We start from the raw sequence: 144,176 nt of genomic DNA on the forward strand, positions 1-144,176 counted from the left end.
CACAGCACACACTTGTCAAGTTGGTCTGCAGCCGTCTGTTCAGTTCAGTTCAGTTAGTCGTGGTGTTTTGTATAAGGACTCCTAGTGTCACTACATCGACACAACGACAGAAGGGGAACGTCTCGGTTACTGTTGTAACCTCCATTCCCTGATGGAGGGAATGAGACGTTGTGTCCCTCCTGCCACAACACTGAACTACCCGCTGAAATGGCCGGGACCTTGTCTCGGCTCCTCAGCACAAAGCCTGAATGAGTGGTTGCAAGCCAGCTCCTTTTATACCCGCATGTCTGGGGGAGTGGCATGCAAATTCCACTCGCCAATTCCCATTGGCCTTTTCTCAAAGATCAGAGGTGTTTGGGTCTCCCAAGGGCGACCCCTAGTGTCACTACATCGACACAACGTCTCGTTCCCTCCATCAGGGAACGGAGGTTACGACAGTAACCGAGACGTTCTCACAATGTTAAGAGAAAATGTCCTTTGAGAAATACATTTAATCATGGGCTTTTTTAGGATTTTAAAACATCAGGGTATGGGCATCTAATGTTCCAAGTCCTCCTGTTACTGTTTGCGGTGTGAGAAACCCTTCCAAAAGATTCAGTCCATGTGGGAGGCGTCTGAATCATTCTGAGTGATTCATGAACTGATTCAGACCATTATGCTAACCCATTTGAACAGGGCTGATGTGGTGCGAGATGCGATGTGATTGTTTAATGTTAGATGATATATAACTTTTAGCTTATTATTAAAAACCTGTGGATTTATTGAGTCAATTGTTATAACTATTGCATTATGATATTACAAGACTTCTAATAATGTATAATGTGCGAGAAAGGGTAAGATGGTGCCCCCTAGGGAGTTGGTGCCCTACGCAGACTGCATAATATGTGTATAGGGAGCAGCGGTACTGCGTTTGAGCAATTCATTGAAAAGAACACACTCAAACGAATAATTTATGTACAAATGATCGGGCATCACTGGTTCTGATTCTAAGGTGATAGAAAATATTATAAAAAGATTTTAGCCAGTCAACAATCCATCTTTATGAATTAACGAATTACTGAGTAACAATAACCAATATTTACTCGATTTACTCCTGCTTCAGTTCCAATCAAAACATTTTGGGCTAGACTATGATCATTCAGGGATCATCATCCTTTAATCATTCTTAAAAGAAATGTTATAGCTAAAAGTAATGTTTTCACAATGTGAAAAACTTTTTCATTTATATTTCTCTTAATAATTGTTCCAAACATTCTAATAGTGTGGATGGTATAGCTTGTGAAGCATTTTATGCATATTCATATTGTATACACAAATTAATGAACTTTTCCACATCCACATTAATCCATTTTCATTTGAAAACTCTGTTGATGTCCTCATTTTCCAAAGTATGCAGCAGAGTTTCCGCAAAAAAATTTGGTGCCGGTCAACATGTCTTGGATTGATAAAGTTTGCCTGACAAATAGGAAAAAATCAGATAAGCTCATTTCGGTGTTTATTTTTCGCTGTACCGTGAGGACTATGCATAGTATGCATATAATTACAAACAACACAATCAATGAACGTTTATTCATTTAAGTTGCTTTTCCACACTATTAAAAATAAAAAACGGCTGTCATGGGATTTGCATATAATACAACAAACGTTTAAAACAAAAACAGGGCACAGCAGAACGTTAAACATCTTGGTTACTGATGTAAACTCTGTTCCCTGATGGAGGGAACGAGATGTTGTGTCGATGTAGTGACACTAGGGGTTTGCTCTTGAGAGCCCCAATCACCTTTGCTTTATTCAGAAAAGGCCAATGAATATTGGTGAGTGGAATTTGTATGCTACTCTCCGCCCCGGACATACGGGTATAAAAGGAGATGGTGTGCACCACTCATTCAGAGTTGTGCTGAGGAGCCGATAGAGAGTCCCGGCCATGTCAGCGGTTGGTTCAGTGCCGCAGCAGGAGGGACACAATGTCTCGTTCCCTCCATCAGGGAACAGAGGTTACATCAGTAACCAAGACATTCCCTGTCTGTCACTCACTTGATGTTGTGTCAATGTAGTGACACTAGGGGTTCCTATACAAAATGCCGCAGGCGCTGAACCATGTCGCGAGGTACGGAGGAGCGGACATGGGCAGGCTGCTGCGTGCCTCTCATTGATTGAGGTGAGTAACCATGCCACCACAAGGACCTACAAAGTAGTGGGAAGAAAAGAATACTATAAAAAAAAATACTATCATTTCTCACCTTGGTTAATTTATTTCTTTTTATTTTTATGACTATTTTCTCAGATTTTTCATGGCACAGAAGCATTCTGCTGTCAAAGTTAAATGAAATATTTCCAGCGTTGCAGCTGGTATCATGCATCAGCCTGGTGACTTCTTATGTTTTTGCTATTATAATGTACAGTACATACATACTAGGCACACACGTACGTACGTACCAAGGACATAATAGTGAACCAATCAGAGCACGTGTTGCGGTAGAAATGTGGAAAAAAAAAATGTGCTCAGCCATAGACCAATGTGTGCAGTTGCATCATTCGTACTCTATCTAATGTACTGTATGTCTGCTTCATGTTAATATTTTCACTGGACATTGTTTCCAACAATTGTTTAATTTATCGGACATTGGGGCATTTTAATGGTCAAAAAACTTTATTTATCGGCTAACGGAAACCCTGGTATGCGGATATGGAGAGAGTGTCTCTGTTTGAAATGCCATTCCAGTGTGGATGAGAGGCATAAATGTAGCAAAATCAAAGCATTTTCAAACGAAAATGTATTAGTGTGGACATGGTTTTATACTAAATACCATCCTACTCAAACAATGTTAGCCATTCTGGAACTTATGCCTGACTTAGCCACTGAATTAAGCCATGTCTACACTAATAAACTTTTGTTTGATAGCACAATGATTTTGCTTTATTCCAAACATCCACTCTGAAACAGCATTTTCGATAATGCTCTCCATAATTACATATTTTTGGGAAAGATGATGTTAGGAAACTGAAACATCCTGGTTACTTTCATAACCTCTGTTCCCTGATGGAGGGAACGAGACGTTGTGTTGATGTAGTGACACTAGGGGTCACTCTTGGGAGCCCCAAACACCTCTGCTTTTTTGAAAAAGGCCAATGAGAATAGGCGAGTGAATTTGCATGCCACTCTCCCGGACATACGGGTATAAAAGGAGCTGGTATGCAACCACTCATTCAGGTTTTGTGCTGAGGAGCCGAGACCAGGTCCCGGCCATTTCAGCGGGTAGTTCAGCGTTGTGGCAAGAGGGACACAACGTCTCGCTCCCTCCATCAGGAAACGGAGGTTACGAAAGTTACCAGGACGTTCCCTATCTGTCACACACTCACTCTTATGAGCGTCGAACGGTCCATCAGGAACAAGTCGACTGCCCAACTATAGGGACAGGCTAGCCCAGCCAAGGCCTCTTTCCCTCCCTTTTCTCCCCAAATGAGTGGAATTTGTTAACTGACTGGGAGCCATAAGTGTCTGCGTTGGGGGGTATCCCTCCCAAGGGGAAGACACTGCAGAGACCACACTCCTCCCAAAAGGGGGGGGTATTTTGAGTGGAATACATCACATGGTCTTACCGAGTCTTGTCGGAATATGTCATGTGGAGAAGTCCCATGGTAGGTCCTACCGGAAGGGGGAGGAGTTTCTACAGAGCATGGCGACCAGGGGCAGAGGGGCCTCTGCCCAAGGAAGACGCAGTTTGCCAACAAGGAGGCGATTTTGCAGAAGATTTCACATGGGGTCGCCTTCGGGGAACCAGCACATGTGGAGCACCTACCTCAGTACAGGGGCTCATTAGCACACGTACTGGGCTGGTCAGCGAGTTTCTCCGCAAACTCAACTGCCAGAGGGCTAAGGAGGAAAGTCATCCAGGGATCACAGTCTGTGAACACGACTGGGAGTCAAGAGTGCACGTCTGCACCTCAAGGGAGGGGAAAAGGTGCTATGCACAAGCGGTACACCCGGCCAGTTGTCCCGGAACCTACCTGCTCATGCCTGCCAATACACGGGACAAGACCGGCTCAACCCGGAGATTGCAGAACCTCGCAAAGGTGTTGGGTGTTGTCCAGCCTGCTGCTCTGCAGATGTCTGCCAAAGAGGTGCCACTGACCAGGGCCCAGGAGGCCGCCACACTCCTGGTTGAGTGGGCTCGTAACCCTGCAGGGGGTGGCTTATCCTGAGCCTGATATGCCATCGCGATGGCGTTAATGACCCAGTGGGCGATCCTCTGTTTGGAGACAGCGCTTCCTTTCCGCTGTCCACCAAAGCAGACAAAGAGCTGCTCGGAGCTTCTAAGGCTCTGCGTGTGATCCAAATAGATGCGTAAAGCGCGCACCGGACACAGCAACACCAAGGCTGGGTCTGCCTCCTCCTGAGGCAGCGCTTGCAGGTTCACCACCTGATCCCTAAAAGGGGTTGTGGGAACCTTGGGCACATAGCCTGGTCGGGGTCTCAGGATCACATGAGAGTAACCCAGACTGAAGTCCAGGCATGATTCGCTGACAGAGAATGCCTTCAGGTCACCTACCCTTTTGATGGAAGTGAGCACAGTCAGGAGGGCAGTCTTCAAAAAGAGTGCCTTAAGCTCAGCTGACTCCAAGGGCTCAAAGGGAGCTCCCTGTAGACCCCGAAGGACTACAGAGAGGTCCCACGAGGGGACAAGGAGGGATTCAACCTCCTAGTGCCTCTCAGGAACCTCCTAGCGCCTCTCAGGAACCTGGTGATCAAGTCGTGCTTCCCCAAGTACTTACCATCTACTGCATCGTGATGAGCCGAAATAGCGGCTACATACACCTTCAGGGTGGAGGGGGACAGCCACCCCTCCAGCCTCTCCTGCAGGAAGGAAAGCACTGATCCGACTGCACATCTCTGGGGGTATTCGCGTCAGGAAGAACACCACTTAGCGAACAGACGCCACTTCAAGGCATACAGGCACCTCGTAGAGGGAGCCCTAGCCTGAGTGATCGTGTCTACCACCGCCGGTGGTAGGCCACTTAGGTCTTCTGCGTCCCGTCCAGGGGCCAGATGTGGAGATTCCAGAGGTCTGGTCACGGGTGACAGATGGTGCCCCGTCCCTGAGAAAGAAGGTCCTTCCTCAGGGGAATTTGCTGGGGGGGGGGGGGGTCGTGAGGAGCGTGAGATCCGAGAACCACGTCTGGGTGGGCCAGTAGGGTGCTACTTGGATGATCTGCTCCTGGGTCTGTGCAAGTAGGATCACTGGGGGAAACATGTATTTGCATAGTCCAGGGGGCCAGCTGTGTGCCATCGCATCTATACCGAGGGGTGCCTCGGTCAGGGCGCACCAAAGTGGGCAGTGTGAGGATTCCCGGGAAGCAAACAGGTCTACCTGTGCTCGACCGAATTGACTCCAAATCAGCTGGACCACCTGAGGGTGGAGTCTCCACTAACCACTGAGGGTAACCTGATGTGACAACGCGTCCGCTGCAGCGTTGAGGTCACCTGGGATGTGAGTGGTTCGTAGCGACTTGAGGAGCTGCTGACTTCAGAGGAGGAGATGGCGGGCGAGTTGTGACATGCAACGGGAGCGTAGACCGCCTTGACGGTTGATGTACGCTACCGTCGCTGTGTTGTCCGTCCGGACCAACACGTGCTTGCCCTGGATCAGCGGCCCTGGTTGTGACCCAGCTAAGTAACATGTTTCCTGTTGTGTGTGGGAAGAGAATAGTATTAGATCAATAACACAGCATTGAGTGGGTTCACAGAACTCAGCACCCACCCAATCTGAAAATATGAGGCTAGACCCCTCAAACATATTCATCTGTCTCTGGCTCCACTACTCTGTTGTCTGTATCTCACTCTCTCTAAGGAATACCCTCATATGCCAGGTTCAAACAGCATTCTTTCAGCAACCTGCTATGAATTTCTAGGTTCATAAAACTCCTACACAGCAGAAACTGTAAAAAACACAGTACTTAACTACTGCCAGATTTGTTCATGGTGCTATTAAACTGAAAAATATAGGTTATTTTTGTGAGGGTGATAATTACCTTTCTCACTTTATTTGGTTGGAACAATACATCTATTGTGTTATTTTTCCATTTATACTGTGGGCTTAGGTAGGAATCGTCTCTTGAGGAACTGTATTTTTCATTTTTTTAAAGAATATGTGTCCATATTTTGCATGCCAAACTCTGTAAGGATTCCTAGATTGTGAACTGAAGTGCATTTATCATATGTATCATTATAAACTAGAGTCTGAACTCAAGTGCACCACAGTTTTACATTGTTTCCCTTACCAAGCAATTTTGTTGTAGCTGTAGACTGCATGTATTGTGCTAGTACAATCAATGCTGTACTTCTGGTTTAATTTCATGGAGCAGATTTGATCAGAACAAAGGTGAAAATTTAACTGAGCTGCCTCACAATAGATGAGCGTTTGGAAAGCGAGACTCATCCACCCTCTAGGATTATGGGGCTGCTGAAACAGAAGGTTGGAGAGGGAAGCTTTGTTCTGACTCGGGTATTAACGGACCTCAAGCAGCGTATCTCGGATAGAGCGGGCTTCGCTTTAGAGAGGTTGTTTGATCAAACCGTGCTCAGCAAGGCCTGACCGATAGATCGAATGTGTGGGAGTGAAACTGCTTACTCTATTTGGTGATAGAGGGAGAGGAAAGAGTGGAAGATACAGAATAAGACTTTGTTCACACTGCACATTAATCCTATTTGGTTTTCAAATCCAATCTTTGGGACTGACTGTTCACACGGTCATTTTGGAAGTGATGAAATCAGATCCGATTGTTCAGACAGTGTAGTCAACAGTGTATCTACTCTGTTTGCTAAATTAATGATTTAAGTGAAATTTTGCCTTTGCTCATGTTTATCATGACATCTCATTAAGCGACAAAGGCATTTTATACATTCACACATACTGTGTCCAAAACCAATGTGCCTAATATTTCTCTTTTTGAGGAGCGAGTGAAAACGAGTGCAGTCTGCTCTCGGCTTTATGTGGCTTTGCATATGCATCATGAACAAAAATGACAACAACAACCTACAATCAGATTTTTAAAGAAATCAGAAATCAGATTTCAAACCTCAAAATGGACGTGGTTTGTATTGGGTTTGTAAACATCAGATTTCATGTGTTTTTTGGTTGTTCTTTTTCGTGTCAGATTTGAGGCGAATGCACAAATTAGACAATTCGATTTTTGCTTCCTGTCTAAACAGAGCTCAAGAGGGCACAAGAAGATTCTTCTCCATTAAGCAAATCTAAGCTACAAATCTAGCATGCACAGTGTTCATCCTTACCATCTTGCTTCACACTTGAATAGCTTTGTGATTAATGATTAGCATCTTAAACACACTATAATAAGATATAAATTATGTTGTTACCAATCTGCGTAGTGATTACGATGGCCAGAACTGGAAAAATCCATTAGTTAGGTAAAACACTTGAGCAAATGTTGGACTGTAAATCTAGAGCAGGCATTTCTGAGGATAGTATTGATTGAGACTCTTTTTGTGCTCAGCAGGTTTTGCCTGCAGTGCTGATGGTTCAGAGGTCTCTTAATATACGACCATGTGGCGTTTAATGAAAGCCCTGCAAGATGCCTCCCATGCTGTGATTGCTCAGCAGGTTTGCTCTGCTCATGATGGAAAACCATCCTAAGAGTTAATGGATGGTCAGACATTTTCCAAGTTTGTGTTCTTTTGGTCCAGCTTTTACTGCTATTCTGAGATATAAATAATTACTACATGTCTGCCTCCGAAGAGGTTCTACTGTCTTTCGAAATCAGTACAAACACATTGTAAACAATTACTTTTTTGTGATGCATGTCATTTGTTTGACATTAAAGTACTTTCTCCTATAGCTTAATGTGCAGAGACAATTAAGTAAGCCATTTGTAAACTGACACATTTTGGGGAAGAGTCATTATTATTTTTGTAATTCTGTTTGTGCAAATTGCGCAAAAAAACGGGCAAAAAAAAAAAAAAAAAAAACTGTTAAAGGGATAGTTCACCCAAAAATGAAAATTACTTATTTATTTACTCACCCTCATGCAATCCCAGATGTGTATGACTTTCTTTCTTCTTAACTCAATCTGTTTCTCACCTACACCTATCAAATTGCTTCTGTAGATAAGGATTTAACCACTGGAGTCGGGGCATTGGGTTGTTTAGGACGGTAACAAACTGTTTCAAGTTCAATACTGATTAATGTTTTTGTGTAACTAACTGTACGTGACAACCCGTCTCACAAAACTGTTAAAGGTTAACTATGTTTAATCTCAGCTGTAATCCTAATTCCCACACAGAGTATTCCCTGTTCTGCTATGTTGGTTCCATTAACTTTAGGTGAAGATAATCGGTTCTGCTTTCTTTTTTTTTCTCTTTTCTCTTACCCAGCTCGCCAGCTCAGATAGAAGAACACAGTAGCCTAATTTGAACAGTCAGTATGCACCTATTGCATAGACAGTGTAAACCAGAGGAGGCGGTGTTCACCCATCCAGAATGAATCGTTACTGAGGATGATATGGAATTTTTAATTGGCTGGGGTTACAGTGCCATGTAAGGTCTCACACAGGTCCAGTGCTGTCACAAAGACACTGTCCTACAATACAGGACTGTGCCATTCTGCTGTCCCAGGCACAAATGTGTGTCTTTTCAAATTATATGGAGTGATGACATTATGGGACAAAGCTCTTCATGGAAAAGAATGCAGGCCTTTAAAAAATTAAATGCCCACATAATACTGAATTTGCAGTTTAGAGATACCAGCACAGCAATATCGAATTGGTCTTTGTTAAATGCAGGAGAAGAGATATTCTGAAGTATGTTTTGTTCTGTTTGAGTAGAAGTTTTTTCTGCATTGCATTAAATTCACCTCTGAATGTTTGATTAATGCAGGACTCCAGGGCTCTCCTGTCAGAACTGTTGTTCTTGGGAAATCAATATATAAAGGTGCAAGGTGGATTTCTCCCAGAGCTTGAATGTACGGATCGCTGCCTACTCATTCTGCATGTATATGTTCTAAATGTATTGCTTATTGACCAGTGGAAGAACAACCTTAAAAGAAATGTATACTAGAATTCATAATACATCACAGGATTTTAAGAAGCTGTACTTTTACTGGACACAATCTGCTGAAAATATCAAGCTGTTTGGAATGAATAACTTTAAAAAAAACAGGCATTGGCAAAACATCTACAATACAGTATTACAGTACCCCATTGTCCTTGTCAATATTCGAAGATATTTTCTCTGACACTTCTGTAAAGATAACATGGCTGCTTGTTTACAAACTTAATTAACAAAAACTAGAAATAACAGTAGATGAAATCGTTAATCTTTACTAATTGTATGATTCCCAAAGTTTCAAGAACTGTATGTCTTTCGATAAAAAGTTGTTGAAGGGAGTTGTTGAATTAAGATAACACATAATGTCAGTTTAAATGTACATATTCTGTTTTTTTTAGAGGTTTTTAGTATTTTTACATTTATAATAGCAAGTTAGATTATTATACCGTAGCTTAATTACTTATTTTAAATAAATTTAAGTCATCTTGAAGCCCCCTTGGAAGTGGGCCCCAGTCTCCTGAGAACCACTGCTATAATATTATGAATTACTTGTTATTTATATGTTGCTTGCAATACATTTTGTATTGTCAAAATGTCACAGGGGCTAACTGAACCATGCTAACCAGCTAAACCTTGACCCCTTGTTTAGAGCCATAACTAATTTGAGAATTTTTGCGGCGTTTCAAGGATGTGTAATATTCAGAGGTGGTCTGTTTAAGGCTTATGTGAAGGTTATTGCCAACATAAGCAGTGGGCAGATGGGATCTAGCCATTAATAAACCATTATACTGATTAAAGAGCCCTTGCCAGCTGAAATGATTGCTTTAACTATTGACAGCCTTTAAACTAAAAATTAATTAAGGCAGGGAGAGAGGGATTCCTGTCAACTGGTCCACAACACACTAAATGCTCTCCTGATGCATTTCTGATTATATCCATGTATAATAGATCTCTCTGATCAATGTTGCATCCATTGACCATGTGGATTTCTTTGCATCTCTGTACCAGTTTTCTTCTTCAAAACTCCAAATTTCTATCTTCCTTGCAGGCTTGACCAGATTCAATTGGAAGCCCATGATTGCAGAGAAAAGGGCTGGGAGAGGTGACCGCCATAACCCCTAAAATAGGTGAAAGGAAGTAAGGAAAGTGTAATCTGCTTGGGATGAGGAGATAGCATGTCTATATGGGATTGGTGTGGTGGGAGAAATTAAGGAGGTGTTGGTCAGTCAAGTGGGAAAAGGCCTCACTTTTTCATTTCATCAAGCAATAAAACCCAGAGCCCTCGTGGACTTTATCTGTGCTGTGATCTCAACGCATTATAAAGCTGAAACTCACTGTTGCGAAAGCTGCTGGGGGAAGTGATGATAACTACAGAAAGTCCAGGCAAAGTAATGAGAAAATAGTGCTAGATAACATCAAAGCCAATTAATTGCATTCAGGTTCAATTTAACCTTGAAAATGTCTGGCCTGCTTCATCCATCTATTCTCCCCAATTTGGCATGCCCAATTCCCAATGCGCTCTAGGTCCTCGTGGTGGCGTAATGACTTCGGAGGACGAATCTCAGTTGTCTCCGCGTCTGAGACCGTCAGTCATTTTGTTGCATATATATTTTTGTTACATTTTTATTGTTTACATGCATAATTTGTACTATTTACAAGTATTTACACTGATATATAGAATTGGTACTATCTCTTTAAGACTAGTGGTATCAGCCAGTAAGCACATATAACAAGAGAAGACGTGCATAATTTCTATAGCGCATCCATGTGATGTGTGATAAAAAAATATTTTTTATGCATTTTTTTTTTTTTATCAACAACTGACTAAAAAACAGAAAGGGTGTTAAAAGAGACATTATTCATTGACATATAGGTATGTGGATCTCGTCTTTGGACACAGAATGGATCAAACCAAACTTTTACTCTCAACACACAGTAAAAGGACCTCTGTGTTAATAAATTCTTCTACACTATTTTACTCAATCACTGGTGAGTGAAATCTGAACATTTAACAGCCAGTGGCTAATCATAGACATTTAAGTCTGCACATGTGAGTGATTTACTTGCATTATAGAGGCTGTCCACATAAAGTGAAAGATCGATCTTGGGATTTAAGAATTGATATCGTGATCGTTCAAACGAAGATCACAATGCTTCTGAAAATTTATGTTTTTACCCAGTCCTAGTCGTCAACTGTAATCTAATTACAATAATTTAAAATGCAATGTATTACAATACTTTTGACTAAAGAGTAACATAATTAGATTAACTTATTACTTTGTAACTGGATTACAAACATAAGCAGAACTGCCTATAACTTTTATTAGACTCATCTGGATTTCATGAATACATTTGAAAAAATTATTTCTCAGACAACATTTCTCCAAAATGTACTGATAAATGAGAGTCCAACTGCTGGATTGTGTCTAAGTATTGACCACGTCACCTGTGATGTACCCTCTTCTCTAATGTTGTACATACGTAAAAGAATGTTTGATTTTGTCAATTCGTTAATATTCTAAGTTTCAGTGTCTATCAAAATGTATGAAAATGTATTTTCATTTCATTCCGTTTATGCATTTGGAAGATGGTTTTATCCAAAGCGTATATCACCAAACACATACTGTACATGTTATCAGAACAAGTGTATTCCACAACCTTAGCACTGCTAGCACACTGTTCTACCTAACCAGAGACTTTTTCGCAGAGATGGGCCACTTCTATTAAAATGAATGGGGAAAATTTGAATGGCCAACAGTCAACACCTTACAGGTAAAAGAGCCACTCACCTTTGAGATACAGACATTGCCTGTCAATCAACTTGTGAACATGCATTCTGAGGTAAAGAAGCACAATTTATCATACCAGTGTTGTCAGATTTTACTGCTGATTTGAAATATGTTCTTTGATCATAATCTTGACCAACCGTTTTGTAGATTTCAGTCTTTCCCCCCCTCAAGTAGATTGAGATTTTGACCTAACTAACTAAAGGAAATGTATGCATAGCCTTTACATATATTGAAAATACTTATGAATATGAATGAGACCACCCTGATTAGTCTGCCTCAAAATCCACTGCATAGTCTCATTTAATTCTAAATGCTATCTTACAAACCCAGGACTTGCAATGTTACGGCGCTGACTAATGTGGATTTCTGTCAGTTACAGATGAGCTAGTGGATGACTCAAAGTGAGCATGTGATAAAGAGATGCTCTGACAAAACCGTGACACACATGGAGTGGATTCATACCAAGTTATGCTCTATTTTCAGTGAATGACACCTTTAATTGATGCAGTGGCTGGGGACTCATGCAACAATTCTCATACACTGCAAAGTCACATTGGTGTGAAATAAGAAAGGGAGAGACAGCCCTGCTTAAGAAAAACAGCTTAAACCAGCTTAAGGCTAGTTTTTCTGGTTTTAACTGGCCTGGTCCAGCTGGTCTGTTTTCTCGTTTTAGGGGTTTGAGCACTTGCTGAAAAAACAAACAAACAAATAAAAACAGCATAAATCAGCCTGTGTTGGTTTCACTGGTCTTAGATGGTTTAAACTGGTTTTAGCTGGTTTAAACTGGTTTTAGCTGTTCTGCCAGCCTGGCCAAGCTGGTCAAGCTAGTCTCCCAGCCTGAGCAGCTGAAAAGTTCCCAAACTCCTCTAAAACCAGCCAACAGACCAGCTAAGACCACCAAACCAACTTTGGCTGGTTTAAGCTGGGGGTTTTTTCAGCAGGGAAACAAAGAGAGAGACAGAACCATTGCTGCTGTATTGTTCTTCTTTCTCTAAGCATGAAAAATGAGACAGAGTCTGTCTCAACCATATTATCCCTCACCCAAAGTGCTTTGTGGACAACCATTCATCTTTCTTCTTTTTATCTGTCACTCCTCTCTCATCTCCTCACCTCTCATTCTATTTTACTCTTGAAAAGCCACATCTATTCCTCCACCCCTCTCCTCTATTCTCAGTCAGTATAATTTGCTGAAACTTTACCGAAGCAACTCAGGCCTGTAACTCATCTTCATTGGTTCACATCACTTGACACAGACCATAATTTCACATAGCTCTGTTGTCTAATCATCGACATTTCCCTCGGCTTTGTAATAGCTCTGGCAGACCTGTTACTGATGTAGCGTTTAATGACAAACAGTAATCAGGAGGGATTTGGTGAGGCATTTAGTCTCTGGTTTTACACCTTTGTCCATGGATGATTTTATCCCCCGAGGCAGATTCTACGAGCTCACTTACTCAGCTTGACAGAAAGCAATGTCGGAACAGCGTGATAAAAAAGTGGCAATGGATTTACTGCACCAAGGATGAGGGAAAAAAAAAATCACAATTGTGCCTTTTATCTTAACAACCACTGGGAAGAATTTCCTTTGACTGCAACTCATTATTGTTCCATGTTAGTTCAAAGAATGAATAAAAATGAACAATTGACCATCCACACAAATGTGTACCAAAATGAGTTATATTTTAAGGTTATTATAACTTAGGCTAGATATATAGCTTATTTCAGTGGATGATTAATTTGAGATTTTCCTTTGTATCTGATTGCATAGTGTAAGCTAAAGAGTGTAATTTCTACACCACAGGTTTCACCAAATGGAATCGCAAAAAAATTAATATGTTTTACAGACAGGTTTCTTGTGTACTCCCCTTATCTGCCATTGTTTGAATCAAAGTTGCTCTGTAGAGCTGGTTGCCATACAAATACTAATCATGCAAGTCATTTACACTTCTCGGGGGAATCTACCAATAAATGGCTTATATTTGTCTCTGCATATTCTGCCAGCAGCCATATCACCCTGCAGCTCTTGCCTGGTTGCCCACTATAGCTAAGCAAGTTTGAGTCTGGCCAGTAGCTGAATAGGAGACCTCCTGGGGAAAACTAAGGTTGCTGCCGGAAGAGGTATTAGGGAGGCCAGCAGGTACCCTGTGGTCTGTGTGGGTCCTAATGCCCCAGTATAGTGATGTGGACACTATACTGTAAAAAGGCACCATCTTTCGGATGAGATGTTAAACTGGGGTCCTGACTCTCTGTGGTCATTAAAAATCCCAAAATTCCCCCCATTGGCCCTTTTCAATCATGGCCTCCTAATAATCCCCATCCATTAATTGGATCTATACATTTACCCTCTCCTCTCCACCAATAGCTGGTGTGTGGTGAGCGTACTGGCGCACTATGGCTGCTGTTGCATCATCCAGGTGGATGCTGTACACTGGTGGTGGTTGAGGAGATTTCCCCTATACTATGTAAAGCGCTTTGAGTGCCTAGAAAAATGCTATATAAATGTAAGGAATTATTATTATTATTATTATTATTATTAAGCTGAGATAGGAAAAAATATTTTAAATATATTAAACTTGACTATTAAAAAATACTTTTGTACGAAAAAATACTTAAATACTTTTCTATTGAAAATACTTTTGTTTTGAATAAATAGTACATTTTAAATTAGAAAGAAATATTAAAATATACTGTCTTGTCCACTTTTCTACAACACTGAAAACTATGCAGCTTTGACATTTGTATTCTTTGTATTGAGCTAGGTGGTCACTTTGTGAGGTTTAGAATCTCTGTTGGTCACACATCTTTTTGTTCTGTGAATTTGCAGATCAGAGTTCAACAAACTTGAACTTAGGTACGCAGCGAAAGACAAAATTTCTTCACATATGCTTGCGTTGAATGGAGCACAAAGTCTAGTGTGACTGCACCTTAGTCTTAGTGAGTTCTAACAAGTAATGCTATGCTTTTGGTAAGCTAAAGCCAATCATGTGCTGGAAAAAATATCAACAATGAAAAGTATATAAAAATATATAATATATAATAATCTAAGGAGCTTTTTCTGATCATCTGTAAGTGTATGGATACTTCATTATAAACAGCTGCTTCACTGGATTGACTGTAACCCTGCCATTAAATCACAGCAGGGAAAAGATTCTTCTCTTATTTTGCTCTTCCATTCTCCCCTACTCTTGGCAGAATTTGTGGCAGGCAAGAGCTCTGCAAGTTTATCCTGTACAAATCTGTCAAGTGGTATTTAGACAACATCTCTCCAAAAAAGCAAGATTGTGAGCATGTGTGAGTACACTGGAAAAACATGTCTCATAATATTACATTCAGAGAGATAAATGTTTTCTCTTTGTTTTGTTTTTTTGTTTTGTTTTTTAACCACCATGATTACTTGTGTGTGTGACAGGTGTCTCAAATTGGATATTTCATGATAAGTGAGCCTGTGAGAGCAGCAGTCTTATTGGGAATGATGTTAATCCTATTGAATGGAAGACTGAGAGTTTGACCCCCTAAAGACCCCATGAAATTATTATTATTTTTTTTTTGGCTTTTAGCCCATATCTATTACACTGCAAAAAATCATATTTTTTAACAATATTCTTGTCTTGTTTTTCACTTAAAACATGTAAACATCCTTAACCTCGTGCGACCCTGCATCCACATGCGTGGACGTTGTATTTTGGCTTCGTTATAGTATATGAAACGCATAATTTAAATGAATTTAAACCGACTGAATACTGTTTACAAAACTCTAGACTGTCATTTAAGGGTTAAACTTCTGCTGCACCGCATCATGTGATACAACAACACGATGTCGATTTCTGTAAAGAGCCTTTACAGATGCAGAGCCAACAAAAGTGCCTCCGGTAAGAAACCTCTAAGTTTTTCATTGAAACCTGTTTGAGTGTATAAAGTAGTGTCTCTAGTTTCGTTTGTTATGCAGCTTTAAAAAAAAATTATAAAACAAACATGATGTCCACATATGTGGAAATTGGGACATTATTCCATCAAAAGTTGAAAAAACATGTTAAATGATAATGATAAAAAAAAAAATCTGACATTCTATTGCTTGGTATTACTTAAAAATGTATCAGCGTAATCCCGCTGTCCACATATGTGGACATCCATTTTTAGGAAAACTATTTGCTTTAGAATTTATTACGTTTTTTGCTTGTTTAATAGGTGTTACTATTTACAAATATATATAAGGGAAATGTAAAATTCACACAGCAGTCACGCTTGGGTCTCTGGAGTTTAAAGCAAGACATAATATTGTATGTCATTTTGCTTGTCTAGTAAAAAAGTCTTGTTTACAGAGAAATCTAACAAAATTGAATGAGGTTACTTAAAACAAGAAAAAAGTGGCCTGGGTAGCTCAGCAAGTAAAGACACTGACTACCACACCTGGAGTCACAAGTTCAAATCCAGGGCGTGCTGAGTGACTCCAGTCAGAGTTCTTAAGTAACCAATTGGCCCGGTTGCTAGGCTGGGTAGAGTCACATTGGGTTAGCCTCCAAGGACTTAGAGCACATTGGGAATTGGGCATTCCAAATTGGGGAGGGGGGGAAACAAGAAAAAAAAAACTATTTCAAATGGGTTAAGAAAAGTAAACATAATTTAAAGGAAAAACAAGTTTATTTTTTTTACCCCATTTGCATTGCATTGTAGCTTTGATGTTATCTGGTAGTGCACTCCTAAAAGCCTACAAAGCAAAATGTTAGCAGATATATGCATTTAAAATGTAAAGTTTTTCTCTTCTGAGAAAATGGACCGAAAATATTTATTTATATACATATACAATATTTTGTCCAATAAAATGCTCTATAGAATGAGAATGTTGAATGAATCATGGTTCATTGTTGTGACAAACTAAAATCTCTTGGCTATTTAAAGAAGTACAAGCCCTTCAATATGTCCATTCCCAACTTCCTTTTTCAATAGGAAATATGTCAACACAGGAAAGAAGATTCTGTTTAAGGGGACTTTATTACCATAGATCCTTCCACCATATTTTCAGAATTGAAGGTTTGTGGATTAGGTTTTCATATTTAGCTGCTGAAATCTAAAATGTGCTTTAGGTTTTTGCTCAAATCATCATAATCGTCATCATCTTGTTGAATGTAATTGAACATAATTAAATTTTTGTGATAGAAGTATATTTGTGAATGACAGTCTTTTTTCTCTGTGTATGGACCCACTTTGCCTGCTTTCCTGTTGCTCTGTGCTGAGTCTGTGGGGAAGGCTTAAAAGCCTCCCATCTTCCCCACTGGCAGCTCCTCCATTACTTACAAAGCGTTTCATCTCTCTCCGCTGAGACTGGGTGTACTGTGCTGCTTCTGATTAATGACTATGCCATTCCAGCTCAATTTATAACCATACATTTTTACTATGTAATAGAATCCCTCGCATTCACCCTGCATGGAGGTATTAACATTGTGCCATGGAACTTGACACTATAATATTGAAAATTATTTGTCTGCCATTTGAGACAAATCCATTAGGTTTGCTCGAATGATTGTTGAGATGGAACTAGGGAGCAACCTTCTCCTCCTCGTTTGCACATCTAAACCAATATTAATACTCATAAGAGTATTGTATAATAAATAATAAGGTATCATTTTTCAGTGACGGCAGACCTCCCTCCTATGAGAACTAGAAAAACTAGAACATTCCGGGTTCAATACAAGTTAAGCTCAATCGATGGCATTTGTGACATAATGTTGATTCCCACAAAAACACTCACAATGAGGCACTTACAATGGAAGTGAATGGGGCCAATTTTTGGAGGGTTTAAAAGCAGAAAAGTTAAGCTTATAATTTTATAAAAGTACTTAGATTAATTCTTCTGTTAAAATCATGTATTATTTGAGATGTAAAGTTGTTTAAATTGTAAATTTTACCATCATTTAGGGTTTTAGGGTTTGTTGACATTACATTGTTATGGGAACGAAGTTGTAAAATTGGCTTTAACTTTACATTGAAAAGGTTAGTAAGGGATTTTATCACACTAAAATCACATCAACACACATATTGTTTATGTCTTGTGGCTATACTTTTGAAACAATAAGTATTTTAATGTTTACAGATTGGCCCCATTCTCTTCCATCTGTAAGGGCCTCACTGGAACCCAGATTATTGCTTTTTTTAAAGAAAAAGAAGTGCAAGTCAAAATAATTTTTGTAGTAATCAACATTATGCCACAAATGCTGTTAATTGAGCTTAACTTGGATTGAACCCGAAATATTTCTTTAAGCACAGTGGAAGTTAAAGGTATAGTTCGCCCAAACATGACACCCAAACAAAAAACGAGACATTAGGTGAAATGTTAGCCTCACCATTCATGTTCATTGCATATTTTTTTCCATACAATGAAAGTGAATAGTGACTGAAGCTAACATTCTGCTTAAAATCTCTGTTTGTGTTCCATGGAAGAAAATCATCCAGTATAGGTTTGGGTGAACTAATCATTTAATCTCTTTGAACAATGAGCGTGTAACTGAAATACTTCAGTGGTGTGGAAATATAGAATTTCACTTTCACAGAGTAAGACAATAAGCAGAAATGTTCACTTTAAAGAAAGAAAAAGTTAAAAATAGAGAATGTTTGTCAGCGCTTTTGTGCCCTTCACTGGTTCAGCACTAATTGCTGGATCTCTGAGTATAGCTTAACAGGCAGATTGTGATGGTGTGAAAGTATATGTCCTTATTATGCTCTCCACACTCCACACTGTGTCTGAACAAACATGCTTAGACTCTTCACCCTCAGCTATTTATTCTGTTCAAGTCAGCTTATTTTGCGATCTTCACAGTTCGCCAGACAAGATTCATCTTGCACTTGTGGAATCTGACTAAGTCCTTTCTCCCACAGCCCTGCCTCCGCTTTCCCTTGCCAACAGCCAAAACTAAGCACTGCCTCATCACCTGTCTTTCTGTTTTTACTTTCTAACTGTGGTGGTATTTTTGCACACTCACCACCAAGAACAGCAACATTTTACACAATATTTCATTTATTTTTATTTTGCTGTGCACTATTTCAGCTGCAGATAATTGAAGGACTATCTGTCCTAAATTATACTCTCAGATGTTCCTTTCTTCTCGCTCCTGTTGGTTGCTTTTTGGCTGTCTGCTGTTATCGACCCATTAAACAAAGCAAAATGGAATTTCTAGCTATCTGCACCCTCTTAGTCTATTGTTTCCCTTTCTGTCACACTAAGGTCATTTGTTTTCAGGGGCCGTGTTTAACCCCCCCCCCCCCCCCCCCCCCACACACACACAAACACACACAACACACTTGTCCATGTAACATTATCATTACTTATTTCACGCATCCTGGGAACACCAGCTTTAAATAAATAAAAGGTACTCATTTTATTTACCTGTAAAATTTACTCAAATTAGCGAATAAATATGAGGTTTATTTACTTTGGGATTAATATATGACACATTGTATAGATAACAAACAATTATAAATTATATTTACTTATAAGCATTAATTTTTAAACGTTTGAATTGAGTACAAATATTGAATTTACTCAATCAATTCAAGTTCACCCTTAAACTTATTCAAAAGTAGAAAACACTTAAACATTTCTGCTATAGTTACTTAACCACAATATATATATATATATATATATATATATATATTTTTTTTTTTTTTTTTTTTTTTCATTGTAATAATAAATCATGTGTAGGTGTCTCTAAAATTGACTGGTATATTGTAGAAAAAAACAGTAAAACTGAGGCAAGACTGCAAAATTGATTTAACTCAAAGATTATTTTCGTGGTTGCTTTCTGACTTGTGATCTGCTCCAAAACGAGTTTCATAACTGCAATTTAATTCTGAAAGACCAAATAAAACAACAACAAACACTCTTACACCTTATCCAAGGCCTTGTCTCTGCTTTAAAACATCAAGAACAGGAGACAACAAAAAGCTTGTTTCTTCCTATCTGTGCTACTGCCTAGTATCTAGGGATGCTGAAAGCTGCAAAGGCAGAATCATAAATTCATATAACCAACATATCATAAATCCACTTTCACCAGATGCTGTTAAAGCACACATGATGACCCCTGCCTCGCCCATCCCCCTTCATCAGAATCATCATATTTCCTATGAGTACCTTGTGATCGTTTTCATGCCATCAGTATCAGGCATTTGTTTTAAGGTGGTTACAGTGATAAATGAATTTAAAAATAGAGAAACAAAGAATAATGTACATGGTTCTGTTGCATTTTAACAGCTCTCAGCTATCATCAGCAGCACTGAGCATATTTGTACACATGTGCCATGAACACTATTCATTATGTTTATGAATATGCTCAAATTTGAGAGTGGGTAGCATAACTAAGGGAGATTTTCAGGTTTCTGTGAAAATATTCCCTGAGCTGCATATTCAACCTTTGGCATATGGTATGAGAGCTAATTAGAACTATGCTAATGTACTCCCTCAGGCCGAGCGACTGAAGAGGAAACCAACTATGTGCTTTGATATATCTGTCATGCTTTAGCAGACACTAACAAGGATGACTTTGAGACACTACAGGCCCTGCATAATACAGTTATGTACAGGTGGTCTCATTTTATTTTTGACTGTTAGTGAATTTAGATGCAGTATAGCAGTAAATAAAGATTAGCTCTAACACCAATGGATTTGTAGGCATAAATTGGTCTATGTAGACTTTAAGTACAGAGATCTGAATATCATAGTTTGATGAACGTGTGGGAAATACTTGTTTCTGAATATGCTGTATCTTTAAATATAGCTGTTATGAATGTACATATGATGTTATAATTAATGATAGACTGATACATCAGTGACGCCAGTGAGGATATTTTGAGATTATCTATCAGTTGATGATCTTATCCGCTAGGTACTTTTTAGCACAATGGGACTAAAGGCTCCCAGGGGTAAAATACACTTCTGATTTTATTTTCTCCCAAAACACTACATAGTAACAAAAACTACTACAGCACTTTTCTAGTCACCTGTTTTCTCCCCATATATTGCAACATTTTTCATGAGGTACTCGCGTGCAATATCTAAAAGTTGATTTTTAGGGTAATTTGATCTGAAATTTAATAACTTTTAAAATGTTGTAAATTTATATGAGAATCCCTGAAATTATAATTTATTTTCAGTTTTGATAAAGGTGATTAAATCAAAAAAATTTTAATAACTGTCCAATAACTGAGAGGATAGTATTTGTATTAGGGGGAAAAAGCCCCCTTGTTGCAGGGTCTAAAGACCCCCCATATAATTGTTTTCTTAAGTGTGTGTGATTGAAAATGTGATTGAAATTAACAGAAGTGCACCCTTTTCTGAAATTGTTATTTTAAATAAGCATTATCTTGATTTGTTACTTTAAAAGCATCTTGTTGTATTTGCAGAAGTTGACAAATTGTGCCCTATAACTTAATAACAATAATAAAATCTCTTTCTTTGTCTGTCTCTTTCTTCTGGTCTTCTGTACTATTCTAGCAACTACTGGAACTTATTACAGTATATTGTTGACTTTTGTATGACTTTTTATGTGACAAATTGCTAATGTTCCTCATTTGTGAGTCGTTTTGGATAAAAGCATCTGCTTGTAAATATGAAAAAGAAAACAAATTGTCACAATATCTACACTATATCAATATATTTTATACTGCGACCATAAAATATTGTGTAAAATGAGCAGTTTGTTGTACTTCTCATTTGTGATAACTCAGTTATATTACAAATATATAATCCAGAGGGTTTTATTTATTTATTTATTTTTTTGTTTTGTTTTTGTTTTTTGCATAATGTCGACCATTGTCCACCCTGCACTCTAGAAATCAACACTGACAAAACTTGTATCGATCTGTCTAGTGCTATGACCCTAATGTCACTTCAAGCTTGCTTTATCATTTAGCTGACACTTTTGTCCAAAGTGACTTACAGTAGGCTACACTTATTACAGGACAGTCCTTACTTAAGCATTTGTCCATGATTGAAGAAACTTAACTCTTGAGAAAACTGTAATATTATTAGGCTACATAAAACCATAATAATTGTTATTATTTTCATTCAACAATCCATTTAAAAGTGTTTAGCAGAAGGCATTACACCACCTTTTATCTTTGGACTAACCCCTTATTGTGAACCCACTGCACAAATAACGGAGAGAAACTTAAGAGTCTGTTTTATAAAACGCATCAGGAAACGCAAGTCAGTGTAAGCACCATTCCGCGGTAGCCTACTGTAGGTGGTGCTAAACTCGTTCACATTTTGTCGATACCTCAGCGGGTATACAGGATGATTTTAATCGCGCTGGACAGCGGCCAGCTTCACTCGTAGTCTCAGCAAGTCAGAGCTCTGCGCACGAGAGCAACAACCTCATTCCTGGATATAAGGCGCGAGGGACAGTGCGCGAGCGCAGCGCGCGGAGTGAATTCGTCCTTCGTTCGCTGAGAGCAGAAGCGCGTGAGGCTGCCTGGGGAGAAGAGCGCGCGAGTGGTTTTCAAACTGTCGGGGGGGAAATGAACCGTTAACGGCCGTTGAAAATGAAGAGGCTTTCTCGAAAGCTGACTTTAGCTCTTGCGGCGGTGTTTTGGATTGCCGCGTTCCTCTATTTCATATTGCTGAATAGTCGGAAAATACTACCTGACCAAAGAAGCGAACAACCGCAAGTAAAAGAGGTTAGTGATAATAGGCTACAGCATTGTCCTTGATTTGTTAATAAAACAATAGACGTCAAGAATGAATGTGACGACGTTTTGTGATAACCTTTTCAAATTTTGTTTATTCACAAGTATAAACCTTTTCTGTTATCTTATTCATTTGTTAATATAACTTTATTATGCAAGTGCATATATGAGTGCAGTTATACTAGACTGTTTAACAGATTCTCAGTTATCATGAGGAGGGGAAAAAAGTTCATATTTATTTAAACAGTCTGTGTGCAATTCAGGCTATAAATACACAAAAACCGTTACCACTGGCAATTGTCTCTAGTTCAGCCACAAACTTTCAGACCCTGGATGTTTGAAATGGTCATGATTACACTGATCTTTATATTTATCTTCCTATAAAACTAATTCAAGATCATTTTTACAATTTAGATGAAATCTATGAAATATACTTTACAAGATAGCTCATTTTGTAATGTGTGAGATGAAGCAGTGAAGACATTGATAGTTCCCTACCCCAGTTCTGAAGACCCTGTGTATTTTTCCAGGAGGCTGTCAATAAATCGTTCCATGTTGGAAAAGTCACTATTGTTCAATGTCCATCCAACAAGTACAAAAACAGTATTATAAGAGATGGTGGTGACCATATCTGTTGTATTAACCCTTAAATGCATGGTAATTTCACCAAACACTCCAAACTTACATATTCGGGTCTTTAGAGACCCGGCACATATATCTTTCAAAAATGGATCTACATCCAGATAGTGTAAAATGTTCACAATATTTGTTAGAAAATTAGAAAACAATCAAATAAAATATATTTTATAAAAGATATTTTGATGTTTTATTTTTCATTTATCAAAGAAATAATGCAACAAATCAGGACAAATCTAGAACAGGATTCACTACTTTCACACTGAAATTTCATGAGATGTAACTGGCTATAAAACACACAATGAGCTATACATGACACATTATATACGCATAAGTATTTTCTCAGGCACTTGTTGAGTCTGAATAGATGCACAACTTACATAATTTCATAGTACACCTGAATGAAATGACAATAGCCATAACATACTGTTCATGTGTCGTACTTGCTATAGTTTACTTCCATATTGTTTCTTCATCAAATAGCAATGTCAAATGAAAATCAAGTCAATCACTGAAACATCAGCGCCACCTTGTGTAAGAAATAACATGTTTATTATGTATATGTACATGCATATGGGACAGAGATAATTCACCTTTGTTGCACAAAAAAAAAAAAATCAACGTATAGTATTTATTTGTATGAATATAGTACTCATTTATCTTGTAATAAACAAAGAAAAAGATATCCTGATAAGTCCTTTTTTACCATAAATTCTCCTCGCTGCCCAGTAGGTGGCAATATATACGAAGAATGTGAATGCCAAAAACAAAAGTAGAAGAATGTGAAAGTTGAAGTGGAAGGAAAGAGTAAAAAAGGACTTAAATATAGATCTGTTTTTCACCCACACCTTTCATATCGCTTCTGAAGATATGGATTTAACTACTGGAGTCTTATGGATTACTTTTATGCTGCTTTTATGTCCTTTTGAAGCTTCAAAATGTTGTTACCCATTCACTTGCATTTTAAGAACCAACAGAGCTGAGATATTCTTCTACAGATCTTTGCTTGTGTTCAGCAGAAGATAGAAAAATCTGGGATGGCATGAGGTTGGGTAATTGATGAGATAATTTTCATTTTTAGGTGAACTATGCCTTTAAGGATTAGTTGCTGTATTGCAACTGTAGGATGCGTAAATCTAGTGCACTGAAGTCTTGTAAGTCTAGTAGAGTGTTGTTAAGTCAATTGTTCATTCAAACAGCTGCTAGTATATGACAGTAAAGTATCACTGAGGGTAATGGGGTGTAAAACATGATATATGGTTTTATATATATCACAACACTGAGCAACACTCTTTAGGAACGGAAGTCTGAAAACAGTTCACACATGCCCTGTATGTCTGTACGGAGACAATGATGGAGTTTTGCTTTTGTAATGACTGGATTTATCTCTGAAGATATGCAGAAAGAATTGTTAGTCTGTGAATATCATGAATAATAATGATTGAATAACCTTATTTAGATTTTTCTTTTATTTTTCAATTTTGTATCCTCTCTTTACTGGCCTTTGCAGTGTATGTTAAACAGTAAATAAGTACTCTAAATAGTTAATGTAGCCTTAAAAACCTGAAGGGTGATAGATTTGCAGACACTACAAGCCCTTGGAGAGAAATGTCTACTTTAGTATTCTGCGTTGAATGTTTTCCATTTGCTCTGTGCTACAATATCTATTTTCTGTAAAAACCCTGACAGGGTTGGCCGGACCTGCAATAGCCATTATTGGCGAGGAGGAATGTGAAATACAGGGTTGGCACAGTGGCTCAGGGCTGCACGGATGCTGATGTGAATGCAGTGTGTGTCATGGTGGCCATTGTGTTCAAACCATTCATCAGATGGTGGTGACATCTCACTCAGATTCGATGGGAAGATACTCCCCCATCAGCAGAGTGATGAATTATCTTTATGATGGTGAGGAAGGACTGAGAAATCTCCCATGACATCTGCTATTACCATGATTCATGGCAGATATGTCCCACAATACAGATTATACAAACAGACCGTGTTGTTGGGTTATGTCCACGGTGGCTTCGTGTCACTGGTGTTGAGGTGTTAGACTGGACAGATGGCACTTGATTTACTCATCATTTGCTAGCACATGATTTCAGACAGCAGTTCAGAATGAAATATTTTTATGTAATACCAGGAACCAATTTTGCAGTTATACATGACTTCTATACCTACTGAGAGTGTGTTCAGTTCCCTTAAAAGAAGCAGGATTTCAAAAAGCCTAAGAAAGTTTGGCTGGTCCTGCATATGTGTGGTTTTGTGCATCGTAAGAGGGACAGAGGCTTTGGTGGAGCAGAACTCTATTAAAAGGCCACACACAACTACACATACAGTACATGCTCAAGAGTACAGAGGACAAGACAGGGAGGATCTAATTACCACTTCCTCAGTCTGTCCTCCTCTCGTTAGAAGACTGAGCTCTGTGGGAGCTGGGGGAACACCGAGCCCCAAACGTGGCACAGCTCAAATGCCACAATCAGTGACTGTGGAGCATCAAGGAGCTAATGATTTCAGCCGGGAATGAGGGGGTGGGTGTACAAACGCTGCTTTTTGAAGGAGAAATCGCATAAAATTGTGTTAAGTAGGTACTTGTACACATTGATTCAGAACTTGTCATCTTTTTTTCCCATGTGCTAATTAAATTCTGTTTGTGTTACTGAGTCTGCTTAATCATTAGAAGAGTTCATATAGTAGTGAATCATTGTGCCCCAATCTAAAATGTTTATAGATTAACAATGATGTTCCATTTTATTCACAATCTCACCTTTTGTTATTTTAACATTAGCTCAGCCTGAAGGCCTGGCATGTCACTTTAAAGTTGGTAGGCCAATTTCTGGCAAACCTGAAATGCATAAAAAAGTGTCTGCAGTGTAGTTGTTAGTGTTGTTACCACATACCAAAATTTCAGCAGTCGGTACCTATACCAGTAAACTTTCCTAATTATACCAATTATACCAATTTCGATACCACAGAAAATTATAGGTAATATGCTATTGAACACACTCCTTTAGCCTAATTCATTGTAAATAATAAATTAAAACAATAGCAGGTTTCCTTAGAGTGTTTCTCAATTAAAGGAATATTCCGGGTTCAATTCAAGTTAAGCTCAATAGACAGCATTTGTGGCATAATGTTCAATATCACAAAAATTAATTTCAACTAGTTGTTTAAATTGTCATTTTTACAGCCATTTTAGGGGTTTAGGGTTTGTTGACATCACATCGTCATGGCAACGAAGTTGTAAAATTGGCTACAAGTATAACTTTACACAGAAAAGGTTAGTAAGTGATTTTATCACACTAAAATCATGTTAAAATGCATATTGATTATGTATTATGGCAATACTTTTGAAAAGGTGAGTATTTTAACGTTCAAAAATTGGCCCCATTCACTTCCCTTGTAAGTGCCTCACTGTTATCCAGATGTTTGCTTTTTTTAAAAGAAAAGGATTGGTCAAAATTAATTTTTTTGGTATTCAATATTATGACACAAATGCTGTCGATTGAGAATATTCCTTTAAGTAAACATTGCTTCAAGTGTTTTTAAGTGGAAACATATGTAATCAGTTTTTATTTTCTTTTTCTAAGTTCTATATTTTTTTTTTCCAAAATTCCACGTTTTCCTATTTTCTTTTTCTGCTTTCCATGTTTTTAAGTTTCATTCATTCAAAGTGCTTTAGTAAAGATCCTCACAACAATCTAAAACTGGTTTTTAATGTCAAATAAAGTGATGCACAACATAAAATCACATTATAAATTGAAACATTGGTGAAAACTTATATTCTGTACAACAGCACTCTTACTTATAAGATAAGATTATATTAGGATAATAATAATAATAATAATAAAATAAATGTTACTATACTACATATACTTTTGTCACAATTTCTTGAATTTCACATCAAGCTTTTAATTTGAATTGACCTCTTACTTTGACGTGAAGGCATTTCTGGTTCTATTTTTTGTTTTTTGCTTTTTGCTGGTAGTTTCAAATTTCTGGATAAGACATTGGTAAAATGACAGGAGCTGCATCCGAAAACTTAGGCAGCTGACTTGCTGCTTTGCTGCCTAATCAGTTAATGACTTAACCGACAGCATTTTTTAATGAATGATACTCTTAAAGGTGTCATGAAGTGCTTTTTTTATTTAATTATTTTCCCTGAGGTCCAAAGATAATGTTATAAAAGTTTTTTTTTTTTTTTTTTGCACCAAAACAGTCACAATTTAGTAATATGTAATAATTTCCACCCTGTTTTTAGCCTTCTGTCTGAAACGCTCAGTTTTGGCCTAAGCGCCTCCTTAAAACTTCAACATAAACACCCACTGTTATGATTGGCTAACATCATGCAGCCCCTAAAATTCAGCAAACTCAATCAAAAGAGAATGAACCTTGACATTATAAAACAAAATTGCAGGGTTTACACATAACACACATCCAACACATTGCATCTTAATATATGAACTATTGTAACATATCATCATAGTCCACAGAACGGTGAAATTACACAGACACACACTGAAGGCGCAATGAGGCGCACATCGCGGGAAACACACCAAAACAGTCAAAGACATCTATCGTACATCGTCACAGATGTCCTATGTTTACATACACCAACAATTAAAAATAGTGCAGATTGGCGAAAGAACACGTCTATGACAGAGGCAGCAGCTGAATGAGAGAATTGCTTCTCCCTTTTAGAGTTGTAATTTAACACTGTGTATTTTAAAATTGGCAAGATGCATGGCAGTGGTCAAATAGTCTGTGTAGCTCATGTTTATATATGAAATAATTAAAAATAGTCCAGATGGGTCCCCTTTGGTGTTATGTTTGTAATAGTTAGCCATACAAGGACTGCTCAGATTTTTATTCAAATAAGCAACGGACTGATTACTATGCTCAACCCCAAAAACACATGTGAAATAAAAAATTTATAGAAAATTTTAAAGCAACATGAGGAGACCTACATGGACTGCTACAATTCACACTTTGGCAGCTGTAATTTTAATTTCAATTTAATAGTTTAATTGCCCTAGTTTAAAGGCAGAAATTTGAAGCTAATAATTTTATACACTTACATTAATTCACACTTGTGTGTTATTTGAGCTGTAAAGTTGTTTATGTTGCTGTTTTACAGTCGTTATAGTGTTGATGTCGTCATGGCAATGAAGTTGTAAAATGTTGTAACATGCATATTGTTCACGTCTTGTGGCTATGCTTTTGAAACAGTGAGTATTTAAATGCTTACGAATTGGCCCCATTCACTGCCACTGTAAGTAACCCAGATTTTTATATATAAATATATACAGTTGTGGAATTGGACGAGAATCACTGTGGGCACTCTATTTTTTATTTTTTTTTATTTTTTTTTCACCGAGGATGCATTAAATTGATTGAAAATTATTGAAAAATTACAGTAAAGGCATTTATAATGTTTCAGTTGACTATTTCTTTAAAAATAAATGATGTATTCTTCAAACTTTCTGTTAATTCAAGAATCAAAGCAATGCAACTGTTTGGCATATACTATTAATTAAAGCTGCTAGTTTAAGACCTGTGAGGAGTCTTTTTCTCAAATTAGAGACTCTGATGTATTTGTATTCTTTTTGTTGTGCATCTGGGTTGTCCACTTGTCTCTCTCTGTCCCGTTTAGATATATATCTACATTTTTGTTTTATTCTTTCAAAACAGAAGTGCATGGAAAAGCCTTCATCTCTCAAAAGAACAATAGATTGATGAATTTGAAGATACATTTTTGCTTCAATTTACTTGCAAGTGTAAAGTAACTAAAACAAATGCAATTACTCAGATGGAAAAAGATTCTATTGCGATTCCACACTTCATTAAGTAGCGTAATCATTTAACCGTTCTAACAAAAATAAATGTCACTTTAATACTAAGTTAACATATTAAATGATTTAAGGATTGTGACAAATTATTTTCTTTGTAGACTGGAACAATGGCAGCTAAAAATGGGGCTTTGCCATCATGGATAAAAATGAAATGTTACTATAAATGAAAACAAAACACTTATTTCAGATTATATGGATTATATCTCTGTAATCTGTAACCACATTACACTTGAGAAATTAAAATTCTTGGTTGAAACTAGACATTCTGAACAATTTGTTTTCCTTTTTTTTTTCTTCTTTTTGTTCTTTAAAAAAATAATAGCAAAATCTACTGGATATTTCCCGTCATTTTAAAGAATGAGCATTTGCTGTCCGCCACGCTAAACCACGCCCTCAGCATTGTGTGTGTGTGTATGTCAAGACTGCAGAACAGACATTCTGGAAGAATAATACCAATATAAATGGCTCAGCATTTATTTGTGCATTAAATTACACCTACTGCATGACTTATGTACTTGTGGATGATATTGGGAGCAATGAAAACCATATATTTGTGCATTCCTCTGGTGCGTAGATTTTTAATTGAGCGTGTGTGGATGTGTTGCGTGCATGTGTGGATCGGTTGCCCGTGGTTTCCTGTGTGCATCTGCCCATCTATTAAGTGAATGTGTTCTGGCCACTCACGATGGTCAACACCCACAAAGCTTTCATAGGCTATTTAGTGGAGAAAAGATAGAAATACTCTTCATTCCCCTAATAAATGTAGCCAGTTTGAACGGGAATGCCATTCCCCCACGGAATGCACTCCGAAAACTCGGTTCCCCCACGTTCTCCCATTTCCAGCCCTGATACGTATATATTTTTTAGAAAGGAGACTAAATAAATTTTTATGGTAATCAACATTATTCCACAAATGCTGTCGATTGTGCGAACTTGCTTTGTCCATATTCACATAATTTACTGCATTTGATAAAGAGCATACTTCTCGGCCATTAATAAAGTACGTTCTGTAGGTATGCAGGAACATGTGCATTGTCCTGTGACCTAAATATATGACGTGGTAACAACAACCATGAAAATAATTTACTCTGGTTTTGTTAAACAAATATGCTAACCACGAGGAACAACTTTCGTGGTAAATATAGCACTTAGAGTTTAAAAAAGCCAACTGATTGCGATTCTGCCACTGTTTGTTTTTTTAAGTTCAGTGTTTTGAATATGATGTCTTCTCAACTCCTATGAGATTATACATTGTAAAAAGTTTCCATCAACATCAACATAAAAACTTTAGTTTAATTGCAGTTAGTAAAGTAAAATCAATGTAGCTTTACCAATCATTTCAACTTATGTGAAATCTAGTCTTAAAAAAAGAAGCAGATGTTTTTTTTGTTTTTGTTTTTTTTTACAGTGAAATGGGATAGAACAGTGTCCAGTGGATGCTCACTTCTCGTTGGATGCAGTAGTTTATCCGGTATTTCTTGCCTGTTGTTTTAAGAATAAGTATTAAGACATACAACTCAATTGACAATGCTTTTGGCATACTATTTGGTAGTGAAGTATGCCTATTAAAAATGCGGGGTTACAGTAGGCCTATATGTATTATTGTAATCATATTGTGATAATATGCTTCCAATATCGGCCTGACTTTACATTATCAGACAGATACCTTTTACATAAATATGCATTGGCAAGCTGAATTGAAAGCCCAGCCATTATCATGCTAACCAGTCTAAAGAAACAGACGTGCAATTACCCACCTCCATTACTGGCTGTAACAATGCTGTTGTGGCTTTTGTAAAGCAGCGGGCCATGACATCCCGACCACACACGCAATACTGTGCAAGAGTGTGTGAGCTCACTGGTGAATTCTTAGCTTAGCATGCTTACAGTGCCCTGAAATTAAAATTTTATTGCTCAATATTAGTGTTGTTTTTTTATTAGAAAATGTCTCGAAGTGCATCCTTGAGGTATTTTGGGAAATTTTGTGTTGTGAAGGACAATGCTGGTCCTTGTTATTCTTCTTCAGTCCAAATTATACTTTTTCAAAATTATAGGTTACTTGTTTTACTCTTTATGTGTCTGTCTATGACATCCTGCAGTAAAGCTAACATTTTGAGAAAAGGCACTCCTAAAAAAAACAGGTCATCATATTATTCTTCATACCTCTGAAGTCCATACTCCACTTAATTAGCAATAGCTCTGAAGCTGCAACTCTCATGAGCATAGGTTATTGTTTTAAGCAGAATCTCTGCACAAATCTGATAGCTAGTAGTAGTTATTTCCATGGAGGACCGCAGCTGCATTGGGAAATGTAGGGGAGAAGAGGGCATCATCATCAGTCAGCATTCATACAGGCGTCTGGGGAGAAACTAGCAACCTGCTGGCATGGGTAATCATCAGCCCCAACCATAACCAACAGCCTCCAGCCCCTTTAATGGTCTAACATCAGCAAAAAAGAGCAAGAAAATAATAAGTGGAAAAACATGGAAACTTTCAAGCTGCTGTCGGTGCAAAATGTGGAGGTTTATTAAATTATGATTGATATGGCCTTATGGGTTCTGAGACATACTGTTTTCAACCCTCAGTATTTGTGACAACAGCTTGCCATGTCCCTTATATTTAGAGGGGTTCGGTGTATTGTTGCTGCTGAACATGGAAATATTAATGAGTTCATTATTATTATTGGGAAAATTGACTACAACAACATTATTTTAACCACTCTTTTTAACTCTTTCATACGTACCGTTACACATACGTGACAGTTAATAACTGGGCCCCGCAGAGTAGCGTCACACATATGGGTTTCTGCAACAGCCTGTTACGTTACAAGCTTTCAAATTTAAATTGACTTTCGTGCCAACACAGGCTGCACTGGTCAAGTGTCTGTTATTTATATTAGCTCAAACAGTTACTCATACAGTCTTTTAAACCACATAACAAGTTTATTTTATATACCAAAGTACCACAATAAATAGTTTACAGCTTATACGCAGTCAGTACATCAAACGTGATCTTCCTCCGATGTGTGCTGCCATTTGCTTACATTAGTAGCAGTTGTCATTCGTCAAACAAACAGCTACTCAAAGAGTCTTTTCAAGCACATAATATGTTTAATTTGTGTAACAAACAGCCAAATTGTCACCAAAGTACCACGATAACAATTCACAGCTTGTATATGCACAGCCATCATATCTAAACGCGATCTTCCCATGCATGCAGCCACGTCTGTTGATTAGGCGCAGATGCGGTTTTCATTCACACAAACAGCAACTCAAACAGTCTTTTCAGGCATATAATACGTTTGTTTTCTGAAAGAGACAGCCAAGCTATCACAAAATTACCACAATAACGGTTTAAAACTTGTATACTCACAGTGAAAACATGCTGAATGAACGTGATTATCCAATGCATGCAGCCAAGTCTGTTTACATTAGCGCTTGACACACACATGCACACACACACACATACACATTGGTGTGGCTATCCTTATGAGGACTCTTCATAGACATAATGATTTTTATACTGCATAAACTATAGATTCTATCCCCTAACCCTACCCCTAAACCTAACCCTCACAAAAAACTTTCTGCATTTTTACATTTTCAAAAAAACATAGATTAGTATGTTTAAGTGATTTGAATTATGGGGACACTAGAAATGTTCTCATAAACCACATTTATAGCATAATACCCTTGTAATTACCAGTTTGTAACCTAAAATAATTTCCTCGTAAACCACCCAACCCCCCCCTCCACACACACACAACTACACACACACAATGTCTGAGATGTCAAAATGCATAGGCAAACCAGACTGCTGATATTATTTGTTCATTTGTTTTTTTACAGCTATAAAAACGAAATAAAACAAAAACAGTACAGCAGACCTAACCTATTTGTTCACATGTTTACAATATTATATACAGTATTTATTTTTTTAATGACAAGAAATCAAAAAATAAAATAATAATAAAAAAAATACTCGTCTACACTCTACCGACTGTGCAGTGTGACGTGCAAAAATAACTCTGCAGAGGAATTTAGACCCTACTCAATAAAAGGTTAATAGTTCAGTGAATGTGATCCTTCACCTAATGAATATGCTCCCAACAAAGACTTTGGTTTAAAAAGCTTTATCATTGCAGAGATTGTAGGTTTGAATCCCAATGATGCTAGGCTTATTGTACTGGGTCTGTGTTGTATGTATCCTCATTTCTGACTGTTCATATGAAAATTAGGATACTTGTTGGCTCTTTGACCTCCAGACTGTGTTAATGGATAGATTAAATGATTACAAAAAATCTGTGATCTTAGACTGCTGTGTTTCTATTATGTTCTAGATCTCAGAAGCCGAGTGGGATGACCTGTTGGAGGAATTTGAAGAGAAAAGCTACCTCAATGCTCACAAATGGAGGCCAGGCCAAGACCCCTACAGCCTTTATGCCTTCAATCAAAGAGAGAGCGAGAGGATACCCAGCAACAGAGCACTTAGAGACACGCGACATTACAGGTAAGCCCTATGTGTGTGTGATCTACAGTATATATTCTATCCGTATGGCTAATTTTAAATTAAATGGGGATGCATCTGTGAGTTCTTGAAGATTTTTTAAGAATCAAGGTGAGTATACTGAAATAAAAAGAGTAAGGATTACATTTTATGAGCTCCTTTGATATAAGTGGTTCAAAGCCTACTATTATCTGAGATTCTGTAAGGTTGAGATATAATAGATCAGGGTTCCTCAACTGGGAGTTGATGGAACTACAGGGGGTTTGTGAAATTGTGATAGATATGCCAGTGCAGTCTTCTTTTCAAGAAACATATTACATTTATAAATACATTTTATAAGACAAAAACAGTAGAATTGTGAACTTGTGAAATAGATTATATTTATTGAAAATGTATAATATGTCAAATCCTAGTGGGTTCTTAATGTAAATAATTTAGATAATAGGCTTTCAGGTGACAAAAATATTGGGAAGCCATGTTTTTTAAAATTTATTGTAATAACTTAAGCACCATGTTCATTTGGTAAAATTATGAAACTGTTCTGGAATTGTACTGCTGTACCATAACCCACTGGTTCTAATTCAGTGATTAGACAAAAACAATTACTATTAATGTTATTACTTTTATTGTAGTGCATCTCCACATTTTACTCTCCCACACAGGCATATTCAATGCTCATACATACACACACACACACACACACACACACACACACACACACACACACACACACACACACACACACACACACTATATATATATATATATATATATATATATATATATATATATATATATATATATATGCATACACACATATGCAGTACTGTGCAAAAGTTTTAGGCACTTGTGAAAAATGTTGCATTGTGAGGATGTCTTCAAAAATAATGCCAGTAAACATAAAAAGCTAAATCAGTATTTGGTGTGACCACCTTTGCCTTTAAAACAGTCCCAATTCTCCTAGGTACACCTGGACACAGTTTTTCTTGGTTGTTGGCAGATAGGTTGTACCAAGCTTCTTGGAGAATTCACCACAGTTCTTCTATCTATTTATTCTGTCTCAATTGCTTCTGTCTCTTCATGTAATCCCAGACTGACTCGATGTTCAGTGGGGGCTCTGTGGGGGCAATGCCATCTCTTGCAGTGCCCTGTTCTTCTATTCTAATCTTTTGCATTTGCAAAAGTAATGTTTGAGAGTCTAAAATGTAAATATATTGACACACTAAAGCTGAAGATATACAGTAAATAACCATCTTAAGACAAATGTTTTTGTGAAACATCTTAAGTGCCTAAAACTTTTGCACAGTACTGTATATATATATATATATACAACAGTTAGTTCCGGTCCTCAAATCTGATTGGACAAGAGACGTTCTATGAGTACTGATGGTCTCACACCATCAGCACTCGGACGCTTCACTGTGTGTATCACTCCGCTTGTGTTTGTGCGGTTCTAAACTAAAGTGTAAGAGCAGTGCAGATGTGTTAAGAGCCATCTGTCTCTTTACATTTAATTTTGTGACATTACATATTTTAGCCAGCAGGTGGAGGCAAAAGACCACTTTTGTGTGTAATATGAGCCAGTTGGTGACGTGAAGTGAGTCAGTGTCACTCAGTGTTTATGTTCAATAAACATAAAGCTAGGAAATAGCTTTAAACGGCTTTAAACTAACCACTTCAGCATTAAGGCTCATCACAGCTGAAAGACACAAAAGACTGATTAATTACACAAACTCAAGGCGCTTACCTCTTACCGGAGTTTCCACATTGGAGAGGACGTACTGTTCAAAATGGCGGAGGACATTGCGGTTTCTATAGTGAAAGACTCTTGCGCATCGGCTACCGCAAAATAGAGAGGAATACCCCCGTTTGGATGGCTATTACCCTTAGAAAATAGGGTGCATTTCACCAAAATGACATTATCTTCAGAAAGCTGACTAACAGACTACAGCATCATCAACAGGTGATCGCACACACTCCATCTCTCTCTCTCTCTCTCTCTCTCTCTCTCTCTCTCACACTCACACACACACACACACACATCCTTGTTTCTCCAATAACATGTTAGAAACAGTCCAAGCTGTGACACTAGTAGTTCTGAAGTGATGTTTTTGAGAGGCTTGGATGGATCATTTGGTTTGAACCAGCAACGGCAGATTATTACCCGTTGCGTAAGAAAGTAGTTCCATGCACAAATGAATTGTTTGTGACCGTACTACATTTTTCCTATTTTTTTTTACATTTACTTGTTCATTGAACTGTTGTATATAAGCAATATCACACTCGCAATCATGCTATATGGCTAAATCAGCACTGCTGTGATTACCTACGGCCGAATCACAGCAGTGCACTCTTGCTTGTGTGATATTGCTTAAATATAGACATATATATATATATATATATATGTATATGTATGTATTTATTCCAAAAATATATAGTTGAATTATTTTGCAGAATTACAGGAGACATGATTAGTTTAATTGTTATTTGTAACATGTTTTCAATTGCAAAGGTAATCATATATAAGCTTTTTTATGAGACAGCTGTCTGTGATATTTAGCTTTTGGTGGCTATACATGACCTCATGGTATTCATAGCTCATGAGATCAGACTGCTCCTGGACACAGTACATTTCCACCCTCTGCAGCACTGTGACAGGTCACTCACTAAAAGATCGCTCACTAGTGCATGTAAGTTTTGAAGGTGAGAATCAGAGTTCCACATTAATTTCATTGCTGTTTCTGGATTATTTCGTTTGTGTTTTGAAAAAGAATTATGTTGGTCCTGAGACGCCAGTGCTTATTGCTGCTCTCAGTGTCACAACTGAGAGCACAGTGTACACAACTGAAAAAACTTTAATTTGCATTCGCTGAACAAACAGGAACTTTGATCATGGCACTCATGGGCCTTAGACAAAGATTAAAAACAACGTGGTTTAGGTACAGAAAATAAACCATAAAAATAAGTAAAAAATATATAAAATTCCACCATTATGGAATTATTTGAACATGATGATTTTGTTTCTGTAGCTCAACTGTTAATACATGGTGCTAGCAAGATGAAGGTCATGGTTTCAGTTCCCAGGACAGATTGATAAAATGTGTACCATAAATGCTCTTCAAGTTGTTCACGTGTCTGCTACATTTAGAGTAAATGTTTGGGCACCGGCCTTTTCCAAGACTAATAACAGTTTGTAGTAGATTTTCTTTCTTTTTTTTATTCAGAAAATTCAATAATAGTTACTGTCAGCTTTTTTCAGGTAAGTACCACTCATTCTGGTTTTTATAGTAAGAAAAAATCGTAATAATTTTTACCTTTAAGTAGACTAGGTTTATTATAGATCACACTTTTGACAGTAACAAAGAACACAAGTAACCTAATTGGGGTTAAAAAGCATCTTATGCAGTTTGTGAGAATTTTCTTGGACATATTTCATAACATGCACCCACAGTCCCACTCTTTTGTCAACAGGGAAAATTATTAATTAATGTGCCATGTCAAATAAGACCTAACCATTGGTTACTCTGCACTGCGCAGACTCCAGAAATAGTTCGATATATGCCAAGTTTATGAGTAATCATGCAGTGAGCTGTTGGGGGCCTTTGTAGTGGTTCAGTATTATTCCCTATAAAATAATTCATGCAGGGGCTGGGAGGCAGGTGAGTGGGCTCATTATTGCAGACCCAGTGCTCTAATGTTATACTCTCTGTCTCACTATTTTCTCTTTATCCCTTGTATTTTTCTTCCTTGTACATGACTCAAATGCCTTTGTAATTACAGTAGGAACACCACCCTCATTGTTCATGCTGTTGTTGACCAGTAACACAATATTGAAATATCCTGGGAAATGCAATGAAAGTGCCAGCTTTACCTCTTAATTAACTTAAGCAGAAATTGAACAAAGGATGACTCTACTTTTCCAGCAGGAGCAAGTGCTCGATTGTGACTTTGAACTAGGTGTGTATGTTGGTAGAATGCCAATTGACTACCGGTATATTTAGTCAATAAACATAACCTTGCTGGATTTATATGTTCTCTTTTTACAAGCTTCTGCTGTATCTGGGTGCATTTTTTAGTTAACTCATTAAGCATGAACAGATTTGAGTACTAAAGCTAGCTAACATGGGTCATGTATCCACACTGGAACATTTTCTCTCAGTTTAGACATTCCTCCAGGTGTCTTCAGGCAAGCTTAGTTCTTTCAAATGTGGGGAATGCAACAAATGCTTACAAACAGTCTTAGGTTGAACTGGCAGAACATTCAATCAAATACAAAACTAAACATTGACAAGACCTTTTCACTTAGCCTGGTGCCTGAACCCCATTTTGCTCCAGAGAAGAGCCACCCACACAGGAAATTAGAATGAGCCTCAATTCAGAGGGACTTCCATTCCTCAAGGGCTAATAACTGATAAGCTTAGGCACCAGGAGCTTTGCAAATGTTGTTCATTAAAGCTGCCATTTATCCAATTCAAAAAGAGGCTTCCAAGTCACACTGATGAAACACTGGGGGTGGAAAATGGCCTTGGCAAATATAGTCTGTTGTTTTCTAGGATTACTAAAACAGTCTGTAGTCTGACTGATTTAAATTATGAGTTACACTGAAAGGTTCTGTAAACACCACTTATATTTTACAGTCTACTGTCTACCTTTCATTTAGCATATTCTTCCAGAAATCAAGATTTTTTTTTTTTTCAGGATTTAAATTTAAGATTGTTAGATTATAATCCTTAGTATTTCAGTTAGTAACCAAAATGTAACTATATTTAAAGAGGACATATCACAAGATATCAAAGTTTCTTTGAGCTTTTGAGATTAGAATAAGTTCTTTGCACTAATATGACAACATTCTGTGACTTTATTCAACACCAGAAGAACTAATGATACGAGTAAAATGTGGAAAAGCCTCTCAAACTTTGTGCTATTCTTGACTGTGTGTAGAACCTGCTACTCTGCATAACCTTCTAAAAAATAGCAACATTAGGAAAGAGTAGCTGTTTATTTTTAAGTATTACCCCTTCTTTTGCATTTGGGTAATTTTTGACCCGGGAGAGGTATATCATAATTTGTAAATACCACATAGTTTTTAGTACGGGAACCAAACTTTGTGACTTTATTAAGACTATCAAAATGCACATAATATTTGTATTTTATTTTATTTTTTCAGATTTTTTAATACAATTATTTAATAGATTTAACCATTTAAACAAAAATACATCTTTCGGGTTTGTGGGTCAATTTTGACCTGAGCATCAATTGTGATTTTACATGTGATTATTATGTAGATTTATTTGTACATCTATGAATTAGATGTCTTCTTATAAACACTTCTCTTACATTTAGCTTTTTTTCCATACTCTTTCACACACTTTTTTGTCTCTCACTTGGACTGCATCTTGTTTACAAACACACACATACACATACAGTCACACACAGACACACACACATTCCTGTACAAAACAAACATGACAGATGTAACAAACATAACAAATAAACTAAATCAAAAGTACTACTGTCTAAAGGGGATGTGGCAAGATTTTGTTCATGCACACATTAGTCTAAATAGGGCTTGAAAGAGGAAATTGTTCACACTTTACTCTGCAGCCATCTTATGCTGAACCAGTTTGCAGCATACTCATGCATCAACATTCGGAAGTTCATGCAAGGAAAAAAAAAAGAAAAAGATTTTGCTTAAAAACATAGTAAAGAAGTATTCATGTTGTATACTTGAGTTGTACAGTTGTTTTGATGATGTTTAGTTGAAAGCGTTGGTTTCATAAATTTTGAGTAATAGGAAATTCATTAAAATGACTAGTAATTCTCACATTAGATTTTAATATAAATTGTATATGATTATATATTTAGATAAAAATTTCACATACATGTTGATAAAAAAAGATTTATTCACCTACATATATCACACTGGTTTTGCTGTAATTAATGTATATTTTCAAATGTCAAATAATTTCTACATATTATTATTTAAAAAAATGGCCTATTAATTAATAACTTTTATGTTTGTCAGTTAACATGACAAAAATATAAAAAAAAAAATACATGTATGAACAGTTAAGGACTTAATGACTTACAATATAGTTTTAGATGAAAACCACTGGGTTATGAATGATTTATAAGCTTGAATTCCACCAAGTCAAAATTGACCCGCAAATGCAAAATATGTGTGCAGATTCTGAATGCAATAGGAGGGTTAAGCTTATTTTCAACAAGTTTTAAATAATTTGAGTCTGAGACACATTTTAGCGAATTCTAAAAGGCACAGCAGCAAACAATGGCCTGTTTAATTCTAAGGGTCAGAGAAAGAGTGGAAATTATCTGTTTTGGTGTAAAACATACAATCAAGATAAGCATGTAAGCATATAATATATGGCATAATTAGTAAGTATATAAAATAATATATTTTATTATTAAAAAATAATAATTAATAATAAAAAATATCTATTATATAGTATGGGCCCTTTAAAATTGATCTTTGGTAAGTGATTTTTCTTACATCTTCAGTATCTCTGCTTTCTTAGAATGTATTTCTTGTCCACATTTGTCTGGCAGACATTTATTGTTAATCTGTCCTCATTTCTCGGTGAATGGAGTCAGGGACTAGAGTCTTTTAGCAGCCATTTGTGAGTGAAATGTTACTGTAATTCATGTTACACTGTAAGTTATGGCTGCTCTGTATAGTGACATTCAAATAGTCTACATGGCAATGGTAGAACTCTGAATTTGTAAATCATTACAGTGTCAGAAGGTACAATCAATAGATCTCTGCAATGACTGGAAACTATTATGCTGAGTACTCCAGATATATTCATATTGCAAGGACACTGTCATGAAAAAGAAAATAGATGTAATTTATTCAGGTGTAAATATCTGTTACAAGTCTGCAAGTCACAGAATATTTACCCACATAGGACAGAATGCATTAGCGGAACGCACCACCCTAATTCATTGGTTTCCAGCAGTAATATTTGTGATGAAGGCTGCTTATGTGTTTATCTTCTACCTTCCAGAAACATGATGACATGTTCATTGATGTCGTTTTCTGCCTTTATAAATTGGATTTTAAGCTTTATATTAGAGCACACTCTTAAAACTAAAGGTTGTTTATTGCTTCCCTCATCCTAATAAATTTTTTTTTTCACTATATACCAGGGATGTGCCATCTATATAAGCAAGGTAAGCAGTGCTTACCTAACAGAAGGGTGAAAAGAAAAATGACACTGAAATATTTAAACACAATTATTAATATAAACTACTGTTTTTGTTCAAATTCGTCATCTTTCATCTCTGTTGAGCAGCACAGACAGTTATTCATTGATTTGCTTTGGCGCCACCCTCAGGTATAAGCACTTTATGTTAAGCTTTTTCTGATTCAAAGCATTGTTTACCACCCTTTCATTCAACACTGTACGTTCATTCAAATTGAATCATGCCTGCTACTACAAATGGCCAAGGTAAACATGCTTACCAAAATGAGTAAGCCAATCAGAGGCTCCTGCCTTCAGTCAGGCTATCTGATAGGCTAGATTTTAGTTTTGTGTCAACATGTTCAAGTTAACGTAACTATTGTGTTATTAAGCGCTAAAATGGATATCTGCAGTGTAATCATCGACGACCTACATGGATTTGGCAAAGTTAATTTCAATTAAAAATCGAGAAAGAGAGTCTATGGGGAGTCATTCCTGTGTTCCCAGGGTCCTATATTCCCCAGATTTATATGGCACATAATGAACACATTACAAAGGGTCCAATGTTCACCAGTTCCCAGGGTCCTATGTTCCCCAGCTATATATAGCACATAATGGGAACTTGAAAAAACATGTTCCCCAGCTCTGTATTCGCTTAATATGACATGGGCTATTGTGGGAACTCTTCAAAGGGGTTTTCTGTTCCCCAGCATTGCCGTATGGCTCTCAATATAATAGGCCTGTGGACATGTTCAGGGAACATAGCATGGATTTGAACATAGGACCCTGGGAAAATGAGTCTCTGACAGCATAAAACCTTTTTTAAAAGTTTACTTAACCCTCGTAATGTGCTAGAAATGGGCATGTACCTTTTGCGTTCACAGGTCAAATTTGACCTTTTTTTTTTAATTCAGCACAAAACACTTAAAAAACTATTCTTTTTGCCCAGTATAGTGTTTTACCTAAAGAAACTAACTTATCAATTCATAAGCACAAATTCTATATTTACTTTTTTATCTTGTCGTGCAAAGGCCACATTTACCTTGCTGTTGAAAATCTCATCAAACCAAATCATCAAAAATAGGGTAAAATCTGACCCACAAAGAACATTGGTTTTGTTGTGTTTATATAGCTGTTTTGAAGCCTTGTTCCAATAAAAAAAATTGGATAATATTTATGAAATATTTTAACTTGAAACTGGTCAAATTTGACCCGAACACAATAGGAGGGTTAATGTGTGTTAACAGAATATTGAACTGGGGAACTTAGGACCCTGGGAACACAGGACATTGGGAACTTAGGATCCTTGGAACAAATGACCCTGGGAACATAGATATGCTCCTGGCTATGGAAACTTCAACAAGCGGGCGACTTTTACAACAAAGTGACGGAGATGTTAATTCGCAAGGAGAGATTCATGGATTTTGTGTTCAAGTAAAGGGAAGTTAATGTATTTATTAAAAATCTGTGTTATTGATACTAGGTCATAGATATTAGGTCATTGTTTCTGGTTAGTCTGAGGCTATGAAGTATTGATCTGGCAATCATGTCCTTCTTGTGTTATGCTCTGTCTGTTTTATAGTTCTAATGTTAGAGCGCAGTGTCTGTTTAAAATAAAATAAATGTATATTAAGGAATATAGACTGACGTGTTTATGTAACATATGCCTTGTGCATTCAGGTTATATTTGTTGTCTATGGTGGTCAGATTAGTTAATTGCTGCTGTCCATTCCAGTGGTTCTGAACTGTGGTTCGAGTGACGTGTGAGGCCTGTGATGTTGAAACTAGTAACTGGCAATCTTTTCTTTTTCTTTTTGTTGTATGTCATAACAACTGATTCTGGCACTATAGTTTATTGTATGATTTAATGGACATAAACATGCTCGGCTTAATATATGTCAATCTTTATTTTGTGTGATATAAACAATATTACTGTCCTGAATTTAAAACAATTTGGTCATAATGTTTGCCACTTTGACAATTGTTTCCAGTGACTGGTAAAAATCTTTAATGCTTGCCCAGTCTCAAAGCCCACGGCACGTGCCTGCTATATATGGTACTTGAAGTGGCTATATGCTTCTTTGGAGATTTGAACATTATAGGTTCTGGAGTTTTTTTTTTTTTTTTTTGTGGAACTTCATGCAGATCTCCTATGGCATCAGTATTTTAAAACAATTTTTGGCTGTAATTTGTAAGAGTGCAGTGACATTGTGCCCCCCCAATTAAGTACTCTTGTTTCTCTGTATTCAGTACACGCCTCTCCAAGTAATGGATGGGCTTGTACACATACAGTAGCAAGATGAAGTTCCTCAGATTATTGACAGCAGCCAATTAGACTCAAATGACAGTGTGCTTGCACCAACAGCATTACAAATCAAGAACAGGCTATTTTAAAACAGATGATCTCACTCTGATTATCAACTGGAATAACCAGGATATTTCAAGTTGCACCTGCTGCTTCATTGATCTGCAGGATTAGTCCTCCTGTTCTTGCACTCTCTCTATATCAGCTTATAACAGCTTTACATACATTGACTTTAATATATGTTTATTCCTTTTGACAGCTGCACTATGAATTGTGTCAAAAAAATAATGTTAGATTTCATCATTATGTTAAAATGTGACCGATTCCATTGGAGGTGTGGCCTTGCAGGTGGCGCACATGCTCAAAAATAAGATTTTGTTTTATATATATATATTTATTTATTTATTTATTTTTTAAAAAGCTACTGCTCTCCACTGTTTTTATTTTTCATAAATGCTCATGGAGACTTGCTTCTTTCTGGAGGTCTTAGGATATTGTTAAAACCATGTTTTATTCTCATTTTGCTTCCTCCTGTGCCTTTCAGTCTTGCCAAGGTTGGTTAAAGCAATGTCACTCAGTTCCCTAGAGCTGTTTTAAACATTCTATTGTGTGTATAACAAAAAGAGTACCTGAAGGACGTACACATCTCTGCAGACCATCTGAGACATGAATACATATTTGTATGATCAGGTTCTATCATTGTTCTGCATATAATAAACATAACCAAAAATATGCAAAGCATGCAATTACTCACTAGAGCAGCTTATTTAATTAGCTTTAATTGCCTTTCCCTGTTTTTCATATGCTGTGTTTCCGTTAGAGTTGCCATATGTTGTGATTTTATCCAGCAAGTATTCTCATGTGCAGAGATCTGAAAACAGAATTTCTTAAATGAGAAAAAGTGAGTCGGATTTATCATAATGAGAAACGCCAAATTATCACTTCCAAATTTTTCAGGCATACATCCATTATTTTGGTGAAATATCAAGTACACAGCAATATGCTTCCCATCTCCCAGATGTTGTTTTCTGACAGAAACCCTAATGATGTTCTGTGTTCACTGTTTAAAGCATCCCCTATCTCAAAAGACCTTGGGCTATAGCTGCATTGAGCGATGAATCCAGCTCCTAGGCTGCCTGCAGTAGAGGCTTCAAACAGCATAAAAAGCTGTGAACATGGTCCTTAGCTCATAAAGTGTGTTTAAGGCTGATCATACTGTATTCATTAATAAACAAGCAAATAATGTAAAAACAGGATATATGTACTGCACTTTTTTCAAAAGAGAAATTGTAATTTTTCTTGTTTATGCCCCAAAATTCTTGTCATCAGACAAGAAGCGTTAGTGCGCTGATTAAACCATTTAAAAGGGCTATGGCTTTTTTAATGAATGGTGAAATTTCTATCACATTATTTCACAGTTTGACTCAATATTTAAATGATCTCATTAGAGTGAAAAAAGATGGAAGAGGCTTAAATTACACTCTAATAATCCAGTAAACAGTCAATTTCTGTCACTTCTCACTTTTTCAGGATTTCAATAGCAGGCTTTGCTAATAAAAATTGGCTGTGTAGACAGAGTCTGTTCCAAAACCCAGTGAGCCACCTCCGGAGGCAGCACGTTAAGACATTGTAAGCATGCTCCCCATGCAAAAGGCTATTCCAAAAGGTAGGTATCTTAATAATGCCACCTCCAAATTCTAAGGGATCATCATATGTATCCTTTCTCGGGCAATCCCAGAATGCACCGTGATGAGCTTGGTGAAAAAATAAATCCAAGATGGCAGGTGAAGGGAGAGAAATTTTGATTGTAAATATACTTATAATCCATTCAGTACTGAAAAGTATTGACACAATTTTTTTTTTTTTATATGATAGAAAACTGACTATGTTACCCAAAATGTGTGTGTGCTATGTGTATTTATGCTCATTAGAGTATCATGTCATTCCTCTCATGTCACCTGTATTGTAATCAGTGGCAAGTCGTGTCTCCTGTGTGCTGCCGAGGAGCACTATTTGAATGACGCGTGGATCTGCCGCCTTTGTAGAGTGTTCCAAATCGGTCTCTTAGGAGGCTCCATTTCAGTTAGAATGCTGCCATAGAAGACAGCCGCCTATGTTGGCAGGAGACAGCGAGGCAGCTCACTAAGTTTTGGAACAGACCCCAAAGTGAGCGGTCTACGTAGGCAGCACTTTAAGGCATTCAAATGTTCCAGTACCCTGACATCGACCTCATTCAGCTGAGTTTCTGACATGCGCCAGCACCCATCAGACATCTTTGCAATTAAAGTACATTTACCTTTTCCTGTGGCGTGACTGATAATATGTTCTGTCAGTTGCCTCAGTCCCTCCTGTCCTGCCTTTAAAACCAGGAATTAATTGTGTTTGCATTATCAATGACAAGCGTGATTAGGAGATTATAATTTCACACCACTAATGGTTAGGTTTAGGGTTGGGGTTTGGATTTTGGGGTAGTGTTCATAAAATTTGCATTCTTCTTTATTGTATTACATCATTTACAACTAAAAACGAGTCACTTTACAACTCTGCCCCACTGTGAACATTTCACCCAGATACTGGAGCTTACAAGTGCCCATTGGTTCTACAGGATTTCCCCACTTTGGCCACATGGAGTAGTGGTCCAAATTTTGGTAACCTAAATTTAGCCAAATTTACAGCAAGATCAGTCTGCATAGATACGCTCCCAACAAGAAGGCTGTTCCAAAAGGTAGGCAGCATATTTATCTAACATGGATCATTTAAGCCTAAATCTAAGGCAGCATAGAATGTACAGTATCCTTTGCAGAGAAGACAATCCCATAATACATTCAGAGAAGCTCAGGGAAAAAAAATACAAAGATTGCAGACGGAGTGAGCAAAATATTACCCAATATTTGTGTAAAAAAGTCCCATACTTATTAGATACAGAGCCATGTTGACCTCAAAATTAAATATCAATTCACTCAAGTGATTATAAAACAAGTAGTCAGTGCTACTAACCTAATATTAAGGTTTTATATAAATAGTCAGTTTGAAAATCCATCAGACCACCTACAATTTTTGGATCTTGCCTGGTAGCATCCACAACTGTATACGTATGTACAAAGATAATGCTAGATTGTGTGTGTTTTTGTGTAATGTTTTCAAAAGCCAGAACTTCTGGTAATAAAGGATAGTAGAATAATGGATAACATACAGCATTGGACAAAGAGTACAGATGGTAATTATTAAGTCTGTTTTCAGCTAAAAGAATACCATATATCACAGCCTTTCACAGAATATGTAAATTAGCATGAGAAATTGTACATTCTGCAGTGTTTACCTGCACTCCAATGCCCCAAAATAGATATTATAGTAATTATATCTTGAAGCACCAAACAAATTTTAAAATATTTTAAAAGGGATTAGCATAAAATAACAATTCCTAAAATCAACCTATTTCTATCAGGAAGACTTATTTGATGAATATGAAACATGAATGTAATGTCTCTCTTTGGCGTAAGCCCTGTCTGGCAGTCTGAAGAAGTTGTACTTGGAGCCATCAGATCCTGCCATAGATAGGAGGCAGGGGCGAGGAGCCTACCCCTGTGCAGGACGGGACTCAACTGTGGCAATGGGGTGGTGGAGGTTGCCGTGTTAGCACACTGAAACAGCAATTTGATAGATTGTGAACAGACTTATAAAGCGATGGCTTACATGTGATTGGCTAGGAGTTACCTAGCTAATGGTGCGATGATGTACAGCTGCTAGTCTTCCAGCTAGTACTACACTGTGCTTACATTTCTTGAGAGCATCAAGCTCCTCATCTTAAAAGTCAGTAGGGGTGTGTGACAGGGAGAGGGGCGGGGCCAGGCCGGGCTGTGGGGACGCACAGCCGGCCCTGAGTCAGGCTGGTCAGCCAGGAGGGGGATGGAGACTAGCTGGAGGTGCCAGTTCGAGAGAGACGTACGCGGCCGCGCTGCATGTGTATCTGTGTTTGTTTATGTTTAAGTTAAGTTTCTGATTAAACTTTACGTTGACTGTTCAGCCAGTTCCCGCCTCCACCTTGCCGGTCCTTGAACTGTTACAGTGGTGCCGAAACCTGGGAGGGAGGAGGGATTCACTGTCGTGGAGTCCTCGCTGCTGCCATCTGCCAGGGGAGCAGCCACGGCCGCCTGGGCGACATTGCATCCGGGAGCAGACAAGCAAGTTCTTCTCTCTCTCTCCTCTCTCTCTCTGTCTCTCTCTCTTCCTGTGCCTCCGCATGCCCTTTCCACTCTCCCCCAGGTTCGCAGGAGGCGGGGTGGACCACTGGCTGACAGAACCGCTGGAAGGGCAGCGTCTCCCCCCCAGAGATGGGGGGGGAGTTAGTCAGACCGGTGGCACCCTGGCATGAATCAGGCGGGGAAGGTATGTGACGAGGAGGAGGGCATGGCCGGGCCATGTTGGAGCACGGGTGGTGCTGAATCAGCTGATCAGCGGGAGAGCGAGATAAGGGGCAGACGGAGATGCTGGTTCAAGAGAGAGAGATGCACGCAGCCGCATTGCATGCGTGTCTGTTTATGTTTGATTTAAGTTAATTTATATAATTAAAGTTTATGTTTACTGTTCAGTTGGTTCCCGCCTCCTCCTTGCCCGTCCTTTAATTGTTACAGTGGTGCCAAAACCCAGGAGGGAGGAGGGATGCACTGTCGCAGAGTCCTCGCCACTGCCATCCGCCAGGGGAGTAGCCACGGCCGTCTGCCTGGGGACGGAGGGGTCGCTGCCAACCGCCGAGAGCCGGAGGAACCGTTGCCGTCCGCCGAAAAAGGGGGGGGAGTGGTTCCGTCCGTCGGGGCAGGGGGAGGAGCAAGCTGGTATCTGCCAGAGGGCGGAGGAGCGGTTGAGGACCAGGCGACAGCGCATCTGGGAGCCGGCGAGCAAGTTTTTCTCTCTCACCGCGCTCTCTCTCTCTCTCTCTCTCTGTCACCCCGCCTCGCTCTTTCCCTCACCTCTTTCCCTCCCCTCATCTCTCCTGAGGCTCCAGAAAGGCAGGGAAAACCTGCCAGCAGGCATGGCCAGAAGGGCAATGCCCCCCCTCCAGGAAAGGAGGGGAGGTCGTCATGCCGGGGGTTTCCCCGGCCTTGGTCGGGTGATGGAGGAGTGCGATGGGGAGGGGGGTGGGGACAGGCTGTGGGGATGCACGGCTGACGCTGAGTTGGGATGGTCAGCCGGGAGGGGGATGGAGACTAGCCGGAGGCGCCAGTTCGAGAGAGAGAGACACACTGCGTTGCATGTGTGTCTATGTTTGTTTTAAGTTAAGTTTCTGATTAAACTTTACGTTGACTGTTCAGCTGGTTCCTGCCTCCTCCTTGCCCGTCCTTGAACTGTTACAGAGTGTTACTCATTACAGGTTGTACTGTATGTGTGGAAAAGAAAGCAGATGAGTCCAGAAAAGATGTGTGTCTGAAACTAGGACTCAAAAAGCCTTTACTCAGTCGTTTTTTCTTTTTCTGAAGGCAGTTCTCATACGCCAAGACCAAATGGCTCCATGGGGAACCTGTTATTCTAATAGTTACTTTTCATTAGTTATTATACAGTACTTTTGTTTTCTGAGTTGTATACTTCCTCACAAAACACTCAACATTTCATTATAATTTTTTAACCTTTTTTCTTGTCTGCTGATTTTAAAACCAAACCTTGAGTCTACCGTGTTTGAGGTGAAGCACTGCAGGTTAATGGTTGGTGTTAAAGTCAGAATGTTCATACTCAAGACATCTCCTACAGTTGGGGAAAAAATGAAAATGCTATTTATTTTTAATCAGATTCTCCATTATTCGTGCTCCTTCTCCTCTGGGTTTTACCTGCTGTCCTTACCATTTTAATCACATATTCCTTCTTTCTCCACACAATGGGGTCTTGTTGGCCTGTTAAACCAGGCAAGATCACTCTCAGGCAGGGTAATTTATGTTGTCTATCCCAAAGTGCTCACTGATTACTAAAGCACCTAACACATTAAACAAGTAGACATTATACCTAGACATAGGCATTTTTTTTTTCAATTAACATTTTTATTGATTCATAAACAACAAAATAAAAAACACAACATATATACACTGAATCAACATTTAACATTTAACCCCCCCAATACCCCTCCCCAATCACCAAACCCACCCTAACCCCCAACGAACACCCCAGTGGTCACAATTAGATACACAAAAAAAACAAAAAAACAAAAACAAAACAAACATAATAATCATAAATAATTAAAACTAAACATCTCACTCCCCAGTCGCTCCCCGAGAGTCCCCCAAAAACACCAAGTAATTGCCCCACTTCCTGTTAAACAAATTCTGAACCCCCAGCCTTCTGCTTGACATCCCTTCAAAAACAGCCACCCTCCCCATCTCCGCACACCACTTCGGAACTGAGGGCACCCTATCCGACTTCCATCCTCTTAAAATAATTAGCCTGCCAACCACAATGCTGGTCAGAACCAAATTTTTTATGTGTTTATCCCCAAAATTTATGACCGCCAAATTTGAACCAAATTTTCAAAAGTTGACTGATCCGGAATATATGAATATTAAATTAATTAATTGAATCTAACTCATTAAAGCCTCACATGGGGCACCAATTATTATGTAGGGCTTTACTGGTTGTTTAGATCAGTGTTACTATCAAAAATAATTAATAATTATTTCTTTAGTTATTAATTAATATTTAAATTAATTAATTGAATCTAACTCATTAAAACTTCATATGGGGCTCCAGTAAATGTAGCGCGCTATGTTTAGGAGCGGGTTTGGTTATTAGCAATAATTAATAATTATCAAAGATAATTATTAATTATTAAAATCAATAGAACATTGATGAGAATCAATGTTAGTTTTTTTTTAATCCTTTAAATCAACAATTATCAAAAATAATCGTTAATCATTAACATCGATGAAACATTAATTAAAATTAACACTAGCTTATTGATCATTCAAATTCAACAATCATCATAGATAATTATCAATTATCAAAAATCAATAGAATATTAATTAGGATTAATATTGACGGGGCACCACCCTGGAATCAGGGACTAATAACCAGATAGTATAACAGTCTCAATATTAGATTGTTTTCTTAGGAAAATCGACATCTGAAGAATATCGATTTTTGGGAAAAAACAATGAATGAAGGCTTGAATCCGAGCACTGACATCCCGTCAGCATGACACAGGTGTATGCAAAACAAACCAAAACACTTCTCTTTGTAATATAACAAAGTTTATTTATGCAGTAATATCAATTAATAATGAATACAATTCAGTCAATAAACTTCCGACTTACAACTACAAACTAAACAGAGATATGATTAGATATGGAAACCAAAATAATCCTATGACACATGAGGGTGTGTGTGTGTGTGTGTGTGTGTGTAAGGAGGGACGTGCACAAAATGGCAGACGTGACTCTCGTGGAGAGTATGTCACGCGAGACTTCCGGCCAAAGAATATGGCCACGAATGTGGGTGGAGAGAAACCAGTCAATGGTAGCTTCGGGACAAAGCTGAGCTTTATCACGAAGCTATCTACTAGCCAAAAATGTGTGCGAGAATGTTTGCGAGGGGTCGCGTGTGTGTATGTGTGTGTGTGGTTAGTACGAAAGAGAGAGAGAATAAAGTGACGGCCCCAAAGCCGGTTTTGTGTTAGTTTATCACTCAGAGACGTGGTGGATGGCTCGTAAACAGTCCCGCGGTCTTTGATTCTTTAATGGATAAACTCAGTTTGCTGGTCTCACCTGTGATGGCGGAAATGCACAACAGTCCAATGTGGTTGGACTACAATACAGCAAATCTCATTCGTGATAATTAATACCCTGAGTATTAATAATGAGTGGACACGGCGGTCCGTAAACTGTACAAGCAATAACTTTGATACACAAGAATAACACAGTATAATATTCTATCTCTGCCCAGACGTAAACCTCTAACTTGAATTGTACGAGGACGTATAATGTGTGTTCATCCGTCCTTTAACTCCGACCCGGTTCCTTGAGGCTCGGGTGATGATGGGAGGCCGTTTCCTCGCTCTGTCGGCGGGCAGTACGGCTGCTGATTCTCAGCGGGCTGGTGGAGAAATCAGCGATGTCGACTTGATTGAAGATGTAAGAGAAATCTTTTATCTCTCCACTTCTGCAGGCAAACGGATGAAGATGCAGATTGCTCAGCGGTCTCCTTCGGATCCGTTAGAGTGTTCAGTGGAACACAGAGTAATCTCAACTCGTCCAGCGAGATGGAGATTGTATGGCCACAGTTTCAAGTCGGACGTTACTTCCTTGTGCCACGAGGCTGCACCTGAGAGCAGCGATGAGCTGCGTCTACACACGCAAGCAAAGTTGCTGGAAGCAAATCCCGGAAGCATTTCAGAGGTATTTCTGCTCCTGATGATGTCATGGTTGAGGTGCGTTCTGTCGTGTGCCTCATCCAATAGGAGTTGAGTGTTCGATCCTTTAGTGAACAAGGCTTCATGGGATTTGTAGTCTGTTTTGGACTCCCTTTGTTTGATTTTGGCACGGTTTTTATCAGTAAGATTTATGACTTGTTATGTGGGGGCCTGAGTTAGGTTTTACGACTGTGTTAGGCCTGCCTTTTTCTTCTATCTGAATACATGAGGCCCAACATGATGAATGAGGTAATATAATAATGTATGATCCGACCCCTAAGAACCGCTTTAATTGCCTCCCAAGCCACGCCTACAGAGGATACTGAGGACCAGTTGGTCTCCATATAAACATTGATTTCAGCCTTTAACATTCAGAATTTTGCAAAAGGGATACATTAAAGCGGCAACTATATTTCTTTTTCTCCATATGTGGCAACACCTCTAAACTCAACAGGGTGTGATCTGAGACTAAAATGTTTCTAATTGAGCAACCAACAACAGACAAAATGAGGGATTTAGATATCAAAAACAAAAACAAAAAGACATCTATTCTAGAATAAATCTTATGGACTGATGAAAAAAATGTATAGTCCCTACCAGATGGGTTCAAAAGTCTCCAAATATCTGTAAGACCAAGATTTTTACACATCCTGTGAAGCGTCAGTGTTGCTCTAGGGGGCTTGCACACTTTTGCTTCACTATGATCAAGGACTGAATCCATCAATAAATTAAAGTCTCCTCCCAGTATTATATCATGAGGGTTGTCAGCGGCTTGCAACATCCCTTCAAGATCTATAAAAAGCCCTGATTATCAGCATTAGGTGTGTAAATTTTAGCCAAAATCAACCTTTGCCCCTGAATTTCTGCTAAAACAATAATGATTCTTCCTAATTTATCTTTAATCTGTTTGAGACATTTGAATTGTAGATGTTTACTTATCAGTGTAATGACTCCCCTGCTCTTACTTGAGCCAGCACTAAAGAAAACATGTCTACCCCAAATCTTCCCAAATTTTTCAGCTTCCTGCGGGGAAAGATGCATTTCTTGGAGAAACACTATATCATATTTCTTACGTTTAAGAAAAGAAATAACCTTCCTTCTTTTTATGGGGTGCCTCAACCCATTCACATTCCACATGGAGAGAGACAATCCACTCATATTAACATTTGACATTTTGACATATTAGAAAAATTAGATTATGTGTCAAAAATAAAATTATAAAGACCACATTCCACACTGGTGCAACAATCAACCCCTGAACTTTCCCCAGAACAAAAAAAAACAGAAAAAAGAAAAACGTGCGCATTAACCCACACGACAGCGCCAACCGGCGTCCATCCCTCTAAACTCAAACAGTCTATGTACACTTACGAGAGCCCCCATGACAACTTTGCTGTTGGATTGCTCATATTCTATACAAAAAATTGTAAAACAGAATTACACAACAGAAGATAGTCTATAAAACAAACTCCAGCCCATAAGCGGAATAAACACACACAAAAAAACGTGTAGATTTATCCACTTAATTGTCTCAAAGGTGTGCTCCTCCACAAAACAAGCTCCAGCCTCTAGCAGAACCAGCACAAATAACAAAAAAACAAAAAAAAACAAAAAACAGTTCAGTTCTTCGGGCAGTCAAATTCACTCCAATGTCCTGCTAGAAATATTGCACAAAACCAACTCCAGCCAACAGGAGGCATAAGCACCCAAAACGAGCAGATTCATCCACAAGCTGTCCCGAAGAAATTATATTACACAAAACAAACTCCAGCTGCTAGGCGGAACCAGCACAAAGCAAAACGAAAAAGGCTCCCAGTTTCCTCAGACAGTCAAGAGTATGTTCAGTGAGTCAGGTCCACTAGGCGGCAACATGAAAATCTCCAAATGGCTTACTCACTCCAATGTTTTTATGAAGGACAATGCTTGCTGTGGGCACGCAAATTCTCTACGGCCATCCTTAGTATCTATTCTCAGTTTGGCCAGAAACATCAGAGCAAAAGTGACCTTCCTTTGATGAAAGAGTTTCTTGCATTCCTTGAATCATTCATGTTTCTCTCTTGTCAAATTCGCAAAGTCTGGGAACAAGAAATGCTGTGGTTCTTCTAAGAAAGCTTTCCTTTACACCTCGCCTCGCGTTACACGAGATCTTAATCGGAGGATCTCAGAAATTTGGCCAGAATTGATCGAGGCCTGTCTCCCTCTGTTGATCTCCTATCCGGGACTCTGTGAGCTTGCTCGATTTCCAGCTTATGGCCTGTTATGTCAAGCAGACTCGGGAAGAGCCCATCTAGGAATTTTACCATATCTCAGTCTTCCTCATGCTCAGGGATTCCAAGAATTCGGACGTTGTTTCATTGATTACGATTCTCCAAATCCTCCTAATTTTTCCCAGATGCATTCCAAATCTCCCTTGGTCGCTAGCGGGTTAGCAGTTAATTCCCTCTCCGATGACTCAAGATAATTGATCCATTTCTCAACGTCCGACAATCTTGTAACCATCTCAGAGAATTTAGTCTCCATGGAAGTGATCGATCGACATATTACAACAAGATCCTCCAAGTCTGCAACAACCTTCGTCAGCATTGCCGACACATTCATCAATTCACGCCAGATTTCTTTCAGTTCACCGTCCGAATTGAGTCAGGGGCTTTCAGCCTGCCACTGTGGGTTATCAGCTTGAGCACGTAAGTGTCTTTTAATATCTCCAGAGCCTGAGAATTTTGAATTCTTTGACATATTGTCTTCCTAGAACAGTTAAGAATCAGGGTGTATCGAATCTCTCCGGTTTATGACACAAATAGTAATAAAACTAGCAAAGTGCGCAGAGCTCACCGTTCACACGTCCGCTCCTCGCATGGCATCACGTGACTCCGACATAGGCATTTTAACTGTTGCTGTTGTCCGCCATATGCTTAACATCTGTCTTGACCTCTTTCAAGTTTGATTATTAAGTATGTGCACATTCAGCAAAGTTTTTTTTTTTTCGGCTGTTAAACTTGATGCTTAATTAGTTCCACAGATTCTCATTATTTTCACTCCCTCCTGTCTCTCCCAGGTGTACAACACTGCACTATGACCCCGACCTGCCACCCACCACCATAGTGATCACGCTCCACAACGAGGCACGATCCAGCCTACTGCGCACAGTAAGGAGGTAAGGCTAAGACCTAAATCCATCTGTTCCATTCCCTTACATTGCTGTTATAGCAAATATTTGTTACATTTTGCTTTTATGTAACAAAGAAAACGCATACCGCTTAGCCCTTATTAAGTCACTATGGTGTCCTTTTACCTTATTGGTGTGAATTCTTCTTTGCCACCTTCATTTTAAAATCAACTCCCAATCTGCATTGTAATCATCAATGATTTTTGAGCAGCCATTTCATTGCAGTAAAGCTTTGTGCATTTATAGAAATACCACCTTCATCATTGATACCATTTCCCGTCCAAAAGGACAGAAAACAGAGTGTTATGTTGTTATTTTGGTACTTGTTCACAGCAATAATGGACCGAGAAGACAATTAAATTATAAAAAGTTGTACTAATTTGATTAATCTTTATTAAACAATTGGTAAACATAATCTTATTAATCTTATTTTCTTTGCAATGCATGAGGGGGAAACAGGGTTAATCTCTTCGTAATATCAAAACATTAATAAGTTATATTTTGCTTTGTGAAAATGAAGTATATTTTTATAGCCACTTTAGACATTCTTCTAATTACAACTAAGCACAATGTTCATAGTATTTATAGTTATTTATCATGCACTTACTTTATTAAATAGTAATCAAAATATTTAAATGTTAAAAGCATTACAGATTAAAGAGGAGGGTTGTGTCCAGTTTTCACTGCCGACATGTTCTCTGAATTGCATGAAACATTTTCCAGTTATAACCTACTCTCTAGACTCAGACATGACAGCACATATATTAGAAATTTCATTATTAAGGAAGTACAGCCTGTCAGGAAAAGACATTATAATGAAATGTCATTAAGATGAAAATAATAAGTGATGAAACACTGGTCGTTATGAAAACTTTAATTCAAAAGTTATTTAAAACACATTGCTTTGTGTCATCTACTTGTATTCATCCACTCCATAAAGAAATGTTTTTAATTTGCAGGCCATGGATTTAAACTGAAGTTATGGCATGCATAGGCCCCATTAAACAACCTAACGATTTGCTAAGGGAAAGGGCCGCTTAAGAAACAAAGATAAAAGTGATACAATGGTAAAATAAAACCAAAAACACGTTCACCTTAAACCTTAAACCTGGTTCTATTTAATTTTATTTAGGCAGCATTAACTGCAACGCAATACAAACCCACATTCAAAATTATTAGTCAGCATTTATTGGAGAACACAAGGGAATTTATTAGGCTTACACCTAATAGGAAATATGGTCTTTTGTATTTGTTTAAGAACAGACTAAGTTATGTAAGCAAACTGTTGTAGTCGTTTTATGAAAGAATATATGTGGGTTGTGTTGAACTTTCTAGAGGTAATGGTTTATTTATATTTAAATTATTATTATCATTTGTAATGTTATTATGTTTACATTTATAATTGTCTTTAGATCTTAAAGGTGCGATTTTTTCATGGAAAGGTATGCAAAATAAATTCCTACTCCCTGAAAGATAATAATGAAATAAGTGTTGTGAGATATCTCACCGGTCTTTGTGACAGCTCTAGGCTCTGTAAACAACAAACAAAAATGTGTCCACGGGTCACGGTCTCTGACAATTTCTGCCTGTCAATAATTTTGTGTGATCTCATAGTATTGTAGTTGTAGCGAAATATTGAGGCTAAATGCCATTTTTCTGACATGTTGTTCATAACAGTTGTCAGTTGAGGGTGCTATTTTGCTGCTGTTGTTTTTTTAAAACTGCTTCTGCTTGGTGTCGATCTCAATAAAACTCATTTGGTATCCTTGGAGTGCAGGGTTTTGGTTTTGGAAAGAGGGGGCATGGCTAATCCAACGGCTCATAAAGTGGAAATTACAGAATGGCTAAAATCACTTACAGCACCATTAATTTCTCTTGGTAATTTTTCACCTGTTGTCGTAGATGAAAACTTGCACAAGGAAGTGGTTATATATATGATTTTTTGACCACCTCCCCAATTCCCTTTATTGCAATGAAAAAAAATATATATATTACTGATATTTTATGTTAATTACTTTTTCATGGTAGTGGTCATGGTAAATAAAAAAATAACTGTATTACAGTAATGAGAATCTAATGAGTTTGACAGGAAAATAATGTCAATTTCTTTTCTTATTTTGATTTTGTGGTAAAATGTGACCCAGACATGCTTTCATGACATTCACTCAAAAACAGTTTTTTGGAGTGATAAAAATCCAGGTGCAGTTTGGTTTTTCAGGCTGCAGTAAAGGGATGTGGTGTGAGGTGTTGTGCCCTCAAGTGTTTGGAATCTAAACTACTCTCATCATACATTAGTCACAGCAGCTCCCATACAGAGCAGAAATGATTTCTCCACTGCTTTAACCCATAACCTTTGTTAATGTTACCAGCCATTTAACAATAGCTAATAATAACATCAAACTATCCTGTTGATGAATACAATACAGAGTGACTAGTTTTGCTCAGACACCTTGATGCCAAAGCTGTTTAAAAGCTTATCTTTTCTATGACCTTTTCCCTATGTATGGTATCTATCTCTCTCTCTCTTTCACACACACATCCATTCACATGATCGCTCTCATAAACTAAACATTTACACAGAGTGGGTTTGAAGTGTAGGCTCCGGGCACTTTTTGATATGTGTTGCTGCTGACAGGTTATTACTACAGAGGAGCCCTAAGAGGTGGAAGAGAACTTTCTGGAACCCTAAATACAATCCCTCAGACTCTCCTTTTGGCTACTTATCAGGTTGAGCAGAGTGGGAGGGAGAGAGAGGGAGGGAAAGAGAGAGAGAGAGAGAGAGAGAGAGAGAGAGATGAGAAACGAGGTATGCGGAGAGGCTGTTTGTTTTTTCTTCGCCCCTCAGGTATCGTCAGAACAGACAGAAACTCTATTTCCTCCTGCCTAAAGATGAGCAATTTCCACTGAAGACTCAAACAAGTGCAGTTCAGGAAATGGATGACAAGGGACATGATGTGATTTGCTAGAATGGCTCTGAACAAACCTTTAACATTCTTGTATGAATGTAATGGGTGACATACACAGCAAGATAAACCGTAGGCTCTTTTAAGATGGCTATCATAGAAATGTTCAGTTCCAGTTACTCTGTACTCAGTGTGTTTTCCCAAATAGAGCACAGTTGACCTTTCGCTTAGCTCCGCCCCCCTTGGTTACCATTGCTAGCTCTGACAAGATTTGCAAAACTTTCGATAGGAATGAATGGGAGATTGCCGTGAACGCCGCATTTTTTGGCAAAATAATCTCATAAACTTAATGAATATTATTCTTACATGTGCTGGAATGAAGAGTGACATTGCAAAGCATTTTATCTGAATTATTTTTTTGAAGAAGAAATTGTTATATTACACCGTAAAGTGGTTGAAAACAGTGGAGACTGTAAATCAGAATGGAGGCAAAAAATCATCACAGTCACCTGGAAAAAGTGTTATTTAATAGCACACTTGATAACGTGTAAGTGAACAGAACTGCTCATAACCTGTCTACAGCACACTCGCTATGGTGTTGTCAACTCTTTATTTTCTGTTTATGCCTCCAATTCATTTATGTATCGATGCAGGTCATAGTAATGTTAATTAACTAGCCTTAATTTACCTCAGAGCAAATGTAGGTGTCCTTGCTGATGTTATGTATGTTATTAGGACTCTGTTTAAACATGCTCTTCAAGATTTATTTAAAGATTAAAAAATACAGAGTGTATCCTCTCTGATGTTACTATGGCCATGTACACACTGCAGCTAAATACAGTTTTCAGTTTAACTTTTAGCACTTAATCCTGTTCTGTACACATACAGTGCGGTAATTTATGGGAGTGACAACTGCATTCTACAGCCAAATTAACTCCCAAAACAAATTCAGGTAGTGACAACTGCATACATTTCACATAGTGTACGGAACCGAACAACTAGTTGTTGACGTGATCAATAGTGCGTGTGAGATGCGTCGGCCTTCTCCTGGTGTAATTTACGCAGAGTATTTGTCTTTATTCATTCATATATTTAAATCTGTCTCTCTGCACTACTCTTTTCAGCCCTGCTGTCTCACGGTAACCTATACATAACAGTCCAGAGAAAGCGTGCACATGTTTTTTACAGCAGCCGCTTAGGCACTCATAAACAAAACATGTGTCTGGTGGATAATCTCTTTGTTCAAAAACAGCTAACACAAATTGGGTTAAACTGGCATTCATGTTTCTTGTTTGCAGGTGCAAGACATAAGCGATAACCATCGCAATTGCGGGAGTAACTCCTGTTTTCTGTACACATGGGATCAAAATATTCACTTCAGAAACTTTGTAGTGTGTACGTGGCTGTAATGATGAGGGTTTGGCATGTAGGAGTTTAGAACCCAAATGCAGCACGTTTATTAACTAAATGAAAATCAAAAGCCATAAAAGGTCCAAACGAAACGAGATTTGAGCAAAGCAAATAAAAACTAAGCAAGAACTCACCAAACTACAAAGACATCAAATAATGCAAGACAAACTACAGTGAAAACATAAGGCACAGGCACACCAGCTCTCTCTCTAACAAGGGTAACAAGACAGCTGGAATGAATCAAAGGGAACGCAGAGAACAGTTGCACAACAAAAACCAAACTTCAAACTAAAAGTCTTAAACCTCTTAGCGACCTCTTGTGGCCACTTGGGAAAATGTTCTAAATATTACAGTGGCCTATAAGTGACCCAGCAACGATACCCCCCCCCCCCCCCATATTTTCAATAATTTCTATAATATTCTGCTTGAAACTACTCAAACACACATAGATTCTCCTATAGAAAGGTAAAAATGGTCTTTCTAAAGTATCAATACTTTTTGAATTTGAACATTCAATATGTGTGCTTTGTGGTGAGCGCTCATGCTTCGTAATATGGCTGTGCGCATAAATCGTCAAATATAATTCTTGGTCAAATTCCTGTTATTGGTGAGGTATTAATGTGAACACAGTCTGCTTTTCTTAAGTAAATGTAAAAAGGCTGGACGAAAAAAGATTTTTTTTAATGTAAAAATAACAGATATGTGCTAATGCCCTTGCAGTGTAAAGCCATGCTAATATACCTGTTGCTGTCTATTATGTCATTAATATTAAATGAAAAAACAATATTGACAAGAGAAACACTCACTGCTCTTAATATATTTCTTTGTTCTTTATTACTGACTGTTTCTTGAATAATTACTTGAAAAGCTTGAAGCAATATTTACATAAATGATGTACTTTTTCTCAATTAATTTTCTCATTTTTATAGTAATATTTAACTTTTTACATAAAGGAGGGCTCAGTAGCATACTCATATTAGTTTTTGCTGTGTAATTAAATTAGTATAGAGTATCAAGAAATTTTATCAGTATTGGTTATTGACTACTGACATTTTTGTATTGTGACAGACAACACTAATTTAGAGCCAAACTGACATGTCCAGATGTCTCAATCTATTTTAGCATTAGGATAGGCTTCAAAGCCAAAGCACTATCCTCCTTCAAAGCAATAGAAGGACATTCACACTCATAGTCAGTAAAGCAGCAACAGGAAACAGCAGCAGAAATTGGTGTTAAAAGTGCTTAGATTTTTTTATTAGTTTTTTAGTAGGTGTACAAAGATAAAAGGGACAGCATTACATTTGAAGACTTCAATACAATCAAATAACTGCACAAAGTAAATGTCACTTGATTGTTTAAAATCTGTGTTCATGAGAGGAAAAAGGTTGGTTGTCGGTTGCTCACCGACAGCTCTGTAGAGATGCCAGGTGGATTTGAGTTGTGCGTGTAATATGCCTGCATGTCTTTTCATGTGTGTCTGTATCTGTGTGCATGTGTAGTACAGAGTACAGGGAGAGTTGTGATAAATGTGTCTCACTGACACTGACATTTGGAAACATAACTGTGAGCATGAGTGCAATGCAATCAGTAACCCAGTGTGAGGACAAAGAAAACTGGTTTAGAGGAGGTCTGTTACACTGCAGCATCCCTAATGTGTCTCCTCCAAATGCCTGCTTACTTATTTGTATTTTTTGTAAATAAAAGTTAAAATTGGTTCAGAACAACTGCAGTTTTTGCGGTGTTGTTTTCCAATCTCTTGCATTATATTATTTAATCAGTCTGAAGATATTCCACCAAAAAGTTGAATAAACCAAATATTAACAATTACATTTTCATAGCTAATAAGACTTTCTCCCAAGAAATGGATATTGTGAGATGAGATGTTGGACTGGATGTGAATAATGACCTGTAAAGCTAGATAAGTACTTGTCCAGTTCTTTTTCCTTGTAATTTATTTCAGAATTTTTAGATGAGAAATTCAGTGGGTCTTGTGTGTACTGAATTTCTTAGTATATAAAAAGGCCTTTTTTTTTTTATTTAAAATGTAGGATTTACTTAAAGCTGCACAACGTAACATCATGCTCTCTAGCAACATCTGTGGTTAAAACTTAAAATTAGAAGAAATTTGCAGAACACCACTTTACGTCACTCATGTTTCGGCACTGCTCTTCTGGTGGATTAATCTCATGATTTGAGCCACCTGGACATCAACTGTGTGTGATCATGACTGGGAGATATTCAGAGCTGGAGTCATAACATGCCATTTTCATGTTGATATTATGTTATACAATTAATCACTTAAAACTGAAGTATTATTTGCTTTGATGAACATAAAAACACTCCTATTTACATATTTTGAATTGATACATTTTACACTTAAAGCACTTCTGACACTACACAAAGCATTTTTACATTTACATTTTCAAGTGTTTTATCTACTATTAAGTATGTTACACATCAATTTAATAGGTGAAACTTGTGATATGGCTGATACAAGTTCAATGAAAGACTTTATTGTTTTTATATTATATTGTACAGCCGCAGCTGATAATGCAAGTGAACCATAATTCTACAATTGTATGTCTATGAAATTCACATAACACCATAAATGAAAATCATAAAATGAGGATCCAATAATGATGGGTATAAAATCCTTTAAACATGAAAATAATATGCTTAAATATGCAATATAACAGTTACAAGAAGTCAATATCAGAAGTCATAAATATTAGTAAACATGTCACGGTAACTTCCCGACAACGTAGATACATCGCGATCGGTTAACACACAAGTAATGTTCGATTCATACAAGCATAACAAGCAATATTAGCTTCAACAACCCTACCAGACAACATATTAAAAAAAAAAAACATTATAGCAGTTAACGTACATTCTGTCATTAAGTTCACAGTAATTTAAACCATTTTAATTCTGTTTCTGTTCAGTGTGTTGAATCGGACCCCTGTTCATCTGATTCATGAGATCATTCTGGTGGACGACTTCAGCGAAGATCGTGAGTAAAAGCACTGTGTATTTTAGCATATTCGAGTTTACTTAAAGTAGGTGAAACAGAGCAGTCAAAAGACTTAGAGTGAGTTACAGAGAGTACACATTGCTTTATCTGTATCTGTAAAACACACATTCATATTTGAATGATGACTGCACTCTTTAGTTACAGTAATACTGTATATTTGATAAATATTTGAAATTACAGTTTAAACAAATACATTTTTTTTTTCTTCCAGCAAATGACTGCCTTCTTCTCACCAAGTTGCCCAAAGTAAAGTGTCTTCGCAATAATCGTAGAGAAGGTAGGCCAGTGATGACATCTGTCATTTTTTGCTTTCTCCCAGTGAATTAAATATTTCATACTGGGCTGGCAACACGCCTTTGTAATAACACAAAGGCTCTAAAAGCAGCTGTTTGCTTTTCACTGGTGTGCTGGTGAATGTTTTAACAGCAGGTGGTGCATTACTGAAAGGATAACAGACTGTGAAGATGATTACTGCACACTGACTGAAGCTCTAGTCAGTGTTTCACACTTCCTTATGTACCAGTTGCACAGGTAGACAACTCAGCAGAGTTGTTCCCCACTATGCACTTGTACTGCTATCCATATCTTTCCATACAGATGAACAGATATGGAATCTAGAGGGTGATGGAACATGATTAGTTTGCAAACAGCTTGCACAGACAGATCAACACTTGATAAAAAAAAAAAAAAATACAAAAATAAAAATTTAGAAATCCATTTGTAAGAAAAAAATTCTGTGTGCATCTAACTGAATATATTGGTATAAAACCGATGAAATACAGTAAATATTGATTTTGCCACTGCTCTTCAGCCTGTGGCAGATTTTATGTTGGCCGTTGTGCAGAATGGCTATTCGAGCCTTTACAGATGCTTTGGTTAAAATGCCTGCTTATTGTTTAGTGAAATCCCATTAGCACAGTTTAACAAAATTATGGCTGTTGAAAGGTTGGTCATCTTTATGGATGTTACCTTTTTTTTTGGCAAATTTAACAGGTCAATCTTGACATAAATTTGCATGTCCAATTTCGATTTAAGTTTCTCATTTATTTTATTAGCAATATGCTTAATGTCATTGGGCCAAAATGGATTTGTATGTTAATAACTATATCTTTATATTCTCTGAAGGAAGTGTAAGTCCCCCTGCAAAACATGGCACTAGGGTAGGGTGTTGCTACAATGTTTTCTAGGTGGTTACTTACTGGCTTAAGTCAAAAAATAAATGAAATAAAATTTGTTTATCTTAATGCTTCAGTGATTTATAGATAAATATAGGAAGCTATATTTGTGCAGAGTTCCACATTAACAGGTGAAGATGCGACAGTTGGAGCTAGAGGCGATGAAGGTCGAAAACAAAGAGAATGAAAACAAAAAGTCTTGACGCCCTGACTAAACTACACTCTATTTAAACAAAACACAGTGGGTAGCGCACACTCCTAACCTAGTGTTTCTAAACATCACAGATTTCTACGTGTTGTAAAATGTAAGTCAAGTGACATGCTTACCTGTCCACTCCTCCCCAGTCTTGAAACAGACGCGATCACGGTAAATTAATAACCAGTGAGCATGTAAACAGGAATGGCACACAGTTAAACCAGACAGAGTGACAACATTTACCAAAATACGTACAGTTAACAAAACAAAAATACAAGAGCGGTACTATCCAAAACAGCGAACGATGCAGAAGTTTTTAGCGGAAGTCAACACCCATCTCTTCCAGACGGCTACGGTCTTATACAGTCCACATCCATCCGGATAGACTAGGAGAGTGATGATGTCAGAGAAGAAAATGATGATTGACCGGGGGTATATCCAGTGATTGGTTCCTAGGTAGTGAGAGTGAGATTGCAGTAAGAATGAGAGACAGTACATATTAACACAGTCAAACACATAATGGAATGTAACAGATGTTTTGTCTATTTAATTCTTTACGTTTAGTCCTTTAATGCACCGCTGCTACAGCCATCAAAGCGCCATTTGTTCACTGTCGGACATCAAAATCCTCTGCTATGATCAATGTTCCTGTTATTATGCTTAATCCAAAAATTCATTTGAGAGGTGTTGTGGAGAGTATTTGAGTCACTCTGCAGATTCTGTCTGACCCTGCTTTAATAAATAGTTTAGCTGTAATAAGGCTTATGAAACTGTTGGATGCTGTGAACTATGTCATGCCCCCACAATATTTATAATCTAACAGCCAGGGTATTCATGTGCAGTGGCGGGTAATTTCGTATATTTACCCGCCACTGTCGACTGTGCGTGTCAAATAACATGCTATGAACTTGGGACTATAGGTGAATTGTCATGTGTCATAATTCAGCTCCAGAAATGTTTCTTGAACAAGTTTACTCTTTAGCCTCCATTTTTATGTTGCAAAATTATCATTGTGATAATAGTATTAGCCTATGAAAATATATGTTATATTTTATATTCTAAAATAACAAAATTAGTTTGATAAGTACAAATTATATATTGTATATTTTTAGCCTATTTTTTGAATACAAATGGAGATAATGCAGCTTTATACATGGGTTCCATGGGCACGAACTAATCACTTAGCTCAGACAATGCAATGACTGGTCCATTGGTAGTGTAAAATTAGTTTTACACATCCCTACGTTTTACCTGCAAATGATATATTACAGAGTAAAAACAATTGTCATTTCAGACACAACTGTTCTTCAATAGACATTTCTTTCTGAGAAAAAGTTTTTATTTATTTATTTTTTTATCTTTTCATGAAGCTCTTATATCAAAACATCAAATCGCAATATTTACAGACTTGCAATATTGCAATACATATCGAATCGTCTAGGAAATATCGTTGTAATATCAAATCGGGAGGTCTGTGGCAATTTCCAGCCCTACTAGTAATGATCATCCACTCCCTGCCCCCTTCCTGTTTTTCCAGTGCTCCGAGGGTCCATTACACACTGTCACACACTGTCGCTTAGACAGCATTGATTAATGTATAAAACCCCTGTGCAGCCAACTCTGTACAAGAGAAAATTGTTAAGAGGTTTAAGGCATTTAAACCCCATTGTCAACCCATAGCTACAAACAGGGTGTGCAGTTCTGCTATGTTAACTCTATTAGCTGTATGTGAATGTAATCTCTGCCATTCTCTCTTTCTCCTTCCCCTAGTCTCTCTCTTTCGCTTTACCTCTTTCTCTCTTTCTCTTTCTCTTTCTGTCTTTCCTTCTCCATCTGCCCAGCACATACACAGAGGGGCCACACAAGCCAAATATGAAATACACAAACAAACACAGCAAAAAGCCTGCTCTCGACAACTCTGTAAGGGTTGTGCTTACCCATGGCTGAAGTTGCCATGCAGTGGGAAACTTTGCACGAGTCTTGCATGTTTACAATTATTATGCGTCCTCATTCAAGCTTTACTGAATAAACTGCCTTGCCTTCATGGAAAAGTTTTTTTTGCTCAGATTCAATAATACACATAAGGCTTTAATTGTCTCTTTACCTAATCAGATTTCAATGGCTCATCTCATATCTTTCACTGTAAATGAGATTGTTGTGATGAGAGTATTTGTCAATTTAGCAGGCTTTTCAACAGATGTAATGTGTTGGGATATCTGCAGCTTTGATTGATGGTGTCTGTGTATGTTTCAGGACTGATCCGGTCCAGAGTTCGAGGGGCAGACGCTGCTGGAGCTGGGATCCTGACTTTTTTGGACAGTCACTGTGAAGTAAACAAAGACTGGCTGCCTCCATTGCTGCAGAGGGTGAAAGAGGTTTGGTTTCACGTTCATTGTGTCCTTAGTCTTGTGAGGGATTGTCTCCTCTTAACCTGTATTTTAAATGTAAATATTATCTCAGTGCCAAGATTCCAATTTTTTTCCACCAGCACTAAAACAAAAATCTAATTTTTCAAATTGTATTTCATAAGCAACTTCAACACATAGTTTGAAAATACTTGAGATGTGTCAGCACTATTGGGTTAATGTCTTTCAGCAGGGTGGTATTTTGAGGCATGAAAGGATTAAGCAATGAGGTCAGAGTGTCCAGTGTGATGTGTGATGAGAGTGTGTGTTTTGTCTACATTATGGTACCAAATGTCCCTGCAAGGATAGTAAAACCTGAAATCACCTACATTTTCAGGCCAACTATCCCTACAAATTAAAATGGCTTAATAAACATACTAAATGTCTTAAAAAAGAAAAAAGGCAAAAAGAATTGTACGAGGGATAGGTTTAGGGGTAGGGATGAAAATATAATTAGCTTAGTATAAGAATAGAAGTCAATTGAAAGTTCCCTCCATTGTGAGGTCAAACCAATGTTCCCCATGAGGAAAACAGTTTAGTAAAAATACTAAATGTCTGAATGAAAAAAGTTTTCAGTGAGGTTTATGGATAGGGATAGCGAATAGAAAAACAATTGTGTGTGTGGGTGGGTGTGTACATTTCACCCACACTTAACACTCATTGCTCACTGATTTTCCTCCTTTTTTATAAAATTAAGCTGAACAGTCGAGCCATCCACATTCTCCTCAAACCTTGTTTGTCTGATTTTGTAATATTTTAACTTTTCAGGACCCAACCTGTGTCGCTAGCCCTGTGATTGACATCATTAATATGGACACGTTTGCCTATGTTGCAGCTTCCTCAGACTTGCGAGGAGGTAAAAGCTGCAATTATAGTCCTCCATTAGCTGTCCCACAAGGGGCATCGGTCACAGTCTCCAATCAGCAGTGTCACACAGAAACAAATCTAACAATTAGGTGTGATAAAAGCCCCGGCATATCATCGGCAGTACACTTTAATTATCATCACCGCTGTGGCATATAATTATGACTTCTCAAAAAATAAAGTTATAAAAATATTATAGCAAAAAGAATTTCATTGATCTCTTGTTCTGTCTCTCTCTCCTGTCTTTCTCTTCATCTCTGCTACAGGCTTCGACTGGAGCCTACATTTTAAATGGGAGCAACTATCAGCTGAAAAACGAGCCAGGAGAGCTGACCCTACGGAGCCCATTAAGTAGGTGAAAAGAAGCAGAGGGGCTTTTAAAGAAACCACTTTGCTCAGAGGAGAAAAAGGGACATGGTTCAGCATCCCATGAAATTGGAGCACTATGTTTAAAAATATACAGAATTTAGAAACTTGTTTTTAATTATTCTGTTGTAAGACTAAATCGCTTACGAAAGAGTGTTGAGAACAGAGTTTATAGTCAACATAAAATTGCATTTAACTAGTGCTGTTAGTCGATAAAACATTTGTATTACGATGAATCACTTTTTTTTTTAGTGAATCGCGATTAATCACAGATTTTAAAAGTGCTGAAATATATATACTTCTTTTCTTGTCAAAATTCATTTATTTCAATCTTAGGAAACAAAACAAAAAAATATGTAGCAATATAATGCTTTATTAACATTTTCCAAGCAAAGCCTTCCACGATTTAAAGACAATGCACTTAAATATCACCAATTCAAGTAACATTCGTCATTCCCAAAGTCTAAGTGGGAGTTTGAATAATTGAAATTATAATTCTCCACATAGGTTGCATATTTATTGCAATGGGCAGTAAATCCCTTAAACTTTCATCCTCCACAGTATTAATGTGCCAGTAGATTGTGGCTTTCTGCTTTGTTATAGCAGTCGTGAAGCTGCGTTCATGATTTGTGTCAAAGCGGCAATGCCAGCATCGTACGCCACATTGAACTCACCATGAAAAGCACTTGCAAACAAAAATGTAGAAGGGCTTTGGCGTTGTGGCTTGTGCGTCAGTGTAATGACTCCGGACGGACACGTTACGAAGGTTCCACCCTTCACACCAGTATTTATGCAGTGTTTACGGAATTCTGACAGCTCTACATTTAACTACTTATCTATAATGTGACATTTGTTTGTTTTTTTTGTCAAGCATGACTATTACTGTTGCTCATTTGAACAACCCCTAACCCCAAGTATTAAAAGGAATCTAAAGAATACCTTTGCAAATACCCACAACACCCTAGCATTGTGGTGGCAGCGAGTTATACAAGGGCAAGCATAATTAACATTTTCTTTAGAAAATGTGAAATTGGATTTGGTTAATATTATTTTTCCCTGCCCAGGCAGCCTTCATTATGCAATGCAATGCAATGCAATGCAATGCAATGCAAAAAAAAAACCTTTCCGAAGTGGAAAGAGTTATAAACATTTTTTTTAGTGCACTGATGATTTGTGCACAATTAAACCAGGGACATTTATTAAGAAAATTAAATAATTTTTTATTTCATGTTGTCATTAAAAAGGGAATTTTAAAGCATTGATCTCCACTGAGAAATCTGATGATCTGGTTGATCATTAAACTTTTAATTATATTATTAAAATATTTATGTATAGAAAAAAAAGTGTTGTGATATCCTTAGGCATCTTTGATTATGTTTCTTTGATTAAACAAAGCAACATCAATTCCTGGGCATTTCTTGTTATGTTGCAATTCACACTGTTCCTAACGCTCTCAGAAGCCATTGTAACGAAGGCTGTTATAGCTCAGATAAGCAGGCAGTCAGGCTGTGAGAGGCCCAAATCCCGTCTGCGCATTGGTGCAGCACTGCAGCAGGTCTGGGGCTCTGGCAGCCCCACTGCCAAAAGATGCAGGATAGATCAGTGATAACTGAGCCAGTGATAGCTGTGTGTGTATGTGGGCACAGATTGTAAGTAGTGGTGTGTATGTCAGGATGAAATGCGAGAGGGACAGTAGCTCCATGACCACTGACTGACAGCCAGTTTTTTCACTGGCTGGCAAGAGTTCGCTTATGAAGTATGTAAAGTAATATTGAAATGTTAATTGGAATTATTGTGACATGGTGTTTGTTTTCTTGCTTTATATTTTGGGAAGAGTTTCATATGTACAGTAAGTGATTACAAAAACAGCAGGGCTATGCAGAAGACAAAAGTAGTTTTATAGTTTCTGAAAATTATTTTACTTCTATGAGACACAATAAAGGTAGCTTGTTATTATTGGTGCTTGCTAAGCTGTACCTCACTGTTATTATAGTTTGTATGTTTGTCAAAACTTCAACCCCTAAGTAAGTAACTTTAGCGTGTAATGTCCTACACCATTTGTGTTATGCACATACTGTAAATGATCAAATTAGAATTAGAACATCATAAAGTAAGTACTAGGGGAAGTCCACAACCACCCAGAACACCTTAATAGCTGCACTCTACATCACTCTAGCATCGTGGCATCGTGTTTTAAGGGCAAGCACCACTCATATTTGCCCTAGTACCTTTAAGCCCAGCAATAACAGGTATATTTTATGTATTTGAATAGAAATCAACCATTTAAAATTAATTTGCCACCTTTCATCTTTTTTTATATTTAAATTCATTGACAGATTTTCTACTTTCCACTCATTTACAGAGCACAATTGTTGAAGCTTTTGGGCTTTGTTTTTACCTAACCAAAAATGAGATGAGACCAGATGTTTGAAAAGTAAATGAATCTGAGAGGAGTGGCCCTGGAGCGGCAGAGGAAACAATGTGTCCTACTACTTCACAATGAGAGGTTACGGCTGATAGAATTCAAATGGCTCTAATAATACGGGAGCCACTTCCCCTACTGTCCTTACTGTAGCATTTGAAGCAGCTCTCTAGGTACATTGTTTGTGAAGGGAAAGCTGAGTTTCATCAGGAAAATAAGAATGGAGCTACACTTTTTCCACAAACCAGTAACTTCACTATCACTTGGGGAGGGGGGGTTTCACTATTAATAAATTATATCCACTGAAAGCACCATTTATTTTCATGTGCTGTCTAAAGGAATTATGCAAATCTGGAAACGGTGTAGATGCCACAAAATTTGTGCTGAACGCAATTTGCATGACACAAATACTGACCATGCTGGTCGGTTCCAGGTGCTAGGTTGTGGATGATGCATTTGACAACCGCGGTCTGGCATACTCAGGCATTCTTTACAGCATCACTCCACCACTGTGATCCAGACACCTGAATTGGCTGTTTAAAATGCCAAAAGTGCACTTGAGTTCACCACACGTTACTGCTGCCATGATAAATGTCAAGGTGTATACAAACATCTCTATTAAATTAAATTCCATTTACCACTTGCTTTCCACAGATGATGATAGCACAATGTTAATTGTGCCAGGCAAATTGCTCTGAGTTTTGTGAATAAAAAGTGGCATCTATAATGACCTTAATTTACACTCACTGAGCACTTTATAAGGAACACTATGGTCCTAATACAGTTCCCGACGTGGTCTTCTGCTGTTATAGTCCATCCTCCACAAGGTTTGACGTGTTGTGCATTCTGAGATACTATTCTGCTCGCTAAAATTTTACAGAGTGGTTATATGAGTTACCTTAGCCTTTCTGTCAGCTCGAACCAGTCTGGCCATTCTCTCATCAACAAGGTGTTTCCATCTGCAGGACTGATGCTCACTGGATGTTTTTTGTTTTTGGCCCCATTCTGAGTAAAAGTTAGAGACTGTTGTGCATGGAAAACCCAGAAGATCAGCAGTTACAGAAATACTAAAACCAGCCCGTCTGGCCCCAACAATCATGCCACGGTCGAAATCACTTTGATCAAATTTTTTCCTCATTCTGATGATTGACATGAACATTAACTGAAGTTCCTGACCTATATCTGCATGATATTTTTGCACTGCAATGCTGACCAACAATTGGCTGATTAGATAATTACATGAATAAGTAGGTGTACAGGTGTTCCTAAAAATGCTCAGTCAGTGTACATAAAAAGCCATATTTGCATTAAAATGACAATGACAGTTACTTGAGAGGCATTTCAACCCTAATTGTGCCATGTTAAACGGAATTGTGGGTGTTTAGTGAATAAGACAAAGGTGTTTGCACTGAAATAATGCATGCAAAAGTGGGTTCAACTCTCCGTCTATTTAAGTGACCTTTCATCCTCTATCTGATGTTTCAAGACTCTGAACCCAGCACACACACTTCCAAAGAAAAGTTTTCATGCATCAGTCTTGAGTGACAGCAGGTTTTTATACAGACACCTGAATTGAAGAGTTGAGCGTAACGTAATGTTTCTCTCCTTTTTTCCTCCTAGAACGCCCATCATTGCAGGAGGACTTTTTGTGATTGACAGATCGTGGTTCAATCACTTGGGAAAATATGACACAGCCATGGACATCTGGGGTGGAGAGAACTTTGGTGAGTGATTACTATGCATGAGAGCACCTGTCTGACGGCATACAATCCTCAATCACATTCCTCACCAATCGAGGACCGACAGAGAGAACTTGGGGACATTCGTTGCAGAGAGCAAATGGCACACAGTGACATTTTAACTTAAAAATAGCTTTGTTTGATCTCTGAAATCTATTTTTTCCAAACAGTGTGCTTTTATTTGACCGCTAAGTGTTTATTATTATTAATTTATTTTTTTTCATTTATTTTCTTTTTCGCTGGCTCTAGAGCTAAGCACTGATTGAATGGTTCTCTCTGTGCTGGTTTGAAAAAGTAACCATTATAAAGCATGCATACAGTATTAGACTTGAGCTGTTAGGGTGCTAGATTATTCAGATCAGTAGGCTGCTGTGCTCATAATTGCAAATGAGCATTGGGCAGTGGCATATTTAGACAGGAGATTTCACCCGTGTGATCTAATATTTGCTGAGAGAGTGGGGCTGTATCCTGGAGGCCTGCTGTACTGTAAATCACACACGCTCGCAAGTTATTTTTCACTACATGTCACAATAGCCATATACACTCAGCTAGTGGAGTAATTATGAAATACACTTTGTTAGTATATTTTATACATTCCTACAATATACCAACAGAGCAGTCTATCAATGTATGGTCACTAATGCCTCTATATTTTTTATGCTGTATTCATGTCATGTCGGAATTACAGTAATAACAAGATCTCAATTCGGATATTTTACACTGAGCCGTTCACATCCTTGGAATCAGAAATTATGGGAATTTCTATGGGAATGAATATGGCAAATATTTAATCACTACATTAATGCACCTCTCTATGTTCTTGCAAAATGTTGAAAGAAAGTACACGAGGTAACGCTGGCTATAACAAACTGGCATTTTCAAAATGATATATGTGTAAACTACCCTTAACTTTTGAGTACCTTTAATTTTGATTCTTTTTCCATGTCACGATGGTAAAGTCTGTGTTTTCGTTAAATTACAAGTTTGACGAAGATGTGAATTATTTTTACAAGTCAGAAACTCATAATTACGGTATTTCCAACATGATGTGAATGCACCATTTATTTAACAGACCATGATTGGTGTGTGTTTATGTTGATATGCTTGCAGAAATCTCTTTCAGAGTATGGATGTGTGGAGGAAGTCTGGAAATAATTCCCTGTAGCAGGGTCGGCCATGTCTTCCGCAAGAAACATCCTTACATCTTCCCAGAGGGCAATGCCAACACCTACATAAAGTAAGAAACTCAAGCAGTGCAAACATGCATTTACAATATTCATTCATATCTAACTTTCCAGTCTGATGTTAAAAAGTTTTTAATAAAAGATTCCTGCTAATTAGGGATGTAACTCCCTTTAACAACATCAGAAGACCTTGGTTTTGTCCTTGGGGATTGTTAACCTGTAAATTTGAATATGCTAATCTTTTAATTTTTATCTCTGCTGAATGTTTTCTGGTCTTATTTGCTGAATATTTTGCCATAGATTGAGATAATACTTGACTTCTGCCTAGAAGAAAATCTGCTGTGTAAAATTTGTTTGCTTTTATCACATTTCGCCTCTGAGGAAAAACCTCAGCATGAAACCGTATGAAATATTAAAGCATAGCACAACAATCTTTCTGTAAATGAATTACTATGCAGTGTGCTCAGTCAACAAAATCTGTTTCCTCATATAGTTCAGAGACGTTAATGAATAATTGCTGAAGGCATTAGTGCTGGCTTTACTAGATACTTTTTAAAGCAGTTTTCTGTTGGCAAAGCTAGATATGTGCAAACCTTTGTTGACAGTTTTTATTACATCTTAGACTGTTCCCTAGATAACATGTAAAAATCTTGCACAAAGCAAATACATTTTATTAGTGTTGTTTGGTTTGTTCTAAACCACCATTTTTGCTGTGGAAATGAACAATACCTCAAACTGTGTGACTTGTTAAGAAGAGAATTTTCTTCCGAAAATGGAAACAAAATTAGTTCTCATTACAGTTGCCTGTTTGTTCAATCCCTGCCTGTAAAAGTAATATTTTTAGAAGTTTAGCTGTATTGATAATTTGGCAGGTCTTCCCTCCTAATGATCTTGTTGATCCCATGACAGAGATTGATGTGCTTATCTTTGAGGGAAGCACACTTGTGTTCACTTTCACTGCACTTTGTTTCAGGAACACCAGAAGGACAGCCGAAGTTTGGATGGATGAGTTCAAACTGTTCTACTACTCAGCTCGACCGGCCGCGAGGGGGAAATCTTACGGAGAGTGAGTGACTGATAGCAAGTTTGTGTCTGTGTGTATATTTGTAATGTGGGGCATTAGGGAGAAGATTCATCTCTTATTCCACTCATTCTCTTCCACTCTTATCAGCATTCACAGCAGGCAGGAGCTCCGCAAGAGTCTCAAGTGCAAATCCTTCAAATGGTATCTGGACAACGTCTATCCAGAGCTCAAGTGAGTCGTGGAGTGAGTGTGGTATATGCATAGTGATTGATTATTGTAAATGGCTGTGTTATTATATAGCATGGCAGTCAACGGCTCCTCTGTATTTAAATGTTTTTGTTGTAATCTGAGCTGTTGTCTGTCTGCTCCCATCGTTCTCAAGGAAAAAAGATTTTAGTCCCGCTATGGCAGAATTTGTTTGTGAACACTGCTGTCTTTGAACTGTGGACACTGTAGAGTATGCTCCATATCGTGATGCTTCTACATTGTGTGTGTGTGTTCTTCATGCCCTTTTGAGTGAATGAGATTTCTCCTCCATTACTTACATGTGTTACATCTATCGTCACCTGAAGCCTGGTCTAGTTATTTATAATAAATGGCCGTTACAGCATCATTGATTCTATTTAATTTCTCTCTGCAGTGAAATTCCGCTCTGCACCAAAACAACCTGCAGGCTAAATCTGAATAAAGAATTTTTCAAATAGTCAATCATCATTTAAACAAAGTTTTTTTTTTTTTTTTTTAAACTAAAGTTTGAAAGTATACAGTATGGTAAAATACTTCCACCAAGTGACTATATGCAGAGAATACAACTAAGCCATTTGTAGCTTAATTTCCTCAAAGTGTAAAGCCTGTGGCTCTGCATTGCAATCAAATCATGCTCTGTATGTTTGAACATCTTGATCAGCCCAACATAGCAACATTGGCTCAACAAATGGCATGAGTGTGGGGTAGGGCTATCTGTTTTTTGTATGTGTACAGTATATAACGTTTATTGTGCAAGTGTATACCAAGGAGCTCTAAAATGCCTGGAAAGAGCTATCAGTTAGCATTCCCATTAATCTCTGCTGCGGTGCTAAGCTGGTGTAGGGTCCCCTGACTCCTCCAGAAGTATGTGTGATCTTGGCACCAGTTGTCACGTGACTTGATCTGCAGCTGCAGAAAAATGATGTCCTTATAACGCTCATAACACAACATGCACTGTAATGGTAGGCTACAGCAATGTGAGGGTGGCCTGGGCAATCAAATTAGGCAAATTAATGTTTTTAGGAGCCTGCAAAAAAAATAATAAAAAAATAATAATAATCAATCAATGGAAAAAGATGTAGTGCAGTTTAATGAAATGTTTGTGATAAAAATGTTTCTTGTAAAAAAAAAAAAGAATTGTCAATTGACTTTTTTTTTTTTTTTTTTTTTGGCCATCAATGGGGAAACATGCTCTTAAGCACCAGAGGGTATGGTTCCTGCATCTACCAGCAGGGACTAACAGTGACTTGCTACAGGCAGAGCTTCAAAATGGGGAGGGATCTCCAAACGGCCAGCAAAGTTATAGGGATCCCCGAACCTAACCCTAACCGTGTGTGGAAGTGACACCCCTTTTGGAGTAGTCTCACCCCCTTCTGGAGTAACCCCACTCTCTTTTGGAGATTCCATCCCCATTTTGAGATCTCTGGCCTGCAGCCAATTGTCAGAACAAGCAAATACAGCCCCCCCCCCCCATTATTTATACCATGATCAATGGAAACATGGGTAAATGCTTTACGCTGCACCCTCCCCCCCCACACACACACACACATACACACACATACACACATACACACACACACACACACACACACTCACACTCACACTCACACCATATAGGCTGTACCTTCTTGCCCTGGTGTATACTTAATGATAACCACCAATTCAAATTCCTTGCGAATGTAACTTACTTGGCAAATAAATGTGAATTCCGATTCTGTTGGACTAACTGGGTAATGTTTGGGGGAAATGTTCAGGAAACTCCAAAATTTTTGCAATTCCTTTTGGTGATGCAAATGGTTCAGAAACTACACACTTCAGCTTCAGATTTGATGTTTCCCTAAAAAAAATTTGGAGCAATACAAAAGAAATGACAATTGTTGACATACTGTATAGAAAGAGTATAGAGAAATAAAATAACGTGGATAGCATTGACCAGATAATTGTCTTGGAATGATTTGTTGAGGAATGTTTAAGTAGATTTTACTTAAAATGTTACTTTTGATTGCAGACAGTGAATGCACCGTTTGTGACATTGTTGAGATCTCTTCTCAACAAGCTGCATTAAACATGCATGTGAAACTGTTATGATATTTTTCTAAGGAAAAGCATTTGAGAATCAAGAGACGTAAGCTAAAGTCTCTATTTATCAGTTTATTTCCCTGTATCCAGAGTCCCTGATGATTCAGATGCCAAGTCTGGCATTGTCCGACAGAGACAGAACTGTCTAGAGTCTCGTATAGTTGAGGGGCAGGATCTCCCAGTGCTCACACTCGCACCCTGCATCGGCACTAAAGACGCACCAGCAGCCAACCAGGTACAAGCGATAATATAAGGAATAAAGCATGCTTGAAATATTAAATGAGCACTGTTGTTCAGTACAAATCAATGGTGGTACTGCCATTGCTGGAGGAATTAGCTCTGTTTGTCTTATATTGTTATCTTTAAATTATTTATGTTGGCATTGGCACACTAGTTTCACACCTTATACTAAGACTAATTACAACCACCTCAAGCATATCTGCTTTTAAGCATTGTGGTCATACACTATATTGCCAAAAGTATTCGCTCACCTGCCTTTAGACGCATATGAACTTAAGTGACATCCCATTCTTAATCCATAGGGTTTAATATGACGTCGGCCCACCCTTTGCAGCTATAACAGCTTCAACTATTCTGGGAAGGCTTTCCACAAGGTTTAGGAGTGTGTTTATGGGAATTTTTGACCATTCTTCCAGAAGCGCATTTGTGAGGTCAGACACTGATGTTGGACGAGAAGGCCTGGCTCATAGTCTTCGCTCAAATTCATCCCAAAGGTGCTCTATCGGGTTGAGGTCAGGACTCTGTGCAGGCCAGTCAAGTTCTTCCACACCAAACTCGCTCATCCATGTCTTTATGGACCTTGCTTTGTGCACTGGTGTGCAGTCATGTTGGAACAGGAAGGGGCCATCCCCAAACTGTTCCTACAAAGCTGGGAGCATGGAATTGTCCAAAATTTCTTGGTATGCTGAAGCATTCAGAGTTCCTTTCACTGGAACTAAGGGGCCAAGCCCAGCTCCTGAAAAACAACCCCACACCATAATCCCCCCTCCACCAAACTTTACAGTTGGCACAATGCAGTCAGACAAGTACCGTTCTCCTGGCAACCGCTAAACCCAGACTCGTCCATCAGATTGCCAGATGGAGAAGCGTGATTCGTCACTCCAGAGAACGCATCTCCACTGCTCTAGAGTCCAGTGGCGGCGTGCTTTACACCACTGCATCTGACGCTTTGCATTGCACTTGGTGATGTATGGCTTGGATGCAGCTGCTCGGCCATGGAAACCCATTCCATGAAACTCTCTACGCACTGTTCTTGAGCTAATCTGAAGGCCACATGAACTTTGGAGGTCTGTAGCGATTGACTCTGCAGAAAGTTGGCGACCTCTGCGCACTATGCACCTCAGCATCCGCTGACCCCGCTCTGTCATTTTACGTGGTCTACCACTTCGTGGCTGAGTTGCTGTCATTCCCAATTGCTTCCACTTTGTTATAATACCACTGACAGTTGACTGTGGAATATTTAGTAGCAAGGAAATTTCACGACTGGACTTGTTGCACAGGTGGCATCCTATCACAGTACCACACTGGAATTCACTGAGCTCCTGAGAGCAGCTCATTCTTTCACAAATGTTTGTAGAAGCAGTCTGCATGCCTAGGTGCTTCATTTTATTCACCTGTGGCCATGGAAGTGATTGGAACACCTGAATTTAATTATTTGGATGGGTGAGCGAATACTTTTGGCAATATAGTGTATATTCTACTGAAAAGTTTGGTCAAGACTAGAAGAGGAGCAAAGGTAGCATGTTTTTCTACTCTCACACCAGAAATCAATTATATCTAACACAGTTAGGCTGGTCACATTGTGACTCTGAGACAAGTTAGACATGTGTAAACATTTTCAAATGTTTACACTTTAATTTCAAAGCCAAGAGATGATACACAATTAATTTAGGGCCTGAACACAAAAGTGACTTCAGAGCTCTTAAGTGTGTTCATAACACCACAAGAGTGTATTTCCCTGCTGTGTGTGACCTTGTTAAGCGTCTGTAAGACTCACCAGATGGGAAGCGGTTCATCAGCACAGCTCACAAAAACACATTTTCTCAACTGCCCTTCTGTGTCATTCTCTTTCTACATGCCTCCGAACTGCAAATGACCACCCTCTCAAAAGTAAAGCAAAAAGTGTTGATGGTATTTTCTCCAAAAATATTTTGTCATGTTTACCATTTAAGTGGAGCTGATAGATTAGAACAGACATCTTTAAATTAATGAGACAACTTTACAAATGCAAAACTATTAAAGGTGAATTGTGAAGTTAAACCCATGGCATTTTTGTAGAGAATAGACTTGTCCCCTTATTAGTGCAGCAAATGCCATTTAGAAAGCACAGCAATCGAACACACAGAGAGAGAACGTGCTTTTCATTTATTTATGAACTGGTTGTTTTGATGGTTACCATCAATTTTGTGTAAAAGCTACTGACGATTAAAAAGAATGACCTTGAACTCTGCTTCGTTGTCTCCTGACTCCTCCATTGCCCACGAACTTAGAACCTTTCTACAGTGTCCTTTAAGAGCCACTCAATTTATTAAATGAGTCATTTAAGTCAACATGCAATGAAAACCATGTTTACTTTAAAACACGTTCCTGGTCTCACTATGGACAGTTCACCAGTGCATGTTATTCCAAAAACATTGTCCTTGTAATGTTTCATCAATATATAATAACTAGCCCTGCCTTTGAAACAACTTTGACAACTTTGGTGCTGACGTCACCAAGCCCTCATATTTTTCATCCCCCTTCCCTCCAAACACCTTTTATGTAAAAACAACTTTTCACAATCCAATTTAATGCCAAATAAATAAAGAAAGATCTATCCTACATTATTACATTCCTCTTTAGAAATATGTCACATTAATGAAGTATATGGGTTTGCGAAAGGCATTTCATGTGGACTTTTGTGTCACCAACCCCTCTCTAATACATTTATTAATAATGTATTAATACAATGTCTTAACATAGAAAATAATTAAAATAGAAGCTTCATTAATAATCTTTAGAAGTCAAGTCAGTGAGATGTTTACACTTAATATTTGAAATCCAACTATTTAGTCCTGGAAGATCCTCAGTATTTACAGCAAAGACATGAAATCTATTGAAATCAGTGTGATTTTCTAAAAAGGAAATTGCTATGATTGTCATTGCATTATATGCTGGTTCAACATCAGAAAAAGCCCTGACAGCAAACACATTTCAAGCAGTGAGTTTGTGTTCTTTTACATGCAGGAATGGATCTACACCCACGGACAGCAAATCCGCCAGCAGCAACACTGTCTGTCCGTCTCTACCACTTTCCCTGCCTCTCAGATCCTGCTCGTACCCTGCAACATCAGCGACGGCAAGCAGGTACCAGACATCCATGACAGACCATAAATCAGCCTGCACTTAGAAAGCTCCCGGAGGAACCCACTGACATCAGCTCTATGAGTATCGGTCCCAGCATTAGACAGCACCTCTGGAGAGGCTTTACTCTCAGGGCGATGTCAGCATTTCCCCATGTCACGTTGTCATGCAAGTGTCAGGACCATGCAGTATACTGTAGTAGGGGCATCAGAAAACATCTACTTTGTTCCGTGTTGGGCTGTTGTGCTGGGATGTGTACAGAAGTGGATCTATTTGGGCTTAGGTGCTAGTACGATTGTGTGTTGATTTGAACACAACATCTTTCATTTAGCACACAACAAACAGCAAAGTTTCCTGTCCGAATAACCACTATGGAACCTTTTCACAGCTTGTGATGGTTTCTACCTTGTTTAGCAGCTATCTAGCAAACATTTCATATTTTATATTTATTAATTTTTTAGTGTGTTATTTTACCTTGGCATTAATTTAATGAAAAAAGCCCCTGCTACGATGGGGTTTCAAATGCAGCTGCTGAGGCAGTGACAGTAAATTTGGCATTCTTCTTCCGGCTTCTTAGGGTTTTGGATAAATCACTGATTTAATTAAATAAAAAACATAAAATAAGTTATTTACATTAAACAATAAACCAATTAAGTAACCACACCCCTTGTCAAGTGCATGTTAACTAGAACAAAAAAAGAAATTCTGGTGCAGATTTTCTACGTGTGAAGTGTGGATTTATACTGTACATTATATGCATCACATTTTGTTTTCTTTACTGCTGTCCACAGGTGATGTGCACTTAGGATGTGATGTATGCTTAAATGGTTGGGTTGATGTCTCCTGTATTCTTGCAGCGTTGGCAGAAATCTGGCACTCACCTGGAGCACCTGGCGTCTCGTTTCTGCGTGGACAGTGAGATGGCTCTGGATGGCATTGAGAGCAGTAAAATGCTAGTGATCAGCCCATGTGAACTGTCAGCCCATACTCAGAGATGGGAGATGCCTTTCTCATGATCCTTCTTTCCTGGCCTCTCTTCACCTGTCAAAGCCTAGTTGATGTCAAAGATAAATAGAGAAGCAGAGAGAGACAGACAGACAGAGACAGAGAGAGAAAGACAGACAGACAGAGAGAGAGAGAGAGAGAGAGAGAGAGAGAGGGACAGACAGAGAGAGAGAGATAGAGAGAGAGAGAGAGATCAGTGTGTATCTCCAGGAGGGGCTACATCTGTGTCCTGCTGTTCTGCTTTGTCCACTCCCTTTGTCTCTTCAGCACACCCCAGGTATGCTGGCACATCAGAATATGAATGGAACTTATTACCACTGATATAGTAACATTATTGTGTTACTCCTAATAAAAATGTACTAGGCTTGGAATTGAAGGTGTTTTCACGTATAGATAATCAGAAGATTTTCCAGATGATTATCGATATATACAGTATCTGGATTTTTTCAGATATAAATAGGGCTGCTCGTTGCACAATAGTCTTTGTCTCTCAAAGATATTAATCAGGGTTAATTAAAGTGGGCTGCACACTGGACATGTCTGGTAGAAGACATGGCGTGTTCTAAAATTCGAAAAAATTATTTTCTATAAAAGGTACGTATGCACACACCGCAGGCTCGCCATATCCAGAGGCTGTTAAAACATTTCTGCAGCACCACGGAGCTCAACTCTCAAAATAGTTTTCCATTCAATTAGATCTAAATCAATATTAAAGGACATAGATAATTTACTCCATTTATTACTGGATGATATATTATGTATAAGTATCTTTCATAGAACCACACAATGTATATTCAGTTACAAGTATGTCGTTTTGTGGTTTGACAGCTTGAATGAAAGACCTATTCAGTGCTACATACAGGGAAATTTCATAATGTCGCCATTTCTAATCGTTCAGTTTGCACTGTTACACCAGTTTCATACACGAACCTGCAAACTCATCAACATCACTTTGTTAATTCTTGAAGTACCAAAACCATCCTAACTTTGGATTGCCATCAGCTCGTAATGTGTGTGTGATATTTGTGCCTTATTCATGCCTGTGTGCTTTCAATTGGCAGTAAATTGGCTTCTAATTTAAATGTCGGCTGATGTTAATATAAAAATGTATCGATAAAATAATGTGCTGAACAATAATCGATATAACAATATTTTATGGCATCCCTAAAAGTTACTTTTATGTTACTTTCTCTCACTGTCAGTTGGCAATGTAGACACACACAATTGTAAAAACATACATGATTGTTATGAGGAAGTTACGGTGAATACGGCAGTACGTTGTGCTTGCGTCAAGCATTTGTAACACACCGCTCAAAGTTCAAACAATTTCAACTTTGACCTTGTTGCTGCTGACCTTTCGAAACGTGAACCAATGATTACCGGACCATTCAGATGATGTAACATTAAGCTGGCAGTGCCGATGCTAAAATGCAAACAAGACGTTCTCTGCAGCACTTTTCATGTATTTTCATAAAGCAGCGTGTTCAAGAGAACAAAATTGTCACTTCCGGGGAAATTAGTACAGAATAAAGTTGTCTGGGAACAAAAGCATGTCAGGCAGTTCTGGGAGGTAATTTAAGCCATAATTTTGATGACAAGCTTTGACTCAGAATGACCAGAACAACATTTGAGATACTATGCGATGACATTTGTTTTCTGGTCAGTCCATTTATGAGTGAATTCAGTCACATGACTATTTTAATGCTTATAATAAATCGGTAAATATGTTTCCATCTTAGTTTATGTTCATGTCTTGAATAAAAAAAAAAATTGTACACCTTAAGCAAACGTGTACATTTATACACATTTGAGATTTTATTTGCATATTGGAGTTTCCATCCAGCATTTATGAGATATTCCAAAATTCACATAAAAATACATAGATGGAAACCCAGATAACAATGCAATTTTTTTTCATTTATAAATGAACTGATTTCTTCCTACCACTATGTCAGATGACAATTTTATCATGATCATCCGCTGAATTGCACATACAGCATTACAGATTTTTAAAACAGCAAAGTATTTATGCTGCCTTAAAAAATGGAGGAATCTCAATAGATAGGATGTTATGCAAACATTAAATTCACATTTGCCCTGAAGCCTTCGGATACTGTCTGATAAGACATCATTTTAATTATTTGTATCCAGTATAACTTAAGCAGTCTCCCTGTATATATGTGCTTTGGCAGGCTGTAACCTCTGCTGATTCTCTCCTCTGTCTCTCTACCAAGGATCCCCAGAGTGTCAATCACACCAATGCTCTCCAGAACAGAGTTTGGCAGCTGGACCCACACAAACATGCGGGACACACAAACACACACACAGAGTGAGATACACACTCATACTGGAGAACTACGCACAATCTTTATTTCTTTGTAGCTTGAATTTGCCCCAATGCAAATGCATTTGTGTGTTACATCAGCTTGCACATTATAAATTCAATAAATGCCCTATTTTTTCTTAATGGCCTGCTTCTTTTTTAACCTTGGTCCTCCGACTCTCATCTCATGGTTGTAGAAGTAAATAATGATTCAAGAGTATTTAAGTTTGTTGGTTGCATGATAAATAAAAATAGATCCCAAACAGATTACACAGGCGGCCTGCTTTAATTAGCTTGTCAGGAGTACAGCCTCATTATTCCATAATATAATGTTTATGGCATAGCTACTGTGTGCAGCTGCAGAGAGCAAAACTTCTGTTCTGCCAGGAAATGAGCTCAAAATGGGAGAGAGTGGTTTGTTCTCAACAGTTCTGTGGTCGCTCCTGGCAAAGTAGAGAACTGAGACTGTTTGCCTAGAGGATCTAAATAAAGCCCAGCCACATCACCACACATGCCCAGGCGACAGGAGAGGGGAGGATCCAATTACCACTTCCTCAGTCGGTCCTCCTCTTCTCATTAGAAGGCTGATCACTGCGGGAGCTGAGAGAACGCTGAGCTCCAAACGTGGTACAGCTCAAATGCCCCCATCACTGGCTGTAGTCTGGCTTCTTGATCCCAGTAATTACATCTTTCTTACATGGACTCTCCTGATACAGCATTGATTTTAACAGGGTTGTAGGTTTTTGTTTAATTCCATTGATCATGTGGAATTGTTTTGCAACCAGTTTAAAGAATAAATCTTTTGAGTCGATATCTGATTCCTGACATGGTTCAGTAATTCTTAAAGTTTGCACTCTGAATAGCTTGTGTGAGTCTCACCCTCTCTACATGCCTGTCTCATTACAATAAGAATGAGTCATCATGAGGTAAGATCGTAATGAGGGGTGAGAGCAACTGAAGATTTGTCTCTGTTACCTAAGGATATGTGTAGGAGAGCTGCACTAGTCAATATAGTGCAAGGGAGTCTATTTTTAGGGAATAGGTAGTTGCAAAGTATTTAAGTTTTGGCTGATGCAAAGGGATATGACACAAAAATAAGTGCATTATTTACATTTACATTTATTCATTTGGCAGACGCTTTTATCCAAAGCGACTTACAAAAGAGGAAAACATAAGGAGACAGTGGTACGAAAAGTGTCATATTACAAAGTTTCACTAGCATCAGAATAGTATTCAAAACAGAATAAAGTGCAACAGGAATTTTTTTGTTTTTTTTTAATGACTGGTTAAGTGCTCATGGAAAAGATGTGTTTTTAGTCGTTTTTTGAAGACAGAAAGTGAGTCAGCTTCACGGATGGAGTTGGGAAGGTCATTCCACCAATGTGGTATGATGAAGCCGAAAGTCCGGGAAAGTGTTTTGGTGCCTCTTTGTGTTGGTACAACAAGGCGATGTTCCTTCGCAGGCTTCTAGAGGGCACGTAACTCTGCATAATTGATTTTAGGTATGCTGGAGCAGACCCAGTGACTGTTCTGAATGCCAGCATCAGAGCCTTGAATTTAATACGTGCATCAACCGGCAGCCAGTGGAGAGAGACAAGGAGTGGTGTAACAGGTGCTCTCTTTGGTTCATTAAAACCAGATGTGCTGCTGCATTCTGGATCATTTGCAGGGGTCTAATTGCACATGCAGGTAGGCCTGCAATGAGAGCGTTACAGTAGTCCAGTCTAGTTATGACAAGTGACTGGACAAGCAGTTGTGTGGCATGTTCAGAGAGGAAGGGTCTTCCTGATATTCTAGAGTGTAAATCTACATGATCTTGCGGTCTTTGAGATGTGGTCTGTGAAATTTAGTCTGTTATCGATGGTTACCCCTAGATTTCTGACTGATTTGGAAGGCGTTACTGTAGTTGCACCCAGCTGCACGGTGATGTTGTGTTCAACAACAGGGTTGGCTGGAAAGACAAGGAGTTCAGTCTTGGCTGGGTTGAGTTGCAGGTGGTGTTCCTTCATCCAGGCTGAGATGTCTGCCAGGCAGGCAAAAATTCGAGCAGTCACTGTGGTGTCGTTGGGCTGGAAAGACAAGTAGAGTTGCATGTCATCAGCATAGCAGTGGTAAGAGAAACCATGTGTCTGAATAATGGGTCCCAGCGAAGTTGTGTATGTAGAGAAGAGAAGTGGCCCAAGCACTGATCCCTGAGGTACCCCAGTAAGTAGCTGATGTGGCTTGGATACCTCACCTCTCCAGGCTACCTTGAAGGACCCACCTGAGAGATAGGAGTTAAACCAGTCAAGCACAGTTCCTGTGATGCCCAGCGAGGAGAGGGTAGAGAGTAAGATCTGATGGTTGACTGTGTCAAAGGCTGTAGAATGGTCCAGCAGAATCAGGACGGATGATCTGAATTCAGCTTTCGCCCGTCTCAACGACTCAGTGACAGATGGCAAGACAGTCTTGGTGGAGTGTCCACTTTTGAAACCTGACTGATTGTCATCCAGCAGCTTGTTCTGTGAGAGATAGGCAGAGGTTTGATTGAAAACTGCCCTTTCAAGTGTTTTTGCCATGAATGAGATGAGAGAGACTGGTCTGTAGTGTTCTATTTGTGTGGGGTTAAGTGCGGGTTTCTTCAGCATTTAAAAAATCATGCCACAGAGATCCATTTATTTTACCTTCAGATTGATTTAGCAACACTTGTTTAAATGTACAACAAACTATTAAAAACTATTTTTTATAACAATCAAAATTAGCTAAAAAAAAATGACAACAAAAATTGACATCATAACAGGTTCAGGTTACTTTATACCCGTATATACTGTATAAATACTGTAAGATTATTGGTTTAAAGGTTTAAAACACACGTGTCCAGTTTGTAGAGATGTAACCTTTGCATCTATTTGTGTCCATTGAATAACAATAATAGCATTTTCTACAAACATATTGATTTAAAAACTTTCATGGGTGCAAGGGTGTAGCCAGGAAATTACTTTTGGGTGGGCCTTAATAAAAATGGATGGGCCAAGTTCACAATGTATGCAGTTTTTAAACTATTTTATAAATATATATTTGAAGTCAAAGAACAATCTCTAATATTCTGGGTGGGCCTGGTTCTAATTTGGATGGGCACAGGCCCACCCTTGGCTGCGCCACTGATGTGGTGTAACCATCAAGTAAAAAAGGTATTAAAATACTTAACTTGTGTTACAGTAACCCAGACTCGAAAATGGTGGTGAACCCAAAAGCAGGTATTTATTGAACAAACACAAACACAGACAGCAAATGGCAGGTGAGTGGTGAAAGAGCAGATTGGTTCTGGAACAGTCAACAGTACCTGATGGAGGTTATTGTATTTGCAGGTAGAAGTATTACTTGGGTTGGAGGATAACACCAAGGGAAGGAGACTTGGAACAAACTTCGGAATAGCACTGGAGAGGAATCGTCGGGGGAGCATGCTGGAATGACGTCTGAAGAGTCAGGTAAGTAGAAGGTAAGTGAGTCTGTAAACTGCTTTGATACCAGAAGAAGACTGAAGGGAGAGTGGAGTGTTATATGGAGGAGCTGATTGACACGGTGATTGGAGACAGGTGCGGGTGATCAGTATTCGGGGGAGCGGGAAGGTTGAGTGTTTGTGGCGGGAAGGTCAGGTGGATCTGTGACATTACCCCCCCCTCCATGAACTGCTCCTGAGGGACGAGCCTCCCGACACCGTGGCCGACCCCTTCCATGAGGAACTGGATGGTCTGGGTGAGTGTCGTGGAAGTTAGTGAGTAGGGTCAGGTCCAGGATGTCGTCTTGGGGTACCCATGATCTTTCTTCGGGACCATAGCCCTCCCAGTCTGCGAGGTACTCGAGGTGACCCCTGCAGCCTTGGGAGTCCAGGATGTCATGAACTGCGTAGACTGGTTTGTCTTCCAGGATTAGCAGCTGGGGGGGGGGTCGTCGGCTGGATCAGGTTCTGAGGGGTGAGGAGAGAGAGACGGATAGTGAGGTTTCAGGAGGGAGATGTGGAAAGTAGGGTGAATGCGGTATTCGGGGGGAAGTTGGAGTTGGTAGGTGACTGGATTCATTTGTTTAGTGATAGTGAAGGGACCAATGTAACGGGGACTTAGCTTTTTACATGGTAGGTGCAGCCAGATGTCCTTAGTGGAGAGCCAAACCTTTTGCCCAGGTTGGGATCTTCTGGTGGCGCACAGCCCTCTACAGGTGATGGTGGGCTAAGTCCCAGACCCTCTCGCTCTCTCTAAACCAATGATTAACCATTGGGACATCAGATGGCTCTCCAGACCAGGGGAAAAGAGGAGGTTGGTAGCCGAGTACGCACTGGAAGGGTGTTAAGTTGGTGGAGGGTTGACATAAGGAATTCTGTGCGTACTCAGCCCAGGACAGAAAACGACTCCAACGGTTCTGGCGGTGATGACAGAAGGTTAGAAGGAAACGGCTGATCTCCTGAATTTTCCTCTCAGTCTGCCCGTTGCTCTGAGGATGATACCCAGAATAGAGGCTGATGGTCACTCCCATGATGGAAAAGAAAGCTCTCCAGACTCTGGAAATGAACTGGGGACCTCTGTCTGAGACGATATCTTCAGGAATCCCATAGTTTCGGAACACATGGTTGAAGAGGGCTTCAGCGGTTTCAAGGGCGGTGGGAAGACCCTTGAGGGGTACCAATTTGCAGGCTTTGGAGAAGTGGTCAACGACCACCAAAACACAGGTGAATCCCTCAGAGGATGGTAGGTCCATGATAAAATCGACCCCAAGGTGTGACCAAGGTCGGCATGGGATGGGTAGCGGAAGGAGCTTGCAAGTTGGTAGATATCGAGGCGTTCGGGACATGGCACATTCCGGGCATCCCTGGACGAACCTTCTGACATCTTTGTCCATGCGCGGCCACCAGAACTGGTCCTGGATAAGCGAGCGAGTCCTATTGGTCCCAGGGTGGCCAGTGCCCAAGGAGGAGTGGACGGAGTCAATGAGTGATAAATGTTGAGAGGAGGGTTCTATTGGCAGGACAGCCTGGCGAAGCAGGTTCAGTAGCGTTGGCATCAGAGATTCTATCATCCAGGGACCATTGGATAGGGCTTACAATTATGTGAGGAGGAAGGATGGTGTCCGACTTCTCAGGGCTTTTCCTCTGGAGTGTAAACCTTGATGTTCTTGTTCCCCGGACGATAGGAGATGGTGAAACTGAAGCGTGTGAAGAAGAGGGCCAATGTGCTTGGCGAGGATTTAGACGACGAGCCTCCCAAAGGTACTTGAGGTTCTTGTGGTCTGTTTGTACTAGGAAGGGGTTTTGGGCCTCCTCTAGCCAATTCCGCTACTTTTCCAGGGCCAACTTGACAGCCAGGAGCTCCCGGTTTCCGATGTCATAATTGTGCTCCACCGAGGAGAGTTTTCGAAAGAAGAAGGCACATGGATGGAGCTTAGATGGTTTCCCCTGCTGCTGAGAAAGCACGGCTCCTACGCCGTTAATGGAGGCATCTACTTCAATCACAAAAGGCTTACTAGGATTGGGGTGGATGAGAAGTGGAGCTGTGGTGAAGGCCTCCTTCAGATGTTGGAAGGTGTAGGAAGCCTCGATTTGGCTATTTCCTATGATGTCGTACGATTTCTTTCATATGAATTCATACGATTTCATCACGTGCAAATGCCCGGATGTGTAATGCGGAAGTAAGCGCAAGTTCCGCGCAAGGTATCAAGGACATATTAATATAATGCCCTCACCCAAACCCCTTATCTAAACCTAACCAGTCAGTAGAGTGTGTAAACATGATAGGAACTGTTATGTGTGACAGAAGCAAGTAATTGTTGCATATTATATGAAAGCGATGTCCAGAGACGTCATTGGCTAGTGGAGTACACTAGTACAAGTGCAGTTGTAGGATTTTATACGAATTAGCCAAATTTAGTAAAGTCGCAAGAATCCTTACGATTTCGCTGTAAGAGTGTGTTGGAAATTGTCTGTTACCACTCATGAATTCTTGTCTAGAAAGAGGTTTATATTAGAATGTACAGTAATTGTACACTACCATTTGTACACTGAATAAAATGTCCAAACAATACACTTTTTTTTTTACAGATGGTTGTACTGGTTTATTTCATACAATATAAAAAATATACATATATATATATATATATTTACGTGTATTTAAAATGTTTGTGTTTGAATTATTAATTATAATTTTTTATTTTTTTAAATAATTTTAATGTAAAATTGTGTAAAATGTAGGCTAATTAAACAATAAATATATGCAAAAAGTTTTAAAATACTGTAAAACTGTCAAGAACGAGTATAGAAGTGTTAGATTCTCGCTTTTATAAGTGCAGCACATTGATAATTTAAACTTTAACATACCGATTTATTGATGTGAACTGGGAAGCTAACTCTGCCATCTCCTGGTTGCAGACTTGTTTTGTAACTTCAGGGAAGTTTTTATTGTTTGCCAATTTACTGTCACAAATTTAGCATGTTACTTGAGTATTAGTTTAATCCAAAGTAAAACAATAGCAGACTATACAGGTCTGGAAAGCAGATGTGTTGAAGGGCTTGTGTGATTGCTTCATACAGATGAACAAACGGAGCGGATTTACAGTTGCTGATGGACTACAAATGACTTAGGCTGATGATCGTTAAGATGCAGTCATTTTATAATCCTTTTGTAAATTGCATTAGTGGTGTTAGGCTTCTAAAATTTTTAGTAGTTCAGTGGTCAAGGAAATAAACACAGTCCGAAAATATCAACCGGTTTCTCCAAAAGGAATTGACTCAAGCTCTGAAGTCGATTCCAACGTTTTGAGTCATTTCTCGATTCCCAACGCCTTGGAGTCTATTCTTTTTGGAATAGATTCCCAGTCCTAAAATTTACTGTCATCTTGCAGCCATAGCATGTGACATTCATGGCGCATTTTTGTTTATTTCAATTTGGAAATCATGACATGTATTACTCATATTCCAAACAAAAGTTCTCAAAAACAATAAAGGCACATGTACAGCATGTTAACCTTAAATAATTCAAAACTGTTCATGAAAGAGGAAACACTCCATCACCAGAGGGCTGGAAACTGCAGCCCTGCATTATCCTGATAAAGACAAATTCAGTCCTTCTCTGATGATAAAAAGAGAGAGCAGCCCCTGCCACGACCTTGAGCATCTTTTACCCAATGTGGATTAACATCCACTGTATTGAAGCAAAGAGCTGGAGTCCAGATAGAGAAACATATTAACCAGTTTTGTGTCTCAGAGGGCAACAATTACTTCTGCCTTGACATCACATGAAAATGAAATGTAGTTTAGCAGCACTGAATAGCAGCAGGTGTTTCATTCCTTTCGCAAGTCTGCTGGAACCGACAGACAGGCTTTTGTCTTCATGTTCCATTGCTCTGTCTCTCAGATAGATTTTTCTGTCCCCTAGACATGTGTGTGTGTGTGTGTGTGTGTGTGTGTGTGTGTGTGTGTGTGTGTGTGTGCGCGCATGCGTGCTTGTGGTCATCATTATCCAGCTCTGAGAATGACTGTCAGGGGACACTAGCAAGCTGCCACTGTGGGTTATCACAGCCAGTAAACAAATAACTCTTACACAACATGCCGAGTGCTTCACATTCCACTATACACAAAGCATAACAGAACATAAAACATGGTAAAACCCAGAATGAAAGAGCAAGGTAAATCAAGAGGAAAAGAAAACATGAAAGAAAATTAACATTTTTACAATGTTAGAATTATACTTATGAAAATCAAGAGTTCATGGCAAATTTGCAGCAGACTTCACCGCTCTAAATTCACCACTCATAATTTTCACATGCAAATGAGCTTTACAGCAAACTTGAGGCAAATTTTCCATTTTTGCCAAACATTAGCCGGAGGTTCACCACTACCGGTGAAGAGCTGCAAACTTCTGGCAGCTACAACAAAATTTGCAGCTAGTTTAGATTTTTTTTTTAAGGGTAGAACTTGACCAATAAACATAAAAATTAATTAATCAAACAGCTTACTAAATTCCCCTTTTTTTTTTTTTTTTTTTTTTTTTTTTTTTTTACTGAATGCAGAGAGCTTTAGAATGGCTTGTCACATAATACAAGTTACACACAACACAGTAAGTAATTCAAATTAAAACATAAAAGAAAGATGTCCATTGGTCAACACATCATAGGTCTAGCAAATTGTTGCGAGCATACATCCTAGCAAGGCAGCAAGCAAAATAAATTAAGGTTATCCGGTTCCAAAGGTTTACACTACATTCATGAAAATGATAATTACACAAAAGCATAGCCATACCTTTAATTAGCATTAAGTTAGCGAGCTACAGTGGCATTGGACAACTTGGCTAGATGGCAAGCTAATGTTAGCTTTAGCAATTATTTTATGATTAATATGATTTATGCTGAGCAGGGGCACATTAAACATAACATAAGGTTTTGACTAATATTAGAAGCTACAAAATACAATGATTCTAAATGTTTTGTTCCTGGGTCAACATGAAATTACTATGCTGACCTCAACTATGATTCCAGATTTGACCTGAATCAGTTGAAACTCAAAATGGCACTATAAAACTTGTCATGAATATCATGTGGTCAGCTCTGTGACTGGTTGGACAATTTTACCCTACACACCTCCCCCGTTACATCCCAATACCAGCATGCAAAGCCACTGACACATCTGGAAAAATACATTAAGAGGTCACTCGGTTGATTCACAGAATTTCCAGTCAACTACATTCCGAATAAATGCAGACACAATTAAATGATGAATGTTATACAGTAGCCCCTTTTCTGGGCCTCATAGTTCAACACTGATAAAAAGGAAAAACATTTACCTTTACCCAAGTCATCTGTATTTATACAAGTAAACTCTGGGATGATCCTTTTGCAGGTGGTGAGGAAGAAAAGTTATCTCAATAACTCAAAAATGGAGGCCAGGCCAAGACCCCTACAGTCTAAATGCCCTCTGTCAGTACATCGGTGAAAACATCCCCAGCAAAAGAGCACTTAAACACTTCACAGCCTCTGGCCACATTTCCATTTTAAACCCCACTTAAGCAGTTGTTAGCTATTTGTAAAATCAATAAAAATGTGCCCCATTAACTAAATCCAAATTTTTTAAATAATTTACACAATTTAAAATTAGAAGTTCTCACTATGTATATGTGCATTTAATAGCATAGTTTTGGGGTGATGGCCTTTTTAGTTTTCAGCCTAACTTGTAGTATGTGCTGTGAGATCAAATTCTACCTATTAAATGCTCTGATAAACAATTGTCTTTCCTCTAACAGAACTTCCAGCAGGATCATACAGTTCCTCATTTTAGCCAGTGAAAAGTTTCTATTATGAAGCCTTCCCTGCTGGCACTGTCAATGCAGGGCTCCATGCACTTGAGGGGGTGGACAGAAAAGCTTTTCTACTGGGTTTGTGTAGTGTATTCCCACTGACTCTACAATGCTGGCAGCTCAAGAGGTCAATGATGGAAGGTCCATGGTACTATCTCTTCTGCTCCATTTTGCACTGCCAGTACCCACATCTCCCATCAGTCCACATAATTTAAAAGATCAGGAACAGTGGGGCCATAATCGATTTTCTCTGTTATTGCTGAGTTCATGTCTAGGACTTTGACAGTGCTAGTTATACACTGGACCCTTTGTCAGTTGTATCACCCTGCTGATATTTCTCACAGATATAGGAGGGAGGATTATGGAATTACACTGCCAGAGACAAAGGTCAAGGAAATTACAGCTGCAAGAAAATGTAAGACCCTGCCAAGAAATGCTCAGACGAAGGGGTATGAATTGCTGTCAGGGAGAACAAAGGATCTGGCAGTCATCTCTCAGCCTTTGTTCTTCGCCCATTCTTGCTGATCATTCCACTTGTGTACAGCACGAAGTGTACGTTTTCCACTCATTGATTTTACACCGAACTGTCCATTGCTCTGGAGAGGCGGACCATTATCTTTTTTAACCTCTCTGTAACACCAGGCAGTCTTGTTATAATGGTGCCCTCTGCAGAGACGTCTGCTCATTGTGTGCAAAAAGACAGCAGCACCAGTTTGGTTTCATGTTACGACAAATTGGATATGATAAAGCGAGTTCAGCTGTGTCTAATCTAGCTCTACATTTTAACATGAGAATAAAAAGGTGCATCTGCATTGATTTGCAATGGCCTTTATTTTTAGAGCTGACTATTGAAAATTATACAGCTCTCTGAAATACTTGATTCTGATTGGTCAGCTGCATCATTCAACTGTGAAATATTTCTGACTAATGATCATTATCCACAGCAACAGTGTTTAACAGACCGTCCAACTGGGAAACCTGTTTCCTACAATACATAACTGTATGTACGGTCTGTACATACACCTCTAATACACCCCCTGGGAGTAATAAAATTGAGACACCCCAAAAGACAATGTGTAATTCACACCCTGATGACAATGTAAAGTGTACTACAGTCATATGGTCATAATAGCTAAATAAACCCCCTCAGGGTGATACCGGACTCTCAAGCTTAAAAGGGTTTTGGGTACAATCTTTGTTAACTGTGCACACCAAACTCAATAATAAAAAAACCCTCTTCAGGTCCCGTCACTGCTTCTACAAGAGTGAAATGAATATTTGATTCACCCTAGCATTATCTCTCCCCCCCCCCCATTTCCCTCCACGTGGGAGAGCCCCTTTTAGCACTCACCAACAAATTTGATTTTGCTTGATGCCTGAGCTGTGGTGAATCCTCCATGCACAAAGCATTTCCGTGCATGGCTTGTCGTATATGTATCTGGCGCTTTTGACATCAGGTAATCTTGTTTTGTGGCAGACATAGCGTGTTGTGACATTTTATCGCACAGACATGGTATTTCAGATGTGCAGCTGAGCGTAAGCCTTTTCTCTCTCTCACCTGGTTTTCATCGCTCTACCTCTCGGTCAGCCATCGATCTCCATTTGTCTGCTGTGGTTTAGTAATTACAAAACAAGCAGAGAGGCACTAAATGAGTTGATTGCGCTTTGATGCCTCCTGGGTCCCTCAGACTAATGGAGTTTTTCATGCAGGGCCGATATTTAACTTCTTAGAGTCAAACAAAGAAATAATTTCATAATTGCATTATATAAGCTAATTTATCACATACCTACACATTACAATTTTGCTCACTCAATAGAGGCCTCCCTGTGGAACACAAAATACAAAGGATGAAATGCAGTCAATTTGTGGCTAATAAAAAATGGACTTTTTAAGTGTCCAAAAATTCCAGCTGGTGGTAATAGGAAGTTGGTAAATGAGATAAACTGGAATAAATTGTTGAGTTCTGATTGGTTCTACTTATAACAGCCAATTAAGTTATGAAGTGAGCAGGATAAATCCATGATTTAACCTTTCATCAAATGCAAATTTCTATGCATATGGCTAGATATTTAAACACTACCAACACCTACACTAACCGTTTGCTCTGTTAAGGAAACAAAGTTGTCTAAAATCGAGTGAAAACAGCCTTGTGTTGAGAGTGTACCCATGATGTTGCCTCTTTAGACAGCTCACTTGGTTTTGGAACACAGCATGTATGTGAAATAATCAATAATGTCAAATGAGGGGGGCCTGGGTAGCACAGCGAGTAAAGATGTTGATTACCACACCTGGAGTCGTGAGTTCGAATCCAGGGCGTGCTGAGTGACTCCAGCCAGGTCTCCTAAGCAACCAAATTGGCCTGGTTGCTAGGGAGGGTAGAGTCACATGGGGTAACCTCCTCATGGTCTCGGTGGGACGTGTGGTGTGTTGTGCGTGGATGCCGCTGAGAATAGCATGAAGCCTCCACATGCGCTATATCTCCGTGGTAACGCGCTCAACAAGCCATGTGATAAAATGCATGGATTGACAGTCTCAGATGCGGAGGCAACTGAGATTCATCCTCCGCCACCCGGACTGAGGCGAGTCACTACACCACGAGGACTGGGAATTGGGTATTCCAAATTGGGGAGAAAAGGGGAGAAGAAAAAAATATACAAAAAATAATGTAAAATGTAGGCAGACACACTGGAAGATTACTAGAGGAGTGATTATTCATGGCATGAAATTATAGAACATTTATCAGAGTCTAGTCAGAGAGGCAAACATTACTGACACAAAAAAATTAATTAATAAAAATTAAAAAAAAATTCTAAAATAATTAGAAACTTGAAACCTACATCCCTCACTTGGAACAGTGCTACTTGAACAAAAATCCTGTTGTAAACCTTCTTTTCAAGAATCTACAAGTGGGCAAATTGGACAAAAGAGACTCCAGCATAATCCTCACAAGAATGTTCTGTAAATGGAACTGTCCTTGCCTGATACACCACCAGTGTTGGGGAAGCTGCTTTAAGTAGCCTGTAGTTTAGCAAGATACAGTTTCAGAGTAGTTAAACTACAGTTACACTTTTGTACTCTTAAGTAGTTAGCAACAAGCAACTAACAAAAAGTAGCTTCTGTAACTACATTGAAGGTTATTTAATACATAAGTGTCTGATCACTGGCCTGTAATTTAGTGCATTTTCTGGCACATAAAAACAAAATCACAATTAGGGTGATAACAAAATTTGAATAGATACATTTTAACAAAATACAACTAAAGTAGAACACTTACATAACAGAGTCAATTATAGGTACAAAAAAATAATAAAAAATACTGAGATTCGATACGATGAATTGTTATTTACATGAACCATCCGAAAGGACTGATTCACTAAAATAAATCAGACTTTGCAGCAGCAATTGACAGGACCTAGTCCCACCTGCAAGAATGTGCTCGGTCTGAACGGCCCCTAAGGCTATACATCCACATTAATCCGGATACATTTGAAACTCTTAAATCTACTTACATCGCATGCGAAAAATTGCCATTCCATGTACGGTCTGAAACGTAACTTTCCTCATGTTCTGTCGCTGGACAGCAATTCTGTGTAAACTTCCTGTTGTCTTTGAAGAAATGTAATGTGAAGGTTGTACAAAGTAACATTTACCTTTAACAACGCTATCAAAGTGAATAACAGGCATAACAATGGCTATGTTCACACCGCAGCTGAATGTGGCCCAAATGTGACTGTTTGCTCAAATCTGATTTTTTGTAAGGTTGTTCACATGATATTATTTTTTTTATGTAGCCCAAATCAGACACTAGTCTTAACAGGCGATGCTTGTTAACTGACCTGCATGCATACTGAGCATGCGTATAACAAACCTAGATATGCTCATTATTTTAAATAAAGTCCTTTGAAGTCGTTTGGTGGAACTGAATTACCACTGAAGCTCAAGAATGTAATATTATGAGCAAGACATCATAAAATTGAAGGACAACAGGAAAAACTGCATTATACAGTGCATCCGGAAAGTGCTCACAGCGCTTCACTTTTTCCACATTTTGTTATGTTACAGCCTTATTCCAAAATGGATTAAATTAATTATTTTCCTCAAAATTCTACAAACAATACCCCATAATGACAACGTGAAAGAAGTTTGTTTGAAATCTTTGCAAATTTATTAAAAATAAAAAACAGAAAATATCACATGTACATAAGTATTCACAGCCTTTGCCATGACACTCAAAATTGAGCTCAGGTGCATCCTGTTTCCACTGATCGTCCTTGAGATGTTTCTACAACTTGACTGAAGTCCACCTGTGGTAAATTAAGTTGATTGGACATGATTTGGAAAGACACACACCTGTCTATATAAGGTCCCACAGTTAACAGTGCATGTCAGAGCACAAACCAAGCCATAAAGTCCAAGGAATTGTCTGTAGACTTCTGAGACAGGATTGTATTGAGGCACAGATCTGGGGAAGTGTACAGAAAAATTTCTGCAGCATTGAAGGTCCCAATGAGCACAGTGGCCTCCATCATCCATAAATGGAAGAAGTTTGGAACCACCAGGACTCTTCCTAGAGCTGGCCGCCCGGCCAAACTGAGCGATCGGGGGAGAAGGGCCTTAGTCAGGGAGGTGACCAAGAACCCGATGGTCACTCTGACAGAGCTCCAGCGTTTCTCTGTGGAGAGAGGAGAACCTTCCAGAAGAACAACCATCTCTGCAGCACTCCACCAATCAGGCCTGTATGGTAGAGTGGCCAGACAGAAGCCACTCCTCAGTAAAAGGCACATGACAGCCTGCCTGGAGTTTGCCAAAAGGCACCTGAAGGACTCTCAGACCATGAGAAACAAAGATTGAACTTTTTGGCCTGAATGGCAAGTGTCATGTCTGGAGGAAACCAGGCACCGCTCATCACCTGGCCAATACCATTCCTACAGTGAAGCATGGTGGTGGCAGCATCATGCTGTGGGGATGTTTTTCAGCGGCAGGAACTGGGAGACTAGTCCAGATCGAGGGAAAGATGAATGCAGCAATGTACAGAGACATTCTTGATGAAAACCTGCTCCAGAGTGCTCTGCACCTCAGACTGGGGCGACGGTTCATCTTCCAACAGGACAACGACCCTAAGCACACAGCCAAGATAACAAAGGAGTGGCTCCGGGACAACTGTGAATGTCCTTGAGTGGCCCAGCCAGAGCCCAGACTTGAACCCGATTGAATATCTCTGGAGAGATCTGAAAATGGCTGTGCACCGACGCTCCCCATCCAACCTGATGGAGCTTGAGAGGTCCTGCAAAGAAGAATGGGGGAAACTACCCAAAAATAGGCGTGCCAAGCTTGTAGCATCATACTCAAAAAGACTTGAGGCTGTAATTGATGCCAAAGGTGCTTCAACAAAGCATTGAGCAAAGGCTGTGAATACTTATGTACATGTGATTTTTGTTTTTTATTTTTAATAAATTTGCAGAGATTTCAAAAACTTTCATGTTGTCATTATGGGGTATTGTTTATAGAATTGAGGAAAATAATGAATTTAATCCATTTTGGAATAAGGCTGTAACATAACAAAATGTGGAAAAAGTGAAGCGCTGTGAATACTTTCCAGATGCACTGTATATATGTAAGGTAAGTTATCTGTAATTATTTCAGATTTCCATTTACTTGCTTGCATTCGAGTTTTGATACAGTTTGAGAAATATAGAAACTGTTTTCTGCACGAGTGACATGAGCAAAAAGCCACGTTACATAGGCTAAAATATTTGTAATTTAATACAGGGAATATACACTGGTGGCAAAAAGTTTGGAATAATGTACAGATTTTGCTCTTATGGAAAGAAATTGGTACTTTTATTCACCAAAGTGGCAACTGATTACAATGTATAGTCAGGACATTAATAATGTGAAAAATTACTATTACAATTTGAAAAAAAAATTTTAAACTACTTTTTAAAGGGTTCTCATCAAAAAATCCTCCATGTGCAGCAATGACAGCTTTGCAGATCCTTGGCATTCTAGTTGTCAGTTTGTCCAGAAACTCGGGTGACATTTCACCCCACACTTTCTGTAGCACTTGCTATAGATGTGGCTGTCTTGTCGGGCACTTCTCACGCACCTTACAATCTAGCTGATCCCACAAAAGCTCAATGGGGTTAAGATCAACAACACTCTTTTCCAATTATCTATTGTCCAATGTCTGTTTCTTTGCCCACTCTAAACTTTTCTTTGTTTTTCTGTTTCAAAAGTGGCTTTTTCTTTGCAATTTATCCCATAAGGCCTGAAATCTTCTCTTTACTGTTGTACATGAAACTGGTGTTGAGTGGGTAGAATTCAATGAAGCTGGCAGCTGAGGACATGTGAGGCATCTGTTTCTCAAACTAGATACTCTGATGTACTTTTTCTCTTGTTTAGTTATACATCTGGGGCTTCCACATCTCTTTCTGTCCTTGTTAGAGCCAGTTGTCCTTTGTCTTTGAAGACTGTAGTGTACACCTTTGAATGAAATTCAAATTCAGTTTTTTTTGGCAATTTCAAGCATTGTATAGCCTTCATTCCTCAAAACAATGATTCACTGATGAGTTTCTAGAGAAAGCTGATTATTTTTTGCCATTTTGACCTAATATTGACCTTAAGATATGCCAGTCTATTGCATACTGTGGCAACTCAAAAACAAACACAAAGACAACGTTAAGCTTCATTTAATGAACCAAATAGATTTCAGCTGTGTTTGATATAATGGCAAGTGATTTTCTAGTACCAAATTAGCAATTTAGCAAGATTACTCAAGGATATGGTGTTGGAGTAATGGGGCCTGTCTAGATTTGATCAAATATGACTTTTTTCAAATAGTGATGGTGCTGTTGTTTTTACATTAGTAATGTCCTGACTATACTTTGTGATCAGTTGAATGCCACTTTGGTGAATTAAAGTACCAATTTCCACCAAAACAGCTAAATCTGTACTGTACATTATTCCAAACTTATTTAAAAAAAAAAAAAAAAAAGGGTCTATGCCGCTACAACATGAGCTGCAATCTTGATTGTTTTGGGTTGAATGGATTACATGACAACAAATACATCATCATTTACAGATATCTCCATTTCCCCTGTCCACACTACAACACGAAGACATTTTTTTCAAATGTATCCACTTGGGAGAGCGTTTTCGAAAAGCTCTGTTTTCGCTGTCATTGACACTGTCTCAATGTGGACAGAAGGCCAAAACTTAAAGAAAAAGATGCATTTTCAAACTAAAATGTTTAGTGTAGATGTGGCCTAAGGCTGTGCAAACAATGTGAAATTAAACAAAGCAATGTTGCACTGTAGTTTAGAACGTTACGCCGCTACTCATTAATAGAAGTAGCTTGTTAATTGTAGACCTTCACTATTTTGAAAACAGCTGAACTACTGTTACATTACCAGAAATGTTGTCAAGTTATTAGAGTCACTTTTATTTACTCCCCACTGCACCCCACCAGCAGACAGTTTAATGAGCATACAGTTTGAAGAACACTGCCTCTATGGAAATTGACCTGTCAAACATGAAAGCTTTTTTTCTGATTCAGTCTCCAGACCAGACATGTGACATATACAAGCACCTACAGAACATACTGTATATTACATTTTCTATTCATGTGGAATCAAATTATATTAAATTAACCCCCCAACAACACAAACATAAAATAAACATTAAAAAAGTATACTTCCAAAAATCAATAGGTTTCAAACTACAAATCCCTCTCCACTGCCCCTCCCCGAGAGCCTTCTAAAAAAGCTAAATAACTGCCCCATTTTTTAATAAATAAACCCATGTTGCCAAGCCTTCTATATGACATTTCTTCCAATGCCAATACCCTGCCCATCTCTGCATACCACTCTTGAAATGAGGGCGCTCCAGCCACCTTCCATCCCCTAAGAATGACCTGTCTGGTGATCATAACACTGGATAGGACCCAATTTTTTATGTATATATATCCCCTATATTAATGACCACCCCATCGCCTAAAATACAGAGTGTGGGGCAAAATGAAATTTGAGTGCCCCATACATCACAAAACTCTGAACCCTCAACCAAAATTCTTGGATCTTAACACACCACAAAAAACATGGGTTGTGTCCCCATCTTCTGATTGGCATCGCAAACAGGTGGGTCTGTCTTTAAGACCAAGCCTATACAATCTAGAGGGGTCCAATAGAATTGATGTAAAATCTTAAATTGCATAAGGCGCACCCTTGCCTCTCTAGATGTAGACTTGACTTTTTTTTAGAATCGTAGCCCACACTCCCTCCTCCAATACCAAGTTTAAATCTTTCTCCCATACTATCTTGAGAACTTGAAGCTCCATCCCCCAAACTCTGAATTAGCAGGGAGGAATACACTGATGCCTCATGACCTTTTCCAAAAGCAGTAATCACCACTCCCAGAGTATCTGCCTCTTTAGGGGGGTGTATGCTACTCCCAAAAATAGTACAGAGCAGGTGGCGCAGCTGTAAATACCTAAAGAACTGAGACCTGGGAATCCCAAAATGTTGAACCATATTTTCAAAAGATCTCAACACTCCACTCTTATATAGGTCACTGAGCGTATTAACCTCCCTCACAATCCACTCTGTCCAGCAGAAAGGGGACTTTTTAATACATAATTTTGGGTTCAGCCATATGCTCAAGGAAACATTTAAATAAATGTCCGAATTAGACTCTCTGGACACTTTTGTCCATACCAAGTGCAAATGCGAGATAACGGAGTGTAACTTAACTTCTCCGGTTAGTTTGATAGAAAAGCTTTGCAATGGCAAAATAGGGGCAAGAACTTCCTGTTCAATACAAAACCAGGGAGGGGGTCTCTCAGGTGGAAGAGACCAGTGAGCCAAATGTCTGAGATCGAATGCATAATAATAAAACAAAATCTTGGGTAGGCCTAGCCCACCATTGTCAATCGGCCTATGTAACTTACTGTTATGTAATCTGGGACGTTTACCATTCCAAATGAAGTGCTATGCTATCAAATTGCTTGAAATAAGAGAGGGGGACATCTATAGGGAGAGATTGTAGCAGGTAGTTGAATTTTGGAATACAATTCATTTTAATAACTTTAACCTTCCCAGTCATAGATAAATGTAATGAAGGCCATCTACCCACATCGCTCGAAAATCTTTTTATTAAAGGGTCAAAATTAACTAACTAAATCACACAAATTTGCTGGGAATAAAATACCCAAATAATGAATGCCCTGTTTGGGCCACTGGAAGGTGCCCGGCTGAAAAGCTGTTACCGGGCAGTACGCTGTCAGAGCCAAAGCTTCGGATTTAGACCAATTTACTCTGTGTCCTGAGAAATTAGAAAAGGAATTAATAATTTTATGGAAGCAAGGCATAGATCTAGTAGGGTCAGAGACAGATAATAAAATATCATCTGCATAAAGAAAAAGCTTATGTGCCACACCTCCTGCTACCACCCCTGGAAAATCACCCTCCTTTCTTATCGCGGCTGCTAATGGTTCCAGGGCAAGACAGAACAATAAGGGGGAAAGAGGGCAACCCTGCCGGGTGCCCCTATCTAGAATAAAATGACCTGAAATTAATCCATTTGTTTGAACCGCCGCTACCGGGTGTCAATAAAGTAACTTAATCCACCTAATAAAAGTATTCCCGAACCCTTACATTTCCAAATCTTAAAGAGATAATCCCATTCTACCATATCAACGCCTTTTTGGTGTCAAGCGAGATGGCAGTGACCAGAGTCTGATCGTTCGCTACTGCCCACATGACATTAATGAAATGCCTAATGTTATCAGAAGAGTTACGGCCGAATAAACCCCACCTGATCTATATGTATAAGAGATGTCATAACTTTACTTAATCGGTTAGCCAAAATTTTTGACAATATTTTAATGTCTAGCTGGATTAGGGAAACTGGACGGTAACTCTTACCCTCACTTGGATCTTTGTCCTTTTTAAGAATCAGACTGATCCGGGCTTGTGCCATGGTTGGCAGAAGCTTTCAATTCTTTAATTATTCCATATAAACTTCTAGCAAAAGTGGAGCCAGTTCTGTAGCATAAGATCTAAAAAATTCAGCAGCAAAGCCATCTGGCCCGGAGACTTGCCTGTAGGCAAGGCCTTAATTACCTTGCCAAGCTCCTCCAAGTTTATCTCAGAATCAAGAGAATGTTTTTGCTCAGCCGTCAGTTTAGGAAGTTCTAATGGTTCCACAAAGTTTCTAATATCCTCTTCAGTAGATGAAGATGTGGAAATATAAAGATCAACATAGAATTCTTTAAAAGCATTATTAATATCAATGGCCGAGGTAAATATTTCACCACCATCAGATTTCACTGAGGGAATGCTAGAAAAAGACTCTCTCTGTTTTATATATCTAACCAGAGCTTTCCCTGCCTTATCTCCCGACTCAAAATATGACTGTCTTGCCCTGAATAGCCAAAACTCCACCTTCCGTGACAAAATAGTGTTATATCTGTATTTCAATTGGGTCAATTCTCTGAGGCCATTAGATGACATTCGGTGCTTCAGCTCTGCCTCGGCACTTTTAATATTCCCTTCCAATTCCACGAGTTCTTGTGCTTTGGATTTTTTGGTGAATGAGGCATACTGTATGATCCGGCCCCTAAGAACCGCCTTAAGTGCCTCCCAAGCTACCCCTACAGAGGATACTAAGGACCTTTTGGTCTCCATATAGACATTGATTTCAGCCTTTAACACTTGTTGGAATTCAGGATTTTGCAAAAGGGATACATGAAAGTGCCAACTATATGATTTCCTTTTCTCCATATGTGGCAACATCTCTAAACACACCCGGGCTTGATCTGAGACTAAAATGTTTCCAGTTGAACAATCAACAACAGATGAAATGAGGGACTTAGAAATAATAAAAAACAGTATCTAGACTAAATCTTATGGACTGATGAAAAAAATGTATAGTCCCTCCCTGAAGGGTTCAAAAGTCTACAAATATCTGTAAGACCAAGATTTTTACACATCCTGTGAATGGATGCTCTAGGGGGGCTTGCATACTTTTGCTTCACTATGATCAAGGACAGAGTCCATCAAAAGATTGAGGGGTGCCAGCAGCTTGCAACATCCCTTTAAGATCTATAAAAAAGCCCTGATCATCAACATTAGGCACATAAATATTAGCCAAGATAAGAATTTGCCCCTGAATTTCAGCTAAAACAATAATGACTCTTCCTAATTTATCTTTACTCTGTTTGAGACATTTGAATTGTAGATGTTTACTTATCAGCATAATGACTCCCCTGCTCTTCCTCAAGCCAGCGCAAAAGAAAATACGCCCACCCCATATCCTCCCAAATTTTTTAGCTTCCTGCGGAGAAATGTGCATTTCTTGAAGAAACACTATATCATATTTCTTATGCTTAAGAAGTGAAATATCCTTCCTTCTTTTTATGGGCTGCCCCAACCCATTCACATTCCACATGGAGAGAGACAATCCACTCATATTAACATTTGACATTTTGACATATAAGAAAAAATAGATTGTGTGTCAGAAACAAGATTATAAAAATTCCAGCATTAGAGCAACAAAGACCGAACATCACCCAGAACAAAACAAACAGAAAAAAGAAAAGCACAGCGCACGACAGCACCAACTGGCGTCCGTCCCTCCAAACCTCAAACAGTCCATGCACGACTATGAGAACCCCCGCGACAAGTTTGCTGTTGGATTGTTCAAGTCCGGTGTTTCTATACAAATTTGGTCAGACAGAATTACATAGCAAAACATAATCTATAAAACAAACTCCAGCCAATAGGCAGAATAAGCACAAAGAGCATGTAGATTCATCCATAAAACTGTCCTGAAGGTGTGTTACTCTACAAAATAAACGCCAGCCGTTAGGCGGAACCAGCACAAAAAGAGCGTGCAGTTTCCTCAAACAGTCAAGCGACTGTTCAGTGAGCCTGTCCACTCTGCTGCAACATGAATGCAAACAAATGGCTTACTCATTCCAATGACTTTGCAAGAAATACTCCACAAAACAAACTCCAGCCAATAGGAGAAATAAGCACAAAGAGAGTGTAGATTCATCCATAAAACTGTCCTGAAGGTGTGTTACTCTACAAAATAAACTCCAGCCGACAGGCAGAACCAGCACAAAAAGAGCGTGCAGTTTCCTCAAACAGTAAAGCAAATGTTCAGTGAGCCAGTCCACTCTGCTGCAACATGAATGCAAACAAATGGCTTACTCACTCCAATGACTTTGCAAGAAATACTCCATAAAACAAACTCCAGCCAATAGGAGGAATAAGCACAAAGAGCATGTAAATTCATCCATAAAACCGTCCTGAAGGTGTGTTACTCTACAAAATAAACTACAGTCGCTAGGCAGAACCAGCATAAAAAGAGTGTGCAGATTCCTCAAACAGTCAAGCGAATGTCGAATTCACAAAATGCTGTGGTTCTTCCAAGAAAGCCTTCCTTTACTCCTCGCCATGCCTAACACAAGATCTTTATCGGATGATCTCAGAAATTTTGCCGGAATTGATCAGGGCCTGTCTCCCTCCACGGGTCACTGAGCAGGAACCCTGTGAGCTCACTCGATTTCCAGCATATGGCCTGCTATGTCGAGCAGACTCGGAAGGAGCCCATCCTGTCCCTCTACTCCCTCAGGGACTACGACGATGCGGACATTATTCCACCGGCTACAGTTCTCCATGTCCTCCAACTTCTCCCAGACATGCTCCAAATCCACCTTGGTCGCTAGCGGATTAGCAGATAATTCCCTCTCAGATGACTCCAGGTAATCGATCCATTTCTTGATATCCCCCACTCTTGTAACCACATCAGTGAACTTTGCCTCCATGGCAGTGATTGATCGACATATCACAGCAAGATCCTCCAAGTCAGCATCTCTAGCCGCATTTCCCTCACCTCCCCGACTAAGTCGACACCCAGGTTTGCGATTTTGAATTCTTTGACATATTGTCCTCCTAGAACAGTTATGGAACATTGTGTATCGAATGTCACCGGTTTATGTCATTAAAAGAATTAAAACTAGCAAAGTGCGCAGAGCTTGCCGTTCACATGTCCAATCCTCGCATGGCGTCACGTGACTCACAATGGAGCCCTTTTTGACACTTTGAAACAAAGGTATTGGTAGGACATTGTCATGTCATTTAAAGTGTACTAATAGAATTTAAATGAAAATCAACCAATATCTGTACCTTTTTTGGTAAAAATTGAAAAGCACTTTTAAATTAGAAATTGTCTTGTCATTTATTAACTGAACTAAATTTAATTGAACAACAGTTATCCATGTCCATTTTTTTCAATTGCAATTTGTAAAAATTGAAATACACCTTTAAAAATCTTAGTATTATATAAGCGATTAAAACTAAGTATCATAAAATGCAGGAAAGTCTTTCTCTTCTTCATAATACTGAATCCCACATTGGGTTTAAATTAAACTAGGCAATGTTACAGTTATCACATTTGTTACATATCACAGAACACAACGGGCAGAGAAACAGTGAGTGAAGCCTGACTATCATTTACCTCAATCTGTCAGGTTCATCACATCAAACACTGCCCCATTGCATTATTTAGATTCTGACTGGCTATTTGGAGTTTTGCAGTTCACTGCTGTTTCTCACACTGTGCACATCAGTACATACCTACAACTTTTCCTTTACAAAAAGACTATAACATGACTATGTACTAACTATGTACACAAGACATCTAAACAAAAATTATTGTAGTGGGAACAGGGAACAGTGTTGGTATCACATGGTGTTGGCATGGCACTAGATGATTACAATACTCATGTGCCATCAGGTTCTGGTCCACTGGACTCTCAAACATAAACAAAAAGATAAAACCAAAAAGAATAAAGAATCTTTCTCCATCTTGAATAAAAAGTAATCTAAGAATCCTTTTTTTTTTTTTTTACATTCAAACCACTCTCATCACACTCAATCTTACAAGACTTTACTCAAACAGTTCTCATAACCATGCACTTCTATGAAAAGCCACTAACTGAGGGTTTTAAAAGCTTCTCAGTAACCTGTAACAAATGTCTTCACTAATTAGGCCAACACACATCAATTAGACCATTAGTGGGTTATACAAAAGTCCCTTTAAAGTCATGTCACTCAGCAGCCATATTCATAATGCCTTTGCACAACAACTTTCTAGTCATAAAAGAACAGCTTTTATCTACTTTAATTGGGAAAGACTGAAATCTCCAAAACTTTCTAGTCATAAAAGAACAGCTTTTATCTACTTTAATTGGGAAAGACTGAAATCTCCAAAACTGTTCAAGATGGTTAAGATTGCTATCTAAGAACATATTGCGTATTCTCGAGGCAAAACTGGCAGGCAAAATGTCTCTATCAAAAAGATGATTGGCTCTTAACTGTAAGGTGGGATTACCATATTTAGCATTGTGATTTCTCCCACTCATATCTGTTTGAGTGACCTGTCTCATCCTATATGGTCTGTGGTTGTACACCCCAAACAATAGTCAAGCAGGTTGACAGAGAGAGTGATAATACAACCATATCCATCAAATTAAGCTTGGATGTACATTAACAATCATGGCAATTCCATTTTGCCCCTTTTTAATGCCAAAAAAAAAGCTTCAGGTTTAGTTAAACATTCAGTTGCACTGTCTGTGGTTGGCATGTGCGGTAGAACCAGCACTGAGACCTTATTATCACTTGATATCTTTCTCTTATGGAACAACTATGGTTCATATGAACATGTAGTGGCTCCTTTTAATACGCTAATCCTCGGCAAGCAAAAAAAAAGTTGTAGTTGCAGCTCTCAATCCCAAAAACAACAGCTCCAGTGGCTGTAGAGTGAGGTAGTTTTTAATTGAAACCCTGTTGCATACAAGCAGCGATTAATCACGTAGCCTACCAAAATGTGCAAACAGAGGGGAACTCACTTTATCACACAGACACATGTAGACAGGAGATTATTTTTTTATTTTTCTCAAGGAAATGCATTAAAAATAAAGCAACAGAAAAACGAATTGTGAGTCATTGAAATATAATTGGCACAAAGGAAAAATGCAGATGTTTGCTCTCCTAAAATTATTTCTGAGACATCTAAGATGTAATATGTTGGTGAGCTGTAAACAACTCACTACGCTCTACGTTGTTGCAGTTTCTTGAGATTGAAAGAAAAAATGGTGGAATAACATAGAATACTGAACGACATATAAAAATTCTAAAATAGCAAAGTCCTCAAGTAACCTGCATTTCCCTTGTTATGTTCAATTGATGCTTAGAAGCAATCAGGGCTGAAAAACTACAGACTTTGTGTGTAGAATAAATTTGAGTATGTGGTTGTCACTAATCTTATTCCTACTACCGGATTTGCTCTTTAAATTTGTAAGAATATCCAGAAAAGAAAGGCAACTGGAAAAACAATAATGAGGCCATTGCCCTCAATTTCAACTCTTATCATATGTATTCATATACTAAATGTGAGAAACTCAATTTGTTGTTTAATATTTTTAACATCATTGTAAAAACAAAAATGCTTATGAATGCATCCTGCTGCCCCTTTCAACTACATTTTTGTGAATAAGCCTAAGTTAGCCATTTTTTAAAGTACAGATAACAATCTCAATGTAGATATTTGTAGAGGGCATATAGTAATTATGTAAATCATCTTTATAGTTCATGTTTGAATTTTATTTCCATTTATCACAATGACTGGCTTTTAAAAAGAAAAGCTCTCCCAAAAATTAGAATTATTTCATCATTTACTCACCCTCATGCAGAATTTGCTCTCACTGCTGAACACAAACAAAGATTTTTGGAAGAATATCTCTGCTGTTATTGTCCATACAATGTAAGTCAATGGGTCCAACACTATCAAGCTCCAAAACGGACACTAAAGCAGCATAAATGTAATCCATACATATCAAGTGTTTTAATCCATGTCTTCGGTAGAGATATGATCCCTTTAGGTGAGAAACAGAGCTAAAATTCAGTCCTTAAACAAATTAAACCACTCAAATCGCATGGATTATATTTATGCTGCCTTTATATCAACTCAGAGAATAACAAATTATTTTGCTCATTGTATTTCAGCATACAGAGATGCATTGCAGGTACATTGTACATGATGAACAACAATCTTATACCTTTTACAATGTTTAACTTAAGAAGATGTTTTATATTCCTCTAGCTCGACTGGTAGAGCATGGCAATAACAATGCAAAGGTCATTGGTTTTATTCCCATTACTCATATTTTGAATGGCTTGATGCAAGTCTTTCTGCTCATTTCTTTTTTTGTCAAGTTACAATTATCAATTTTCTCATAAGTGTCATTAAAAAAACATCTTGTATGATAAGTACAATGGATGGATGCATTGTGTGCTAAGAATATCTCAACTCGATCTCATGACAAGTCATAACAATAGTGCAAGATGTCAAATTCGTAAGACATCGAATGGAGTTGCCTCGTTCAAAAACGTAGGCTACGACTTTTACTCCCATAGAGAAAAATAAACAAACCAACAAACAATGTTATTTTGATTTTTCCTAAGTTTAACTCCTAACCCAATCCTTATAAAGTCTACCCAACCTCTAAACATAACCATGATTTTAATAGGAAAATCGCTGTTGTGTACCATGGGAGAAAGAGAAACATCAGGTTTTTAATGCGCATTCTTACGATTTTTCTAAAAGTCAAAACTTTTTGTACAAGCCAAGTTGTATGATACCTTAAGATTTCACCATCTCGTATAAATGAGACTATGTTAAATATCTTGTCAATGTTTGTGTGTTTTCATCCATATCTGTGCAGTATAAATGTATTTATTATAGAAAGTGCAACAAAAACAAGACCGAAACAGCTGTCTAGCAGATCAAACCAGAAGACTGTTTGATCATAAACAGCAAAGTGGACCGAGATGATATCAGATCATGGCATATAAGACCCTAGAGACAGTCCTACAGACAACACTATAGTGGAGCCAATGTCGGTGCACTGAAAGCTATGTGTCCTAGTTTCAGACTGGATGAAGTGAAGGAACACATCCATTCTACTATTGATCTGATAGTATGCGCTTTCCACACGCACAGCTTGGGGTATCTTGTGACTTCCCAACAATCCCATGGGAGTGACATGAGATGAGGTGCTCTTTGCCGTGAATAGTTCACAGATCTTTTTGTGGTAGGACTCCTTGCGACTGTGCATCTTACATTCTTTCATGCATTACTTTAATCGTGAGCTATTAAAAGATCACAGGTGAGCACAGTCTCAGTAATTCAGGTCACAAAATATCAGGGAAGTTGCTTAAAGATAAAAAGTCTGCATAATAGAAGCTCATTAAAGGGATATTATGACTTTCTTCTGCTAAACACAAACAACATTTTTTAGAAGAATATTTCAGCTCTGTAGGTCCTCACAAGTGAATGGTGAATCAACAATCAATCTCCACTTTCATTTTCATTTTCACTTTCACATTCTTATTTTGTTTTTGGTGACTTACATTCTTCATGCATATCACCACCTTCTTGGCAGGGAGGAGAAATGTTTGTAAAAAAATACTTAAATATTGATCTGTATCTCAGCCACACTTATCATAATGCTTCTGAATATATTGATATAACCACTGGAGTCTTATGGATTATTTTATGCTGCCATTACATGCTTTTTGGAGCATAAAAACTTTGGTACCCATTCACTTGCATTGTAAGGACCTACAGACCTGAGAAAATCGTTGTGTTCAGCCAAAGAATAAAAGTCATACACATACAATGAGATAAATTTTTTATTTTTTTTTTTGGTGGGGGTGAAATATCCCAAGTATAACTATTACTATTGCTCATAATGTACTTAGGGTTAGGGATTTTTTTTCTTAGGCACATAGTTTCCCCCACACAGTTTGTGCCAAGGGCATGAATGCAGGACATTTCTGACTTGTTGAGGAGAAGTGTGCTATTACTTTTCAAACTGATTGGACTCTGGGGGAAACAATCTTAGAAACAGACTTGCATCGAAGAAGGGATCTGATTATAGCTATGGGTCAGAATATTGTAATAAATTGAGGGGTGGACTTTTGACTTGGGCCAGAAGAAAAACCATAACAACCACCTTGCAATGCCCTAACAACTGCCCAGAATACTAAACTCAACTGCTTTTATTTTCAGCAAACTTAATATGTGTAAATATTTGTATGAACATAAAAAGATTCAACAACTAATACATAAACTGAACAAGTTTCACAGACATGTGACTAATAGAAATGGAATAATGTGTCCCTGAACACATTGGGGTGGGGGGGGGGGGGGTGTAAAATCAAAAGTAACAGTCAGTATCTGGTGTGGCCACCAGCTGCATTAAGTACTGCAGTGCATCTCCTCCTCATGGACTGCACCAGATTTGCCAGTTCATGCTGTGAGATGTTATCCTACTCTTCCACCAAGGCACTTGCAAGTTCCGGACATTTCTGGGGGGGGGATAGCCCTAGCCCTCACCCTCTGATCGAACAGGTCCCAGACGTGCTCAATGGGATTGAGATCTGGGCTCTTCACTGGCCATGGCAGAACACTGACATTCCTGTCTTGCAGGAAATCACGCACAGAACGAGCAGTACAGCTGGTGGCATTGTCATGCTGGAGTGTCATGTCAGGATGAGCCTGCAGGAAGGGTACCACATAAGGGAGGAGGATGTCTTCCCTGTAACGCACAGCGTTGAGATTGCCTGCAATGACAACAAGCTTAGTCCGATGATGCTGCAACACACTGCCCCAGACCATGACGGACCCTCCACCTCCAAATCGATCCCGAGTACAGGCCTCGGTGTAACGCTCATTCCTTCGACGATAAACACGAGTCCGACCGTCACACCTGGTGAGACAAAACCGCAACTCGTCAGTGAAGAGCACTTTTTGCCAGTCCTGTCTGGTCCAGCGAAGGTGGGTTTGTGCCCATAGGTGACGTTGTTGCCAGTGATGTCTGATAAGGACCTGCCTTACAACAGGCCTACAAGCCCTCAGTCGAGCCTCTCTCAGCCTACTGCGGACAGTCTGAGCACTGATGGAGTGCTCTTTTTGTGTTCCTGGTGTAACTTGGGCACTTGTTGCCATCCTGTACCTGTCCCGCAGGTGTGATATTTGGATGTACCGATCCTGTGCAGGTGTTGTTACAAGTGGTCTGTCACTGCGAGGATGACCAGCTGTCCTTCCTGTCTCCCTGTAGTGCTGTCTTAGGCGTCTCACAGTACGAACATTGCAATTAATTGCCCTGGCCACATCTGCAGTCCTCATGCCTCCATGCAGCATGCCAAAGGCATGTTCGCACAGATGAGCAGGGACCCTGGGCATCTTTCTTTTGGTGTTTTTCAGAGTCAGTATAAAGGTCTCTTTAGTGTCCTAAATTTTTGTAACTGTGACTTTAATTGCCTACCGTCTGTAACCTGTTAGTGTCTTAATGTTGTGGCTTGTTCATTAATTGTTTATGGTTCATTGAACAAGCATGGAAAACATTGTTTAAACCCTTTACAATAAATATCTGTAAAGTTATTTGGATTTTTACAAAATTATCTTTAATATACAGTGTCCTGAAAAGGGGACGTTTCTTTTTTGCTGAGTTTATGTGGCAGAGGTATGCAGTACAATATTATATGTATACCATCCTGTCTAAACAAGTTAATAAGGTTGTCCAGTTTTTGCCACCATCTAAACACTGGAACTTCATGAAGGTCAGTGGAACACCAGAGTTTTCACACCATGATGACAAATGTCAACCTGAGTTCTCCCATAACTGTGGACATATTCAGAAAACAAAGCACCTTAAATTGGACAGAGTGGATTTGAAGCGCAGGCCCTGGGCTCTGTTTGATGGGTGTTGGTCTTGACAGTGACTTTTACTACACAGCTTAGAGCTGCAAGAGAGCATTCTGGAAGTGTCAGAACATACATTCTGTCTGCTTCAAACTGTGCTGCTGGCTCCAGATCAAGGTTGAGGACAAGGTTAGTGATGGAAAGGTGAAGTGAATGAAAATTTGAGTGGTCATCTCTCTTGACTTCCTGGACAAAGGTGCTGAATCACTTTACGTTGTTATGGTACATCTGTGGTACACAATGAATACACTCTTTTTGAACCACTAACTTACATAACCTGACAACCTGGCCCCGTACTAGGATTATAAAAAGCGACCCTAAACATTCAAAAATATTTCACCTTCATAACAACATAATCACACTGGAAGTCGGCATATTCTTACTAAATGTTCCAGTACCCTGACATCAGCCCCATTCTGCTGAGTAACTGACAACAACATAACTCATCAGACATTTTTACGTCAGTTCTAAAATGTTTACCTTCTCCTGCACCACAACTGATCAGCAGCGTAATCAGTGACGTGTGTGATTCGGAAGTTCTAGTTTCCCTCTTATTGTAGAATACAGTTTTACTCTGCTGATGGTTAGGTTTAGGGTTGGCATTTGGGTTTGGTTGTGGGGGTTGAGTTGATAAAATGTGCATTCCTCTTCACTGTATTACATAACTTACAGCTAAAAACAACTTGCTGTACAACTCTCATTTGGCGCCCCTCTGTGGGCATTTCACCCCATAACTGAAGCTCACATATGCCTAATCTCAGCCTCAGATGGCACGCCCAAAGACCGCCCACAGTATGTTCTCCAACTGTCTGATGCTTATAGCACACAAAACTGGAAAACGCTTTCTCGATCAACTCAACGCAAATCTGATTGGCTGGTTTGATGGAACTTCCGCAAGTAGATGCACACATGACATTTTATCAGTCAGCCTGGAAGCCGAGTTGGGTTCACAAAGTTACGTGTTGATAGAATGAGCACTTTTGAGGATGAAATAATCACAGAATTTGCCCAAGTTTGCCAGGTTAGTGACATAAAATCTTTGAAAGATATTCAAAGTTTCACTTGAGGCACGTAGCAGAAAGTGAAGTTGATATCCACAAGCAGATCTGCATTTTCTGCTTTGTTTACTTAGAGAATTTCACAGACATATAGTGAGGTTTCCTGTGCTGTACTTAGACTCTCTACCCATTCTGTGCTATTCTCCCTTGTGTTTTCTGTGCAATCGCTCATGGAGACTCGCACACCATTATATAAGTTGTTTTTCCCCATGTCTGCCTTTTCTTATGGAATGATACATCTCCGAGAACCCCACTACTAAACACCCAGTAATGACCAAACTAACTGTGATTGGTCGCTTAACGTGTCAATTAGATGGCTTTTCCTATTTAAATGGGTGGTTCTTGGCCAGTTGAAGTGGCAACTGGCCCCAGACCTATGCTGTAGTCATAGGTCTGGCTACGTGAGACTAAAATGTGCCTAACATAAAAAAACAAAAAACAAAACAGCTTCGACCACTGGGGGAAGTGTTTGGAATTTTGGTAGGCAGTAGACAAAGACTGAATTTAGCCAGAGATCTTCTATCCTCTTTATTTTGTAACGTGGAAGTAAGCAGCGGCTGCATTTCCAATGAATGTGAGAAAGTTCCACTGGCATTGACCGCAGTGTAAATAACTAGAAGATTATAATACCAGAGTTAGTGATCTGGGCTTATAAACTATCACACAACCACAGGATGTACAGCAGAATTATGTGCCAATGTCGGATGATTTTCTAAACTCAGCGTTTATAGTAAAATGTAAATCATTCACTAGTTGCTGTGTGTTGTTGTATTGAAGAGACAGTAATAAAATCTGCTTCTTTCTTTACCGAGATTGTGACGATGCAGCCTTTCTTGTCTCAATGTTAACTTCCATTTATACGTACATTACCTCCAATGATGCCTTTATTTATTTATTTCCAAAAGCGATGTTTCATAAGCCACGCTGAATGCAAGATCTGCATGTTTGTTTACTATGCACCACTAAGAAAGAGAGAATGCTCTCTGACAAGAACGGAGAGTAAAATGTGTTTATTATTTTGCCAAGATGAAACAAGGTGCCGTTTTGGTGCAAAGAAAGTTGAAGCAGCATTTTTCCAGCATCATTCTTCTCCCTACCGGTTGTGTAAAGTTTGTGGTGGCGTGTCAAGATGGTGCCCAGGACTGTCTGTGTCAGCACCTGATTTCATTCATTCTGCCAGTGCAACAGTGTGTGATTAAACGGTGGCAAAATTCAATAAACGGTAAAACTATATACACTCAAAACCAATGAGTTTATGAAAATTGTAATTAAAGATAATAATATGTCTACATTTATTGCCAGCCTGTAATATAAAGCAGCATAATGTAGTATTTTTGTATAGCTAAAATAGCTGGAAGTGGCTTATACCGGAAGTGGTCCACATTTAAGGTCGATAATGGTGCTGCCCTAGTTTTGCTGAAAAATAAGTTAGATAGTGAAATAACAACCTCTGTGTTTTTAACATAGGAGAGAGTGTAACGGTCAACTAGCGTGTTACAACAGTAAGTCATCGTTTGCGGATGCAAATGACTGGAAAGACCCTTATACTGACACCTACCTGTTGCAAAATTGACTTCTCTTATAAAACAGCAATTATATCATAGTAAACTACACACATAGTTCACTCCAAAAGGATTGGTAAGTGTAAAACACTTTGAAGATTAGCAGAAAGGCAGTCAATTCATTAAGTGATGAACAGTTTCCTCACAAAAGCAGTTTATTCAGCACTCTGAAGCATTTCCTCCATAGACATCCATTCAAAAAGAATGCCCTCTTGTCTCCTTGCCAGTGTACCGCCCATAAAATGTCTATGGGACCGATGCGTTATGCTATTCTATGATAACATACATGTTACCACATAAAGCAGAGTCAAAGCGGAGTTGGTTATCTTGACATTTTGCATCCCACATTTTGATGGCGAGAAGAAAACCGCAACAAAAAAGACAAATTGTTTCCTCCAGTGACATTTGTATTTGAGGCTAGGATAATTTTTCTTGTTTTCTATGTGTGAAAATCAAGGGATAGACTACAATTACATCCAGTTGGCAAACTGAGATTTATAAAAAATATGCAGACATTTTTTTTTTTAGATTAGTGCTTAAATTATTCTTCTATTCTCAGACATTCTATGCATCAGAGACATTATGTGCAGAACCTTTAAGCTGTCTGAATATTAGACAAACTAGAACCACTTGCTTTTTCTAAAAAAATCACAATCTAGACATCATGCATTGCTTTGTGTTGGCTCACCCCATTTCTAATATTAAAGACAATGACTCGTTGCCAATTTCAAACATGGTTATGCTGTTGCACTGGGGGACCACTGAGATTTTCCCATTAATTTAATTAAATATACAACAGTGGGGAAGAAAATGCATTCTGCATGGTCTGCGGTCACAGCTTGAAAAGATTAATGGCTTCCAGGATGTAAAAAAATAATCTAATAATAATCTTGCATTCTTGGGAAAGAATGTCCTTTTAGCTGAAATGAAATAATGCAATCCATGGCTTCTACAATATCCAACCAGGGGACTCTGTTGCTGGCACGACGCCTGGTTGTAATGTTATTATTGTTCTTAAAAGCAACTGCTAGGCTGTGAAGTGATCTAACAGCAGGTTGGATTTTGTTTTGTAGAGATAACAACAGACTGTGGTGATGACTGCAGTGTATTGGGAGTAGATGCTGTCTGTCCAATGTAGCTGCTCAAATCATGCATTATGTCTGCTGGACAGAAGAATGGCACGGTATTTCAGAGGATGGATGTTGTTTAATTTTCTGCAAATAAGTAGTTGGTCTGGTTTTGTCAGTCAGACATTTTACCAGGGTTTTTAATTAGTTAAATTCATTTATTAACAAATTAATTAATTTAATTTGCCAAAGTTTATACATGAACTGATATCATTCATGTGTTATCATGATTTAGTGCATTTTTATAAAATACTGCGTCAAATGAAAATGTATTTTTAGGTTGTTTTTGAGATGTGATTTTTCACAAAAAGACCCTAAAAATCCCTAAAAGACCTTTTTTTTACCTGTCAGTCAAAGATTCAGAAGATCTCATTAAATGTGGAGCCAGCTGTCTCTAGTGATAGTCTTTGCCTGCTGTGCGATACAGCAGAATTAGGTCTTAATGAGTATGTAGATTGCTGTATGTAGAGGTGTCCATAAAAAGCCTTTGAAGTTTCCTGCAGAGTTCACCAACAGAATTAATCAGATGAACTTCACACAACCTTCTGCATAGCTAAGAACAAAAGACATTTGCAATGTGCTCTCACAATTTAGGAAGTAGGCTACACAGTTTGAGCAAGGAGATGAGAAGAGTCTGGGGAAACTGATTCAGTTACTATGACTAATTCTATTAGACTAATATGACTCCATTTGTCGTCACTCTTCAAGTTAATAGAGTCATTCGAAAATAATGCATCCAAGCAATACAAAATAATTAAATAGCTATATTTAAAGCAAGATTCATTGTTTGTTTGTATGTATGTGTGTGTGTGTGTGTGTGTGTGTGTGTGTGTGTGTGTGTGTGTGTGTGTGTGTGTGTGTATACAGTACTGTGCAGTACTGTGCAAAAGTCTTAGGCACATAAGATGTTTCACAAAAGCATTTGTCTTAAGATGGTTATTTATATCTTCAGCTTTAGTGTGTCAATAGGAAATATAAATGTTAGACTCCAAAACATTACTTTTGCAAATAGAAAAGATTAGAATAGAAGAACAGGGAGCCCTGCAACAGATGTCATGGCCCCACAAAGCCCCCCACTGAACATCTTGTCTGTCTGAGATTACATAAAGAGACAGAAGCAACTGAGACAGCCTAGACAGATAGAAGAACTGTGACGAACATCCTATCTGCCAACAACCAAGAAAAATTGTGTCCAGGTGTACCTAGGAGAATTGGTGCTGTTTTAAAGGTAAAGGTGGTGACACCGAATATTGATTTAGCTTTTTTATGTTTACTGGACTTTGTATGACATTAAGTGATAAATGAATGATACATTTTATTATTTTTGAAGACATCCTCACTATGCAACATTTTTCACAAGTGCCTAAAACTTTTGCACAGTACTGTGTGTATATATATATATATATATATATATTATATATATATATATATACACACACATATACATTGACAAATAAGGTTGTCCAAGGTGTTAAAATGAGAAATCTTGTTTCAAAATGTAAACTTTAAAATTGTCACATGGTGTAACCATCAAGTAAAAAGTATTATAATACTTTATTTGCACCTTGAATAGATGAGAGTAAAAACAACTTAATCGTTAATTTCCAAAACGTTTTCAAACACATTTTTCAAGGTAATTTTTGTAAATAAATATTATGAATTTTTTAGTCAAAAATATCAAGAAGTTTTCTCAGGGTTACTCCACATGACTTGAACAAAATGTGCCTTTTCATAAAAATGTCAAAATAATTATCAGATGTTTTTTTTTAATTCTCGCTCAGTCTTGAGGGTCTAAAGGTGTCCGCTCTGTTTTATGGTTTTTATGGTCAACATAAACCTACATTTTGGTTACACCCAGTGACTTTTATTTGGTGGACAAAAGCGTTTTTAAATATTTTTAAACACAATTCTTGCACTGCTTATTTTTGTTTTTTTTAAATAAATATTGATATTATAAAATATTATATGAGACTTTGACTTTTTTTTATTTATTTTTTACTGTCTCTGGACACCACATGAAATTTTTTTACTTTAAGCCCCAAATAAAATATCTATATAACTTTCAGAAATTGAAAATATTGTCATCATAGAAGAGGTGTATTCAAGTAAATGGTTTGTGTGAATTGTATTTCTTATGTATTTTTATTTAATTCATGTTATGATAATGAAGTTTTTTTCTAGAATCTAGATCACACACCCTCTGTAACAGACACGCATTTTTCTACTCCAGTAACCGAACTAAATGAATTCTGGGCTGTTCCTATGAAGGAAGCTTAAACAGTGGTGTAAAAAAGTTGTTCTATGGGTGAAACCACGAAAAAATTTGGAATGAAAAACATGTACATGTTGAAACTGTGCACTCGTCATAGCAATATCTTACCTTCTGTTCTCTTCTTTTTAAAGAAAGACAACAAATTTTTTTGAACTGTTCTCTTGGCCATTTTTGAAAGTGCGCGAAATGTTTGCAAACTTGCATTACCTTCAGTGGCGTAAGTTTCATGTGAACACTAGGAAGGACAAGTCAACTCATCGCTAAACTCCGACATACCTGTTTGCAGGTGTTTTCAGAAAACCGGCATCTTTTCGCTGTTGTGTGAGAGCTCGCGCACTCAAGGTTGCCAGATTGCGTGACTAAAGCGTCACCCTTGCAGAATACTGTTTATCCAAACTGTACAAGTGTCAAGATCTAATTGGGGGATTTCACCTATAGAAATCTGGCAACTCCACACATCGTAATAAAATCTGACCAGCTAATCGCCCTTATTTAAAGTCTGTTATTGATCAAATGTAGAAAATTTTATATTTTTACTTCCATAATTAGTTCTAAGTAATACATGACACAATTGATCTAAAGGAGATGGTAAGGGGGGATGGTGGTTTTATAAGGGGGATGCTTTTTGGTATTTCTTGCAACAAGGGGGTTGGCATCCCCTTGCATCCCCTCTCAACTCGAGCGCTGTATATATACTGTATATATATCAGGGTTGTAAATCGGATGTTTCATCACGATACAATCTTGTATCGGTTCTCTTGGCCTGTGATCCGATATTTGCCGATACTTCAAAGTCTGCCGCGATACGATTCGATTCAAGGGCCTGCGATCGATATTCCGATATTATGTGCCTATTTTACATAATACATTTTTTAAAAATTGCCCTCAAATGCAACCAATTTAGCTCTGTGTATCCATTTGGTACATCCAAAACAAAAAAAGGTACTTCAGATGTTGAAAAAAATTATACAGATAAATAATATATAAAAAAATAAAGTTACAGTAAGTGATCATCACTTGTTTGATGACAGCTAATTTTTCAGTTTAGTCCAATTCAAAATACTTACATACACATGACTTGTTTCCAACTATCCGTGCTATCTGTGCTTCCCTGTCTGTCACTCGCTCGACATTGTGTCGATGTAGTGACACTAGGGGTTCGCTCTTGTGAGCCCCAATCACCTTTGCTTTATCAGAAAAGGCCAATGAAAACTGCCGAGTGGAATATGCATGCCACTCTCTGCCCCGGACATACGGGTATAAAAGGAGATGGCGTGCACCACTCATTCAGACTTGTTCTTCGGAGCCGAGCGCATGTGTTCATCCCGTCACCTTACCTTCTGCTGCTGGAATTTATGCAACATATCAGCGGTCCTCTCACGCACGCACAATCGAGTGTTGTGCTTTCCCTGGGCGCTTAGGCGGCTGAGTCCACAGGTGTTAAAAGAGTATATTTCAAAAAAGTATATTTTCTCTAAAGAGGTCGCACAAACGATTGCCGTCTTTTTAAAGATGTCCTTTCGCCTTTGTGCTACTGGGTGTGGCCGTTATCTCTCCCCACCGGATGGCCACGAAATATGTCTCGAGTGCTTGGTTCACCAGCACGCCGAGGCAGCTTTTGTGGAGGGGTCATGTTCTCACTGTGAGAACATGACCATGAGAATGTTGCGGTCGCGGCTCTCTTCCTTCTTCGTGAAGCAGAGAGCCACCGCAGCTGCTTCCTGACCCGGTCTGTCCTGGGTTGAGACTCAGGCGGCTGCGTCGGCAAGCACCGCGGGCGATCTGGATGTGGATATGGGAGCATTTCCACCAGCTCAGTCCCCGCGGACCTCCCATCCCCCAGCACACTCATTGTGCTCAGTAGAGTTCAAGAGCGAGGCAGGCGGTCCACCTCAGGCCGAATTTAATGTTCGGGCTCGTGACCAGGATGAGTTATCGGTCGCAGCATCAGATGGTGGGCTTCTGCTTTTGGAAGTGGACAAATCTTCTGAGCTCCCACTGTTGGGCAGTAGAGCTCAGGATGAGGCGGACGCTGAGTTGGCAGCCGTGCTTGCCCGGGGTGGACGAGCATTGGGCTTGAGTGGAACCCTCCGCCCTGCCCTGAGCGTTCACGGGTGGATGTTTGGTTTCTGGGCTCGGAGCGCAACTCATGGCCACGCCCCGCCCCAGTGTCCTTCAGAGCTCGCGAAGTCGTGGAAGGCACCTTTCTCTGCCCGTACACGCTTCGCCGGCTCGTCCACCCTAACTACCCTCAATGGCGGAGTGGCTAAGGGATACGTCGAGCTTCACCAGGTAGAGCAGGGCGCAGCCATATGGAGGAACCAACCAAAGCGCCATTTAAGTCCGCAGGGCGCAGCCATCTGGAGGAACGACCAAGGCTCCCTTCCAAGGCGTGTAAGTTTTCTTTGTCACTCATGGCGAAGGATTACAACGCCGTGGGCCAGGCCGCCCCCGCCCTGCATGCCATGGCTATCCTGCAGGTCCACCAGGCCAAGGCGCTTAAAGATCTGCACGAGGGTAGGACCAAACTAGGGTTTATGCAGGAACTGCGTACCACGACCGACCTCACTCTACAGGCAACGAAAGTCGTGTTGCGCACCCTGGGCCGGATGATGTCCACCTTGTTGGTCCAAGAGTGTCACCTGTGGCTCAACCTTGCGGAGATGCGTGACGCTGAGAAGGTCTGCTTTCTCAATGCGCCCATCTCCCAAGGGGGGCTCTTTGGCGACACTGTCGAGGACTTCACCCATCAGTTCTCGATGGTGAAGAAGCAGACGGAGGCCATCAAACATATCCTGCTGCGGCGCAACTCGGCCGCCTACAGGCCTCCAAATTCCCGTGCTCCATCTGCCCCTCGACAGGGCCGTCCTCCTGCGGTGTCGGCCCTGGCTCCCCCACCATCGGAGCATGTATGCCGGCCTCTGAGAAGAAGATCCTCCCACAGGAAGGTGGCACCGCCTGCCCATCAGCCGACGGCCGCTTCGAAGCATTCCTGAGACAGGCGACCCAGGGATGAGGTGACTCTCATTTACTGGCCTGACCCAGGTGTGTGCAAGGGCCCCACTCCCGCCCCTGGGCCAGCATGAGGTGAGTACCCTCGTAACATCGCTGGGTACCTTCTGGGCCCCGGCACCCAAATTGTTAATAAAAGGGCAGTTTCCTCATTCCCTGGGTCATTCTCCAATGCTCAGCCCCTCTGGCCCTCATGCTTGCGACGGCCAAGCACTGAAAGTCTTTCCGGTCAATGAGCGGGACATGAGTATCTCGCGTTCCCTTGTTTCCGTCAAAAGAAAGCCGGCAAACAGGTAAGTATGGTGGTTCTTGGGGCCGCTCACCCACCCCAGCCACCGGCCACCATTGCATGCTCACGGGGCAGCATGCCTCCCCCGGACGATCTTCCCGGTGGGGCGTCTGCTCTGCCTCGCAGCGAACCACCCACCCCGGGCCTGATAAATCCAATCGTCCCCCTGGTGCCATTAGCACAGAGGCTGGAAGCCTGGTTAGCGCTCTCCAGCCCATCGCGATGGCTCATCAGGACGATCTGGCTCGGCTACGTGATCCAGTTCGCCAGACAGCCGCCCAGGTTCAATGGCATCCTCTCCACCGCAGTGTGAGGCGAGGATGCCTCGGTCCTTCGGGCAGAGGTCGCCACCCTTCTGGCGAAGGTAGAGTTTGAAGCAAGAGCTCACATTTTAAGGAGTGCCCAGTTGACGTGCTTGCACTGATCCCGTCAATGGAGCTGGCATTTCACGGGAAGTCTGGTTAATGTGTGCGCACTGATAGCAGAGCACAATTTGGCTTCAAAGACCCCGTGCACATCCGTGTCCCACATGAAAAGCATATTTAACGCTCATAAAGTGAAATTAATGTAATATGGTTGCTTCATTGCCTGATGGAAATGCATATGGACGTGGCTGACATGAAAGTACTAAAATAAAGGTACATCTTAAAAAAATGTCTATATCGATATTTACGCATTGTACACCCCTTATATGTATACCTACCGATCAGCCACAACATTAAAACCACCTGCCTAATATTGTGTAGGTCCCCCTCGTGCTGCCAAAACAGCGCCAACCCACATCTCAGAATAGCATTCTGAGATGTTATTCTTCTCACCACAGTTTTGTACAGAGCAGTTATCTGAGTTACCATAGACTTTGGCTGTGTCTCGTTTGAAAGGATGCGTCCTCCGGAGGTCGCATTTGTCGGCCGCATACATCATCAAGGCTGTCTCATTTCAGAAAAGCGAGTAGGACACTTCCAATGCAGCCTTCGAATGCGACCTTCTTTCACGGGAATTCGGAGGATGCATGAGGTGTATCCTTCGTGGGCACTCACAACCCACAATTCTTTGCTTCAACGGAAATGTCTAAAAAAAAATATGCCAATTTGCCCGTAAATACGATGTTCAAACGCAAGGAATGTTAATTCCCAAGTTGAAGTACCTCAGTAGATGGGTGCAGAGTATATAATATGTATAACTATATTAATATATAATTAAAATAAAGTATTAGACTAAAAGTACAACTGTAAAATCTATTTTCTTTTCTCTTTACATCATTGTAACTCTCCTAAAATGTACCTCATACATTCCCTTCCAGAGGGACTTTGTTCCCTTCTCATTCAAAGTGCTCATGCTTGTTAAAGAGTGGCGTGCTGTATTAATAACCATGATACGTTCCGTTTCCGTTTGTCCTACTAAGCCTTCTCATTTAAATGAGGCTTGTTTAAAGGAGGACACTCTGTATACTGCAGCCTTCAAAGGACGTGTCCTACCTAGCATGCAGCCTTTCAAACGAGACACAGCCTTTGTCAGTTCGAACAGGCCTGGCCATTCACTGTTGACCTCTCTCATCAACAAGGCATTTCCGTCCATAGAACTGCCGCTCACCGGATGTTTTTTTTTTCTAGAGACTGTTGAGCGTGAAAATCCCAGGAGACCAGAGGTTACAAGAAATACTCAAACCAACCCGTCTGGAACAAACAATAATCCATGCGATTATCTAATCAGCCAATCGTGTGGCAGCAGTGCAGTGCATAAAATAATTCAGATACAGGTCAGGAGCTTCAGTTAATGTTCACATGAACCATCAGAATGGGGAAAAAAATTTGATCTCAGTGATTTGGACCATGGTGTGATTGTTGCTGCCAGATGGGCTGGTTTGATTATTTCTGTAACTGCTGATCTCCTGGAATTTTCACACACAACAGTCTCTAGAATTTACTCAGAATGGTGCCAAAAAACATCCAGTGAGCGGCAGTTCTGTGGACAGGAATGCCTTGTTGATGAGAGAGGTCAACAGAGAATGGCCAGACTGGTCTGAACTGACAAAGTCTACAGTAACACAGATAACCGCTCAGTACAAGTATGCTATTCTGAGATGTGGGTTGGTGCTGTTTTGGCACGAGGGGGACCTACACAATATTAGGCAGGTGGTTTTAATGTTGTGGCTGATTTGTGTGTGTGTGTGTGTGTGTGTGTGTGTATAATTCCAAAATCATCAGTGATTCTATTTCAAACATATTCACTTTTATTTATTGGGGAGAGATTCTAACAAAATACTGTGGTGGTAATATAGTTAAAATAGGTAGGTCTATTTTTACCTACATATTGTTATATGAACAAGTCAGTAACTGAACTGCCTGATTAAAGTCTCAGGAACCTTAAGTACAACATTATAAAACACAACACAGTAAGGTCTTGGTTCATTTTAAGTTGGACATGACAGAATTCATAATTTCCAGGAGTGCATTTCCCTTACAACAACGTAACTCACTGCTTAATCACCACAGTATGATGCACTGTTGGAGAAATTAACTAGTCATGACTGTTTCCCAAAAACGTAGTAAATATATGTCGCACATCCATCGTTTGAACCACATCGGTTCAACAACATAGCGCTGTCATGCAGGGGATGGAATAATAACTTCTGCGAATATTAAATTATAAATGCTCATTTACAAATACACCAGAAAGCCGTTTAATGCGAGAAAGCTGCTGAAGACAGGAAAGCTGAATGCACTGTGTATATAGATGGGTTTCCCTTTACATCAAACTTTGGGGTTCCCCGACGCACTTGAGCATACCCGCACATACGCACTCTTCAAAAACCCTTATACAGCTTTATTCGTGCCTACGTGACGTTCTAGAACAGCGCTTTTGTGCTAAACCCGTGAATAAGCAATTTTCTTAAATGCATGGAAACATGGTCAAAGTTTTGACAGAATGAAAGATATATATATGGAATAAAAGATACAGAAGCCTCAGCAAAGTCAAATGATGTCCACACTGCAAACTAACAAGGAACTATGCTTCTACCACAGGTAAAGCGTTTCGGGAAACACCAAATCATTAACTATGTTGGTAATGATAGAACTTGCGACCATAGTTGGCTAATGATGCTTTTGGGAAACGTACCACTCAGGTGCGCACCACTGGGGTGCATTTCCAAAAACTTAATTAGCCAACTATGAGCGTTTCCCAAAAGCATTGTTAGCCAACTATGGTTGCAAGTTCCATCAAGTACGACGACGTATCTCACTTCGTAACCACCATTGTTTGATGCATTGTTGGAAAAATTAACTAGCTAGTTTGGGACTGTTTCCCAAAACCATAGTAACTATGTTGCACATCCATCATTCAAACCACATTGGTTGTTAATGTCATTAATGATGTTTCTCAGGGGATAGAATAATAACTTCTGCAAATATCAAATTATAATAGCTCATTTACACATACATTAGAAAGCCATTTAATGTGAGAAACCTGTTTAAGACAAGAAGGCGGCATGCACTTTGTAAAGTTACTCACTGGGGTTTTCATCTGTATTAGACTTCGGTATTCCCCTGATGCACTTGAGCATATATGCACATGCGCACTCTTCAAAAACATATTACTTATTACATTTTACCACTTATGCGTTAACATAAACACATAAAAGTTGTATTCTCTGACAGAAACCGTGTGTGATAAAGCACTTTCTCTTAACAGTCTTTAATCCCTTAAACGGCTGCATTCCCATTTACGTAATGTTTCAGAATGCCGATTTGCATGTAAACGTGGTCAAGAAAGAATGACCTCCAGGTCAATAAAATTTATACAGGACGATGCTGCATCGGGCGAAGAATGCACGTGCAAGAACAGTTAACGGAACCGAAACTCATGAAAATCATAAAAATCCTTTGTTGGTTTTTTAATGGAACTCGTTCCAAAAAAGAATAACCCACAACATTAACCACTAGGCCATGGCTCCAACAAAAATTAACTTCAACATGAAAGTGTAGGAAAAGTGGCATGCTTGAGTGTGTGGCACTGCTAATTAAATTTTAGCTGTTGTAATGAGTGGCAGTGGTAGTTAGTGGGAACACAACTGTATTTTGTGCTATTCTGCTGTGTTAACTTTACCGGCTCCTCTGTCTGGCCAGTTTACATCTCTCCTGATACAGTACAACATGTGCTCTGACACAAAGTCAGTGTGCGCAGGGGAGGGGGAAGTCACCCAACCAAACAATAAAGTGTTATTGAGGGTGAAATGGGATTTTTAATTAGCTGGAGTCAAAAGTGTCATGTGCAACTTTAACAGTGGTTGTGCACTTTAAAGACACCACGTCCTCCATCTGCACAGCCCAAACGTATGTCCTTCAGCCATTAAAAGCCCTTATAGGGTAAAATTTCATAATATTCTAGTTATCAAGGTGCCCCTCCACATAAATAAACTAAATTTTACTCATTACTAATTTGTCATTTTTATGACATATGTTAATCCAAAGTGGCAAACGGCACACTTACTACAAGGACAGTCCCACAGGAGTGACATTAGGTTTATTGTTTTGCTCAAGGGCACAATGGTGATTAGTTCATTGATCAGTGCTTGAGGGGTTCAAACCTAAAACCTGTCGGTAGCCAGCCAAGATATTTCAACCACTATGCTACACTATTCTGATATTTTAAATGTAAATGTAATAATAGAAGTGTCCTGAACTCATTAATATGTTCGACTGGCTGATGCCTTTACAAAAATACTGTGGTACAGTAATGGTAGCAGGTGGTATTTGTACTTCATACGATGTGTGGCAGGGTGCGCAAGAGACTGACACAGTGAGTGTGGCATCAAGCCTCGGAGAGGCATTTCTTGAAAATAATAGTAAACAAAATGTCAACAACAAAAAAATAAATGCCGCAAATAATGTCCAGTGGGGATGGTGTCCAAAACAAAAGGGGATCTGGCATTCTCGCGGTGAAACGGAGCTCAGTGAAGGTCGGGGGAGTGTCCATGGAATGGCCCAGGCATGAGCGGGGTCCGACGGCTGCACGCGCTCCCCTCCTGGGTCTGAGGTGCATGGGGCGGCGGCATCTTCGGTGGGCTCTCTTCCCAGGCCCGCGGCAGGTGAGCGGGGAAAGCAGCCTGGCCTCTAATCCGTCGACCACAACATGTGCTGTCCTCCCCGGCAACACATCTAACTCGTGCCAGCGGTCCGAGGAGCAGGTCCAGCGATGCATCTAACTCAGCTGAACCTTCCCCGCTTTGATCCTGGGCCTGCAATGCCCAGGATCAAACAGTGTGTGCAAACATGGAGAATAGAAGCCGGCTTCCCGAGAAGAAGCGCGCTCTGCGTTTTTATGGCAGCTTTGATAAAGCAAATTCAAGTGAGCATCATCAAATGCCGCCCCAACAAGGCTTGTTATGCGCCTCTTCTCTTGTCCTGCCCAACTCCTGTCGTGATGATGACGAGAGGGAGGGGCGGGTTGTTCCGCCACAGATGATATACCATGTTATCATGAAAATGCATGTACCATGGTATTTACCATGCCCCTACATGTAGGCATGGTAGCACAATGGCAGTTATTGGTAATTTTTTGTAAGTGAATTGAAAAATATGCATTATTTAAAGACAAAGTGGTACACCTCTAGGTATAAAAATTCCAATGCATTCCATCATTGTTCTTGTTTTATACAGTAGGCTAATATGGTTTCATTTTGGAGTATTGTATTCTTGAGCACAAAATTGCATATATAAATATCACATATTAATATCACATAACACATCCACCTATATGTGATGAACTGAATTAGATTGGCAAAGTCCTAAACTGCGGATGACTGCCCACAAAAACGTGTTTGTGTTTGAATTGGTGTGTTTGTGTGTCATTGTGTGTGAGAGACAGAGAGAGACATAATGCACAAGATGAATGAGATCTATAAACTACACAGTCTCATGCTTGTCTTGCTGACCCACACAGATAATCTTGGTGCTCATTGATTTTCTACTCTTTAGTTGTGAAATCAAGCTGAACAGACCTGCAGCAGTCTGGCCAGCCCATAATAACCAAGGTTGCTGGCGTCTGAGAACAGAGTCACTGTGAGGTCATGTGAGACAGATTTGGCACAATGACCCATATAAAGTCAACTTAATTAGCTGCAATTAAATAAAACAGCATTCTTAAGTTTTGGTGTTGAGCTTATAACAGCTAATAGGAAGTGTAGGTGATTATGTTAAATAACCCAGACTGCTTTCTTGAAGAACTTATACAATTATAAGTCATATTCATTTCTATAGCACTTTTCACAATACACATTATTTCAAAGAAGCATTACAGAAGGTCACGCCTGAATATCTTTTAAGCCCCTAGTGAATAAGCCAAAGGTGACTGTGGCAAGGAAAAAAATCTCTAAACAAGATATTAGATTGGTAAATTCCAATTTCCAATTCACCCATGATAAATGCATCTCAAAAATCCTGCATCTCATCCAGATTCCTTCTAAAAGAGATGAAGCCTCACCATCTATTCAGAATCTCCGCAATCCCCATAAAGAAATCTCGGAATCAATAGGAATAATAGCTCTTGCCTAGCTTAGATTGATCAGTTTAATTATTCATGCCACTATAACTCATGACATGAAAAAGATGTGGTGTCAATAGAGCTTCATTGATCCACTGAGTGTCTCAGCTGCTGACTGCAGCAGAAACATTATTGTGTGAGCCAGGCACATTGCATCTATTTTAACATTTTGACTGTGCTTTAATACATTGGCATGAAGCCATACACTTCATATGACTTTATAATGTGATTTGGGAATGGTGCAAGATTCAGATGGAAAGTTGGCAAATGGATTTCTACTTTTTGGACCAGTATGTTCATAATGCTTCTAATACAAGCCAAATTATTGGCTTTTATTGCCTTATTATACCTCTCGAAATAACCTCAAACTTAGGCATTCTCCTGCGCTCACAATGGATCTGTTCATAGCAATAAACATTCTTCAGCTGTACTAGACAAATCTATGCATGAATTCTAAACCATTATCTCTTCCTTTTCCTGCCACTCTCTTCCTCCCTGACAATCTGGCACATAGCCCACTCAGAGGAACTTTTAAAGGAAGCTACAGTATATTGGATTTGCATCAACTTAAAGTGTCAAACTGAGATATTAAGACCTGTGTATATTACATTATATACTAGCACTACTGCAGCTCTAAAATCTCATTTTCAAGCCTATCGTGGTAAAAAGCAGTTACTGCAGGCAACACATTCTTGGTTTCAATATTAAATTGTCTAGGGGAAAAAAAAGAGAGAAAGATATACAGTCAGACACTGTTTAGCCCACGACAGACCACTTGTATTTAAGGAACAGTTCACCCAAGAATGAAAATTCTCTTATCATTTACTCACCCTCATGCTTGATGTGGGTACTCTGACAAGAGTGTTGCACTACAGTTTGAATGTACCCTTCACTAAAAGTCTTATAAAAAGGGCTTTGTGAAAAAATGTACTTTCTTTAGTTTGGACAACCCTTTGAGTGGCGTCCCCCTTCCCGAAGTGCTGTTTGGAAAACGCCCATTGATCAGTTTCTCACCCAAAATTATTGCATTGCTTCAGAAGATGTATACTGAACCACTGGATTACTTTTATTCTGCCTTTGTGATTTTTGAAGCTTGAAAGGTCCATGTGTCACCATTCACTTGCATTGAAAGGACATACAGAGCTACAGAAGTCTTCTAAAACTCTTCATTTGTGTTCTGCAGAAGAATGAAAATCAAACACATGAGCATGAGGGTGAATAAATGAGAATTTTCATTTTTGGGTGAACTATCCCTTTAAAATGAATGAGAGAAATTCATTCAAATTCACACTGAAAGATCAACTGTACAGTATTTTACATTTTTGAAGTAATATTCCAGATTCAATACAAGTTAAACTCAATTTACAGCATTTGTGGCATAATGTTGATTACCATAAAAAAATAAAATATTTAGACATACTTTTTCTTTAAAAATAAATTAATAATTAAATAAAAATGGAGGTTACAGTGAGGCACTTACAATGGAAGTGAATGGGGCCAATTTTTGGAGGGTTTAAAGATTTTTGAAGCTTATTTTATAAAAACACATAAAATTCTTCTGTTAAAACTCATGTGTTATTTGAGCTGTAAAGTTATTTAAATCATAATTTTTACAGTTGTTTTAGGGTTTGTTGACATTACATCATCATGGCAACAAAGTTGTAAAATTGGTTTTAACTTTAATCTTTTTTACACTGAAAAAATTAGTTGTTATGAAACAAAGACAACATATTGAACCCAGACACAGTTTATTGAGCAACTCAATGGTGGTACAAAGAAAACATAGGTTAACTCAAACAAAGAAATAAGAGGTATGAGCCATCCAACTAATCAATTACTCACAAGAAGCACACTCTAGGAAGCACTAAGAATGCTAGTTGAGGTCCAAACAAGACTAGACAAAGAATGCGAGAATGTGGTGAGACATTATAGTGTTCTAGATGATGGTTTGATGGAGATCAGGTGTACGTAATTAGTATTCAGGAGAGTGAGATGGAATTGAGGGAGCAGAGACTGACGAGGGCATGACATTATTAAGCAATTTTAACACTCTAAAATCATGTTAACGCACGTATTTATGTTTTGTGGCTATACTTTTGAAACGGTGAGAATTTTAACATTTATATATTGGCCCCATTCACTTCCATTGTAAGTGCCTCACTGTAACCCAGATTTTTTCTTTTTTTTTTAAAGAAAAGGGGGGACAAGTTGAAATTATGATTATTTTTTATTTTTTATTTTGTGGTAATCAACATTATGCCTCAAATGCTGTCAATTGAGCTTAACTTGTATTGAACCTGAAATATTCCTTTAAGTTTAATTTCTAGTAGCCCTCTGATCATTTTGATCATCACCATCTACATCCCTAAATAGAATGTCATCCATCATGGCTGCAGCACCAAATTCAGAGTCCGGTCAAAGCAATGACACAGCCCTGAACGCATTCATCTGTGGAAGAATGCCAGTGTGTGTCTGACAGATTGAATCACACCGCATGAGTACACCTGACTGGCAGCATGTCACCCTCAATCTTTTTACTGAGAAAACTCCTTGATTTCTCTCAAACAGAGGTTCATTTGCATGATGTTTCAGAATGTGCCATCACTTTAATATTTGTAAAACAGATATGTTGATATTAAGAGGTAAAATCTTTATGCAAAAACTATGTGTGCATTACTCGGTGAGTTTGGTTGTATTACTGTTGCTCTATTATTTACAGGTGTTTCATCTTTCTTAAAGGGAATGTTCACCCAAAAATGAAAATTCTGTCATCATTACTAACGTTTAAAACCTGAATGTCTTTTTTCCATGGATCATAAAAGGAGGTGTTAGGCAGAAAATGCCTCAGTCACCATACACTCTTATTGTAAGGGGGGAAAAAGATCCAATGAAAATGAATGGTGACTAAGACTAGAATTCTGCCCTTTTGTATTCCACAAAAGAAAGAAAGTCATTCAGATATGGAACTTTTTGATGAAGGTTTGATGAGGGTGTGTAAAAGACTACAGCATTTTCATTTTTAGGTGAACTATCCTTTTCACTGCAGCCATGTCTAGTTCTGTGTTTGACAAATGTATGTGCCATTACAGCAACCTTCATTCCCATTAATTTCACTGTTCTTGAAAGCAGTGCTACTGCAGACATTAGTAACAAATGACCAAACACATCACACTTTAAATGGCCATGAAGGGTAAGCTTTAACATTGAAATGCATTTCAAAAATGAGTCACCTCCTCATTTCCATTCATAAGATTTGAATTTACGGTAATGCTTTCTACAGAAACTCAAACCAGAATCTGACATTCTGAAGTTATTAGGCTATGATGGCAGAATAAAATTGCACTAAAGGACATAGAAATGACAAAGGGAACCTAGTATAAAACTGAAATCTCATCAACAACTTAAGAAAAGCATTAAGAGAACAATGTGGCAATCTAAAAGGCAGAAAAGGGAATGGAGCATATTTAAATCAGAGATATTTCATTGATCTTTTGCTGAAAATCAAAGAAAATCACAGCCACAGATTGTAGAAGCTGCAAGAAGTGATTCTGGACATTGTGGGAACGCTGAATTGCCTTAATGGGCATAATAATCTTCAGCTAATAGAACAGGGCAGTAATATTTGATACAGGCCACACATTTACAGTGTGGTTTAATCCTGCTGTGTAGTGGATGGCAGTGCCCTTTGATTGACCCACTAATCTGCCTGCAGTTCTGACCCACCTGCAGTTAAGTCCATCAGTCCATTAGCTTTCTTCACTATTAGTGATTTAGACATGGTGATTTTCACATTTCACTCTGTCTTCCTTTTCTTCCTCATCACTCCCACACAAATGCACTCACATATACTGTATGCATGCATATCACACCTTTTTACAAAGTGTATAATGTGTGATATACAGTTTGATGCAGAAACTGACAGTAACACTATTTTCCCAGAGGACAAATGTATTGCTCATTTGTTGCTCAGGAAACAAGTTGAAGATGTCAGTTATTTTTCAAAATATAAACTGTTTTTCCTAAATTCCTTTGGAATAAAAAAAAATAGACATTCAGTAATTAAGATAACTGTTTATGTACAATAGTATGATAGAGCCACAGCATTAATGTGGATAGCAGAGCTCTAATAATTCTTGGAAGAATTTGTTTGCGTTCATGGATGTTTTTTAAACGTCGGGCCATTTCATGTCACGTGGGTTTTTTTATTAAATCTAACAGATTGCACCTTTTTCTTTTTGTTAAATGAAGGTCTCTTTAAAACTGAATTGAAAACTTTTTACCAGGCCTTCATTTATTTTTGGTACTTTTGCCTTTTATGTATAGATTTTACTTTTTCACCCTTGTCCTGACAGAGACTTTTAATATTAAACAATGAAAATTCATTTTAAAGATACAATTTATTACATGTTTTATTTCAACCGCACCAAATAATTTTGCCCCAAATAAAGTTTCTTTTTTTAAAGTTAGTGTATTTGCTGGTGTTTGAAGAAAACAAAGAAAAATCAAGATAAATATCATGTGAGCAGAATATTTTCATTGGGTGTCATTTCCACTCAAGATGTCATTTAGCCAAGTTATGCAAAAGTGTGGAAATATTATTTAAGTGTGTGTATTTAGGATACATACAGTTGAAGTCAGAAGTTTACATACACTTAGGTTGAAGTCATTAAAACAAATTATTTTAACCACTCCACAGATTTCATATTAGCAAATTATAGTTTTGGCAAGTCGTTTAAGACATCCACTTTGTGCATGATATGAGTAATTTTTCCAGCAACTGTTTACAGCCAGATTGTTTCACTTTTAATTGACTATATCACAATTCCAGTGGGTCAGAAATTTACATTCACTAAGTTAACTGTGCCTTTAAGCAGCTTGGAAAATTCCAGAAAATGATGTCAAACCTTTAGGCAATAATCAGTTAGCTTCTGATAGGCTAATTGGCTAATTTGAGTTAATTAGAGACGTACCTGTGGATGTATTTTAAGGCCTACCTTCAAGCTCTGTGCCTCTTTGTATGACATCATGGGAAAATCTAAAGAAATCAGCCAAAACCTCAGAAACAAAAATTGTGGACCTCAACAAGTCTGATTCATCCTTGGGAGCAATTTCCAAATGCCTGAAAGTACCACTTTCATCTGTACAAACAACAGTACACAAGTATAAACACCATGGGACCACGCAGCCATCATACCGCTCCGGAAGGAGACTCATTCTGTCTCCTAGAGATGAACGTAGTTTGATGCGAAAAGTGCAAATCAATCCCAGAACAACAGCAAAGGACCTTGTGAAGATGCTGTTGGAAACAGGAAGACAAGTATCTAAATCCACAGTAAAACAAGCCCTAAATCAGGGTAACCTGAAAGGCTATTCCGCAAGGAAGAAGCCAATGCTCCAAAACAGCCATAAAAAAGCCAGACTACAGTTTGCAAGTGCACATGGGGACAAAGATCTTACTTTTTGGAGAAATTTCCTCTGGTCTGATGAAACAAAAATTGAACTGTTTGGCCATAATAACCATCGTTATGTTTGGAGGAAAAAGGGTGAGGCTTGCAAGCCAAAGAACACCATCCCAACTGTGAAGCATGGGGATGGCAGAATCATGTTGTGGGGGTGCTTTGCTGCAGGAGAGACTGGTGCACTTCACAAAATAGATGGCATCATGAGGAAGGAAAATTATGTGGATGTATTGAAGCAGCATCTCAAGACATCAGCCATGAAGTTAAAGCTCAGTTGAAAATGGGTCTTCCAAATGGACAATGACCCCAAGCATACCTCCAAAGTTGTGGCAAAATGGTTTAAGGACAACAAAGTCAAGGTATTGGAGTGGCTATCACAAAGCCCTGACCTCAATCCATTAACAAATTTGTAGGCAGAACTGAAAAAGTGTGTGCGAGCAAAGAGGCCTACAAACCTGACTCCGTAACACCAGTTCTGTCTGGAGGAATGGGCCAAAATTCCAGCAACTTATTGTGAGAAGCTTGTGGAAGGCTACCTAAAACGTTTGACCCAAGTTAAACAATTTAAAGGTAATGCTAACAAATAATAACAAAGTGTATGTAAGCTTCTTACCCACTGGGAATGTGATGATAGAAATAAAAGCTGAAATCATTCTCTCTGCTATTCTGACATTTCACATTCTTACAATAAAATGGTGATCCTAACTGACATAAAACAGGGAATGTTTTCTATGATTAAATGTCAGGACTTGTAAAAAACTAAGTTTAAATGTATTTGGCTAAGGTGTATGTAAACTTCTGACTTCAACTGTACAATAATAGCAATGAAATTGGACAACATTAAACAAAGGAGTCCGATATTTTATTTAAAAAAACATTAAAAATGTCATTTCCACAATGCAATTCTATTAAACCAATAAATAATTTGGGATGTGGTAAAAATTACCCTGTGGCGTGAATACTCATGACTTTCAGAAAAAAAATGACAAATCTCTCTTACTGCACAATAATGAAAAAACACTTTCGTGTATTTATTAGGACATTTTTTTGTAAACAAATTTTAAAACTATTGAGTTTGAAAAATGTATTAGCAAGACTTGACTTTCTAAAAGTCCACAGTGCTAAAAGTGGCCAAAACAATTTAAGAAACACCCTCATAATCTCTAGTTGAGTTTATAAAATCTGAGTTTTAGTGCCAGATAGGGTTGCCACCTGTCCTGTAAAATACGGGATTGTCCCATGATTTGTCCCGTATTTAAGCTGGTCAGATGGCGTCACGGTGAAATCGTTCCAGATCACCAATTTAACATTGATATAAGTTGGAAAATTTCCCTATGGTGGGTAAGGGACCATCTGAAAAGTCCACACACTGTGCTAAAACGTGCTAATACTGTGGAGGGTGTGGTAAGGGACTGTCTGAAAAGTCCACAAATGGTGGTAAATCTGGAGTTGTTTTCTATATAAACGTTCAATAAAATCAAACAATGCATGAATACAATCATAACGACAATACAGGTAAAGGAAAAACAAAATATGTATAAACCATCCAAAATGTATACATAAGATAAAGACAAATCGAAAAAATTAAAAGAAATATATTTTTAACATATAAATGATGTATTTTTTTTATTTTTTATAAGTCATGGGTCAGGAAAGTTCTCATTTTGGCATATAAGAAAGGATATACAATTGTTATTAATAACGCATTTTAACTCAACGCATTTATTGCTAAAACCAGGGATAGTTCACCCAAAAATAAAAATTCTCTCATCATTTACTCAACCTCATGCCATCCCAGATGTGAATGACTTTCTTTCTTCTGCTGAACACAAATATTTTTAAAAGAATATCTCAGCTCTGTAGGTCATCACAATAGAATTTTGGAGGTCCAAAAAGCACATAACAGCAGCATAAAGTAATCCATTTCACTCCAGTGGTTTAATCCATATGAAGGTGATATGATAGGTGTGGGTGAAAAAGATCAATATTTAAGTTCTTTTTACTGTAAATTCTCCTCCCTGCCCAGTAGGTGGCAGTATGCACAAATAATGTGAATGTCCAAAAACAAAGCAGGAGAATGTAAAAGTGAAAGTGGAGATTTATGGTAAAAAAGGATGTTAGCATTGATCTCTTTCTCACTCACATCTATCAGTTTGCTTCTGAAGACATTTATTTAACCACTGCAGTCATTACTTTTATAGATTACTTTTATGCTGCCTGTATATGCTTTTTGGACCTTCGAAGTTCTGGCCACCATTCATTTTCATTGTATGGATCTACAGAGCTGAGATATTTCCTAAAAATCACCGTTTGTGTGTTCAAAAGAAAAAGAAAGAAAAGAAATAAAGTCATGCAGATCTGGGATGGCATGAGGGTGAATAAATAATTAGATCATTTTCAAGTAAAAGTCTCCATTTGCTCTCCGTTTAATCTCATTGTATTTTGGCTAAACAATTTGAACACCTGAATAAATCAGACATAATTTTAACAGGATTGAAAAAATACGCCTTGGCATTTATGCTATGAAACACTTCGCTGTATGCATTAATATATGTGTATAATTGGATCCTCGTTGAGCCACTCAAACTGTTAAATGCTCAGTATGAGTTGCCAGCCCACACCTCAGCTCAAGAGGAGCTCTCTTCCTATCAACATTCGGTAGGCACTTTAAAATACGATGACTGTATCATGTATTGTTGAGCAGTTATGGATTATGCTCCGTTTAGGAAATGAGATGTGTGACCATAATCACATAGAGAGATAAATGCAGGATGACTGATTCTTAAATTACAATTTTAATGCCTTAGTAACCTCTATTTTTTGAGATCACTATATAGATCAGCCTAGATAATGCAGGAATAAATTGGCACAGGTATCCAGTCGGTCTATACACCATCTCTGCCTCTTGGGCTCCACCAACGTGATAGAACACCCCTGAAAACACACACACACACACACACACACACACACACACTGTGCTCAGAGATGCTATGCCTGGTGAACTTGTCAGGATATATGACACATTATAAATCAAATATCTGTGAGATGCCCCAGAGATTTAGTTCTTAAATATGATAAGACAGATGGAGCTTTGCACTCCCCAGGTAACCACCACTCTCTGCCGCTTTGCGAGACTGTCTACTTTAATTGTTCCCTCAAATTTATTTAAATAACTTCTGTGATTTCAGCCAAGATAGGCTGTTTGCATTTCAACAGCTTCCCACTCTGTAAAGTTTATGGCTGCATTAATAATGATTAAAAGATTCTAATGGGAAAACTTTAGAAAATGATTACCTAAGTATGTGGATGTTATTATTGTGTCGTTTTGATACAATGTATGTGCCTGTTAAATGAACATTGAGGTATGCAATTTCTGTCCCCAAGTCTGGATTTGGGGGATTTTTGAACTCCCGCTCCAGGAAAACTGTAAGAACGATCAGTTAAAAAAAAGTAATCGAACACTAAGTCAGAACAGTCCGAAGGTTTGTGCCAAGTTGGTGGATGTAGCTTGAAAGCTGTAAGAGGAGTTACATTAAATAATTTTGGTCACTGTTTAGGGATTTTGTTAAAACCCTAATAAGGTTACTCCATACTAATTAAAGTGTTGAACAGCTTTTTCAAACAGGTTTCATGAAACACCACAAAAAGATAGTCCCACCTCAAACTCATGCCATTGGGTTAGCCACTGTTGCTATGTTGGGCTGGTTGGGATTCTCAAACAAGCAAAGCAATGTTTTGAAAGTGCCACAGAGCCACAGTGTACACACTTTCCTGGGAAATCGACCTACAGATGTCTTATAGTTGTCTCTGCATATTAAGCTGTGATAGTAGAAAGTATTTTAAAACCAAGAAAATCACACACTTCAGCTTTAAATATGGTGTTAAAAAGGGCAAAAAGCTTATCATGTGTACTGTAACAGGCTGGTATTAAAAATGATATACACTGATAAGCCAAAACATTATGATCACCTGCCTAATATGCTGTTGGTCCTCTGCGTGGACTGCATGGACTCTACAAGACTCCTGAAGGTGTCCTGTGGTATCTGGCACCAAGACATTAGCAGCAGATCCATCAAGTCCTGTAAGTTGTGAGGTGGAGCCACCGTGGATCGGACTTGTTGGTCCAGCACATCTCACAGATGCTCAATCGGATTGAGATCTGGGGAATTTGGAGGCCAGGGCAACACCTTGAACTCTTTATTATGTTCCTCAAACCATTCCTGGACAATGTGTGCAGTGTGGCAGGGTGCATTATCCTGCTAAAAGAGGCCACTGCCAATAAGGAATACCATTGCTATGAAGGGTTGTACCTGGTTTGCAATGAAGTTTAGGCAGGTGGCACGTGTCAAATTGGCATCCACATGAAAGGCCGGACCCAGGGTTTCCCAGCAGAACATTGCCCGGAGCATCACACTCCCTCCACCAGCTTGTCATTTGCCCACAGTGCATCCTGGTGCCATCACTTCTGCAGGTAACCGGCGCACATGTACATGGCCGTCCACATGATGTAAAAGAAAACTGGACTCATCAGACCAGGCAAACTTCTTCCACTGCTCCAAGGTCCAGTTCCAATACTCGCATGCCCACTGTAGGTGCTTTCGACGGTGGACAGGGTGTCATCATGGGCACTCTGACCAGTCTGTGACTACGTAGCCCCATACGCAGCAGGCTGCAATGCACTGTGTTGTGACACATTCCTCCCATAACAATCATTAAAATTTTCAGTGACTTGTGCCACAGTAGACCTTCTGTCGGTTCAGACCAGACGGGATAGCCTTTGTTGCCCTTGTGCATCGATGAGCCTTGGGCGCCCAACACCCTGTCGCTGGTTTGTGGTTTGTCCCTCCTCAGACCACTGTTGATAGGTACACACCACTGCTGACTGGGAGCACCCCACAAGCCTTGGCATTTCAGAGATGCTATGACCCAGTCTGGCCATTACAATTTGACCCTTGCCAAAGTTGCTCAGGTCTTTACTCCTGTCCATTTCTCTTGCATTCAACATGTTGACTATGAAAAATGATTGTTCTCTTACCATCTAATCTACCAAGACCTTGACGTGGCCTTGTTAGGAGATGATCAGCATTATTCGCTTCTCCTGTGAGTGGTCATAATGTTTTGGCTCATCGGTGTACACTGCCTGGCCAACTGCCTTGACCACCTTATGCAATGTTACAACATTTATTTCCATCCAGATTTGCATTAATTTTTGGCTGAGATCTTGCATTGATGACAGTGGAGGTGAACCACTCTGTAAAGTCTTCTCCAGCACATCCCAAAGACTTTCAATGGGGTTAAGGTCAGGACTCTGTGGTGGCAAATTCATGTGTGAAAATAATTCCTCATGCTCCCTGAACCACTCTTTCACAATTTGAGCCTGATGAATCTTGTCATTGTCATCCTGGAATACGCCTGTGCCATCAGGGAAGAAAAATCCATTGATGAGATAACCTGGTCATTCAGAACATTCAGGTAGTCAGCTGACTTAATTTTATTGCTACATAACATTGCTGAGCCAAGACTTGACCAATTAAAGCAACCCCAGATCATAACACTGCCTCTAGAAGCTTGTACAGTGGGCACAAAGCATGATGGGTGCCCCACTTCATGCACTTCTCTTCTAACCCTGACACACCCATCGCTTTGGAATAGGGTAAATCTGGACTCATCAGACCACATGACCTTTTTCCATTGCTCCATAGTCCAATCTTTATGACTCACTAGGAAACTGAAGTCGTTTTTTCTGATTAGCCTCACTAACAAGTGGCTTTCTTGTGGCCACACAGCTGTTTTGTCCTGTAGGATCTTATGGGCAGAAGAATTAACAATTTCTATGCTGAACGAATTAAATCCAGGATTTACATTGATATTTACTTCCAAGTTATTAAAACTAAGACACAGAGAGTCCCCCAAAATTCCTCAACATCATAAATTAAAGACTTTGCCTGCTGACACCAAAAAGCCGGACGTACGCAGTTATAGATGCCTAAAAAGAGTCCATAAAAGCTACTCTGTTGAGTGTCAACCATCTTGAGAACAAAGAGAACTCTGTGGATGCAGCAAGACCCCTCCTTATCCATGTTGTAAACCACAAAAACCTCATGTTAATGGTCGTCGCATGACTGATACGGCCATCTCAGAAAGGAGACCCTCACCCCTAAACAGTGGTGGGCCATGCATTTACAGTCTGGGCCTTCAGTGTGATTCATACCATTAAGAAAACACAGTTACACAATGAATAAGACACCATATGCCTTTGGGCATCATACATTATGTCGCAGCTAACTAGTAATACCAATTGACATTTTAAAAACACGTCCACGCACGAAAGCCTGAACTTGAAATTACACTTAATGCTCAAGCAAGCCTAATTTTAACTGCAGCGTGACTCTTTTGTGAAATGAACGTCTCCCGAACAGACATTCAAAAATCATAATTTTTCATATGAATCTACCAAGGATGTCTATAATACCTGGAAAAATCTATCTAATAATACTTGTGATTTAAATGTTGCTTGCAATAAATTTTGTTTCGTCAGGGTACACGGTTATGCTGTGTTCCATTCAAGTTGGATGTGGGATATTCCTACTTGATATCTCTGACCATAAATGCATTCCATTCCCCGATATTCGGAAGATGACGTTTAAGGAAATAAAACTTCAACGCTCCTGTTAGCTTAGCAGGTGTCTGACTCTCATTAGAGATGTCTCCTAGCAACCCAACTGATAAACAATGCTGCAGCGCTAACATTTCTGCTTCAGGTGTACGATTATCAAAAGAGATTATAATTTACCATGTTTTATACACCTGTTTCTGTAGGCGTTTATTAAACAAGCTTTAATATCAAGTAATGTGGAAACTAACTAATTTATCGATATTACTTAATAAAGTGAATGTTTATCACTTTCTTTGTATATCTCCCCAAGTGTCGACATGTTTGTGTGACATGCATCTTGGCGAAATCGGAGTTGAGAATTTCTGCACGAGCCTACAAGTTGTAATTCTGACTTGAAGATGCATTCCATTGCACTTTTCCTAGTAGGAAGTTGTAAAATCCAACTTTCCGAGTTGAATGGAACGCAGCACTACTTTTTAAAACTTGATCCGACACTGAATGCTCCAGCAGCCTAATTTACACTTAGAAAACTCCTGATGTTGCTGTAACAATGCAAAAAGCACTTACCAATTTACTTGAAGTGAAAATCAGTCCTCCTTTCCTGTTTAATAAATTAAGCAATCACACAGTCATGCAGAACATCTCCTGTTTTTAAATCCATAAGGATCTCTTTCTCAATGGCAATACCAGCAGTGAAGACAGTCGACTCGTCAGACTGCTTGATCTTATGCTTTTCGCTCTTGAATTACATACTTCACTTAAAGCGTGATTGCGTCACTCAAGGCCAGCTAAAAGGCCTTGACTGGGACATATCCTAAAGATTACACCCACCAAGAACAAATAAGTCAATCTGATTGGCTGATGAATCTGACTTTAGTTGCCCATTCATATGCACTGTTGAGGGATTCTGAAGAAATTCTGAAGGCTTGACGGGGTGGAGCACAGACTCACCCACTGCTTTGGATTCGGGCATGCAATTTGTGAAACAGTTGTCACACTTTGCTTGTAAGCATCAAGGAATACATTCTGACTGGATAAACTTTTCGTTTTTCTCTATTTGTTTGTAGATTAATTAAGAGTGGAAAGCGATTAAAAATACATAGGCAAAAAGGTGATTGAGAATGAAAGAAATGAAAAATATTTATTTATTTGGCGTATTAGGCAAGCAGAGAAGGCTTTGCTGGACCTGAGAAATCGCCACTGCCCCTAAAGGGCCAGTATATGGTCAGTATAATCCTCACATGCTAAAACTCATCCAAGACAGAGAGATTGAAATGACTCTCACTGGATCTGAACTTTTGAAAACTCTTTAGCTGGAGCAAAACGAGTGCTTTTCTATCATCTCCAAATGCACCAAACGAACTTTTCTTGGGTTTTTACAATGCATATACATATATTATGAACTATAACACTATAAAAAGACTCCATTGCATCGTCATTTTACTTTTTCGAATGCACATAACCTAATTTTAACATGCTAAGATGCATCACATGATGACTAACTGTGGTTTGAATCATAGAATGCATTATTCTGACCTTGTGCATACATGATGCTCAATTATACAATGTATGATAATGTATATTCAAAGGTTAATGTGTAGTGAATTAACCATAAAGAGAAAGTATGTCATGTTTCATATGTAAATGCTTGCCTGTTTATGTAGAGAATGTTGATGTTAACAGATGTCATGTCTCTTACACCGATTTCATTATATTAATGTCAGGATAAAAGTAAGCCCAATTTTGAGCAGGAACAGAAACTACAAGAACAAAGACTCATTAATCACCTTCAGCAGGAGAGACAGAGAGATGATCACATGCTGTCTGAAAAGACACTTCTGATTGGCTCAAGACACCTTGAGGTTGGCCACACCCCAAACTCAACAAAACCTCTCCGCCTAGGATGAAAGGGCTTGCTATTGCTCTTCTCTTGCCTCTTCCTCTCTCCGCTCTCTTCTCTCTGGGCTCTTAGCCCTTTTTGGCAGGCTTTACTTCGGCACCCCTCTGCCTAGATTCTGCTAAATGTAGAGTTCAGGAAAGCTTGGAACGCAAAGTTCCGAAAAGAGTTCTCTTCTCTGAGCTACGACTCACACATACGTGACGGGGAGTCATGAGACTCCCTTGCAGGAGGCCTCGCTTCAAAGCCCCACTAGATCATTCCAGCACTGAACTTCCGCTATCCACAATCTTAACAGAAGTCCAAAACATAGACGGAACTACCAGAACTTTCTATTGACCCAGCCAAAGAACCAAAGCAACGCAACAAAACGCAAGTACATCTCCAGACTTTTGCTAAAAAGTGCTGGTGTTTTATTTAAATACTTTGGGTTCCCGACTGAATCAAGGCATACTAAATGAAGTATAAATGGTCCAAGGCATGGTCTATAGAACCCATAAAGTTCAATTTTCTCTGTTACTATGAGAATAGTATTACTCTAAAGAGTTAACAGATGCATCATATCAACTCAATTAATCATAATTCCCTTCTTGAGCTAAAATAAATTGTGAGCAGATACAACGAGACTGTTGTATTACATATTTAATGGTGAAAATGTTTTATTCAGATTTCTAATCTGATCATTTGTCATTTATCCTTCATATAATGGTGGTCGAATGCACCCAAGATTCCTAAACTAATTCCATTTTACAACTCTTACATATTATTGGTGATGGCACCCTGCCACAAAGTCACTAATTTCCTACAGTCCCAATCCTGTAAGTTCTTGTTGCATTTTGCATGTGGAAATGCTTTTACTTTCACTATTAAACATAGCCATGAGTTCTACTGTCGATTTTTTATGACGTGACTTTAAGCGCTTCAGTGACCTCCGATCACGACCATTCAAGATTTTTTTCTGACCACAAGCTGACGGTTCTAATATGTTGGACAGTTCTAAACCCAACTGCAGTGATTTCAGCAATCTCCTTAGTTGTTTTATTTGCTTGATGCAGGCCAATAATTTGCCCCTTCTGAAACACAGTAACATCTTTTACATGACCACAGGATACCTCTTCTGACATGGCTGTTAAAGAAATAAGAAGCTACACACTGCATCAGTTATCAGTTAGGGTTAAAATAATTGTTGCCAGCTGAAACATATTAATCACTGCAATAATGATCCAATCATAAGCTCTTAAGTATATGCTTATTTAAATCCAAACAGCAACTTTTTTTTTTTTTTTTTTGGCCTGGCAGTGTATCTGCAGACATTGCTCCAAAAAGGGATGGGAGCTCCAAACCGCTATTAAAGATATAGGGAGCCCCTTACCTAACACTTTCCCTAACCTTAACTGTGAGTGGAAGTGACGCCCCTTTTGGAGTTGGCACAACCCCATTTTGGAGTAACCTTGTGCCCTTTTGAAGTAACACCGCCCTCTTTTGGAGATTCCACCCCCATTTGGAGGTCTCCGGCCTGCAGCTATATCTACTTGCTGGTATTGTTTTTTTTTTTTTTTTTGCCAAGATTGTCCATTAAGCGAACTACTGTTGAGTCACAATACTTTTGAACAACAGGAGGCTCTTTTAATGGGAATTCAGAGAGCAATATGAACAGCCTTGGGCCTTTATGCACATGGAAAAAGAAACAGAGCTTAGCAGAAGTGCAATGTCATATCTGTTGTGCTTCATCAGCCACTAACAAGAACAACGAGACAATACAAGCCCTGAATATTAAACAGCATAGTTTCTATTATCCTCCACTTTTAATTATAAAAATTCAGTTCCTCATCTAGAAAAGTGTGTCATGGTTGTTTGCTTCCATGTTGTGCTGGAGCACTTGTTTGTGCTCTCCATTAGCGAAATTATGTGGCTGCTTCACAGAGAATTACATTTATTATCTGACTTCATCTTTTAATTCACAAGAATGGGATAATAATGCAATCCAATTACAACTGCAGATTGTTTTAATTTTGTTTCTCCAGTAATGTTTTTGTCTTGATTATTATATTAAACTTTGAAATAGACGATCAAACCCCATTGGGTGAGTGAGAGAGACATCTAGTGGCCAAAGCATGTTGTCACGGTTTCTACTCTTTGTGTGTTTTGTATTTGTCTATGTATGTAACTTTCACAGTCCATGATGAGGATTGAGAAAACATAATATCCTTGCTTTCCTTTGATATTACATCAACATATTTATCCATAGCTTGTAGAAATGTAGAAGTTCTTAGTTTGAAAGTACAATAAGTGTCCACATGTTATTGCACAAATTTCATTATACAGTTTGCAATTTTACATAACCATTTTAGAATCGGTTCTTAAAAGGTGTTAAAAATGATTACTACCAGCACCTTTTATGGCTTCTAAAGTATATCAGACCTTCTTGATATGTTAGATATTACAGTTATAACTGTAATATCTATTGTCACTATATTTTAAGGTGTTTCTTGCAACTGACTGCAGAACTTTCCATAAAGGTTCAATTATGTTTAAAAATGGTGATGAAATTTTTAAAGAATTTTGCAATCTGATACACCAGAAAAACATACACCGGTGTTTTTGTTATTTTTGTCCGTCATCTATTGGATTTGTCTGGTGGTGCTGTCTTGTGCGCTTGTACTTCATGAGTCACTTAAAGGAATAGTTTAGTCTCCTTGGCGATCATGATTTTAACCTTGATTACACTTCCTAGTGCCATTTAGCACTCTGTCAAGCATTCGGAAGAGCAATTGAGCTTGAAATTATGGTCGTGCCTAATGACTCCAATGGCAAGATGTACATTTTAATCTGTTCTCACATGAAACCGATTGGATTTCTTCAGAACACAAAGAAGACA

General features: G+C 38.9%; 1 protein-coding gene across 4 annotated transcripts; it reads left to right on the forward strand.

The window, feature by feature from the left end:
- The first annotated feature begins 22,136 nt into the window (after positions 1 to 22,136).
- galnt14 (UDP-N-acetyl-alpha-D-galactosamine:polypeptide N-acetylgalactosaminyltransferase 14 (GalNAc-T14)) lies at positions 22,137 to 82,459 on the forward strand. Of its 4 annotated transcripts, XR_007892098.1 has the most exons (16): positions 22,140 to 22,515; positions 33,352 to 33,521; positions 54,467 to 54,565; positions 61,836 to 61,903; positions 62,136 to 62,201; positions 65,549 to 65,670; positions 66,469 to 66,556; positions 66,831 to 66,915; positions 70,973 to 71,076; positions 72,202 to 72,328; positions 73,249 to 73,341; positions 73,447 to 73,530; positions 75,715 to 75,859; positions 78,871 to 78,990; positions 79,845 to 80,269; positions 82,227 to 82,459. XR_007892098.1 is itself a non-coding variant. In XM_051645351.1 (15 exons), exons 1-15 carry the CDS (start codon positions 22,381 to 22,383, stop codon positions 79,791 to 79,793), a joined length of 1,521 nt encoding a protein of 506 aa, XP_051501311.1. In that variant the 5' UTR covers positions 22,137 to 22,380; the 3' UTR covers positions 79,794 to 79,911. The 4 variants fall into 4 exon arrangements, 3 of the variants coding, with proteins under 3 accessions (XP_051501311.1, XP_051501310.1, XP_051501313.1); XM_051645351.1 differs by lacking the exon at positions 82,227 to 82,459 and having other exon boundaries at positions 22,137 to 22,515; positions 79,779 to 79,911; XM_051645350.1 differs by having other exon boundaries at positions 79,845 to 82,459.
- The last annotated feature ends 61,717 nt before the right edge of the window (positions 82,460 to 144,176 follow it).

The sequence above is a fragment of the Myxocyprinus asiaticus genome, chromosome 19 (assembly GCF_019703515.2).
Source record: "Myxocyprinus asiaticus isolate MX2 ecotype Aquarium Trade chromosome 19, UBuf_Myxa_2, whole genome shotgun sequence".
In the NCBI taxonomy this organism is placed as follows: Eukaryota; Metazoa; Chordata; class Actinopteri; order Cypriniformes; family Catostomidae; genus Myxocyprinus; species Myxocyprinus asiaticus.

What these genes read in the sequence shown, in the direction of transcription:
- galnt14 (XM_051645350.1), top strand. Translation starts at nt 22,381, where the DNA reads ATGAAGAGGCTTTCTCGAAAGCTGACTTTAGCTCTTGCGGCGGTGTTT. An exon ending in AGAGACACGCGACATTACAG is followed by an intron (nt 33,522 to 54,466) that starts GTAAGCCCTATG and finishes TGTCTCTCCCAG; the next exon opens with GTGTACAACACTGCACTATG. An exon ending in GGACGACTTCAGCGAAGATC is followed by an intron (nt 61,904 to 62,135) that starts GTGAGTAAAAGC and finishes TTTTTCTTCCAG; the next exon opens with CAAATGACTGCCTTCTTCTC.